The 120,560-nt window shown below is 46.6% G+C and overlaps 1 protein-coding gene and 1 long non-coding RNA gene across 8 annotated transcripts; one reads left to right on the forward strand and one right to left on the reverse strand.

Moving 5' to 3' along the window:
- Nucleotides 1-33,466: 33,466 nt before the first annotated feature.
- Nucleotides 33,467-119,218, reverse strand: LOC140384564 (nucleobindin-2-like). Of its 7 annotated transcripts, none has more exons than XM_072466374.1 (13): nt 118,981-119,218; nt 99,660-99,797; nt 82,261-82,368; nt 74,143-74,275; nt 70,717-70,820; nt 70,314-70,499; nt 61,799-61,889; nt 59,258-59,316; nt 53,178-53,270; nt 49,758-49,847; nt 47,569-47,739; nt 36,769-36,853; nt 33,467-35,829 (listed from the first exon to the last, which is right to left on the reverse strand). In XM_072466374.1, exons 1-13 carry the CDS (start codon nt 118,987-118,989, stop codon nt 35,717-35,719), a joined length of 1,380 nt encoding a protein of 459 aa, XP_072322475.1. In that variant the 5' UTR covers nt 118,990-119,218; the 3' UTR covers nt 33,467-35,716. The 7 variants fall into 7 exon arrangements, with proteins under 7 accessions (XP_072322475.1, XP_072322476.1, XP_072322477.1 ...); XM_072466375.1 differs by having other exon boundaries at nt 118,875-119,218; XM_072466376.1 differs by lacking the exon at nt 118,981-119,218 and adding an exon at nt 102,218-102,235.
- Nucleotides 101,314-111,894, forward strand: LOC140384566 (uncharacterized). The gene is made up of 2 exons (XR_011933087.1): nt 101,314-101,376; nt 111,397-111,894. It is a non-coding gene; the product is annotated as an uncharacterized lncRNA (long non-coding RNA).
- Nucleotides 119,219-120,560: the final 1,342 nt, after the last annotated feature.

Raw genomic sequence — 120,560 nt, forward strand, 5'->3', positions numbered from 1 at the left:
ATGGCCGCAGTCACCGTTCTCTCCATGACGCCGTGCCCCAGAATTCTGGGGTTTCCCTTTGTCCAATGGCCACCCAACATGGCCGTCAACTGTTTGTACGGGGTTTCCCTTTGTCCAGGGACCGTCCAAAGTGGTTGTGTTCCATGTCGCCACGTGTGGCCTGTTGTAGCAAGTCTAATGCCCTTACTACCTTTGCTCCTATGTTTTCCCTATGATACTTTCTTCCCCCCCAACCCCTGTTGGTCTCCGCCCTCATGTTCTCTTCCCCCTGTATCTCCCCCTAGTTGTTCCACTGTTGCCGATGGGTACCCCAGCCCCTTGGACAGGCGCTCTCTCCTTTTCAAGCCCTCTCTCACTCGTGCTTTCTGGTGCTAGCTTTCCCGCTAGTCTGGTCGCTTACCACCCGTCGGTTCAGCATCCACCGTGGCCCGTTATCTATTCTTCCTACCTGCCATTCTCCTCACCCTTTCCCCCGTTCTGCTGCCCTCGCTCTTTTCTTCCTCCGTTGCAACTCCCCGTCATCAGAATGAGGCAGTCCCTCCCGCGCAAAGTGTCCTTCGAAAAGGTTAATTAAATTAATTAATTAATTCTCTTCGAATGCTCTTTTCACCGCTGTCCCTGCTGTCGTTTCTCCAGAACAAATGTATGAGGCACGATCAATTTGGCTGGAGACGAAGTTGAATTCAAACTGAGGCTTTATTGTTATCTGAAGTGTGGCGTCCTACAGCAGCTGACAAAATGGCTGCTAGCTGAAGGCCACACATATTTATAACCCGGCTCCTGGGCGGAGCTGGCATGCAGGGGCCCAGGTGAACCTGTAGTGCTGGTTCTACCATACAACCCTTAATATAGGAACACAGTGGTTTACCACATTCACCCCCTGTTAAAATTGAGTCCAGCGGGGGTGGTGGATAACTATATACAATTTGCAATCTTTAATATTTACAGAACAGTGAAAAAAAAATGTCTCTGATCATCCGGTGGGCCGGTCAGAGGTTCAGCCGGTCCGGCGCCTTGATCGTTCTCTGGGATCGACGAAGTGGAGCCGGCGATGTTGGTGCTGTTGTGGTCGAAGTTGACTCCGGGAGCGTGTCGAAATCCTCTTCATCAACGGGCGTGGGCAGGGGGAGGACGAACGGTCCTGGGGGGGTGATAGGGGTGGTGGGGGAGGGGAGGGTGGCGTCGGGGGTGGTGTGGGGGCAGAACCTGCTGGTGCCAGGTCCCTGGGGGAGACGGTATCCTGGCGGCTGTCGGTGAACGCCACGTAGGCGTACTGTGGGTTTGCGTGGAGCATGTGCACCCTTTCCACCAACGGATCCGCCTTGTGGAGCCGCACATATTTATGGAGAAGCACGGTTCCCAGAGCTGTGAGCCAAGTTGGGAGTGATACCCCGGATGTGGACTTCCTGGGGAAGGCAAAAAGGGGTTCATGCAGTGTACTGTTAGTAGCAGTGCAAAGTAATAAACAAATGGAATGTAGTGCATCAGGGAGGACCTCTTGCCAGCGGTAGGCAGGGAGATTTCTGGACCATAGGGCCAGCTGGACGCCCCTCCATACCGTCCCATTCTCCCTTTCTACCTGTCCGTTTCCCTGGGGGTTGTAGCTCGTTGTTCTGCTGGAGGCGATACCCCTGCTGGGCAGGAACTGGCGTAGCTCATCACTCATGAATGAGGATCCCCTGTCACTGTGGATGTAGGCGGGGAAGCCGAACAGAGTGAAGATAGAATTAAGGGCTTTAATGACGGTGACAGATGTCATGTCGGGGCATGGGATGGCGAAGGGAAAACGGGAGTATTCATCGATCACACTGAGATAATACGTGTGTCGGTCAGAGGAGGGGAGGGGGCCTTTGAAATCCACACAGGCGTTCAAAGGGGCGGGAGGCCTTCACCAGGTGCGTGGGGTCCGGCCGATAGAAGTGCAGTTTGCACTCCGCACAGACCAGGCAGTCTTTGGTGACCGTCCTTACTTCCTCGACAGAGTAGGGCAAATTTTGTGCCTTAATGAAGTGGTACAACCGAGTGACCCCTGGGTGACAAAGGCTGTCGTGCAGGGTCCGGAGTCGGTCTACCTGTGCGCTGGCACATGTACCTCGGGATAGGGCGGCTGGGGGCTCGTTGACTTTGCCAGGGCGATACTTAATCTCGTAGTTATAGGTGGAGAGTTTGATTCTTTACCGCAAGATTTTGTCATTTTTGATCTTGCCCCGCTGCGTGTTGTTGAACATGAAGGCTACCGACCGTTGGTCAGTGAGGAGAGTGAATCTCCTGCCGGCCAGGTAATGCCTCCAATGTCGCACAGCCTCAACGATAGCCTGGGCCTCCTTTTCGACGGATGAGTGCCGGATTTCGGAGGCATGGAGGGTGCGGGAAAAGAATGCCACGGGCCTGCCTGCCTGGTTGAGCGTGGCGGCAAGGGCGATGTCCGATGCGTTGCTTTCTACTACAGTTTCGTCTACAGTGTGCATTGTGGCCTTGGCAATATCAGCTCTGATCCGGGCGAAGGCCTTTTGGGCCTCTGCTGTCAGGGGGAAATGAGCGGACTGTATGAGTGGGCGGGCCTTGTCCGCATAGTTTGGGACCCACTGAGCGTAATACGAGAAGAACCCCAGGCAGCGTTTAAGGGCCTTGGGGCAGTGGGGGAGGGGAAGCTCCATGAAGGGGCGCATGCGGTGGGGATCAGGCCCCAGAACTCCGTTCGGGACCACGTAGCCGAGGATGGCTAAGCGGTTTGTACGGAAGACACACTTCACCTTGTTGAGTGGTTGAGGAGAGTGGCGATGCGGAGAAATTTAGCGAGGGTGGCGTCGTGGTCCTGCTGATCATGGCTGCAGATGGTCGCATTGTCGAGGTACGGAAACGTGGCCCACAAGCCGCACCGGTCGACCATTCGGTCCATCTCCCTTTGGAAGGCCGAAACCCCATTGGTGACGCCGAAGGGGACCCTAAGGAAGTGATATAGCCGGCCGTCTGCCTCGAAGGTGGTGTATGGCCAGTCTGATTTACGGATGGGGAGCTGGTGGTAAGCGGATTTCAGGTACACCGTTGAGAAGACCCGGTACTGTGCAATCTGGTTAACCATGTCAGATATGCGTGGGAGAGGGTACGCATCGAGCTACGTGTACTTGTTGATGGTCTGGCTGTAGTCCACTACCATTCGATTTTTCTCCCCAGACTTAACCACTACCACTTGAGCTCTCCAGGGGCTGTTGCTGGCCTCGATGACTCCGTCCTGAAGCAACCGCTGGACCTCGGACCTGATGAAGGCCTTATCCTGGATGCTGTACCGTCTGCTCCTGGTGGGTTTGCAATCTGGAGTTAGATTGGCAAAGAGGGAAGGAGGATCGACCTTTTGGGTCGCGAGGCCGCACACAGTGAGGGGTGGTAAGGGTCCGCCGAATTTAAGCGTCAGGCTCTGGAGGTTGCACTGAAAATCCAGGCCAAGGATAAGTGCAGCGCAGAGGTTCGAGAGGACGTAGTGGCGAAAACCGTAGAACTCTACGCCTTGGACTGTGAGCATGACCGTGCAGTACCCCCGGATCGCTACGCGATGGGATCTGGAAGCCGGGGAGATACTTTGATTGGCAGGGTGTACCTTAAGGGAGCAGCACCTTACCGTATTTGGATGTACAAAGCTCTCGGTGCTCCCGGAGTCCAGTAGGCAGGAGATCACGTGGCCGTTGACTTTCACGCTGGTGGATGCGTTGGTCAGAGTGTGTGGTCTGGACTGGTCGATTACCATGGATGCGAGTCGTGGTTGCTCATCGGGTAGTGAGGCGGCCGCTGCGTCAGGGTCCTGAAACGCCGTTGGTCTCCGTGTGCTGCGGGGTGGACAAGATGGTGGCACCCAGAGGTCCTGGGGGTCACAAAATGGCGGCGCCCATGGAACGCACGTTGCGGGGGTGGAGCAAGATGGCGGCGCCCATGAAACGCACGTGTTGTGCAGGGGAGAAGATGACGGCGCCCATTGCTCGCACATGGCCTGGAGAGGAGGGGAGGATAGCGGCGCCGATCTACCGTACAACCCTTAATATAGGAACACAGTGGTTTACCACAATGTGTCCGTGTCCGCAGGGGCCGGAAAGAAGTGCTCCCTGCCCTGGAATGTGACCCAGAGTTTGGCCGGGTACAGCATCCCAAAATTTACGCCGCTCTTGTACAGGGCTGTTTTCGCCCTGTTGAACTCTGCGCGCGCTTGGCCAGGTCAGCCCCGATGTGCCAGTAGTTCATGATCTGGTGACCTTCCCAGTTACAGTTTTTCATCTTTCTTGCCCAGGGCAGGATTCTTTTCCAATCCTGAAACAGTGCATTTTAGAGATTATCACCCTCATTTGTTCTCTAGCATTGGATCTTGGTTGGAGAGACCGGTGAGCTCTGTCTATTTCTGGTAGCCCACCAGATTGCCCAGTATTTGGTCCACATAGTCTGTGGGGTCTCTGCCTTTGATCCCCTCCAGCAGGCCCACTATCCGCAGGCTTTGGCATCTTGATTGGTTTTCCTGATCCTCAATCTTTCCCCTCAGATACCCTTGCGTCGCGACCAATCATGTTATGTTCTTCTTCAGGGTGGCGGCCTGATTGCTCTGGTCTATTGAGGCTTTTTCTCGCTCTTTTATGGTGCTGTCCTGGGTTTCCAATCGCCTCCGCCTTATCCACAGCCACCTGCATGGTCGCCAGAGCTTTGACAACTGCCACCCTGACCGCTGCTTGAATATCTCTATGTTCTCTCAGCTCCTTTGACGAGGGCTCCTTGTGCGGCAGGTCAGTCCTTCTCGCTCTGGCGTGGCCTCACTTCCATCGCCTCATGCATCTGCCGGCTCAGCCACTTGCTTCTCCTGGCTTTTCCCATTTCTTGTCTCCTTTCGGCCTCTGGAGTTACTGTTACTCTGCATCTCCGTTTGCGTTGATCTTGGTTGAGGTGGGAGGATACATTTTTCCCCTGTATTGGTGGACTATTTCAGGTAAAAGAGCCTGTATTCGGGTTCGTGGGAGGAGAGCCACCTGATGCGCGACTACTCAGCACATCCCTTTCACCGGATGTCTTTGAGAGACACATTCTTGATGGAATGAACGCTAACCTCCAATCCCGTGCATATTTCTGATACTTAGATCATGCATTCGCGATCCTTGAATCTGCAGCCACCAATAAACTCCATCTGTGTTCAAATTTACTTTTGAGCTGGAGCTATCTGACACACTCCCTTTCCTCGACATACTGGTTGAGAAATCTGTTCATCGGTTCTCCATTACTGTCTACCTGAAACCTACTTTCACTGGTCAATAAACACATTCATTTTCTCATAGCTCCACAGCCTATAAGATTGACGTTATCAGTAATTTTGTAAATAGAACCCTAGCCATTTGCTCACCTTGCAAGACTGATTCAGAAATCGAGCATATCAAAGCTATTCCATTGGACAATGGCTATCCTGGTCAGATCATTTCTTTAGACTTTTCGCAAGCCAACACTTACATTCAATGTACATCCTGTCTAAAAGAAAGCTGTGAGAGCAAGCATACCTCCAGCTACTACTGCTAGTTATAGTATAGAACAGTGGATGAGTCACCCTACACGGTCTAACATAATGCAAGCGCACAGTACATTCCCATTCTGGATCACACTGAATAGGGAATACTCTGCTGAAAGGAGACACAAGTGATTAGTTGTAACATTACTGACTGTAGAACATTTTTCAGGTCACCAGAGTCAAATGTTACATAATTCTTGTTGGACATAATTGCAAATCCAACCAACAATTCGTAACTAAAGGTTATATTGCCCTCTCGATCATGGTTGCTGACAATTCCAAAGTCCTTTTCATTTTGAAAACTAAAAGATGAAGGGTCATGTTATGTGCTGTGAGGCATTTTGTAACAATGATGGGTGAAAGCTTGGAAGATGAGTAATCCTCCCAGATGTTGCCAAACCAGCTGAGTTTATCCAGCATTGTCTGTTTCAGATTTCCAGCATCCACAATATTTTGCTTTCATTTATACAGGTGAGTGAGTAATCCTGCTTGTCTCAAAAGTATCAAGATGATAGATCAATTTAAGACCACCTCTTCTGGAAGTTCAGTTTAGTGGGAATAGGATCACAGGAACAGAAGGAGGGTCTCAGGGACATGTTATGCCCAGAGAGGATACGGTGGGAGATGCAAGTTCAAGAATAGGGCAAGTAGTGGCAATGAAGGAAGTTTGGCCACACAAGCTAGAGCAACTTTAGTGTGCAAAAATATCCCACTGGACTTTGCAGAAATGTCATCAAATGAAACATAAAACAGCCAAAGAATGAACGATAAGGAAGTTGACTAATCATAGAATAGAATCATAGAATTTACAGTGCAGACGGAGGCCACTCAGCCCAATCGAGTCTGCATCAGCCCTTGGAAAGAGCACCCTACTTAAGCCCACACATCCACCCTATCCCCATAACCCAGAAACCCCACCTAACCTAACCCTTCATTAAAGAGTTTTAAGAGTTTGAGAGGTTGGTCATGAGACTACGACCTCGTCAGTGCAGGAGATGACTTAACAAGTGGCCTCGATGGAGAGTTCCTCGCTGAGGCCAAGGGAAACGGCAAAGTGCCGCTGAATAGCGGGAACTTTTTCAGTGCCACAGGTGCCGTAAAACATCCCGCTAAACCTGGCGTTCAGTGCACTTTAACTTAAGTCTGCTGAATCGCAGCCGTTGTTTGACATGAAAACAACACTTGTGCCTTGTCCTTCTGCAATACCAGTTAGTTAATATATTTTAAGAAGTCTCACAACACCAGGTTACAGTCCAACAGGTTTGTTTCGATGTCACTAGCTTTCGGAGCGCTGCTCCTTTCTCAGGTGAATGAAGAGGTATGTTCTAGAAACATATATATAGACAGATTCAAAGATGCCAGAAGATGCTTGGAATGCGAGCATTAGCAGGTGATTAAATCTTTACAGATCCAGAGATGGGGTAACCCCAGGTTAAAGAGGTGTGAATTGTGTCAAGCCAGGACAGTTGGTAGGATTTTGCAGGCCAGATGGTGGGGGATGAATGTAATGCGACATGAATCCCAGGTCCCGGTTGAGGCCGCACTCACCTGCTAATGCTCGCATTCCAAGCATTGTCTGGCATCTTTGAATCTGTCTATATATATGTTTCGGGAACATACTTCTTCATTCACCTGAGGAAGGAGCAGCGCTCCGAAAGCTAGTGACATCGAAACAAACCTGTTGGACTTTAACCTGGTGTTGTAAGACTTCTTACTGTGCTCATCCCAGTCCAACGCCGGCATCTCCACAATATATTTTAACTCTTACCTCCCTCAACGAGTCAAGGGAGCTTTCTGTGGGTAAAGGAAAATGTTCCACTGGTGAAGCTGATTGAACTCTCCTGAGAGTGGCTGAGCTGCATTGTTGTAACAGAGTGAAGGGGTCTTTTCTGTGTGTTTACCCTGCACTGCACTGCTGCACTGCACTATGAGGGAGTGTCTGATGGTAATGGTACACCCTCACTCTCTTAAAATCAACTTTTTAAAGAAATTCAGGTATAGAAATGTTAAATTGTAAATGCACTAAAGAAATTCAGGTAGAGAAATGTTAAATTGTAAAATGCACTATCTTAAGTACCTTTTTGGTTTTGTGGCCAAAAGATGCGTTATGACACAATATGAGACTATTATACCCATCAGATAAATGCTATCTCACCGCAGAGAAATCTAGTCAGTATCATCCCCTATCAGCAATGAGTCAGAGTAAAGGAGGGAGATAGAGAACCTAGTTGAGTGGAGTAACAACAACAATCTCTTCCACAATGTCAGGAAAACTAAGGAGCTGGTCATTTACTTCAGGAAGCAATGTATCGTACCCACACCTGTCTGCATCAATGATGCCGAGGTGGAGATGGTTGACAGCTTCAAATTCCTAGGTGTAAACATCACCAACAATCTGTCCTGGTCCACCCCCATCGATGCTATGACCAAGAAAAGTCAACAGCGCCTATACTGCCTCAGGAAATTAAGGAAATTCAGCATGTCCACATTGATTCTTACCAATTTTTACAGATGCACCATAGAACACATCCTATCTGGCTGCATCACAGCCTGATATGGCAATTATCCAGCCCAAGACTGTAAGAAACTACAGAGAGTCGTGAACACAGCCCAGTTCATCACACGAACACGCCTCCCATCCATCGACACTGTCTACACCTCCCGTTGCCTTGAGAAAGCAGGCAGCATAATCAAAGACCCCTCCCACCCAGGTGTTTCACTCTTCCAACTTCTTCCATCGGGCAGTAGATACAAAAGTCTGAGAACACACACTAACAGATTCAAAGCAGCTTCTTCCCCGCTGTAACCAGATGCCTGAATGACTCGCTTATGGATTGATCTGACCTCTTCACACATCTTCCCTACTGAGTAGTACTACACTCCATATGCTCACCCGTTGCCTGAGCCTATGTATGTCCTGACCTCCGGTGGTGGCCATGGCGTGAATGGTCACGCATTTAGCAGCTCTCACTAAATGAGGTCTTTTAACGCCTTTAAAGCTGGATTTTCGCATGCAATTCTCAACATAAGTTGATAAAAGTGAGAGGAGAAGGAGGCGACCCCCAATTTCTGGAACCGCGCAAAAGATAGTCGGAAAAGAAGAAATCAAAAGATGGACGGAAACAAAACTCAGAAAACAGCGGGTTCAGTGACAACGAGGCAAAGTTCGGCCGCATCTGCCCAATGGACGATGGACCAATTGGTTGTATACTTGGATGAGAAGTTCATCCAGCATCGCAAGGAGTGTGTTGAGGACCTGATCCAGGCGGTGGCCTCAATTAAGGGGATGGTCGACTGTGTGGAGGGGCAAGTGATGACTCAGGGACAGGAGATCCAAAAGCTGCAGGAGCAGGCGACGGAAGGAGAGGAGGAGTCCACAGCGATGGCAATGGAAATTAGCATTCTACAGGGGTGGCAGAAGTGGCTGTTGGAGAAGGTGGAAGACCTGGAGAATCGTTCTCGCAGGCAGAATATCCAGATCGTCGGTCTGCCAGAGGGAAAGGAGGGATCAGGTGTCGGTGCGTATGTGGGGAAGATGCTAGAGAAGCTGATGGGGGAGGTTTGTTCCACAAGCCGTTGGAGGTGCTGGTTGCGTAAGCGCCAGGGTCATGAACCTCTGAGGGCAATTGTGGCACGGCTGCATCGGTTCCTGGATAAGGAACGTATTATGAACTGGGCTCGGCAGACAAAACGGTGCACCTGGGAAGAGTCAGAGATCCGGGTGTATCAAGATTGGGGAACAGAGCTTGCAAAGAGGAGGGCGGGTTTTAATAAAATCAAGGCGGCCCTGTATGCGAAAGACATAAAATTTAGACTGCTCTACCTGGCCCGTCTCTGTGTGACCTACGAGAACCGGGAGCTACATTTTGGCTCGCCGGAAGAGGTGGAGGTCTTTATGAAGGACAATAACTTGGTGGATGTATAAGGACTTTAAAACTTAAACTGTGGTGGACTGAGTTTTTTATAAGAAAGGGGGGGCGGGTGAAAGTTACGTGCGGTTCTTTCTCTGGAGGAAAAATCTCAACCTTTCAATTCTGTAATTTAAGTTGCGGCTTTCGGGAGGATAAGGGCTTTTTCTGTTTGATTTGAATTTGATTTGTTGTTGTATGGAATAATTAAAATTCTGTTCAGGGAGGGGGTGGGCCTCTGCACCTGGGGGGGGGGGGGATTGTTTGTTTGCTGTCTGTGTTTGATGTCATTGTGTGATAACTTATGTTAAGGGGGGGATGAGGAGATCAGACAAGTGGTAGAATGCTTGCCGCCGGGGGGGGGGGGGGGGGGGGGGGGGGGGGGAGGCGCGGCGAGAGCTGCTAGGCCAGCTGGATAGCTAGTTAACGGGAGCAAAGTGAGGGGAAAGCTGAGGAGAGATAGAGTAGGGGGGAGGGGGAAGGGGGAGGGGTGGGGGGATGGGAGGGGGGGAGGGGACTACTGAAGAGTAAGGGACTTTCGGGGGATTGGAGATGGAGAGCAGAGGGCGGAGGCTGTCGAGGGGCGGACCAAGGGAGGTGCGGGGCATGGGCTAAGGGCTGGCCTAGGAAAGGTCATGGTTGATCGACAGGGGAGGAGGGGGCGAGAGCCCTCCCCCCAACCAGACTGGTTATGTGGAATCATCATGGACTGAATGGGCCGGTCAAAAGGGCCCATGTGTTCGCACACCTGAGACAGTTAAAAGTGGATGTGGCCATGCTGCAGGAGACACACTTGAAGCTGGGGGACCAATTCAAATTGAAGAAGGGATGGGTCGGACAGGTGTTTCATTCGGGACTGGACTTTAAAACAAGGGGGGTGGCCATCCTGATTAATAAGAGGGTGGCATTTGACGTGGGAAGGATAGAGGCAGACCCGGGGGTAGATTTATCATGGTCAGTGGGAAGCTGGAGGAAATGGCAGTGGTGCTGGTAAATATATACGCCCCAAACTGGGATGATGTCGTGTTTGTTAGGAAGGTGCTGGGAAAGATCCCTGACCTGGACTCACACCGGCTGGTTATGCGGGGTGATTTCAACACAGTCCTGGATCCGAACTGGACCGGTCGAGTTCTAGGTCAGGGAAAGTATCAGCAATGCCAAAAGAATTGCGGGGGTTCATGGAGCGCATGGGAGGGGTGGATCCATGGAGATATGGGAGGCCAAGGAGCAAGGAATATTCATTTTACTCCCATGTGCACAAGGTATACTCCAGGATAGATTTCTTTGTACTATATAAAACACTGTTAGCGAGGGTGGACGATACGGAATACTCAGCAATTGTGGTGTCAGACCATGCGCCACATTGGGTAGACTACGGGCAAGCACGGGAAAGTCTCAGCGCCCACAGTGGAGATTAGATGCCGGGCTGCTAGCGGACGATAAGATCTGTGAGCGAGTGAGGGAGGTCATCCGGGGGTGCATAAAAAACAATGATACGGGAGAGACTGCGGCAGGAGTGGTTTGGGAGGCATTGAAGGCAGTTATCAGAGGGGAATTTATTTTGATTCAAGCACATAGGGAGAAAACTGAGCGGTCAGAGCTGGACAGATTGGAAGGAGAAATCTTACAGCTGGACAGGAAGTATGCGGAGTCTCCGAATGAGGAGCTCCTGAGGGATGGTCAGAGACACCAAATGGAATTTGGGTTCCTTTCCACAGGTAAGGTGGAGGGACAGCTGAGGAGGGCAAAAGGGGCGAAATATGAATATGGGGAGAAAGCTAGCAGGATGATGGCACATCAGCTGAGGAAGCAGGAGTCAGTGAGAGAAATAGGGAAAATAAAGGATATGAGAGAGAAGGTAGTGATAGACCCGGGGGCGGTTAATGACATGTTCCGTGAATTTTATAATCGGTTATATGAGTCGGAACCCCCAGCCAGGGGGGAGGGTATGAATCAGTTCCTAGAGAGGCGAGAATTCCCGAAGGTAGATGAGGAGCTGGTGGAGGACCTGGGGGCCTAATTTGGCTCGGGGAGGTGATAGATGGGTTGGGGGCGATGCAATCGAGTAGGCCCCAGGACCTGATGGATTCCCAGTGGAATTCTATAAAAGGTTCTCTGGGCTACTGGGGCTGCTTCTGGTTAAGGCTTTTAATGAGTCTCGGGAGCTGGGTGTACTCCCCCCAATGCTATCACAGGCATCAATTTCTCTCATCCTGAAGCGAGATAAGGACCCGGAGAACTGTGGATCGTACAGGCCAATTTCTCTCCTGAACGTTGATGCTAAATTGCTGGCAAAGATCTTGGCCACTGGAATAGAGGATTGTGTCCCGGAGGTAATCGGGGAAGATCAGACGGGATTTGTGAAGCGCAGGCAGCTGTCGTAAAATATTAGACGGCTTCTTAATGTTATAATGATGCCAGCGGAGGGGCGCGATGTTGAGGTGGTAATATAATATAATAATAATAATCGCTTATTGTCACAAGTAGGCTTCAATGAAGTTACTGTGAAAAGGCCCCAGTCGCCACATTCCACGCCTGTTCGGGGAGGCCGGTACGGTAGTAGCCATGGACATGGAGAAGGCTTTCGACTGGGTGGAGTGGAAGTACCTATGGGACATTTTGGGTAGGTTCGGGTTCTGACAGGGATTTGTGGATTGGGTCCGGCTGTATCATGCTCCGGTGGCAAATGTAAGAAACAACCGAGTCCGGTCAGAGTATTTTAGTCTCTGTAGGGGGACAAGGCAGGGATGTCCGCTCTCCCCATTACTGTTTGCCCTGGCCATAGAGCCCTTGGCAATGGCCCTTAGATCATCAAATGCCGGCGGGGGATAGTGAGGTGGGGGGGGGGAACTCCGAGAGTAATTGGATTGGATTGGATTAGATTGGATTTGTTTATTGTCATGTGTACCGAGGTACAGTGAAAAGTATTTTTCTGCGAGCAGCTCAACAGATCATTAAGTACATGAAAAGAAAAGGGAATAAAAGAAAATACATAATGGGGCAACACAAGGTATACAATGTAACTACATAAGCACCGGCATCGGATGAAGCATACAGGGGTGTAGTGTTAATGAGGTCAGTCCATAAGAGGATCATTTAGGAGTCTGGTAACAGCGGGGAAGAAACTGTTTTTGAGTCTGTTCGTGGGTGTTCTCAGACTTCTGTATCTCCTGCCCGATGGAAGAAGTTAGAAGAGTGAGTAAGCTGGGTGGGAGGGGTCTTTGATTATGCTGCCCGCTTTCCCCAGGCAGCGGGAGGTGTAGATTGTGTCAATGGATGGGAGGCAGGTTTGGGTGATGGACTGGGCTGTGGTCTCGACTCTCTGAAGTTTCTTGCGGTCCTGGGCCGAGCAGTTGCCATACCAGGTTGTGATGCAGCCAGTTAGGATGCTTTCTATGGTGCATCTGTAAAAGTTGGTAAGAGTTAATGTGGACATGCCGAATTTCCTTAGTTTCCTGAGGAAGTATAGGTGCTGTTGTGCTTTCTTGGTAGTAGCGTCGACGTGGGTGGACCAGGACAGATTTTTGGAGATGTGCACCCCTTGGAATTCGAAACTGCCAACCATCTCCACCTCGGCCCCGTTGATGCTGACAGGGGTGTGTACAGTACTTTGCTTCCTGAAGTCAATGACCAGCTCTTTAGTTTTTCTGGCATTGAGGGAGTGATTGTTGTCGCTGCACCACTCCACTAGATTCCCTATCTCCCTCCTGTATTCTGACTCGTCGTTATTCGAGATCCGGCCCACTATGGTCATATCGTCAGCAAACTTGTAGATGGAGTTGGAACCAAATTTTGCCACGCAGTCATGTGTGTACAGGGAGTAGAGTAGGGGGCTAAGTACACAGCCTTACGGGGCCCCGGTATTGAGGACTATTGTGGAGGAGGTGTTGTTGCTCATTCTTACTGATTGTGGTCTGTGGGTCAGAAAGTCGAGAATCCAGTTGCAGAGTGGGGAGCCAAGTCCTAGGTTTTGGAGCGTTGATGTGAGCTTGGCTGGGATTATGGTGTTGAAGGCGGAGTTGTAGTCAATAAATAGGAGTCTGATGTAGGAGTCCTTGTTGTTGAGATGCTCTAGGGATGAGTGTCGGGCCAGGGAAATGGTGTCTGCTGCGATATGCGAATTGCAGTGGATCAAGGCGTTCTTGGAGTATGGAGGTGATGCGCTTCATGACCAACCTCTTGAAGTGCTTCATTCCTACTGAAGTCAGGGCCACCGGACGGTAGTCATTGAGGCACGTTGCCTGGTTCTTCTTTGGTACCCTTATGATGTTGGTCTTCTTGAAGCAGGTGGGGACCTCGGAGTGGAGTAGGGACAGGTTAAAGAAGACACTCCTGGAACGGGGTCACAGAGAGGGGGGCTTGGCCCTCCCGAGCTTTATTAACAATTACTGGTCGGCCAACATATCGATGGTCAGGAAGTGGGTAGTGGGGGAGGGGTCGGTGTGGGAGCGAGTTGAAGCGGCTTCCTATAAGGGGACGAGTTTGGAGGCCTTACTGCCGTTTTTGCCGACTCGGTACTCTACGAGCCCTGTGGTGGTGGCAGCCCTTAGGGTGTGGGGGCAATGGAGGCAACACATGAGATTGGAGGGGGCTTTTCAGTGTGGTCACAGATTTGTAACAATCAACGGTTTGCCCGGGGGGGGGGGGGGGGGGGGGGGGGGGGGAGCTGGATGGGGTACTACAGGGGATGGCGACAGGCAGGGATTGAGAGATTTGGGGACCTATTCATTCTGGAGGGTTTCCCGACCTTGGAGGCATTAGAAGAGTTTGAGTTGCCGGGCGGGAACGGGTTTCGGTCCCTTCAGGTACGGGATTTTGTCCGGAGGCAGGTTCCTAGCTTCCCTCGCCTCCCCCTGAGGGGGTTACAAGATAAGGTGATGTCAAAAACAGAGGTTGGAGAGGGGAGGGTCTCAGAGGTATACAAGGAGCTGAAAGAATGGGAAGGGGCCCCTATCAGGGAGGTGAAGAGGAAGTGGGAAGAGGAGTTGGCTGGGGAGATAGAATTCGAGCTGTGGGAAAAAGCCCTGAAGAGAGTCAATTCATCCTCGTCGTGTGCCAGACTTAGCTTGATCCAGTTCCAGGTGGTCCACAGTGCCCACATGACGGCAGCCTGGATCAATAGGTTCCTTGACGAGGTGGAGGACAGGTGTGGGCGGTGTGGGGGTAGCCCGGCAAACGATGTGCATATGTTTTGGGCTTGTCCGAAATTGAGGGGATTCTTGCCTTGTTCTCGTCCCTGGTGGCCCGGAGACGGATTTTGCTGGGATGGAGGGGCTAAAGTTAGAAATAGGAAAGGAGCGGTCATGTTGTTAGGAGTTTTCTATAGACCCCCAAATAGTAATAGAGATGTGGAGGAAGAAATTGCAAAACAGATGATGGGTAGTTGTGGAGGTCTCAGGGCAGTTGTCATCGGTGACTTTAACTTTCCAAATATTGATTGGAACCTCTATTGTTCGAACAGTTCGGATGGGGCAGTTTTTGTACAGTGTCTGCAGGAAGGTTTCCTGACACAATATGTGGATATGCCGACAAGAGGTGGGGCCACATTTGATTTGGTACTGGGTAATGAACCAGGCCAAGTGTTAGATTTGTTTGTGGGAGAGCACTTTGGAGATAGTGACCACAATTCGGTGTCTTTCAATATTGCAATGGAGAGGGATAGAGCCATACGGCAGGGCAAGGTTTATAATTGGGAGAGGGGTAATTATGATGCGATTAGGCAAGAATTAGGGAGCTTAAGATGGGAACAGAAACTGTCAGGGAAAGGCACAAATGAAAAGTGGAGCTTGTTCGAGGAACAAATACTGCGTGTCCTTGATAGCTATGTCCCTGTCAGGCAGGGAGGAGATGGCTGTGTGAGGGAACCATGGTTCACAAAAGAGGTTGAATGTCGTGTCAAGAGGAAAAGGAAAGCGTATGTAAGGATGAGAAAACAAGGTTCAGTTGGGTCGCTTGAGGGTTACAAGGTAGCAAGGAATGAGCTTAAAAAAGGGCTTAGGAGAGCTAGGAGGGGGCATGAAAAGTCCTTGGCGGGTCGGATCAAGGAAAACCCCAAGGCTTTTTACTCTTATGTGAGAAATAAAAGAATGACCAGGGTGAGGTTAGGGCCGGTCAAGGACAGTAGTGGGAACTTGTGCATGGAGTCAGAAGAGATAGGAGAGGCGTTGAATGAATACTTTTCTTCAGTGTTCACCAAGGGGAGGGGCCATGTTTTTGAGGATGAGAGTGTGACACAGGTGGGTAGGCTGGAGGAGGTAGATGTTCTGAGGGAGGATGTATTAGCAATTTTGAAAAACCTTAGGGTTGACAAGTCCCCTGGGCCAGATGGGATATATCCTATGATTCTTTGGGAGGCAAGGGATGAGATTGCAGAGCCTTTGGCTTTGATCTTTGGGTCCTCACTGTCCATGGGGATAGTGCCAGAGGACTGGAGAGTGGCGAATGTTGTTCCTCTGTTCAAGAAAGGGAATAGGACTGACCCTGGTAATTATAGACCGGTTAGTCTTACTTCGGTGGTCGGTAAGTTAATGGAAAAGGTCCTGAAGGATAGGATTTATGACCATTTGGAAAGATGCAGCTTAATCCGGGATAGTCTCAGTGAAAGAGAGCGAGGAGAGCGGCAGGGACACAGTGAAAGAGCGCGAGGAGAGCGGCGGAGACACAGTGAAAGAGCGCGAGGAGAGCAGCGGGGACGCAGTGAAAGAGAGCGAGGAGAGCGGCGGAGACACAGTGAAAGAGCGTGAGGAGAGCGGTGGAGACACAGTGAAAGAGCGCAAGGAGAGCAGTGGAGACACAGTGAAAGAGAACGAGGAGAGCGGCGGGGACACAGGATAAAAGAGCGCGAGGAGAGCGGCGGGGACACAGTGAAAGAGCGCGAGGAGAGCGGCGGGGACACAGTGAAAGAGCTCGAGGAGAGCGGCGGGGACACAGTGAAAGAGCGCGAGGAGAGCGGCGGAGATACAGTGAAAGAGCGCAAGGACACCGTGAAAGAGCGCGAGGAGAGCAGCGGGGGAGATCCAGGATAAAAGAGCGCAAGGAGAGCGGCGGGAACACAGGATAAAAGAGGATGAGGAGAGCGGCGGGGACACAGGGACACAGCTGCCGGAGAAGCGGCCTTCAGATTTGCGGCGGGAGCAGGGGCCAGGGGTCTGTTGGGCAGGTAAGTTTACCTCTTTAAAAACTTACCTTGAAGAGTGACATCACAGCAAAGCAGTGACTTGATTGGCTGGTAAGGAAAGTGCTCCAATTAGCAGTAGCTGGAGAAATTTAACTCTTCGTGTGTTGGTAAGTATTGTGATTGGTAAGTAAAATCTTTATTCTTTTCACTTATTCATTATTTGATATTATATTTGTAATCAGTTAAGGTAAAGTGTAAAAATGGCAGGCGATCCCAGACCCGTGTTATGCTCCTCGTGCTCAATGTGAGAGTTCAGGGACACGGCCGATGCCTCTGACTCCTTCATGTGCGGGAAGTGTGCCCAGCTGCAGCTCCTGTTAGACCGCATGATGGCTCTGGAGCTGCGGATGGACTCACTTTGGAGCATCCGTGATGCTGAGGAGGTCGTGGATAGCATGTTCAGTGAGTTGGTCACACCGCAGATTAGGATTGGTGAGGGAGACAGGGAATGGGTGACCTAAAGGCAGAGAAAGAGCAGGAAGGCAGTGCAGGTGTCCCCTGTGGTCATCTCCCTCCAAAGCAGGTATACCATTTTGGATACTGTTGGGGGAGATGACTCTACCAGGGGAAGGCAGTAGTAGCCAGGCTCATGGCTCCGTGGCTGGCTCTGCTGCACAGAAGGGCGGGCAAAAGACTGGCAGGGCTATAGTCATAGGGGATTCAATTGTAAGGAGAGTAGACAGGCGTTTCTGTGGTCGAAAACGAGACTCCAGAATGGTATGTTGCCTCCCGGGTGCACGGGTCAGGAATGTCTCAGATCGGCTGCAGGACATACTGAAGGGGGAGGGTTGTCGTGGTGCATATAGGCACCAATGATATAGGTAAAAAATGGGATGAGGTCCTACAATCAGATTTTAGAGAGTTAGGAGATAAGTTAAAAAGTAGGACCTCAAAGGTAGTAATCTCAGGATTGCTACCAGTGCCACGAGACAGTCAAGAGTAGAAATTCAAGAATAGTCAGAATGAATATGTGGCTTGAGAGATGGTGCAGGAGGGAGGGGTTCAGGTTTTTGGGATATTGGAACCAGTTCTGGGGGCGGTGGGACCATTACAAATCGGATGGTCTACACCTGGGCAGGGCTGGAACCAATGTCCTAGGGGGTGCTTTTGTTAACACTGTTGGGGAATGTGGCAGGGGGATGGGAACCAGATTAGGAAGTTAGAGGTCAGTAAAGAGGCAGCAACTAAAGCCAGTAAGGTACTAGATAATAAACTCAATGTGACTAAGGGGAAGAGATGATGAACGCAAAGGGACAGGTGGTCTGAGGTGCATTTGTTTTAATGTGAGAAGCGTAGCTGGTAAGGAAGATGAACTTAGGGCTTGGATTAGTACCTGGGAATATGATGTTATTGGTATTACTGAGACTTGGTTGAGGGAAGGGCAAGACTGGCAACTAAATATCCCAGGGTATAGATGCTTCAGGAAGGATAGAGAGGGAGGTAAAAGGGGTGGAGGAGTTGCATTACTGGTCAGAGATGATATCACAGCTGTGATTAAGGAGGGCACGATGGAGGATTCGAGCACTGAGGCAATATGGGTAGAGCTAAGAAATAGGAAGGGTGCAGTGACATTGTTGGGACTTTACTACAGGCCTCCCAAAAGCGAGTGTGAAGTAGAGGTACAAATATGTAGACAAGATTATAGAAAAATGTAGGAGCAATAGGGTGGTCGTGATGGGAGATTTTAACTTCCCCAACATTGAATGGGACTCATGTAGTGTTGGAGGCGTAGATGGAGCAGAATTTGTAAGGAGCATCCAGGAGAGTTTTTTAGAGCAGTATGTAAATAGTCCAACTCGGGAAGGGGCCATACTGGACCTGGTATTGGGGAATGATCCCGGCCAGGTGGTTAAAGTTTCAATCTGTGATGACTTTGGGAACAGCGATCACAATTCCCTAAGTTTTAGAATACTCATGGACAAAGATGAGAGTGGTCCTAAAGGAAGAGTGCTAAATTGGGGAAAGGCCAAGTACAACAAAATTCGGCAGGAGCTAGGGAATGTAGATTGGGAGCAGCTGTTTAAGGGTAAATCCACATTTGAAATGTGGGAGTCTTTTAAGGAAAGGTTGATTAGAGTGCAGGACCGACATGTCCCTGTGAAAATGAGGAATAGAAATGGCAAGATTAGGGAACCATGGATGACGGGTGGAATTGTGAGACTAGCTAAGATGAAAAAGGAAGCATACATAAGATCTAGGCGACTTAAAACTGATGAAGCTTTGGAGGAATATCGGGAAAGTAGGACAAATCTCAAACGCGCAATAAAGAGGGCTAAAAGGGGTCATGAAATATCTTTGGCTAACAGGGTTAAGGAAATTCCCAAACCTTTTATTCGTATATAAGGAGCAAGAGGGTAACTAGAGAAAGGATTGGCCCACTCAAAGACAAAAGAGGGACTTTATGCATGGAGTCAGAGGAAATGGGTGAGATTCTTAATGAGTACTTTGCATCAGGGTTCACCAAGGAGAGGGACATGACGGATGTTGAGGCTAGGGATGGATGTTTAAATACTCTAGGTCAAGTCGGCATAAGGAAGGGGGAAGTTTTGGGTACTCTAAAAGGCATTAAGGTGGACAAGTCCCCAGGTCCGGATGGGATCTATCCCAGGTGACTGAGGGAAGCGAGGGAAGAAATAGCTGGGGCCTTAACAGATATCTTTGCAGCATCCTTGAGCACGGGTGAGGTCCCGGAGGACTGGAGAATTGCTAATGTTGTCCCTTTGTTTAAGAAGGGTAGCAGGGATAATCCAGGGAATTATAGACCTGTGAGCTTGACGTCAGTGGTAGGCAAACTGTTGGAGAAGATACTGAGGGATTAGATCTATTCACATTTGGAAGAAAATAGACTTATCAGTGATAGGCAGCATGGTTTTGTGCAGGGAAGGTCATGTCTTACAAACCTGACAGAATTCTATGAGGAAGTGACAAAGTTAATTGATGAGGGAAAGGCTGTAGATGTCATATACATGGACTTCAGTAAGGCGTTTGATAAAGTTTCCCATGGCAGGTTGATGGAAAAAGTGAAGTCGTATGGGGTTCAAGGTGTATTAGCTAGATGGATAAAGAACTGGCTGGGCAACAGGAGACAGAGAGTAGTGGTGGAAGGGAGTGTCTCAAAATGGAGTAAGGTGACTAGTGGTGTTCCACAGGGATCCGTGCTCGGACCACTGTTGTTTGTGATATACATAACTGATCTGGACGAAGGTATAAGTGGTCTGATTAGCAAGTTTGCAGATGATACTAAGATTGGTGGATTTGCAGATAGCGAGGAGGACTTTCGGAGAATACAGCAAAATAGAGATAGATTGAAAAGTTGGGCAGAGAAATGGCAGATGGAGTTCAATCCAGGCAAATGCGAGATGATGCATTTTGGAAGATCTAATTCAAGAACGGTCTATATGGCCAATGGAAGAATCCTGGGGAAAATTGATGTACAGAGAGATCTGGGAGTTCAGGTCCATTGTACCCTAAAGGTGGCAACGCAGGTCGATAGAGTGGTCAAGAAGGCATACAGCATTCTTGCCTTCATCGGACGGGGTATTGAGTACAAGAGTCGGCAGGTTATGTCACAGTTGTATAGGACTTTGGTTAGGCCACATTTGGAATACTGCGTGCAGTTCTGGTCGCCACATTACCAGAAGGATGTGGATGCATTAGCGAGGGTTCAGAGGAGGTTCATCAAGATGTTGCCTGGTATGGAGGGTGCTAGCTATGAAGAAAGGTTGAGTAGATTAGGACTGTTTTCGTTGGAAAGACGGAGGTTGAGGGGGGCCCTGATTGAGGTCTACAAAATTATGAGAGGTATGGACAGGGTAGATAGCAATAAGCTTTTTCCAAGAGTAGGGGTGTCAATTACAAGGGGTCATGATTTCAAGGTGAGAGGGGGAAAGTTTAAGGGAGATGTGCGTGGAAAGTTTTTTACGCAGAGGGTGGTGGGTGCCTGGAACGCTTTGCCAGTGGAGGTTGTAGAGGCGGGCACAATAGCATCATTCAAGATGCATCTAGACAGATATATGAATGGGCGGGGAACAGAGGGAAGTAGATCCTTGGAAAATTGGCGACAGGTTTAGATAAAGGATCTGGATCGGCGCAGGCTGGGAGGGCCGAAGGGCCTGTTCCTATGCCGTAATTTCTTTTGTTCTTTGTAGTCAACACGGATTTGTGAAGGGAAAGTCTTGCCTCACAAATTTGATTGAATTCTTTGAGGAGGTAACTAAGTGTGTAGATGAAGGTAGAGCAGTTGATGTCGTATACATGGATTTTAGTAAGGCGTTTGATAAGGTTCCCCATGGTCGACTCATGAAGAAAGTAAGGAGGTATGGGATAGAGGGAAATTTGGCCAATTGGATAAGTAACTGGCTATCACATAGAAGACAGAGGGTGGTGGTGGATGGAAAATTTTCAGACAGGAGACCAGTTACCAGCAGTGTACCACAGGGGTCAGTGCTGGGTCCTCTGCTATTTGCGATTTTTATCAATGACTTGGAGGAGGGGGCTGAACGGTGGGTCAGTAAATTTGCTGATGACACCAAGATTGGTGGAGTAGTGGATGAGGTGGAGGGCTGTTGTAGGCTGCAAAAAGACATTGATAGGATGCAGAGCTGGGCCGAAAAATGGCAGATGGAGTTTAACCCTGATGAGTGCGAGGTGATTCATTTTGGTAGGAAAAATTTGAATGCGGATTACAGGGTCAACGGCAGGGTTCTGAGGAATGTGGAGGAACAAAGAGATCTTGGGGTTCATGTCCACAGATCTCTGAAGGTTGCCACTCAAGTTGATAGAGCTGTGAAGAAGGCCTATAGTGTGTTTGTGTTTATTAACAGGGGCTTGAATTTACGAGCCGTGGGGTTATGCTGCAACTATACATGACCCTGGTGAGACCACATTTGGAATATTGTGTGCAGTTCTGGTCACCTCACTATAGGAAGGATGTGGAAGCATTGGAAAGGGTGCAAAGGAGATTTACGAGGATGCTGCCTGGTTTGGAGGGTAGGTCTTATGAGGAAAGGTGGAGGGAGCTAGGGCTTTTCTCTTTGGAGCAGAGGAGGTTGAGAGGCGACCTAATAGAGGTTTATAAGATGATGAGGGGGATAGATAGAGTGGACGTTCAGAGACTATTTCCTCGGGTGGATGTAGCTATTACAAGGGGGCATAACTATAAGGTTCAGGGTGGGAGATATAGGAGGGATGTCCGAGGTAGGTTCTTTACTCAGAGAGTGGTTAGGGTGTGGAATGGACTGCCTGCTGTGATAGTGGAGTCGGACACTTTAGAAACTTTCAAGCGATTATTGGATAGGCACATGGAGCACACCACAATGACAGGGAGTGGGATAGCTTGATCTTGGTTTCGGACAAAGCTCTGTAGAGGGTTCCATCTCTGCTACTCCACTACTGGGCCGATATCTGGGGTTTGAGTATCTGTGTGTGTCTCTCTCCAGCTGGCACTGAAACTTCAGAGGCCAGGGGATGCCGCACTGGGACACCTCCACGGAAGAGAGCACTGAATCAAGCCTGCCGTTTATCCCTAACCGGAAGCCTGAGGCTTATATCACACAGATATCCAGACCCCCACCAATGCCCAGGTGATTCTCTCTCTTGCCGGTGGTACAACACCCACCCCGTTCCTACTTCGCTGGAGTAGCTTTCCCAAGAGAGAGAATAGGACACTGCTGTTTAATGCCTAACCAGCAGCCTGTCCTGAGTGAACGGGTTTGAATCGTTCAAGATGACCCTAGATTCTCGACCCCGGAATTAAGGTGAGGAATATCTTAACAATGACTTGGTCAGAGATCGCTGGTGAGAGATTGAAGAATTGAAACGACTCCAATTATCAGCAAATCGAGGTTTATTGCAAAACCCAGGTCAAAATCATCAAACAGAAGAAATTATAATAAAATCTTAAGCTCTAACACAAACTAAGTCTATTCAGGAAGTACTATAACGGACACAACGTAAAATCTTATTGTTACACAATTGTAGCGATGGCACAAAACACAAATCAAGCCCCCTGCCCCAAAGCCTCAACCACTATCAAAGTCAAGGGAGTTTCGCAAGCTGCTGCAGGGTACTTACAGTTCAAGGCTGCCGGAGGTCAAGTCAAAGGTGGAGAGGTCAAGCCAAGAGACCCTCAATCGAAACACAGCCCCTTTTATATCCGTTTTACCTGGCTTTTTCCTGTGTTCGGCCAGCCCCTTTTGCATTGAATCCGTAAGGTTTAAAGTTCCCGCTGGTCCTGCCCCCTTTGAGCCGGTCAGACCTGTCAAGATGGGAGTACCTCCCCTGGGTCCGCCTCCAGTCTGCTTTTTGAGATAACGAGGTTAAGCTCCCTTGTGAAGATTTTCAAAGTCTTCCATCTGCTCCGGAGATCGCTGCTATTCTCAGCTCGCTATGTTGATGGGGTGTTGATTGGATTCTGCTCTGGTGGAGGCAAAGTCATTTACATCTGCATGGGGCTATGACCATCACATTGTCCTGCTTGCAGGCAGGCCCCTCACAGCATTACCATTCCCCTTTGTCTCTGTTTTTAATCCTATTTAGTTGTCTGGCTTCTTCTTCCTTGTAGCTCCTGGGGGGGGGGTTGTAAATACCTATGCCCCTACTCAGCTCAGCGGACCAAGCCTGCTGGGAAATTTGGTTACGTTCCTTTGGCTGAAAAGTGTCCAGTTTACAGTCTCTGGGTTTTATTCTTGGGCAGTCCAAAAAGGGCCGAATTGCCTGAAAACCTTACAGCTCGGCCCAACATCGAGGGCCGAAGGGCCTGTTCTGTGCTGTACTGTTCTATGTTCTATCTATATAGTTTATGAGTAGCTAGGGAATAGAGCGAAGGGAGTAGGAAGCGTTGTTCTGTAGGCTGGTTTTTGTCATTACATGTGTCGGCCCGCGCGGGTGTTTAAGAGATGTTAATGTGTTAAACTGTGAAAATTACAACTGCCTCAATAAAATATTTTCTATAATGTATGTCCTTTGTTTTTTTTCATGTATGGAATGATCTATCTGGACTGTACACAGAACAATACTTTTCATTGTACCTCGGTACACTTGGCAATAAAACAAATCCAAATCCAAGGCGATGTCACCAGATTCAGAAATTTCAATATATTTTAATATTATTCAGATGTCCCTACCCGCTAAATGATCCCCCCCCCACCCCACCCCCCCCACCCCCACCCCACCCCACACTTACCATCACGTCGGCAAAGTTTACAACACCAACACATTTGTCCATGTGTGAGGCTGTCGAGGGGATCCCTCCCGGGGTGCAGAGATATGTATACCCCAGGGGGAGTAGAGAGACATGGCAGGGCACTGCCCCCTGGCAGAGGCTGCCACAGCCAAGTGTCTACGACGATTGTCGGTGGGGGGTGGTTTGCCAGTGATGAATGTCGGGGGAATGGTTTGCTGGGATGGGAGAACTTCTGATTACTCCGCAATGGGGGTTATTAAATTACAGCGCTGGTTCGGCACCCTTTAAAGATGGCGCCCTGATCTCTTTGGAGCCGGTTGCCTGTTCCATGAGGCCCCACCCTGCCAGAGGGACAGCATCAATCACATGCACTTTTTTTTGGCGAAGAGGTTCAAGATTCTGTGAGAAAAATGGTCTGTGCAACTGTAGAGTTACACGCCAGTTTTCTGGCAGAGCCTGACACGTTGCCAAATTCTGGTAAGGTTCTGCTCCCAGTATTGGGTAATTTACCTAAACACCTGTATTTAAATGTGCCGCCTATAAGATCCCAGCACAATGCAATGTCTTGGCAGTGTTACAACCCTCTCAAAGACTTTCATACCTTAAACTGTGGTGACAAGACTAGCTGCCACACTCTAGCCGTGGCCTAACAAAAGTTTTAGAAAGGTTCATCATAATTTCCCTGCTTTTGTACACGATACATCACTTTAAGAAGCTCAAAATCCCATACGCTTTGCTCACAACTCTCTCAAGGTGCCCTGCTATCATCAGTTATATACACATAAACCTCCAGATCTCTCTGTCCCTGTACACTTTTTAAAACTCGTGAACTATTCTTGTGTTTGGGTGATTGTGCCCTCCCCTCCACATTGGAATTAAGTAAAGAATTACAGTTATTGATTAATGAACAACACCACAGGGACTGCAGTGATTAAAGCTCACCACAACCTTCAAGGGCAATTTGGAATATGCAATAAATACTGACCCAGCCAAAAACACGATCCCCATCAATGAATTATTTTAAAAGAATGGAGCAACATGTCCAACTCAGAATTTTACATGATTTGGAGATCAGGTGCTACCAAAAGGGATAAGAGTGGCAAAGAGCAGAAGGGAGATAGTTGCTTATAAAGAAGCCCTCAGAGTTCTAGTGCATCCTGCAGATCATACATACGGTAGCAAAAGAGTGAAGGTGACGGCTGCATCCACCAAGTGAACTGCTTTGTCCTGAATGGTGTTGAGGTTGGAACGTTGGGCATTCTAATGACTTGATCCCTGTAGATGATGGAGATGCTGTGATGGTTTATGGAATTGAGCACTTATGGCAGAGTACTAGTTTTCTGTACTGCTCTTCCATTCGGTTACTTCTACAGCTAAAGGCAACCCACAGAAAATGAATAGTAGAGGCTACAAGATGCTATTTAAAAGACAGGGGCAGGTGGTTGGACTTTCTTTCATGCAAACTTATTATCTAGCACTTGCTGTAGGCAAGGTTGCTTCATTATTGGAGAATGGAGAAAAGTGCAGTGGAATTGTCAATCCCATCTTGGCTCTCTGATGAAAAGAAAAGTCATTGAAGCAGCTGAAAATGGTTTGGATCAGGATGAATTGTTGGTAACCAACCTCTGACAACACTACCTTCCCATAATCAAGTATTTTCTTTCCTCAAGTGAGACTTTACCCCAGCCTTTGTAAGGTTTTCCCTAGGACTGTCCCTCATTGGTCTCAATTTTGCCAGGCGTCCAAGGTACTAGAATGTGGGTGACTGGTTGGATTGTTGAATTTGTTTATTATCATGTGTACCAAGGTACCGTGAAAAGTATTTTTCTGCGTGCAGCTCAAACAGATCATTTAATACATGAAAAAAACCATAATATGGCAACACAAGATGCACAGTGTAAATACATAGACACAGACATCGGGTGAAGCATACAGGAGTGTAGCATTAGTCAAATCAGTCCATAAGAGGGTCATTTAGGAGTCTGGTAACAGCAGGGAAGAAGCTGTTTTAAATCTATTCGTGGGAGTTCTCAGATTTTTGTCTCTCCTGCCCGATGGAAGAAGTTGGAAGAGTAAGCTGGGTGGGTGGGGTCTTTGATTATGCTGCCCACTTTCCCCAGGCAGCGGGAGGTGTAGATGGGGTCAATGGATGGATGGAAGGTTTGTGTGATGGACTGGGCTGTGTTCACGACTCCCTGAACTTTCTTGCGGTCCTGGGCCGAGCAGTTGCCATGCCAGGCTGTGATGCAGCCAGATAGGATGCTTTCTATCGTGCACCTGTAAAAGTTGGTAAGAGTCAATGTGGAATGCTAAATTTTCTTAGTTTCCTGAGGAAGTTGGCGTTGTTGTGCTTTCTTGGTCATAACGTCAACGTGGCTGGACCAGGACAGATTTTTGGTGATGTGCATGCCTAGGAATTTGACAATCATCTCCACCTCGGCAACGTTGATGCAGACAGGGGTATGTACAGTACTTCGCTTCCTGTAGCCAATGGCCAACTCTTTAGTTTTGCTGGCATTGAAGAGAGGTTGTTGTCATTACGCCACTCCACTAGGTTCTCTATCTCTCTCCTGTATTCGGACTCGTCTTTATTCGAGATCCGACCCACTACAGTCATCAGCAAACTTGTGGAGTTGGAGCCAGATTTTGCCACAAAGTGAATCGGGAGTCTCATAGGGGGCTAAGTATGGAACCTTGCGGGGTCCCGATATTGAGGACTATCATGGAGGAGGTGTTGTTTATTCTTACAGATTGTAGTCTATGGGTCAGAAAGTTGAGGATCCAGTTGCAGAATGAGGAGCCAAGTCCTCGGTTTTGGAGCTTTGATATAAGCTTGGCTGGGATTATGGTATTAAAGGTGAAGCTGTAGTCAATAAATAGTAGTCTGATGTCAAGTGTCCTTGTTGTCGAGATGCTCCAGGAGAGTGTAGGGCCAGGGAGATGGCGTCTGCTGTCGTGATAAAGAACAACTATTCTCACCTCTCCTCAGAAATCAAATCTTGCATCAATGTCTGGATCTAATCTTCATTGAGCAAAAAGGATGTTGATGGAGTTCAAACAGAGCACAGGTTATTATTTAATAGTTGTAATGAAATGACTTGCAGCCCTTGACTAATTTTTTGGGAGGAGAAGTTGATGGCAAAGTAATTCGCATGGAAAGATAAATGAATTTTTTAATATACCTAACAAACTTACACATTGTTGTGCAGAAGCCAACATTATAACTAGACCAAATCAGCTGGGTTGGGGAGCACTGGGCAGGGCAGCACGGTAGCGCAGTGGTTAGCATTGCTGCCCCCATGGCGCCGATGTCCCAGGTTCAATCCCGGCCTTGGGTCATTGTCCGTATGGAATTTGCACATTTTCCCTGTATTTGCGTGGGTATCACCCCCACAACCCAAAGATATGCAGGGTAGGTGGATTGGCCAAGTTAAATTGCTCCTTAATTGGAAAAATTGAATTGGGTACTCTAAATTTTTATTTTTTTTAAAAGAGCACCTAGCTCTGCTGCACTGTTATTCAGCAATACTTTGTTTTTAGTACATTTAGAAGCTTCTTAATGTCACATAAGAAACTAGGGCAGGGTCCGCCATTCACTAAGATCATGATTGATCTGATCATGGTCTCCACTGCTTTCCTACCTATGCCGCAACATATGATTAATCCATGTTAAAGTCTATCAGCTGGATACTTGTACCTATGATGGTGGGAACCTCAAGTGGCAATAAATTAGGATCATCTTTCTGCACGTTTGATGACGACTGCAAGCTCTTCAGCCGTGTCACTTAAACCAATATACTGGATTTCACCATGGTTAAGGGTGGAGATTTTCATAGAATTGTCTCTCCTGTTAGTTGCCTAGTTGTTCATCGCCAACTGGATGTGGTTGTTTTATAGATCTTTGCTCTGACCTGTTGGTCATGGGACAGCTGGGCTCTGTTTGTTGGGTGTTTTTTGCATTTATCATGTTGATAACCTTGTGCAGCAGCCAAAACTAATAAAGTTTTGAAGTTACTAACGGTGATAGACATTTACTGAGGGAGGAATAGCTCAAGTCCGGGCTCAAATAAGAAAGAGGAAGCATATCGGTAATTTAAATATTCTGCTTTATGTCCAAACGCAATTCTTTTATAAACCAAATCTTACACAGAAATTGAGAGAACGGAAAACTTCTCATCGACAAATATTGCACCATAGAACAAAATAAAAACAGTACAGTATTCAAATAAAAATACAATTGCAACACAATTTAAATTATGTTCTCAGAACGGAAACCTTCTGGGCTGAGACAGTAAACTTAAGTTTGAATGTTAATGTTTAATGTATTTCAAATTACAGTAGACACAATAGTGGCAGGGATCTCTTTGGACAGGCTGTACTTGGTTGGACAGGCTGTACTTGGTTCGACAGGCTGTACATGGTGAGTGAGTAGACAATGAATCATTGCACTTATTAAATCAAAACATTTTGAATATAATACACAATTAATTGAAGGATATTTCTATTCCAAGTCGCTAAACGGCATTTTCTTGATGTATGCTAAATTTTATGCTCATCAAGGTGAGGGATGTGGTGCTAAGGTATGTTATATTTTACAAGTTTAGATACTCAGTGCCAAATTAAGCATTCCCAGGTCAGATGCAATATAGTAAGATGCAGAATAAAGCTCCCCTTATGGTCCCACTAATAATATCTTCACTTAAATACATCCAAGAACACAATGTGTCAACATTTTGTATTTCCCACATGAGCCAGTGTGTAAGAGTGCCAATTAGAATTACATTCGGGACAACTTTGTGCTGTGCATCCACACCGACTAGAAACTTTCAAACTCATTTCACATAGGATTCTCACTGGCCAATAGATCTGCATTTTGGGTGTACTGAAGACCAGGCCTCGAGATTAAAAGGTACTATGCAACCCAGCATATCACCAATCCCCATAAAGAATAGAAAACTTCAATTCCTGTAAACGCTTAATAGAAGTTGGGAGTTTTGAACGGAAAATTCAATCTTTTGGTTAACTTTCTGGTTTCCTCCACTCTCAAAAGGGCTTCCTCACTGTGGTGGTATGTATTAGGGGTAGTATGGTACCCTGTGATGCCCAGAGGCTATTGGTAGACAGACACTGGGTCCTGATTGGATCTGCCGCCTGCTGGCTCCACCCAGTAAGGCGGAGTATAAGAACCCGGGTTCTCCCAGCAGCCGCATTCTGTAGCTGAGCTGCTGGGGAACAAGTCTGCTTAATAAAGCCTTCGATTGACTTCATCTCTTCTCGTCTCGTGAGTAATTGATTGTGCTACAATTTATTAAGCAGACTTAAAAGACTATGGAGCTCCGGATCGCCCCGGAGTGTCTGCAAATCAGCCCCCATGCAGCAAATTCAGCGGCCGTATTTAAACACTGGCTAGCGTGCTTTGAGGGATACCTCCGAACGGCCCCCGGCCGGACCACAGAAGGCCAGAAAATGCAGGTCCTGCATTCCAGGGTGAGCCCGGAGATCTACACGCTCATCGAAGATGCGGAGGATTTCCCGACGGCGCTCACCATGCTGAGAGGGATCTACATTCGGCCCGTAAACCAAGTCTACGCATGCCACCAACTCGCGATGAGACGGCAATTCCCCGGAGAATCGCTGGACGAGTTCTACAGCGCGCTGCTAATATTGGGAAGGAGCTGCAACTGCCCATCGGTGACCGCAAACGAACATACGGAGCTCCTAATCAGGGATGCTTTTGTGGCAGGTATGACCTCATCCCAAATTCGCCAGCGACTGCTGGAGACTCACTGGGGCTCATGGAGGCACGGGCCCTTGCGGCCTCCCTCGATGTGGCCTCACAAAATGCCCGCGCTTACGCCACCGACCGCGCGGCAGACCAGTGGGCTCCGTGGACCCCCGCTGCGACCGACTCCCCGGCACCTCCCACTCCCCCGCAAGCCTGCGCGGCCAGAGCACCAGACTACCCGGGGGGGGCCCCGCTGCTATTTTTGCGGGCAGCCGAAACACCCCCGGCAGCGCTGCCCGGCCATCTGTAAAAGTTGCAGCAAGAAGGGGCACTATTCAGCGGTGTGCCAGTCCCGGGGGAGAACGGGGACAGCAGACTCAACCCCCCCAACGATCCATGTGAGGCCAACGGGCGTCGCCATTTTGGGTCCCGGACTCCACGCCGGGGGGGGGGTGGCCGCCGCCATCTTGCGACCCTCCGGCCACGTGCGATCCATGGGGGCGGCCATTTTGTCCACCCCCGCCCGCGTGCGATCCATGGATGCCGACATCGTGACTGATAGCCAAGGACCCCAGCATGGACGGCTCCACGGGGCCTGAAGAAAACGGCCCGATGCAGCAACCACGGCTGGCTTCGGTGACCCTGGACCAGTCGCGGCCCCGGACGCTCCAAACGGCAACAACGATGGTGCTGGTTAACGGGTACGAAACGCTATATCTGATCGGCTCTGGGAGCACGGAGAGTTTTATCCACCCGGATACGGTAAGACGCTGTTTTCTTTCAATCCATCCGAGTACCCAAACGATTTTCCTGGCAGCGGGATCCCATTCCGTAGAAATCAAAGGGTTCTGCATCGCAAACCAAAAAGTGAAGGGGAGAAAGTTTAAGAATTATCGGCTTTATGTCCTCCCCCACCTCTGCGCTCCCACTCTCCTAGGGTTAGATTTTCAATGTAACCTCCAGAGCTTGACGTTCCAATTCGGCGGCCCTATACCCCCACTCACTATCTGCAGCCTCGCGACCCTCAAGGTTGAACCGCCTTCCTTGTTTGTGAACCTCACCCCGGATTGCAAACCCATCGCCACTAGGAGCACACGGTACAGCGCCCAGGATCGAACGTTTATCTGGTCTGAAGTCCAGCGGCTGCTGAAGGAAGGCATAATCCAGGCCAGCAATAGTCCCTGGAGAGATCAGGTGGTAGTTGTAAAGACCGGGGACAGAGGATGGTCGTAGACTATAGTCAAACCATCAACAGGTACACGCAGCTAGATGCGTACCCTCTCCCCCACATATCCGACATGGTCAATCGGATTGCACAATACAAGGTATTTTCCACCGTGGCCCTTAAGTCCGCATACCATCAGCTCCCCATCCACCCGAGCGACCGCAAGTACACTGCCTTCAAGGCAGACGGGCGGCTCTACCACTTTTTAAGGGTCCCATTTGGCGTCACTAACGGAGTCTCGGTCTTCCAACGGGAGATGGACCGAATGGTTGACCAGCACGGTTCGCGGGCCACGTTCCCATCCCTCGACAATGTAACCATCTGCGGCCATGACCAACAGGACCACGACGCCAACCTCCGCAAATTCCTCCAGACCGCTAACGCCCTGAACCTCACCTACAACAAGGAAAAATGCGTGTTTAGCACTGACCGTCTAGCCATCCTTGACTACATAATGCGTAATGGAGTGATAGGCCCCGACCCTGAACGCATGCGCCCCCTTATGGAGATCCCCCTCCCCCAAAGCCCTGAAACGCTGCCTGGGCTTCTTCTCTTATTACGCCCAGTGGGTGCCCCACTACGCGGACAAGGCCCGCCTGCTAATTCAGTCCACTACCTTCCCCCCTGTCGACAGAGGCCCGCCAAGCCTTCAGCCGCATCAAAGCAGATATCGCAAAGGCCACGATGCACGCAATCGACGAGTCCCTCCCCTTCCAAGTCGAGAGCGACGCATCCGACGTAGCTCTGGCGGCCACTCTCAACCAAGCGGGCAGACCCGTGGCCTTTCTCTCCCGGACCCTCCACGCTTCAGAAATCCACCACTCCTCAGTGGAAAAGGAAGCCCAAGCCATAGTAGAAGCTGTGCGGCATTGGAGTCATTACCTGGCCGGCAGGAGATTCACTCTCCTCACTGACCAATGGTCGGTAGCCTTTATGTTCGATAATGCACAGCGGGGCAAAATCATGAACGACAAGATCTTGAGGTGGAGGATCGAGCTCTCCACCTCTCACTATGAGATCTTGTATCGTCCCGGAAAGCTGAACGAGCCGTCCGATGCCCTATTCCACGGCACATGTGCCAACGCACAAGTAGACCGTCTCCAAGCCCTCCACGAGGACCTCTGCCACCCGGGGGTCACTCGATTCTACCATTTTGTGAAGACCCGCAACCTCCCCTACTCTGTTGAGGAGGTCCGAACAGCCACCAGGAACTGCCAAATCTGCGCAGAGTGCAAGCTGCACTTTTTCAGGCCAGATAGAGCGCACCTGATAAAGGCTTCCCGACCCTTTGAGTGCCTCAGTCTGGATTTCAAAGGCCCCCTCCCCTCCACCGACCGCAACAAGTACTTCCTAAACCTGGACAAATACTCCAGTTTCCCTTTCGCCATCCCCTGCCCTGACTACGGCCACGGTCATTAAAGCCCTCTGCACCATCTTTACACTGTTCGGTTTCCCGCATACATCCATAGCGATAGGGGGTCCTCCTTCATGAGCGACGAACTGCGTCAATTCCTGCTCAGCAAGGGCATTGCCTCGAGCAGGACGACCAGTTACAACCCCCGGGGGAACGGTCAGGTAGAGAGGGAGAATGGTACAGTCTGGAAGACCGTCCTACTGGCCCTACGGTCCAGAAGTCTCCCAGTTTCCCGTTGGCAGGAAGTCCTCCCGGATGCCCTCCACTCCATCCGGTCGCTGCTGTGTACCACAACTAATCAAACGCCTCACGAGCGCCTCCTTGTCTTCCCTAGGAGGTCCTCCTCCGGAACGTTACTTCCGACCTGGCTGGCAGCCCCAGGACCCATCTTGCTCCGAAAGCATGTGCGAGCGCACAAATCAGACCCGTTGGTCAAGAGGGTTCATCTTCTCCATGCGAACCCTCAATACACCTACGTGGCATACCCCAAAGGCCGACAGGACACGGTCTCCCTGCGGAACCTGCTGCCCACCGGAACTCCCCACACCCCCCCCCCAACACCAATCACCCCTTCCCTCTCACCAGCGCAACCCACGGCCATTCCCTTCCCGGGTGGATCGGTCCTCCTCCCGTGCCTGCCCAGGAGTAGCGAAACAGGAACAAACAGCGCGACGCTCCCAGAGACGACAATGCCTGAGCCAGCGCCTGCACCACCACCGGGGCTGAGACGATCGACAAGGACGACCAGGGCACCCACTCGACTCGTTGAATCCGCGTGACAAAGCAAAACCTGTAAATAATTCAATAGCCCAGTAAAAGCGGCAGTGTAAATAGTTCACCGTTGACATCAATGCATAGCCACTGTGTTAAGGGAATTCCAGTACCAGCTTTGTAAACCCCTACCACCATGCGACCCACCACCCCGCCGGGTTCTTTTTTAACAAGGGGTGAATGTGGTGGTATGTACTAGGGGTAGTACAGTACCCTGTGATGCCCAGAGGCTATTGGTAGACAGACACTGGGTCCTGATTGGATCTGCCGCCTGCTGGCTCCACCCAGTAAGGCGGAGTATAAGAACCTGGGTTCTCCCAGCAGCCGCATTCTGTAACTGAGCTGCTGGGGAACAAGTCTGCTTAATAAAGCCTTCGATTGACTTAATCTCTTCTCGTCTCGTGAGTAATTGATTGTGCTACACTCACTGATAGCTGATTCTCACTCAAGGTGATCCTAGCCTTTAAAATATTTCATGTTAACAGTTCAGCCACTAATGACAGCATTTTGATTTGGCAACGAATTGTAAGAATTCATAACTTCCTGAAATATATTTATTAAAATTTGCTTTCTTAGCTACCTTTGGAGCATTTTCTGTTGAAGGAAGGTGAGCTTCCAGACTTCTGTCAGCACCATTCTCTCTGTGCCTGTATGAGGAGGTGAACCTCATTCTAATTTCTCCCTGCAGCAAAGGATCTGGAATCTATTACACACCTCCCCAAAATGGCAGTTAAATCCAGCGTGTTGGGCTAGTGATCATATGTGCAAATCCTCACCCACAAGACTACAGTGCATTGGTGATTCGCTACCTCAAGCCAAACAATGAGGTTCATTAAGACCTCGTATGTCAGAACATGAATGCAGCGAGAAGCAGCTTCCCAATTCGAATAAATCTGGAAATGTTAAAATTAAATCAATGCATAATCATTCAAGTCATTAGCATTATCCCACCAATAGTTTACACATGGTAAATTGCAACATTCAAATATCTGTTACAATGTACAGCTATTAGGTAGGCAGTAAGGAGAGCAATTTACATGATGACAGAAGAGTATTGAGGAAACCAAGCTGTGCCAGTGAAGGCAAACTGGCATCGACTCCCTTACAAATAGCATATGTCATGGCTGAATACAGATACAGTAGTATTACAATATACAGGCTGTACGTTGCTTGATTTTAACTCAAAAATTATTTTCTGGATCTCACTAATACTGCAGATGATAAAATAGAATTAGAGTGATTGGGCAATTCTTAATTCGCAGAATTCTCTGAATACAGTAAAGGAATTATTAAACTTTAATGCTGAAATTGCAAACATGTTTTTTTTTAAAAAAAGGATCATATATTTAACTTTTGATAACACTTGCACGTAGGTGGTTCTGTCATATACATTAATAATTTACTGCTAGCCCCTAAATGCTGGAGTTCTTTTACATATCTGAAACACCCAGAATTTACAACTTGCTTTAAGTTTATGCAAAAAGGCAGTCCAACATCAAAACAAAATGCCCAAATTCAACATTCTGAGCATTTCCTCTATTTATCTTTAGCCTGAAGTTTAATTTAATGCATTTTGAAATATTAGTCAGCTTCTTTTATGGCGTAAAATAATGTGTTGGCTGCTGCTGAATTGGCAATTCATAACAATCTATTCACATTTTTGCATTGTTTGTGAATTATCAACTGATTTGGATAACAGCCATGGCGACAGTATGAATCGCCTCATGACAGCTCAATCTGGGAAAGCCAATGAAAAGTAACCAACTCAGAATATTTTGATGAAGAGGATTGCCTTCAGCACTCAGACTGGCAGGGCACCTGTGTATTGACAGATCTTGGCAACAAATCAGAGGTTAAAGGAAATAGATGCAGAATATAGCCAAAATATTGTGCCAAAGTATTGAGATGACTGAACACAATTGTAAGCAGCACTCCCAAAAATCCCCCCAAACTCATCAACGATGGTGAATAAACTTTTAAAAATAATGTTGAAACTATATGTTCTTGCATACAAGCCAGCCCCCGCTCTCTATATTCCAGTTGAAATAATGACACTGAAACATTGCTGACCCACTTCATCCATTGCAGACCCGAAAAGGTATTAAATATATTAATGCACCCAATTAGTTCCATGTACCAGCTTTGACCTGCACAGATATGGTATAGAAAACCAAGAATGGGAGAGAATAATTGTGGCTGGAGATAGCTAAACTGGCACTGAATAGCCAAGAAAATAAGATTGGACTAGCAGAGCAATCAGACACCAGAATCTCTAACTAAATGCCTGACATACAAGATGAATAGCCCTTCTACTTATAACCCCAAAATCATAATCTAAATGTCTCATCTCATACAGATTAACTAAATTTTTTGAACTATCTCAACCTTAATTACTCACGCATTAAACATTCTCTCCCACTTGCCAGAAACAAATTATACCTATCACAGGATGAAAATATTTTCCAAGAGCTCACAACCCAGTTCGAACCAGTTCTGTTACGGATTTCAAGTAACTCGGAGTTCAGGGGTTTTAAGTGAAATTCTGCTCAAGGTTCTGCCCACCATATTAAGTAAATCACCTTTGTTGGATAACTGAATATCTGCGCAGGAGAGTTTCAGTAACTTCCTTGAACAAAATGCTTGCAAACACAGTGGTCTTCATGTATTGTGCGACGTTAACAGGATTAAACAGCGACAAAAAGTATACGATTGGAGCAATGATCATTTGGACCCAAAGAGCCGATCAGGAACTCCTGCGTTAGCCCAATTCCTGGAGGCACAGATGATTATTGATGAGGTTGATCCTGTTCAGGTGCAGCTGGTTGATGTAAAGTTTGTGTCTGGTCATGGCCTGGAGGTGGAGCTTCAACCTTTCCTGGAGGACCTGGCTGTCCTGTTTCTATGGGAAATTAACATTTCAGCAAGAGATGTAGTCATCAAGAGGAAATCAACACTGCAAGTTATGCGACACAAGGGCCTTCAATTTGCTGTCAGTGTGGTGCTTGCACTGTTGACATCTGAAGCTTAGGTCTCATGGATCCTGCATGTTGAATATATTGGACGGTAGTGGGTGATACTCTGTCTAACTCCTTTTTCCACTAAATTACAGAAACAAAACTCTTTAGTTTGGAACACAGATACACAAGAGTGTAGGCCATTCAGCACCTTGAACTGGTCCCTTCATCGGTTAGGTCATGGCTGACAAGTAGGGCAACCCTATTTACCCACCTTTAATCCCTATTCCTTGATACCCTTACTAAAACAAGTCTGTGGATTTAAATCTTGATAAGTGTAACTCGCAAAGCAATCATAGACTTGCAGGGGAAGAGAATGCCAATTGTCAATAATCTGCGATTTTACTCCAAGCTCTAATTTTAAGATTCTGCCTTCTTGTTCTGGGTTCCCCCCCAACAGAAGAAACAGCTTCTCTGTATCTGCCCTATCAAGGCCTATTATCCTTTCAAACAAATCAATTAGATCGCCCCACAAAACTATAAATTCACGGGATGCAAGCTAGATTTGTGCAGCCTTTTCGGCAGAAATGAAGTCCTGTTACTCTGATAAGTCTGAGCTGTGCCCTGTCCAAGACTGATCTACCCTCATAATTCCCAGGCTCCTCCAGTTTCTGATCTCTTGCCTATAACAGATTTAGAGAAAGTGGCACCTGGCATCATTTCCTCCAATCTCACACCAAAATAATTTGTCTTGCTGATGCAAATGAGAGATTAAGGCAAAAAAACTGCATCAGGCGGTAGATTTAAGCAGCCATTTAAGTGTAATTATGGAAAAGAAAGCAGAGATTTATTGGTCACACCAATCTTATCAAGAAGCTACAAACCTTGGCGGAACTGGAGTTCTCCATTAGATCCTGCTGGAGGTTGGACATGTTGGACCTGCTTCTGCTGTTCCAGTTGCTGTACGGCCTATTGGATTTCATATTTAAAAAAAGTTAACTTCTTAGTTTTGTTATTGTTTCGCCCACTGAACTAACTGGAAGTCCCTTCCTGGCCTCACATTAGGAAACACTAAGATGTGCAGGGTAGGTGGATTGACCATGCTAAATTGCCCCTTAATTGGCAAAAATTAATTGGGTACTCTAAATTTTTTTTTTTTTTAAACATTCAAAAAGCGCTGCAATTGGATTTATCTAAGTGAGGAATACAAGAACAGGCATGGAAGTATTTTTTCCACTTTTCATTATTTAAGTACTTCTGAATCAAGGTGGTGATTGAATAAAGCCCAATACTTGGTGCAAATAATGGTAGCCGGAGCTCAGTATAATCACTCAATTTCCTACATGAAACATTCTCAGACTCTGAATCCTGTGCTACAGACCAACATCAAGGGCGGGATTCTCCACAATCGGCGCGATGTCCGCCGACCGGCGCCAAAAACGGCACGAATCAGTCCGGCATCGCGCCGCCCCAAAGGTGCGGAATTCTCCGCATCTTGGGTGGCCAAGCCATCACCTTGAGGGGCTAGGCCCGCACCGGACTGATTTCCGCCCCGCCAGCTGGCAGGAAAGGCCTTTGGTGCCCCGCCAGCTGGCGCGGAAATGACTTTTCCGGGCGGCGCATGCACGGGAGCGTCCGTTGCCGCTCACGGCGTCCCCGCGCATGCGCAGTGGAGGGGGTCTCTTCCGCCTCCGCCATGGTGGAGACCATGGCGAAGACAGAAGGAAAAGAGTGCCTCCACGGCACAGGCCGCCCGCGGATTGGTGGGCCCCGATCGCGGGCCAGGCCACCGTGGGGGCACCCCCCGGGGCCAGACCGCCCCACGCCCCCCCCGGAGCCTGCCCGCGCCGCCTTGTCCCGCCGGTAAGAGAGGTAGTTTGATTCTCGCCGGCGGGACAAGCATTCCAGCAGCGGGACTTCGGCCCATCGCGGGCCGTAGAATCGCCGGGGAGGGCCCGCCAACCGGCGCAGCGCGATTCCCACTCCTGCCGAATATCCGGTGCCGGAGAATTCGGCAACCGGCGGGAGCCGGATTCACGCCAGCCCCCGGCGATTCTCCGATCTGGCGGGGGGTCGGAGAATCCCGCCCCAGAAGTTGGGACTGGAGACACGAATCTCCTATCTATAAGTGAGGTCAATTACTACCCAGATGGTGACAGGGAAAGGACAGCATGCGATCGCATAATATCTTATCAAGCAAATCCCAGTAGATTTTCTTCACGGGCGGCATGGTGGCACAGTGGTTAGCACTGCTATCTCAGCACCAGGGCCCCGGGTTCAATTCCAACCTTGGGTCACTGTTTGTGTGGAGTTGGTATGTTCTCCCCATGTCGGTGTAGATTTACTTCAGGTGCTCCGGTTTCCTCCCACAGTCCAAAGATGTGCGGGATAGGTGGATTGGCCAAAGTAAATTGCTCCTTAAGTGTCCAGAGATGGGCAGGTTAGGTTATGGGATTCCAGGAATAGGGCAGGGGGGACGGGAGAGTGTAATTGGGTATCTCATTCAAACGGGTCGGTGCAGACTCGATGGGCCGAATGGCCTCCTTCTGCACTGCAGGGATTCTATTATTAATGTCTCTGAAAAAAAAGTACTGCCACCAGTGATAAGATTGTTTTTAGCTTGAAGGACTGTATGTTGAATCTCAGACTCACTGCAAATACAAGGTACAATTCTACATGGCAAAAGAGATTTTAAGACACATCTGACCATTGTACAAATACAGCAAGGAACATCACAGAGAACCCCATCATTGGATTGGATTTGTTTATTGTCACGTGTACCGAGGTACAGTGAAAAGTATTTTTCTGCGAGCAGCTCAACAGATCATTAAGTACATGAGAAGAAAAGGGAATAAAAGAAAATACATAATAGGGCAACACAACATATACAATGTAACTACATAAGCACTGGCATTGGATGAAGCATATAGGGTGTAGTGTTAACGAGGTCAGTCCATAAGAGGGTCATTTAGGAGTCTGGTGACAGTGGGGAAGAAGCTGTTTTTGAGTCTGTTCGTGCGTGTTCTCAAGCTTCTGTATCTCCTGCCCGATGGAAGAAGTTGGAAGAGTAAGCCGGGTGGGAGGGATCTTTGATTATGCTGCCCGCTTTCCCCAGGCAGCGGGAGGTGTAGATGGAGTCAATGGATGGGAGGCAGGTTTGTGTGATGGACTGGGCGGTGTTCACGACTCTGACGTTTCCTGCGGTCCTGGACCGAGCAGTTGCCATACCAGGCTGTGATGCAGCCCGATAGGATGCTTTCTATGGTGCATCTGTAAAAGTTGGTAAGGGTTAATGTGGACATGCCGAATTTCCTTAATTTCCTGAGGAAGTATAGGCGCTGTTGTGCTTTCTTGGTGGTAGCGTCGACGTGGGTTGACCAGGACAGATTTTGGGAGATATGCACCCCTAGGAATATGAAACTGCTAACCATCTCCACCTCGGCCCCGTTGATGCTGACAGGGGTGTGTACAGTACTTTGCTTCCTGAAGTCAATTATCAGCTCTTTGGTTTTGCTGGCATTGAGGGAGAGATTGTTGTCGCTACACCACTGCACTAGATTTTCTATCTCCCTCCTGTATTCGGACTCGCCGTTATTCGAGATCCGGCCCACTATGGTCGTATCGTCAGCAAACTTGTAGATGGAGTTGGAACCAAGTTTTGCCTTGCAGTCGTGTGTGTACAAGTAGAGTAGGGGGCTAAGTACGCAGCCTTGCGGCGTGCCGGTGTTGAGGACTATTGTGGGGGAGGTGTTGTTGTTCATTCTTACTGATTGTGGTCTGTTGGTCAGAAAATCGAGGATCCAGTTGCAGAGTGGGGAGCCAAGTCCTAGGTTTTGGAGCTTTGATATGAGCTTGGCTGGGATTATGGTGTTGAAGGCGGAGCTGTAGTCAATAAATAGGAGTCTGATGTAGGAGTCCTTGTTTTCGAGATGCTCTCGGGATGAGTGTAGGGCCAGGGAAATGGTGTCTGATGTGGACTGGTTGCAGCGGTATGCGAATTTCAGTGGATCAAGGCGTACTGGGAATATGGAGGTGATGCGCTTCATGATCAACCTCTCGAAGCACTTCATTGCAGTTGATGATTACTGTTGCAGATGATGGTTGTCTTCTTGAAGCAGGTGGGGACCTCGGAGTGGAGTAGGGACAGGTTAAAGATGTCCGCGAATACCTCTGCCAGCTGGTCCGCGCAGGCTCTGAGTGCACGACCAGGGATCCCGTCCGGGCCCGTCGCCTTCCGAGGGTTCACTTTCAGGAAGGCCAATCTGACTTTGGAAGCTGTGATGGTGGGTATGGGTGAATTATGGGCTGCTGGGGCACTCGACAGCGGATTGTTGGTTTCCTGCTCGAACCGAGCATAGAATGCATTGAAATGAAATGAAAATCGCTTATTGTCACAAGTAGGCTTCAAATGAAGTTACTGTGAAAAGCCCCTAGTCGCCACATTCCGGCGCCAGTTCGGGGAGGCTGTTACGGGAATCGAACCGTGCTGCTGGCCTGCCTTGGTCTGCTTTCAAAGCCAGCGATTTAGCCCTGTGCTAAACAGCAGTTCATCGGGGAGGGGTGCGCTGCTGCCAGAGATACTGTTCGGCTTTGCTTTGTAGCCCGTTATGTTGTTTAGTCCTTGCCACAACCGCCGAGAGTCTGTCTGTGACTCTAGCTTGGTTTGATATTCTCTCTTGGCATCTCTGATGGCTTTGCGGAGGTCGTACCTGGATTTCTTGTATAGGTCAGGGTCGTTTGTCTTGAACGCCTCGGATCTGTCCTTCAGTAGGGAGTCAATCTCGCGATTGAGCCATGGTTCGCGGTTGGGGAACGCACTTACTGCTTTCTTTGGCACACAGTCGTCCATACATTTGCTGATGAAGTCTGTGACGGTGGTGGCATACTCATTTAAGTTGGTCGCTGAGTTCTTAAATATGGACCAGTCCACTGTCTCTAAGCAGTCACGTAAGAGCTCTTCTGTCTCCTCGGACCAGCACTGCACAACTTTCTCAGCTGGATTTTCCCGCTTGAGTTTCTGCTTGGATGCCGGGAGAAGGAGCACCGTCTTACGGTCTGATTTCCCAAAGTGCGGTCGGGGGGTGGAACAGTCAAGTCACCCTGACCCTTTTTGAAAAGCAATTAATTCAGTTTGCTCCACTCCCTCACTCTTTCTCCATATTGCTACAATTATTTTCCGCCTGCAACAATTTATCCAATTCATTTTTGAAGGCAATTATTGGGTGTGATCTAATGGCCGCATTGTGCCCAGCACGGATCCGTGCGCATCAGGTAGATCGCGGGACAGGCCAAAATCGGGATCGGTACCAGACGCCGATCGGTTTCCGATCTAACTGGCCTGTTCCAGTTGACGGGATACAGATTCTGCCTGGATGTGGCGAAAAACTAATAATCACCAAATAAGGCTGATCTCCATATCGTTAATTGGTCAATTCCCCTATCTAATGGCCTCCCGTGATCTGATCAGCTCTCAGCAAGTGGTCACGCCGGCACCCTTTAGCGCACTTTTTTTAAATGTGAAGCTAGCACAATGGCTGCTGTGGGACTGGAGGAGATGAGTAGCCAACTTCGAAACTGGGCATTCAGACTGGGGGTACTGGATGGGGGGGGTGAAGTGAGGTGAGGCGAAGAGCTAACTCAGCTGCCTGGAATAGGGAAGAGGGAGAATGCTCCCTTTTGTTTTACCTGCCTGCCTGGAGGAAGAGGAAGAAGTGCTGCCTGTCCTATCCTCTGCTGTTTGCCTCCCTGCTTGAAAGGGGGAGGGGAAGAAGTGCTGCCATTCCTTTTTCCTGCCTGCCTGGAGGATGAGAGACAGGGCGAGTGCTGCCTCTCCTTTACTGCTCGTTTCTCAGCCTGCCCACCTGGGGGAGGGAAGAGTGGAAGGAAGGAAGACTCATCATTAAATTTACAGTGCAGAAGGAGGCCATTCGGCCCATCGAGCCTGCACCGGCCCTTGAAAGAGCACCCTACTCAAGCCTGAGCCTCCACCCTATCCCCCTAACCCAGTAACCCCATTTTATCTTTTTGGACACTAAGGGCAATTAAGCACGGCCAATCCACCTAACCTGTGCACCTTTGGACTGTGGGAGGAAACTGGAGCACCCGGACGAAACCCACACAGACACGGGGAGAATGTGCAGACTCTGCACAGACAGTGACCCAAGCCGGGAATCGAACCTGGAATCCTGGAGAAGTGGAGCAACTGTGCTAACCACTGTGTTACCGTGCTGCCCGAAGAGAGCCCCGTTGTCCAGAAGAGAGGAAGAGGAGAGCTTGGTGGCTGTTTTCATTGACCAGCGTTTTCTTTGAGACCAAGGTGAGAGAGGGCGAGAGAGAGACTGTGTGTGTTGTTGGGTCCCACCAGGTCCTCCCACCCACTTCGGACTACTGTAGACTGTGGTTCTGCTGGGCCCTCCCTGGACCGAAGACTTTTCCTCTTTCCACTGGCCTCCCACTCACCAGTTACACAGTGCCCTGCCCGCCTGTGTCCCTCCTCTTCCTACCTCTGTATCCATCATTTACCCCTCCTTTCTTTTCCCTGCTACTCCACTTGGCTTTCCGGGGGTGGAGTATGTTTGCCACCTCACAGTGTCCATGGAGGCGTGCGTCCATGCAATGGCCAGGGTCGTTGGTTCCTCTGCCATGTGGTCGTCTCCCAGGTCTATAATCAAGTCGTATTCTTCCTGCGTGCCAAGCGGGCGGTCCGCCTCACCCTCGAAAGGGGGTTCATGGTGGACGGAACCCAGGTGGGGGTGAACCCTCTGGAGGCCACTGACGAGAAGTTGATCCTCTCGAATGTCCCGACCCACCTCCCCACGAAGCGCCTCCTCCCCCACCTCCACCTGTTGGGGGTGATTATATCTGGAGTGGTGCCATTCCCGCTCAGCCTCAAGGACCTCCTCCTACACCATACCTTCTCCTTCTGGCGCCAGATCTTTATCCACCTGGTCCAGGAGGAGGTTTTAGAGGGGGTTTTGCAGTTCCATAACAATCGTCTGGTCCGCGGTGTGCGTGCCACATTTGCAAGGGGGGAGGGCACATCTGCAGAAATTGCCTCGTCTCCACCGCAACGAAGGCGGGCACAGCTGATGCTGCTGCCTCCTCTCCCTCCAGGGACCATGCAACTGTCGGTGGTGGCAGCGGCAGCGAGCCTCCCACCCTTGCATTCCTGGCCAGCTCTCAGATCCCCATCCAACGAGCCGATTGTACGGAGAGACCCATCCTGCGCATACACACACACCTGGCGCCATCCGGCCGCGCATGTGCTTCCTCAGGACGAGCTAAGGAGATGGCTGCCTCCACCTCTGATATGCATCCTGGGGAGACACCTAGACATAGTGGGAGAGCTGGAAGGCAAAGCATATCGAGGATTACGGAGGACACCGGGGAAGGGCACCTTCGGGAGAGTGGGGAATTGTAAAACACAATAATCGTCCTTGTGCACAACCTGTATGATGCCTCTATCACTTTCTTCTGCAATGCAGGCCGACTTTCCGAACCCTTGGCCCATCTCTTTCGGCATCCATCCACCAACCCCAGGGCATACCGCGTGAAGGTGATGGGACTGAGCAAGCACTCAGCAGACAGGTAGGGGTCAGACTATGGCATAGCTTTAGGAGCACCAGCATTCTGCTCTCTGCGGGTTATCATCTCTCTGCAGGTTATCATCTCCCCTGCCCTTGACAGTGACCTGCTGACAGTGCCAACACTGTCACAGGACCCTGGAGTGATGTGACACATACCCTGGGAGGGTGGGAAATGGGAGTGGGGGGTGACGGACCAGGCCACATTCTAAGTGAATCGGGCGAGTATGAGGACCTCCCTGGCTCTCCGGGTTTCCCAGACCCTCTCCACTGCCGCCTGTTCTGCAGCAGCTGGCTGGTCCTCCGGTTCCTCCCTGGCCAAGTTCTCCAGCCTCTGCTGGTCCTGAGCCACCTCATTGGCCTGGTCCTCTTCTTTGGAGGTAGCCACATGTTCCTCATCACCAACCTCCAGCATGTTGACCCACTGCTGTGCGAGGTTGTGAACGGCACAGCAGATCACCACAAAGGGGGCTACCCTCCGGGCGGTGTACTGGAGTGCACTACCGGAGCGGTCGAGGCATCGTAACTTCACCTTGAAGAGTCCGATGCACCACTCAATGACAGTCCAGGTGGCTGCATGAGCCTCATTGTACTAGTTCTCTGCTTCGGTCACCGGCTTCCGTACTGGCGTCATTAGCCAGGTCCTCAGCCTCTTATCCCCCAAGAGCCAGCCGCCTATCCTGGGGTGTTCCTCAAAGAGGCCAGGAATGACCGACTGCCCCAGGATGTAGCTGTCATGAACACTCCCCTGGAAGCATTATCTTCATCTCGTAGTCGCACACGAGCTGTATGTTGAGGGAGTGTAACCCCTTTCGGTTAACATAGGGCATCCCCAGGTGGCCCGAGGGCAACATGCGTAGCATTGATTATCCCCTGGACCATCTCAGCGATGGCAGAGAAACCTGCTGCCCAGGAATGTTGCTGGGCATGGCCCAAGTCAAAGGTGATGTAGTTTTCCGCCCGGGCATACGTGACCTGTCGGATGTACCTGTGAGCTGTGGCTGGTGAGACGACCACACATGTCCCCCGCTCGAGCCCTGGAATGATCCTGAGGTGTAAAAGTTCAGGGCTGCGGTGACCTTGATAGTCACCGGGGGGGGGTGGGTGTCCTCCTCCTCCTCCATGTGGTGCCAAGTCCGTGAGCACATGGCACAGGTGCCGTACCGTCTCCTTGTTGAGGCGGAACCTCCTGCGGCAAGTGCTGTCCATCATCTGCTCCAACGGCCAGCGATGCCTGTACACTCTGGGTCCTTCCCTGTCCTGATAGGCGGCCGGGTCCTGAGGGTGTTGGGCAGGGTCCAGCACATGGGCCACCGCCTCGAGCATCTGCAGACGCTCTGATGTCTCCGGTGTCTGGCCACCCGGATTCCTGGCAGAACCACTAGGGCAAGTTCTGGGTCCAATATCCCTGCCATAACATTCAATATTTGTAAGCAATTGGAGAGGGTGTGAAACTGACAACAGTGGTGGCTCCCAGCCAGGGACACTCCTGTCCGCCATTGGTTCCGCCCCCCCCCCCCCCCCCCCAACCCGGAACGCCCTGCCGGCCACAGTTGGCTCCCCTCACTGGATCCCAGACCCTGTAGTCCGGACACCCGCTCATAACGTCACCCGGACCGGGCTCTGGTCTCCCCCCATGGCACTCATCCACCCTCCGGCCATGGACATGTCATCGGAGCTGTGTTCCATCCTCTGGGTGTTTGGATGTTGGCTGCTGCGTGTGTGGGGTTACCTCCCGCAGTATTCAAGCACAGTGTCTAGGCATTAAGGTGTGATTGGTATGCTAGGCAATGACTCCCACATGCTACATGGTCCGCCTACCTATGGGAATCCACTTGGGTTGTGTGAAGTGCTCACTTAACCACGATTGCCAATTCACTATTAGCAATAGCCTTCAGCCAGAGGCCTCGGCAGTTGGTTGAGTTATTGGTGGTAGATGGGGCGGAAGGGCAGGGACAAGGGTTGCCCCTGGAACGAGTAAACACGATCCAGGGGTTGGCATAATGGTGCATGCAAGCGGTTCCCCCCCAGCGTCTTCCTCCTACCCCCCCACCCCCCAATGGCCGCCTACCCCTGCCGGGGTGGTCCCCCCCCCCCCCCCCCCCCACCCCAGGGTCCCCTAAACCCCGCCGAGCACTGGGGTGGGAAGCCCAGCGCCCCAAGGCTCTTTGTCTGAGAGCAAAGATGGCTGCATCCATCCTTGGCTACCCACGGAAGCCCTTCCGGCAGGTTCACGCTTTTAAAAAGGAGTACTAATCAGCGCCAGCGTGACCACTTGCTGGGGAGGCCGCTGAACAAGAGGTGGCTGTTGGATAAGACGGGGCTCGGGACTCTTGCTAATTGTATGGAATTAGGGCTTAAGTGGTGATAATTGGTTTCTCACCACACTATGTGAGATCCCAATTTTGCCTACAGGAGCGGGCCAGTTGCATCGCAAACTGTTTGGCACCTGGCACGGTTCTTGTTTTTGGCCTCTCCTGCTATTCACCGGCGTCGTTTCGCTTGAGCGAGAGCATATTGAGGCCGGAGCATCCCACCCTAAATGTCAAAAGGATGATGGGGTACAAGACAAAAGGGTGTTATAATGGATCAAGATTTTTTTTTAAAAATTAATCTGCAGCACATAACGATTCCACTATTGGTAATGTATCTGCTATTTCAGTTTACACCTCCTCCAGGCTCATCTTTTGTTTCTTTATTTGGCCCATATATTGTAGCGTAGTGCTTATATTACTGGTCCAACAATCGAGAGGCTCGTGATTAATGTTCCAGGGACACGAGTTCAAATGTCATCACGGAAGCAGGAGAGATAAACTTCAATTCATTAAATACATCTGAATAAATTGCATCAGTAACCATGATGGTGAAACTACCAAATTGCCATTAAAAAACCATTTGGCTTCCTTAAGGTGAGGAAATCTGCCATACGTGTCCCCAAATCCACAGCCATGTTAAATGATTCTCTTTTTTTCCTTCTTTTTAAAATTTAGAGCACCCAATTCATTTTTTCCAATTAAGGGGCAATTTAGCATGGCCAATCCACCTACCGTGCTCATCTTTGGGTTGTGGGGGCGAAACCCAAGCAAACACAGGGAGAATGTGCAAACTCCACACGGACAGTTGCCCAGAGCTGGGATCGAACCTAGGACCTCGGCGCCGCAAGGCAGATGTGCTAACCACTGCGCCACCATGTTGCCCTTAATGTTAATGATTATTAACTGCAAGCTCTGAGATGTCATTAGGTTCTACTCAAGTACGATGAAAATAACCACAATTGCACATTGTGGAATATAAAGATTTAACTTTTCTGAAACAGAGTAAATGTATCCTCTAAACTCTTGTCTGTGGTTGATTCATTTAAGTATGTGCACCCTTGCACTCTTTTTGCATGGTTGTGCATGTAAGGTAACTTAAAGGAGGCTGACTTTTGCTCAGCCTGTGTGGAGACTTTCAGATTGCAGTGCAGCTCAGAGGAACATTGAATAGTAGCCTCAGGAGGCAGCTGGTAGTTGAGCTGGTTGTATACCTGGGCTGAATGGTCATTTCTGTTCTGTGACATTGCAAGATTTTATATTCACCGCAACTCCCCTCATCTTGAGCAACAATCAAATGCTTTTGGACCTTCTACCTCATTGCCATTACATTTTGCAACAACCTCACTGAGAAATCCCTTGACTGCCTTCTCCCTCCCTAGCTCTCTAATCTCTTCTAGCTTACAACGCCCCAATGATATCAGTGTTCTTCCGTCTGGGCATGTGAACATTTCCAACCAACGTTAACCATAACTTCTGTATGTCACTTCCTCCAAGCCTCTCCGCATCATAACCTGGGACATTTAGTGCCACATTTACAAAGAAGAATTTTCTATTTCACATTATCAGGTCAAAAGGCAAACAGTGCCCTCTCCTGACCAAAGATAATGCTCAACTCACAAGACGAGAACGCTTGGGCCAGGAACTTTCTCAGAGATGTTCCCTCTGAGCCACCATAGATTCCCCAGCAAAGTGTGCTTCGAATCTGGAACTCACTTTCATGCAGAACAATTGAGGTGAAGAGGATAGCGGAATTTAAGGGGAAACTAGATAAGCACAAGAGTTTCACCTGTTGGAACTCAAGTTTCTGAGCCTGGAGTTGGTCGTGTTGCTGCTGCAGCTCTTCACGTTGCTTCAATAAATCATCCGATTTCATCTTCAGTTCATGCTCCTGTTGAGTCAGTCGTTTCTCAAACTGCTGTAGCTCATCTTCTGAATAGAGCTCCTGTTCACCTAGAGTCTGAACAACAAAATATAATAAAAGTCACCCCTCAACCCCTCTAATGAAAACAGTCCAAGTCTATTCAGCCTCTCCGCATAGCTAACACCCTCCAGACCAGGTAACATCCTGGCAAACCTCCTTTGCACCCTCTCCATAGCCTCCACATCCTTCTGGTAATGTGGTGACCAGAATTGTGCGCAGTATTCCAAGTGCGGCCTTACCAAGGTTCTATACAACTGTAGCATGACTTGCCAGTTTTTATACTCGATGCCCCGTCCAATGAAGACAAGCATTCTGTATGCTTTCTTGACTACTTTGTCCACTTGTGTTGCCACTTTCAAAGATCTGTGGACCTACACGCCCAGATCTCTCTGACTTTCTATATTCCTAAGAGTTTTGCCATTTACGGTGTACTTCCCCTCTATGTTAGACCTACCAAAATGACAATAAACTGACAAGTTCCACCAGGCCGATGAATGACTGGTAATGGGAGAGGAAAAGTTAAGTAATTACTAATTATTATTTTGAATCAAATTTCTCCAAAATGTTTAAAATCACATAAGTGTTTCAGCACAGGTGGAGGCCATTCAAGCCATTGTGTTTGCACTGGTTTGTCAAATGACTTAGTGCCATTCACCTGCTTAATCCCCATTCCCTTGCACTTTTGGTTCTTTTACAATTCACATTTAATCTGTGTCCTCTCATTCTCAATACTTTTAAGTGGAAACAAGTTTCCTCCCCATCAGCTCGGTCCAGTGCCTTAGTTTTAGATTATGTTCTTAGATTATGTTCCTTTTGTTCCTTAGCTTTAGATTATAATGGGATAGAATGGGTACCGGGGCTTCACGGCTGTAAGAAAACAAAGGCTCATTTCTGTCGAGTTGATAAGGTTCAGAAGGCCAGGTGATCAAGCAGTATCACTTGCACCCTCTTTACTCTTTCCCCAAGACTGACAGTAATATTCGAGCATCAACAAAGTGAAAAGGAAAAATGAAAACTGGGATATATCTCAAATGCAATACTGTAGATAGGTAATAAAAAGAACAACCATCCGCAGAGTTATCATACTACCATACAAACAATGAAAGAGTGTTTACTCCCCTTCCCACATCCAGAACCAATAACTGCGAAGGATATCAAAAGGTGTTATGTTGAATGTAAGAAGTTCATAAATATATTGCTTTATATGCATCTGGTGCAGTAAAAATCCTGATTTAAAAGAAAGATGGCTTTAGAAGGTAACTAAGATGTCTTAAAAGATCATCATTCATTTCAACCATGTATAGGGTTTACCCAAATAGGGCTAAAGAGAATTTTGTTTACAGAAAGAAGGTTCTCTGGCGTTTAGATAATTGGGGGGTTAGCCTCAGTAAGCTGGTCATAATCCAGTTAGTGGGATTGAGAAGATGTAATTAATGACAGGAGCCAGGGCTGAAGCAGTCAGCTTTTGAGTTGTCAGTTTAGATTTGGCTTTGAACAGAACAGCAACTTCTGCAGAAGGCTGTCAGGTTGAGCAGTGGTCTGATACAGACAAGAATCGCAGGCTGTTTCCTGACAGGAGGATCTCTCTCCCTCCAAGCAGTCTTTGAAAATAATTCTATATTCAGATGTTGGCAAGTTCTCCTGTGTTTGCTAACTGTATTTAAAATTGGGGTTTGACCTGCGGTGGGTTTTGCTTGATTGGAGATAAAGAAGGCAGCAGTTAGGAGTTAAAGTGCTTCATTTTATTGTTAAGCATGGTTCAACTGGTAATTGTAAGCTACATTTGCTGTGCTTTAAAGTTAGTTGAATACCATGTTAATAATAGTTTGTTTTAATTTACCATGTTCCTATTTGTGAGTGGAATCACTCCTGGAGCGAAGTATCTTTTTCTCACAGCTTTACAAATTTAAAAAACAATTTGGGTTTCTGTCCAGTATCCGAGAAAATGTTGCGATCTGGTCTGGGTTCGTAATACTGTGGGCACATCAAAAGATATTAGATGCGATTGACAGAGTTCACCAAATCTTTTCCACTTGTGACACATGACTTCTCACCTCCCAATTCTCGGCATTCACAAACTCCTTCTTTTCTGTAGCATGTAGAAATTCATCAAGGGATATCAATCGATCCTTGTTACTATCAATCTGAAAAGAACATTAAATTACACTCGCTGCAATATCCATAGTATAAACTATGTGGAATGCAACTATAATTTACATTTATAATAGTACCTTGAAGGTAAAATATCTACCAGAGTTTACAGAGGAAATTTAAAATATTAAAAACAGAAACAGGTGCTGAGCCATTCTGGGAGAGTTCAGAGATGCAAACAAAGGTTTGTGGGTTTTAAGGAGTTTTTAAAGACCGTGTGTGAAACAGCAAGGGAAAGTTCCACAAGTGAGGTCAAGGCAATTAAAGGCTCTGCCATCAATAGCGGGAGGGGAAGCATATAAAGAAAGCGAGTAGCAGCAAAGAGAATGGCGCAGGAGGAGATACAAGGTGTCGAAGATTGCCCGTAGAGGCTGAGGTAAGGCCAAGAAGTATTTGAAAATGAAGGTCAGGCGTTCAAGTTCAGTGAAATTGGGAGAATAGTGTAGATCAGCAAGGATCAGATAAAGTTCAAGACCAAGTTATATATATGTATATAATATAATATATATATATATATATATATATATATTTTTTTTTTTTTTTTAAACTGAGCTTTGAAGAGCTTGGTTTCTCCAAGGTGGAGATCAACAAGAACTCTGGAGAAATCAAGTGTAAAGGTTACAAAGCGTGTATAAAGATAATCAGTGACAGCTGCGGTGAGGTCAGGGTAGAAGCAGGTGAGATTAGATAGAAGATTTTCGTTATAAATAAGGCATAGAAGTTGAGCAAAACACTGGATCAAAATCAGTGATTGGGGAGTAGATTCTACAATGGGAGCTTCAAACAATGGATTCTATCTTTCCAACATTCAGATGGAGGAAAATTTGCTGAATGCAAATATGGTCATGGGATTAAAGGAAGTAATGGATAGCCAGGTCTGGGTGTTACAGTACAGCCAGGATGGTCTTGGTGCTGCAACTGAAGTATAAACCCAGCCAAAATGCATTTTAGGAAAAGATGGACATAGAGCTGGCATGACTGTTTGATGAAATTCAAGGTGAAAGAAAACTTAAGGTTGGGCAGAGGCTGGAGGATAAATGGTAGGTTCCTTATAGCAGCATAGAAACATAGAAAAGAGGAACAGGAGGATGCCATTCGGCCCTTCGCGCCTGTTCCTTATGATCATGGCTGATCATCCAACTCATAGTCAAATCCCACTTTCCCCTCCACATCCTTTGATTTCCTTCGCCCAAGTGCTACATCTAACTGCTTCTTGAAAACATAGAGGTCGGATTCTCCATTTCGGAGTCTAAGTGCTGATGGCAACAGAGAATCCGTGGACTTCCAAGTCAGAAAAATAAATTCTGCTATCGTTGAGGGGCTAGCACCGGCGCCGCATGGAACACCCTTGAAACCCATGAAATACGGTGCAGGAATCTCCGGGTCTGTGTTGGACACTCTCAAGGCTGACAAGCTGCAGCTGCGCTTAAACAATACACCCCCACCCCCAATACACACTGATCGGGGCCGAAAAGATGGCAGGTTGTGCTGGAGCGTGCCCATACAGCTGATGGGTCGGCTGGGGCCAGAGGGCACTCGGAGAAGGGGGGGGGGGGGTCACCTATACGACCCAGCGCACCAGGTTTAAAGTGGGCTGTCAGCGGCATGCGCAGCTGCATGGCTGCCTTGCCGGCTGCGGTAATGGTGTTGCGTGCCCGTCCAGCCCACCTCCTGACCACCCCCCATGGCCTTGGCAGAAGTTCCCCGGTCAGTGGCACGACTGTCAGTGACGTATGGCGGTGCTGGACACGGTCTGTACGCCCTGTCTCTCTCTCTCTCTCTCTCTCTCTCTCAGCAGCCACCACGGCAAGTTTACGATTTGTTTCAGCACACATGGCCCATGCTGTCGGGAACTCAGCCCATCGGAGGCGGAGCATCGTGGGTGGGCCCACTAATGTTATGCGAACGGTGTTTCAACTACGTACAGCGTGCGGTGCATTGACGACTGGCGCCTGCCACAATTTCGGCGTCAGGAGCTATTCTCGGCCCGATCGCTCACCCCGATTTCAGCGCTGGCCAACCGAGAATCCCGCCCACAATGTTTTGGCCTCAAATGGTTCCTGTGGTAACAAATTCCACTGGCCAACCACTCTCTGGGTAAAGAGATTTATCCTCAACTCAGTCCTAAATGGTCTACCCTGTATCCTCAGACTGTGACCACTAGTTCTGGACACACCCACCATCGGGAACATCCTTGTTGCATCTACCCAGTCTAGTCCTGTTGGAATTTTATAGGTTTATATATGAGATCCCCCCGTCATTTTTCTCAACTCCAGCGAATACAATCTTTTTTTTTTTTAAATTTTTAGAGTACCCAATTAATTTTTTTTCCAATTAAGGGGCAATTTTGCGAGGCCAATCCACCTAACCTGCACATCTTTTGGGTTGTGGGGGTGAAACCCACGCGGACACGGGGAGAATGTTCAAACTCCACATGGACAGTGACCCTGGGCCGGGATTCGAACCCGGGTCCTCAGCGCTGTAGACAGCAATGCTAACCACTGTGCCACCGTGCTGCCCGCAAATACAATCTTAACCGATTCAATCTCATCTCCTATGTTGGTCCTGCCATCCCTGAAGGTGACGTCGGCAATTTTGAAATAGAATTAGATATTGTCTAAAGGGAAGCAGTGAATTTGCAGGTGTCCACAAGCATGTGGTCCAGGATTGGATGGGGAAATGAGTAAAAGAGCAAGAAGTCAGTCTCACAGAACAAATGATCTTGGAGAGGGGGCAGACAGAAACTACAGAGGGTTGGGGGATCTGAGTAGTTAAGTGCATGGAGGACGTAGATGGAGGGTGTAGGTAATGAGGATGGATGATCTTTTCGTAGTTAGAGATGATGCAGTGAGGGAAATTAATTTTAAGAGGCAGCGCAACATGAAAAAAAAGACTTGTCCTTCCCCACTTGGTTCATGTGAAGACAACAGGATGATTCAACAGAGCAATGTGCGTGTTTTTAAGAACTTGAAGAATCAGATTGGGTGAAGAATTAGGTGAGCCCATCATTCTTCTGTTGCCTTCAAGTTTGTGTTTGTAAGTCCAAGAGACGCAAACACAAAAGGTAGAACCAGTGACATCTATTGCAGTATCATCTTTAATATGTAATTTGATAATTAAAACAAATTACCTTAATCGAGATTGATCAATACAAATCTAAACCATTTGGATAAGTTACAAAATGAATAATTCTTTAATTCACCATTTGTCTTGAAACATCTTTGGCCAGATGCCGTTTTAAAAAAAAGCACATTCCATAATTTGAAAAGCAAAACAAATGGGAGCATGTGGAATTCTTTTCTACTCATCATACAGTACAATACCTCTTTCATAACATGCTCTCTCATCCTCAATCGCTCTTCCTCCATCTCTACCATATCATCTTCTTCATTGTTAGGATCATACATCTTCTCCAGCTGCAGTGTTAATAAAAAGAGGAAGCAGCTTAAAATTGAACTCCGCATTTTGCCACTCATCTAAGTGGACATCAGCAAAGACGACACCCAGTACCTTTAGGGGAAGCTGATGGAAAAGGGAAACATTTTTTTGTAGCACAAAATATAGTCGTTAACAATTTTGAAATTAAAGAACCTTCCAAGTATTTTGAATTTCTCTTCTCTATACTCTTGCATTCAGTGAAGTGTTAAAGGTGGAGGAACAGACAAACATGCAAAACTTTAGCAGACAAGAGTGGTGTGGCAAGTTAAAACATGTACTATTGTTCATACACTCAACTAAATCCCCCTCTCGATTACTTTCATACAGTTGCAAGTTAGGTTAACAAATGCTTAGAATAGTGCAGGTAGATGTTTAATATAAGCATTAACACAACAACATGGGGGAGAACAAACACATTTCTGGGATTTCACATTTTAAAAATATTTGTTTATCTTTATTTTAACTTCCATCTTAATTCTGACATAACTATTTAATTTGCGTCTTGAAAATTTAAATGAAAGTGAAGGATATGGAGTGCTTTTAACCTCCTGATTTGTTGGGCACAAATACTTCAATATGATTGGCTGTTTACCTACTTGCTGACATCACTACTGTTGCATGCCAAGAAATCCCCTTGGTACCAGGGTCAAACTGCAACAGGAAAGGGAAATGTAATGGTGATAAAGATTGGTGGGAACTGATGATCACAATGAGTGTCATTGCTTCACCACTGACTGCAAAGTCCAGCCCAATGTGGGAGTGAGGTAGCTTCAGTGCTGCTCTCTTGAACATTGTGCATTGCCTCCTTGAAGCTGGGCTTCAGCAAAGGTATCTCGATGTCAAGGAATTGAATTAGCAAGTAAACAAACCAAAATAAAACCAAAAAGTCATGAACTTGTACGAAAACCTGGGCAAGAGAATCCCCTGCCATGTACCATCCCTCCTCACCTGATGAATCAGTATTCCTCCATGTTGAACACCACTTGGAGGAAGTACTGAGGGTGGAAAGGACATAAAGGACATAGCTGCTAGACTGGGACTGCGGTAGGTGGTGATGGAACCAACAAGACAGAAAAACATACTTGACCTCATGCTCACCAACCTGCCTGCCTCAGTTGCAACTACCATGACAGTATTGGGAGGAGTGACCACCACACAATCCCTATGGAGACAGAGTCCTGACTTCACATTGAGGATACCTTAATTGTGTTCTATGGCACTAACACGGTGCTAAATGGGATACACTTCGAACAGATCTGGCAACTCAAGACTACTCTCAAGTAAAGTGATGGAAGGGGGTCATCAATAGTGCGATCAAGCAGCACTGACGTTCAGTTTGGGTTCCGCCAGGGTCACTCAGCTGCTGACCACATTACAGCCTTCGTTCAAGCAAGGACAAAAAGAGCTGCATTCCAGAGGTCAGGCGAGAGTGACTGACCTCAACATCGGGGCAGCATTTGACTATAGCAACTAGAAGCCCTTGCAAAAACTGGAGTCAATGTGAAAGAGGGAGAAAAACCCTCTGCTGGTAGGAGTCATACCAGGCACAAAGAAAGATGACTGTGGTGGATGGAGGTCAATCATCTCCGTTCCAGGACATCACTGCAGGGGTTCCTCAGGGTAGTGTCCTAGACCCAATCATCTTCAGCTGTCTCATGAATGACCTTCATTCCATCATAAGGTCAGAAGTGGGGATGTGTGTTGATCATTGCACAATGTTCAGCACCATTCGCGACTCATAAAATCATAGAATTTACAGTACAGAAGGAGGCCATTCAGTCCACCGAGTCTGCACTGGCCTTTGGAAAGAGCCCACACCTCCACCCTATCCCAGTAACACCACCAAACCTTTATTTTTGGACACTAAGGGCAATTTAACATGGCCAATCCACCTAACCTGCACATCTTTGGACTGTGGGAGGAAACCGGAGCACCCGGAGGAAACCCACGCAGACACGGGGTGAATGTGTAGACTCCGCACAGTGACCCAAGCGGGAATCGAACCTGGGATCCTGGAGCTGTGAAGCAACAGCGTGAACCAGTGTGTTACCGTGCCACCCCTAAAGATACCCTTAGATACTAAGCAGCCCATGCCCAAATGCAGCAAGACCTGGAGCAATGTTCAGGCTTGGGCTGGTAAGTAGCATTCATGCCACATGAGAGTTAAGCAATGACCATTTTCAACAAAAGAGAATCTAACCATTCGACATTCAATGGCATCACCATCAGTAAATTCCCAACTATCAATAACCTGTGGGTTACCATTGACCAGAAACTGAACTGGACAAGCGTATAAATACTGTGGCTACAAGAACAAGTCAGAGGTTGGGAATTATTACGATCTTGGACGAGACCTCAACAGTTGTTAGGATACTGGACAGAAACCCCAATATTTTATTTTAATTTTGTAAAACTGAGGAAAGGATACCTTGTTCCAAGAGTAATTTCATGACAAGAATAGGGATATAGAACATAGAACAATAGAACATAGAACAATACAGCGCAGTACAGGCCCTTCGGCCCACGATGTTGCACCAAAACAAAAGCCATCTAACCTACACTATGCCATTATCATCCATATGTTTATCCAATAAACTTTTAAATGCCCTCAATGTTGGCGAGTTCACTACTGTAGCAGGTAGGGCATTCCATGGCCTCACTACTCTTTGCGTAAAGAACCTACCTCTGACCTCTGTCCTATATCTATTACCCCTCAGTTTAAAGCTATGTCCCCTCGTGCCAGCCATTTCCATCCGCGGGAGAAGGCTCTCACTGTCCACCCTATCTAACCCACTGATCATTTTGTATGCCTCTATTAAGTCTCCTCTTAACCTTCTTCTCTCCAACGAAAACAACCTCAAGTCCATCAGCCTTTCCTCATAAGATTTTCCCTCCATACCAGGCAACATCCTGGTAAATCTCCTCTGCACCCGCTCCAAAGCCTCCACGTCCTTCCTATAATGCGGTGACCAGAACTGTACGCAATACTCCAAATGCGGCCGAACCAGAGTTGGTATAATATGGTATATTAAAAGAAACTTTATTACTAACACAGTATTAAAATATCTTTAACAACACACCAGAAAGTAGCTTACAATTACTCCTTGGACAATACTAATCAATATCGTGAAAACAGTAACCCTTAACTGCTATCTTTATTCCCATTCAAACCATCTCAACGCTCAATCCACTGTTAAAATACAATTAGCCCTCAGGAATACCTGCTTTACAGAGATGTTCTTTGTGAAAGAGATGCTTTGATGCTGCCTAAAGAAAAGATCTGAATTGTGTCAGAACCATGCAGAAACCTTGGCTGTATTTCTTCAAAAGCTGCTTCAGCTTGTTTCAGCTCATCTTCCAATCACACTCTTCTGAATGCTGGGAAAGAAAAATGCTGATCTAGCTACAACATATCTTTTAACTGAACTGAAATGCTTGATTTCTGCTCACATCACCATCTAAAACTCAACTAACACCGCCTTTTTGCAAAATGCCCAATACTTAGGTTCCTACAGCAATTGCATAATCTTACCAAGCTGCAATCTAGTCACCTCCACAGGGAATCCTCTTAATCCAAACAACATTCCATTAGCCCAAGCTTTTTACAATGCTTTAATTGCAACTCTGGCTTCAAAACACAGTGGTCTTTCAAACTAGGATTTATATTAAAAACATGACTGCAGCAGTCACATACTAACTCAGGCTTTTTAAAAAAAGTTTTTAAAAAATAAAAATGTAGAGGACCCAATTATTTATTTCCAATTAAGGGGCAATTTAGCATGGCCAATCCACCTACCCTGCACATTTTTGGGTTGTGGGGGCGAAACCCACGCAAACACGGGGAGAATGTGCAAACTCCACACAGACAGTGACCCAGAGCCGGTATCGAACCTGGGATCCCGGCGCCGTGAGGCAGCAGGGCTAACCCACTGCGTCACCGTGCTGCCCTCTAACTCAGGCTTTTAACACTTACTGCGCCAAATACACAGAATACAATATCTGAAATTCCTACATTCGTCACAGACTCCTGTGGCAAGCATCTCGTCACCTGAACACCCTCCCCCCCCCCAAAGCCTGTCCACCATCCACAAGTCACAAATCAGTGTGATGGAACACTCTGCACTTGCTTGGATGAGTGTCGCTCTAACAACATTCCAGAAGTATGATACCATCCAGGACAAAATAGCCCACTTGATTGGGACCCCATCTACAAACATTCAATCTCTCCACCACCGAGGAATAATGGCAGCAGTGTGTACCAACTATAAGATGCATTGCAGGAACTCACCAAGGCACCTTAAGCAGCTTCTTCCAAACTCACGACCACTACCATCTAGAAGGACACAGGCAGTAGATACATGGGAACACCACTACCTGGAAGTTCTGCTCCAAGCCACTCACCATCCTGACTTGGAACTATATCACCATTCCTTCACTGTTTACTGGTCAAAATGCTGGAAGTTCCCCAGCGGTTCAAAGTGACAGCTCACCACAATCTTCTCAAGGGTACGAGGGATTGACAATTATTGTTGGCAAAGCCAGCGACACTCACATACCGCAAATGAATATTAAAAAGTGTTTTAATGAATGAATTATATTATTCACCTCTGTATAATTATTTAAATTCAAGACTTGGTGGTATTAAGCTGCTCAAAGGTAAATGCAACAATATTTGCAAAAGTGTTAAAATTACGTGATTAAATATCACATGATCAAGTGCTCTGAAATCATTTGCCAAACCAGAGTTAGCAACACTAATTTCATGAGATGAATTTGGAGTCTAGTCCATCTTTTAATTAAGTATGACTGTTGGAAGACTGCTGAGTTATATCAGCATTTGTAAAACATTTAGAAGGCACTGACATTGTGCGGGGTGGTCACCAATTATAGGCTCCTTTGCAGGAAGGCAGTATGGTCACCCCGCTACAAAGAAGAGATTCAAAAAGAATGATATTCAAAGTCTAGGAGCCCAGCTTTCAAAATATATATTTGTCAGATCATCAAGTGAAGTTATCAAGAGGGTGTAGCTGTGGTAATCCAAAACATTGGAGGTCAAGTGAGAAACAGGATTTAATACCAGGCCATTGGACTTTACCAGTGGTGAGGGGCTCATCTATAACAGTGCATTGACTATGGGCACGTGTTAGCTTTAGCTTCCAAGGTGAAAATTTTGTTAAACAAAGGTCGGGTGAGCTATTCATGAGCAGACATTCCACATTATTATGACTATGGTCAATAGTTTGAAATCCAATATATGTGAATCAGGAAGGGCAGATCAAGGAGATATTAAAATTTTTGCACTTTGTATCCATGGGAAATTGTTTGATCGGAGAGGCACCTAATCATAGATGCATGCTGGATCATTGCTTTGCTATCCAATGGCAAAAAAATGTTTCGGTAAGAAAAGAGATTCAGTGCCATCTACTGTGTAACACGATTCCAAATACACATGAACACTTACATTGGGTTTTCCCCAATCAGTTAGCACAGTATTAATTTACTTTGAAAGAAAATGTGGTGCTCTCAGGGCAAAGAGTTGGTGAGCAGATGGCTAGCACAAGAAGAAGTGAAAGGTTGGTTTAAAAAAGGTCCAAGGCGGGGGCGGGGGGGCTAATATTGAGAGGAGACAAGTGATGTTAAAAATCACACATAGAAACAGTGGAAAGTCAGTGAACTAATGGAGGCCATGTTTTCACATGCTGCTGTATAAAGGAGGTTTCAACAGCAGCACAGGTGACTCCAAGCGTTCATCTGCAATCCTGCTCCGAATTTGACCATGGAATATGCATGGAATTTATGAACAAACTGACAGCTCCAAATATAGCTTAACTTTGCACGATTTAGTGTGAAGGTATTGTGAGGCCCATGGCCGCATGGCCTAATGGATACGGCGATTGACTTCAGTAATTCTAGTGAAGGTATTGTGAAAATGTTCTCTAAAAATAAATAGAATAATAGTTGATACCTCTTTGGTAAATAATGCTTCCATCTCCTGCTCATCCAAAAATCCATCACCATTTGAATCTGCAAAGAAAAATACTCTTGCAGTTAATAATAAACTGTATGCTGTAAATGTGCAAACGGAAACTTGAAATTACTGTCCCTGTTCTCTACCCAGAACCTTTCGAAATGATTTCAACTCCAAGTACCGATCAGTGAATTATCATTAAGACCATTGCCCGTCATTTTAAAGAAAATGTTAATCCAAGTGAGAATTTCATAGTTTCAAATTTAGTCCATCACATGACCTTGAACATGACAATAACAGCTGTGAAAGGGGATCTGCATAAATATTTGATCAAGAAAAAAAAATTTCAGCGATATAGAGAAAGAGTGGATGAAATGGGACCAACTGGATTGCTCTTCGAAAGAGCCACCACAGATTTAATGGCTGAATGGCGTCCTCGCTGTAGTATTCAATAGGCGCGATCTACCGGCCACGTTGCGCCCGAAAAGCAGCATGCCACAGCGCAACGTGGCCGATAAATGCTAGGAGGCCCCGGGCGGGATTCTCCGATGATGGGGCTAAGTGTTGACACCGTCGTAAACGCCGGAGCGTTTTACGACGGCGACATCTGGCTCCTAGGAGCCGCGATCCTGTGCCGCACAGGTGGCCAGCATGGCACTAGAGCACTTCACGCAGCTCCAGCTGCCGGTACGGGTGCCAAAAAGGGTGGCGCGGGTCCGCACATGCGTGTGGGTTGCCATCTCCGCGTCGGCCCGCGGGCAACATGGCGGAGCCCTACAGGGGCCCGTCGCCGATGATCACAGGCCCTCCCTGGGATTTGCCCGCCCGCCGATCGGTAGGCCCCGATCGCGGGCCTGGCCACCGTGGAGGCCCTCCCCAGAGTCAGATCCCCCTACCCCCACACCCGGACGGCCCCCACAGCATGAACGCCGAGGTCCCGCCGGGTAGGACCACACGCGAACTACGCCAGCGGGACTCAGCCGAACTAGGCGGGCACTCGGCCCATCGAGCGCAGAGAATCGGCGGGGAGGCCGCTCAACCGGCGCCTCGGCGACCACGCCGGTGCCATTGGCGCCGATTCTCCAATCGCCGGAGATTCGGTGGACCGGCGTCAGAGTGGCGTCGGCGCCGTGTGATTCACGCCTCCCTCTCCCCGGCGATTCTCCAATTCTGCGCCCCGTTTCCGTGATCTACGCAGCTAGCCATGCCTCACGAGATCTAATGCAATCTCACAAGATGTTGTGATGTGAAGCCTGCCCATTGTGATTTTAGAAAATCTGCATATTGGAGCGAGACAGATAATCTCACTCAAATATTCATTCCCGAGATCTAACCAAGGCATGGATCTAACTCCCTCGCCTAGGAGACCTTAATGAAAATAATAATAATCTTTCTTTAGTACCACAAGTAGGCTAATATTAACACTGCAATGAAGTTACTGTGAAAATTCCCGAGTAGCCACACTAATAATAATAATCTTTATTGTCACAAGTAGGCTTACATTAACACTGCAATGACGTTACTGTGAAAACCCCCTAGTCGGTACATTCTGGCGCCTGTTCGGGTACAGTGAGGGAAAATTCAGAATGTCCAATTCACCTAACAATCACGTCTTTCGGGTCTTGTGGGAGGAAACCGGAGCACCCGTAGGAAACCCACGCAGACACAGGGAGAATGTGCACATTCCACACAGACAGTGACCCAATCCGGGAATCGAACCAGTGTCCCTGCTGCAGTGAAGGAATAGTGCTAACCACTGTGCTACCGTGGCGCCTTGGACAAGAATCGTTCAGTTTTGGTCTCCACAAACAGGGATTGGATGGAACAGCACTCGTGGGTGTCTCCCAGGGGATGGGAGGCCCTCAGAGATGGCTCTCTGGGAAGGGTGGTGCCCTGGCACTGCTGGTGCCACTGGACACCCTGGCAGTGCCACCTGGGTGCCAGTCCAACATTGCCAAAGCATCAGGGGCAAAAATCAAGATGGAAGGCGGGTGCTGACATGTAGTCACCTTCATGGCACCATGGCATTGCTTGTTGAGGGTGGGGATGACGGTGGAAGGTGGCTCTCCCATGCAGGGGCCTACTGAGTCACTACAATAGCCAATTAATGCTTCTTCGTGCTGCCGTCGGCATCTTAGCAGCAGTGGGTGGGCCCTCTGCCGGGTGACTCCTGGCACTCTCCCTGCGACATCATGACAGATGTGTCTTCCTGATCGGACATTCTTGTCCCCTGAAAGTGGGAATAGCACAATCCCCAACCTGCCTTGTTGGAACTGAAGAGCTACTGCCCACCAATTGAAGGTGGATTCTCCACCCTTAAAACTGGGATGAGAGTCCCAACAGCAGCTCATTGGACATAATGTGGGGGTCAGGTTTCCCTCAAATGTCCAAGACAGTGTGGCTCCCAGCTTTCCGGCACATTGTGGGAGCAGCTGCCACCCTGACAAAAATCTGGCCAACATCTCAATTGCTTGGTGTTCTTATCAGGGTTATCGGGCCCCCACAAGAGGCTGAGAAATGAATCAGTCGCAATCTTACCATGCAGTTTGAAGAAGGTCTTGGGATCAAAATCTTCAGGATCAAGGCCATCAGTTTCCTCCCAAACTTCTTTCAACTGATCTTTGCTTCCCTGAGAACAAGACACACAGCAGGTAAAACGTCTTTAATGCTAAACATATAGCACCCAGTAGAAGGTAAAGTTACAGCCATTGTTCCAAATGATCACGTTACAGACAGGTGGGGCGGCACGGTGGTGCAGTGATTAGCTGCTGCCTCATGGTGCCGAGGACCCGGGTTCGATCCCGGCCCCGGGTCATTGTCCGTGTGGAGTTTGCACATTCTCCCAGTGTCTGTGTGGGTCTCACCCCCACAACCCAAAGCTGTGCAAGGTAGGAGAATTGGGCACACTAAATTGCCCCTTGAAAAAAAAGCATTTACAGCGAGGAGCGGGATTAATTTCAATTTGCCTGATTTCTCCAGTCAGTACTCATATGTAAACAGGAAACGTATTGATTTCACCTTGTAAAACTGGGGATGAATTATCCCCACCCTTTAGTTTTGGAGTGATCCAATCTTTTATTATTAGCCCCACAGCAAACTCGAGAGAAGATAAATTGAGAGTTGGTTTATTTTACACGCGCACACAAAATATGGGAAGGGGTTTCACAACATTTGCTCCTGTTGCATTCATACAATAAATGAGAGATAAGGGAAAGAAAGGTGGTCAGGGTAAAGATTTCGTTAAAAATAAGTATTATTGTTTCACACAAATGCAGCTAGTCATGTCTAATGAAGGTTCTTTGCCTAGCAGGTTTCCTGGGTTTGGTCCCAGGAACTCGGCAAAGTATTCTTGTATCCAAGAATCTAATTCACTCTGTAGGCATAGTACAGGGCTCATTCTGGAGATCAGATTTTGAGAGAGACGGAGGTCAAAGGCAGGCTAGTGCAGTTTTCTTCAGAGGTTGATTTGCAACCGAAGATAAAATTCAAAAGCTGTATAATTAAAGGAATTCAAAGTCTTGGGAGAGAGTAATTTTAGGTCATGCTATTTAGCTAACGTGATCTCCTGGTTAAAACCTATTGTGTTTGAGCAGTTAGCTATTGAACTATTAATACAAAGTTAGAGATAAGGGGCGGGATTCTCCAATAATGGGGCTATGTCCCCACGCCGGCGTGAAAACCGGTGCCAACCACTCCGGCGTCAACGGCCCTGAAAGTGAGGAATTCTCACCTTTCCTGGGGGCTAGGTTGCCGTCGGAGTGGTTCCTGCAGCTCCAGTCGGCGCCAAACGCGCATGCGAGGAAGGGCTGGCGTATTTCCGCACATGCGCGGGGGTTCCCTTCTTCTCCGCACTGGCCCCCGGGACAATATGGCGGAGCCCTACAGAGGCTCGGCGTGGTGTAAAGTAGGACCCCACGGTAGGCCCCGATCACACGCCAGGCCACCTTGGGCCTCCTCCTCCCCCCCCCCCACCCCACCTCCCCCAGGGCGGGATTCCCGCCTCCCTCCGGGGATTCGCCAACCCGCAGCAGGGTCGGAGAATCCCGGCCAAGGAGTCACAAATCGCTGTGTTTGACCAAAACTTACTGGGGCAGACATTCCGTCTGCTAATCCATTGTGTTGGCTTGGCTGGAATGTTTATACAATGCAAGGAGTGTTATATTCCAGGGGTTTGATGTGGTATCCTTTTTTTCATGTTTAAACGAATCAGACTTCCCGAAGTACCATTATGTGATCAGTTGCGGATATTTTAATCAGTCCAGCAATTGTTCATTTTGAAAAGCAGATTTAAACCAGAGAACATGGAAATGAAATAGATTGAGATTTTTTTAATGAATTTTGGGCATGACAATCACCAAATTCTGATCACATGTAAGGTCTGCTTGAAAATGGGAATAGGAAGGCATAGTTTGGTCATATAGTATCATAGCAAAATACTAAACCATTGCTACTTGGGAATCACAGACATCTCAAACGTCTGGCAGTGAGGTGGCTGAACTCACCATATTAAAATCTCATGGAGGGATTTTAGGTGTTTTAACAATTTTAAAGCTTCAAGATGCAATGCCAGTTGCCTTTATTTTCAAGTGATTGTAAGTGTTGCATCAGACAATGGACTAAACCCAACTGCAATGTCTTTCCAATCCACTTTAATCTTTATTCCTAAGGGAAAATAATTATTGAAAAGCTTGCTATGCTAATGTAATAGGCAACATAAATTAGAAAAATACAACTTTCATCGAAACATGCATCATTTCATACAATATATTATTCTAATTGAGGGCATTTTAGCAAATTTGTAATCCATTGAAATGCCCCTACTCTGACCCTTTATTTTCCCAAGAATTCTGAATTGTGGAATTTCTTATCTCTCCGAATTCCCTCCCCATTACATGTTATTTTTTTTTTGCACTGAGTGCTGAATTTGGTGCATTTGAGTGCTATAGTGAGAGTTTGGTGACTGAGGGAGTATAAGGCTTCATTTTTATCTAAAGTCTAGTCTTTCTTTTATTTAGTTAATTAACTTAAAAGTTGCTGTTTGGTTTAGAAGGAGGTGAATTTCCAATCAGCTTTGGACAAAGTTTCTACTTGTAGGCACTTGCAGCTGGAGCTTGTTGGTTGGTTGATTGGATTGGGCCAGTTTTCGGAGGCTAGATTCACGGTGTGGAGGTGATCCCCTACAGTGCAGACTTTGTTTGCACTGAGTGCTGAATTTGGTGCATTTGAGTGCGATAGTGAGAGTTTGGTGACTGAGGGAGTGTTGTATTTGGCGCATTTGAGTGCTATAAATGAGAGTTTGGTGACTGAGAGAGTGCTGAATTTGATGCATTTGAGCGCACCAAATGAGAGTTTGGTGACTGAGGGAGTTAGGTGCTCCATTCATTTCATTTCCAAAAAGAGCGAGAAGGGAGCCAAGAGTTTACAGAGAGTGCAGCTGATTGGGAGCAGAGTTGGAGGGCGGATATCCAATTGGTCCACAGGGCATCTATATTCTGTAAGGTAAGAAGGGATGGAGGCTAGGCCAGTTGCATGCTCCTCCTGTAGGATGTGGGTGGTGAGGGATACCACCGGTGTCCCCGCTGACTATACCTGCGGGAAGTGCACCAAACTCCAGCTCCTCAAAGACCGTGTTAGGGAACTGGAGCTGAAGCTGGATGAACTTCGGATCATCCGGGACGCAGAGGGGGTGATAGAGAAGAGTTACAGGGAGGTAACCACACCCAAGGTACTGGACAAGAATAGCTGGGTTACAGTCAGGGGAAAAAAAAAAAACAGGTAGACAGTGCAGGGATCCCTCGTGGCAGTTCGTCTTCAAAACAAGTTTACCGTTTTGGATGCTGTTGGGGGGGGATGACCTACCAGGGGAAGGCCCTAGCGGCCAGGTCTCTGGCACGGAGTCTGGCTCTGGGGCTCAGAAGGGAAGGGGGGAGAATAGAAAAGCAATAGTTGTAGGAGATTCAAAGGTTAGGGGAATAGATTGGAGATTCTGTGGTCGCGAGCGAGACTCCCGGAAGGTATGTTGCCTCCCGGGTGCCATGGATGTCTCGGATCGTGTCTTCAGGATCCTTAAGGGGGAGGATGAGCAGCCAGAAGTCGTGGTGCACATTGGTACCAACGACGTAGGTAGGAAAAGGGGTGTGGAGGTAATAAACGAGTTTAGGGAGTTAGGCTGGAAGTTAAAAGCCAGGACAGACAGAGTTGTCATCACTGGTTTGTTGCCAGTGCCACGTGATAGCAAGGCTAGGAATAGGGAGAGAGTGCAGCTGAACACGTGGCTGCAGGAATGGTGTAGGAGGGAGGGCTTCAGGTATTTGGATAATTGGAGCGCATTCTGGGGAAGGTGGGACCTGTACAAGCAGGACGGGTTGCATCTGAATCAGAGGGGCACCAATACCCTGGGAGGGAGATTTTCTAGTACTGGTCGGGAGGGTTTAAACTAATTTGGCAGGGGAATGGGAATCGGATTTGTAGTCCAGCAACTAAGGTAGCCGATATTCAGGATGCCAAAGCATGTAATGAGGCAGTGGGGAAGGGAACACTGACAATGGAGAGTACTTGCAGGCATGGAGATGGGTTGAAGTGTGTATACTTCAACGCAAGAAGCATCAGGAATAAGGTGGGTGAACTTAAGGCATGGATCGGTACTTGGGACTACGATGTGGTGGCCATCACGGAAACCTGGATAGAAGAGGGGCAGAAATGGTTGTTGGAGGTCCCTGGTTATAGATGTTTCAATAAGATTAGGGAGGGTGGTAAACGAGGTGGGGGGTGGCATTGTTAATTAGAGATAGTATAACAGCTGCAGAAAGGCAGTTCGAGGAGTATCAGCCTACTGAGGTAGTATGGGTTGAAGTCAGAAATAGGAAAGGAGCAGTCACCTTGTGAGGAGTTTTCTATAGGCCCCCCAATAGTAGTAGAGATGTGGAGGGACAGATTGGGAAACAGATTTTGGAAAGGTGCAGAAGTCACAGGGTAGTAGTCATGGATGACTTTAACTTCCCAAGCATTGAGTGGAAACTCTTTCGATCAAATAGTTTGGATGGGGAGGTGTTTGTGCAGTGTGTCCAGGAAGCTTTTCTAACACAGTATGTAGATTGTCCGACCAGAGGAGGGGCAATATTGGATTTAGTACTTGGTAATGAACCAGGGCAAGTGATAGATTTGTTAGTGGGGGTGCATTTTGGAGACAGTGACCACAATTCTGTGACTTCCACTTTAGTAATGGAGAGGGATAGGTGCGTGCAACAGGGCAAGGTTTACAATTGGGGGAAGGGTAAATACGATGTTGTCAGACAAGAATTGAAGTGCATAAGCTGGGAACATAGGCTGTCAGGGAAGGACACAAGTGAAATGTGGAACTTGTTCAAGGAACAGGTACTACGTGTCCTTGATATGTATGTCCCTGTCAGGCACGGACGAGATGGTCGAGTGAAGGAACCATGGTTGACAAGAGAGGTTGAATGTGTTGTTAAGAGGAAAAAGGAGACTTATGTAAGGCTGAGGAAACAAGGTTCAGACAGGGCGTTGGAGGGATACAAGATAGCCAGGAGGGAACTGAAGAAAGGGATTAGGAGAGCTAAGAGAGGGCATGAACAATCTTTGGCGGGTAGGATCAAGAAAAACCCCAAGGCCTTTTACACATATGTGAGAAATATGAGAATGACTAGAGCGAGGGTAGGTCCGATCAAGGACAGTAGCGGGAGATTGTGTATTGAGTCTGAAGAGATAGGAGAGGTCTTGAACAAGTACTTTTCTTCTGTATTTACAAATGAGAGGGGCCATATTGTTGGAGAGGACAGTGTGAAACAGACTGATAAGCTCGAGGGAATACTTGTTAGGAAGGAAGATGTGTTGGGCATTTTGAAAAACTGGAGGATAGACAAGTCCCCCGGGCCTGATGGGATATATCCAAGGATTCTATGGGAAGCAAGAGATTTTATCATAGAATTTACAGTGCAGAAGGAGGCCATTCAGCCCATCGAGTCTGCACCGGCTCTTGGAAAGAGCACCCTACCCAAGGTCAACACCTCCACCCTATCCCCATAACCCAGTAACCCCACCCAACACTAAGGGCAATTTATCATGGCCAATCCACCTAACCTGCACATCTTTGGACTGTGGGAGGAAACCGGAGCACCCGGAGGAAACCCACGCACACACGGGGAGGATGTGCAGACTCCACACAGACAGTGACCCAAGCCGGGAATCGAACCTGAGACCCTGGAGCTGTGAAGCAATTGTGCTAATCACCATGCTACCGTGCTGCCCCACGATGAAATTGCAGAGCCGTTGGCAATGATCTTTTCGTCCTCACTGTCAACAGGGGTGGTACCAGGGGATTGGAGAGTGGCGAATGTCGTGCCCCTGTTCAAAAAAGGGACTAGGGATAACCCTGGGAATTACAGGCCAGTTAATCTTACTTCGGTGGTAGGCAAAGTCATGGAAAGGGTACTGAAGGATAGGATTTCTGAGCATCTGGAAAGACACTGCTTGATTAGGGATAGTCAGCACGGATCTGTGAGGGGTAGGTCTTGCCTTACAAGTCTTAATGAATTCTTTGAGGAGGTGACCAAGCATGTGGATGAAGGTAAAGCAGTGGATGTAGTGTACATGGACTTTAGTAAGGCATTTGATAAGGTTCCCCATGGTAGGCTTCTGCAGAAAGTAAGGAGGCATGGGATAGTGGGAAATTTGGCCAGTTGGATAACGAACTGGCTAACCGATAGAAGTCAGAGAGTGGTGGTGGATGGCAAACATTCAGCCTGGATCCCAGTTACCAGTGGCGTACCGCAGGGATCAGTTCTGGGTCCTCTGTTGTTTGTGATTTTCATAAATGACTTGGATGAGGGAGTTGAAGGGTGGGTCAGTAAATTTGCAGACGATATGAAGATTGGTGGAGTTGTGGATAGTGAGGAGGGCTGTTGCCGGCTACAATAAGACATAGATAGGATGCAGTGCTGGGCTAAGAAGTGGCAGATGGAGTTTAACCCTGAAAAGTGTGAGGTTGTCCATTTTGGAAGGACAAATATGAATGCGGAATACAGGGTTAACGGTAGAGTTCTTGGCAATGTGGAGGAGCAGAGAGATCTTGGGGTCTATGTTCATACATCTTTGAAAGTTGCCACTCAAGTGGATAGAGCTGTGAAGAAGGCCTATGGTGTGCTAGCGTTCATTAACAGAGGGATTGAATTTAAGAGCCGTGAGGTGATGATGCAGCTGTACAAAACTTTGGTAAGGCCACATTTGGAGTACTGTGTACAGTTCTGGTCGCCTCATTTTAGGAAGGATGTAGAAGCTTTGGAAAAGGTGCAAAGGAGATTTACCAGGATGTTGCCTGGAATGGAGAGTAGGTCTTACGAGGAAAGGTTGAGGGTGCTAGGCCTTTTCTCATTAGAACGGAGAAGGATGAGGGGCGACTTGATAGAGGTTTATAAGATTATCAGGGGAATAGATAGAGTAGACAGTCAGAGACTTTTTCCCCGGGTGGAACAAACCATTACAAGGGGACATAAACTTAAGGTGAATGGTGGAAGATATAGGGGGGATGTCAGAGGTAGGTTCTTTACCCAGAGAGTAGTGGGGGCATGGAATGCACTGCCTGTGGAAGTAGTTGAGTCGGAAACATTAGGGACCTTCAAGCAGCTATTGGATAGGTACATGGATTACGGTAAAATGATATAGTGTAGATTTATTTGTTCTTAAGGGCAGCACAGTAGCATTGTGGATAGCACAACTGCTTCACAGCTCCAGGGTCCCAGGTTCGATTCCGGCTTGGGTCACTGTCTGTGCGGAGTCTGCACATCCTCCCAGTGTCTGCGTGGGTTTCCTCCGGGTGCTCCGGTTTCCTCCCACAGTCCAAAGATGTGCAGGTTAGGTGGATTGGCCATGATAAATTGTCCTTAGTGTCCAAAATTGCTCTTCGTGTTGGGTGGAGGTGTTGACTTTGGGTAGGGTGCTCTTTCCAAGAGCCGGTGCAGATTCAATGGGCCGAATGGCCTCCTTCTGCACTGTAAATTCAATGATAATCTATGATTAATCTAGGACAAATGTTCGACACAACATCGTGGGCCGAAGGGCCTGTTCTGTGCTGTATTTTTCTATGTTCTATGTTATTGTGCATCAATTGTGGTTAACGGTCTTCCGATGGAAGACAATGATTGGGCCATTATTTGAGCACATATAAGGAGAGCTTTACTGATAGTGGGGTAAGGGTTTTGTTAGGAGGTATATTCTTGTAATGCTTCACTCTGGGAATAAATCCAAACTAATTGTCTCTGCTTTCATCCTTCAATTGGTTATCAGGAGTATATCATAAACTATAAATTTGTAAGATAATCAATCATAGAATTTACAGTGCAGAAGGAGGACATTCAGCCCATCAAGTCTGCACCGGCCCATGGAAAGGTCACCATACCCAAGCCCTCATCACCATCCTATCCCCACAACCCAGTAACTCTATCTAACCTTTTTGGACACTAAGGGTAATTAGCATGGCCAATCCACCTAACCTGCACATCTTTGGATTGTGGGAGGAAACCAGAGAATCCGGAGGAAACCCACACAGCCACGGGGAGAACATGCAGACTCCGCACAGACAAGTGATCCAAGCTGGAAATCAAACCTGGGACCCTGGAGTGTGAAGCAACTGTACTAACCACTGTGCTACCGTGTCACCCACATACTCGGTTCATCTCAGCTACGCTCCTATGCATTTCAGTTTGGATGTCCTGCCTCATGAATAGCACAAGTGTTTACTTCATCATGTGACATTCTCTGAATGTCTACAACGTCTGTAGCTGGTGCAATTTGCTACTTGATTACTTCAATTTTGCATAATGTCCCAGAGACGCAATGAAAATACTGGTCTGGATGAAGATCTAGTCAATAACAAAAACATTTGCCAGAACAAGTCACAATTCCTAAACGATAAGCCTTGGCCCTTCTCCTGGCTTTCTCACTTTCAACAATGTTCAAATTAATTCAAGCTAAGTTACAAAGCACCCCAACAGCACAATCTACTTTACTTTTCAATTTACTGTGAGGTTTCTCTTACTGGATGATTAACTTTTGGGTGATCCTGGTGTTTCTTTTTCAGTTCATCAAATCGAGCCTCCTCCTGTTTCCTCCTTTCTTCATCTAATGTTTTCAAATACTCCCTTCTCTCATGTTCCTTCAGCATCTCGTATTGTTTAAATTCTTCATGCCGTTCTTGGTCATAATTTTCCAGATCACTGGTGGCCTGTATGTATTAAAAATAAAAAACAAATTTATACTAATCCAAACACAACAACCTCAAAGTTCTTTGTGATACCTGGAATAAGGGGAAAAGGTGGAAATGGAAACACTGGTTTCCAGAGCACAAGCAGAATGGTCTGCAACATAAGTATTACATTAATCAATGCTTTGAAAGTTTAGATTCATAAGTGCACATTGCACAGCACATAATGACCACTTACAGTTTTAATCAATAGTTCTAAATCTTCGGGCTCAAAGCTATGGGGGTTTTGGTGATTGAGGTGCTCAAATTGTTTCAACAAAGCATGATGGTCGATCCCTGCATCTGAAAACGGTAAAAAGAGAGGAGATTAATGCGCAAACCACCAATGTTTAATGTTTTCTTTTAAATGACTTTGTCACTGATGGCAATACTTTCTCAGAATGACACAGAGTGCATTTACAACAAATTAAGTAAATGGATCTAAATCAAGATACAATTGTACCCAGAAGAGTCAGCTTATTTGGACCACAGACAATAGTCTGTGCTGGAAGGCATGTGCCCATTCCAAGTTCAATCAACTTGCCCACTAGTTCAGCAAGTTCTTTTCCACTGAATCTTCTGTTCAAAATCAGTTAAGAATAAATCTCCTCTGCCCTCTGGCTGTTAAGATTCATAATTACACTGAGTTTATTAAGAGGGTGTTGCCGGCCAACCCGGACTTGGATTCTCATCGGCTGATTATGGAGGGGGATTTTAATTGTGTGCTTGATCCCAGACTGGACGTCGTGCCCCAAATCCCTGAAGATTTCAAGGGTGGAGAAGGAGGTGCTTGGATTCATGGAGCAGATGGGTGGAGGGGGCACCTCCAATGGAGATGTTTAACGATTTGTTGTACCATGGAGAGATTCCAAACACACTGGCACAGACTTCCATCTCTCTAATCCTGAAACAGTATAAGGATCCAGAGGAGTGTGGGTATTTTCAGTCCATATCTCTATTGAATGTGACGCTATTGGCCAAGGTGCTGGCAACTTGCTTGGAGGAATGTCTGCCGGGGGAGTTCCTGAGGACCAGGCTGGGTTTGTGAAGAATCGACAATTGTCGGCCAATATGAGGAGGCTTTTGAACGCAATGTCGACGCCCCTGGCGGGGTTGGAGCCAGTGGTACTAATTTCTATGAACGCAGAGAAAGTGTTTGATTGCTTGGAATAGGGTTTTCTCTTGCAAGAGTTCAGATTGGACCCATGTTAATTTCTTGGATCAGACTGTTGTATAAAGCCCCCACAGCGAGCGTTCATACTAACACATTAAGCTTGGGGTACTTTCGATTATAGGGGAACAAGGTAGAGGTGTCCACTTTCCCCACTACTTTTTACACTGGCAATTGAACCACTGGCTATAGCACGAAGGTCATCGACAGAGCGGAAGGATATGGAAAGGTGAGGTATGGAGCACCGTGTCCCCCTGTACGTGGATGACTTGCTGTAGTACGTAACCGATCCTCTCTCCTGTGTGCGAAGGATTATGAAGGTTTTGAGTAAGTTTGGCTCCTTTTCTGGGTGTAGACTCAATGTGGGGAAGAGTGATGTGCTTCCAGTGAGCCCTCAGGGACAGGGAGGGGGTCTGAAGAAATTGCCGTTTCGGCTGGCTAGGTTGAGCTTCAGATATTTAGGAATACAGGTGGCTCAGGACTGGGCATTTTTGCAAAAGCTGAATTTGGCCGGTCTGGTCGAGGGATTTGAAAGCATGGGATGCTCTGTCACCATGATTAGCAGGGCAGGTTCAAATGGTGAAAATAACAGTCCTTCCAAAAACAGATCCTTCCTGATCTTTCTACCTAAATCCATTTTTGGGAGGATTAATAAGCTGATTTCGGCCTTTGTTTGGGCAGGAAAGACATCTTGGGTTTGGAGAATGTTTTTGCAGTGGGGCAGGCAGTTGGGGGGGGGGGGGGGGGGGGGGGGGGGGGGGGGGGCGGGGCATTGCCAAAATTGATGTACTACTACTGGGAGGTAAATATTGAGAAGGTTTGGAAATGGGTCGTGGAGGAAGGGTTGTTTTGTGGGTGGACGGAGGAAGCTTCCTGTCCAGGGTGGTGTTTGAGGACATTTGGTACTGGCTCCTCTTCCATTCTCACCAGTCAGGTACTCTACGAGCCGGATGGTGACAGCCTCATTTTGGAATCAGTTCAGGCAACATTTTAAGCTAGAGTCGTTGTCATTAAGAGCGGTGATATGAAGGAATCAGATTCATCACGGTGGGGTTGGACTCGACGTACAAGGTCTGGCAACTGGAGGTTTAGGGTTTATTTGTGGAGGGTCGATTTGCAGGGCTGGAAGAACTGCTGGAAAAATGTTAGCTCTTGAGAGGGAAATGGGTTCATGTCTCTACAGGTGAGGAACTTTGTGCGGAAGGAGCTGGCAACGTTTCCTTGGTTGGGTGGTGCATTTGGCCGGGTTGGGGGGGGGGGGGGGGGGGGGGGGGGGGGGGGGGTTGGAGGAGGAGAGAAGAAGAAGAAGAGCCTTACACAAGGTAAACTCTACCTCCTCGTGTGCAAGACTAAGCCTGTTTAAAGAATTGCAAAGAGCACACATGGCCAAACTACACGTGACTGGATTCTTTCCGCAGAGGACAGATGCAAGCGGTGTTCAAGGGGGCCGGAGAACCACTCGCACATGTTCTGGTCCTGTCTGAAATTGTGGAGGCTCTGGAAATCGTTTTTCGGAACAATGTCAGAGATTTTGGGGGGTAAGGGTATTAGATGAGCTGTGGGTGCAGGAGAGGAGAAAGGCTGATGTATTGGCCTTCACCTCCCTGATAGCCCGCAGGATTCTGCTCGGGTGCCGGGGCTTCAGAGCTGCCTAAGACGATAGCGTGGGTGGGGGATCTGTCGGAGTTTCTGAATGTGGAGAAAATTGAGTATGCCATTAGGGAGTCGGAGGAGGGGTTCTTATTCAAGGTGGATGCTGTTTATCTCCTTCAAGAGTTGGCAGTCGTCATCAAATAGCCGGGGGGCGGGGATATGGGGTAGGTTGGAGGGCTGCTTGTTTATTATGAAAATTGTATAAAGTTGAATGAATGTATATCATAAAATGGATAATGCCCTGAATAAAAATATATATATTTTTAAAGATTCGTAATTGCTTGGCCAAATCCATCCCCCATGACATACCAGACATATATCAATCACCTACCCACAGTAACATCTTCTCTGTCAAATTTCTGAATACTTTTGTTTAATATTAAAAAGCTGGTCATGTACAGGAACTGAATTAAAAGATGAGATCACCAATGAAACAAGGATGGTTTAACTACTGTATATGTTCCATTGTGAGTCTCTGAAGGCCTTAAAGCTGGAGTTCCTTTGGAGTCAGGATCAAAAGAATCAATAACAGTTACACCTCAGGAATAAACAAGGTAATATTGTTTATTTCACTATATGTCTACCACTTGGATACATTTGTCAAACACAATAATTGCAACTATATTCGGTGTCCGACTCAAGTTGTCTTACATATGGAAATGGTTCTGCAGGTCATCAAATCGATGCAAAACCTATTTAGAGAGTACACTTACCAGGAATTTATATTCTAGCTTGAATGTTCTTAACTAATAAAGACTAACATAGTGGGAAACAAGGTAACAATCTGTTTCTGTACAGTACCTTTACCTTGTTGTGCATCTATTTTGGCTTTAATAAGCATTCGTAGCCGGGACACCTCCTGCCTTTTCAATTCATCCAATTTGGTTCTTACAAGATGACTCACTAAGTTCAGTTCTTTAGCCAGTTTTCCACTCTTCATTAAAAGAAAATAAAGATAAAAATTAACAGACCGATCAAAAAAATCAATTTAATATCACAGGAATCACAAAATCTTTACTGATAGAAGCAATTCAGCTCCTCTATCTTCCCATAGAAAACTACAATCTCCCACACAACCCACCTACCACCAACGCTCATCACAACATTCAATGGCTTGTTGGTGTTTGGAAGAAAATTAATTCTAAACCAACAGTCCCACAATCTATCCCAGACACCACCTGTCAGACTAAGCTAATGTGCAGTATACTGTCAATGAGGAGTCCTGAAAAGGAGTGTGAAAAATAGTCTATTTCCTACTCACTGCTAGGAAATACAACTAAGCAACAGTCCAAGTCCCAGCCAGGACCATTCTGAAATGCCGGCTCCTTTCTGGGCCGGTTTTTATCTCAGGGCATTAACAGGCCTGCAGTCGGGCCTGCGGCTGTTGTGGGGCTGGGTTGGGGGGCAATTAGCGTGTCGGGGATATTGTTTTTGCATCAATCATCAGCGACCGTTCCCTGGCGAGGCCATCGTCCGAGAACTCAGATGCCAGAGCCTCCATGTCAGAACCCGAATACTCCTCTTCATGCATCTCACGTCCCCAGGCCCCCTTGAGCCCAGCTGGCAGTGGGATTTATTCAGAAGCTGGATCCCTGCTCCAGAGGTGGTCTAGGTGATTCCGCACAGTCCGTTCCCGTGTTTTTAATGGCGTATGATACCATTCCAGTCTGTTTCACCATGGTCCCTGGAATCCACCAGGCTCGGTCTCTGAGGTTTCAGACATACACTGCACCACCCAGTCAGAAACCTCTGACCTGCGTCCATCTACTTCGGTACTGCCTCGGAAGGTCTGATCACAGTTTTGCTTTCCCGCTAATACCGGGGAACGCTATGGTGCGTTCTGAGCCTCCGGCTCATCAACAGTTCAGGCAGTGCCACTCCCGTCATAACACGCGGTGTGGTCTAGTATCTGAACAAGAAGCACGCAGCCTCGTCTCCACAGGACTCATGGCCTGTTTTCTCATATCCTTCTTGAAAGCCTGCACTGGTCGTTCAGCCAGACCATTTGAGGAAGGATAGTATGGGGCCGTCCGGATGTGCTTCACTCAGTTTGTCTTCATGAAGCGTGAAAACTCTTCACTGGTGAAGAGGGTACTGCTGTCCATGACTAACACCTCAGGGATGCTATGGGTACTGAAGGAGAGTCGTAGTAGGTGGTCTTTGAAGTGATGGACGGCATTCAATGGATGTCTAGCCATTTGAAATGAGCATCCGCCATCAGCAAGAACATCGAGCATTGAAATGGTCCGACAAAATTTGCATGTGGGTGCACCAAAGGTCGGCCTGGCCATTCCCATGGGTGGAGTGGTGCGGCTGGCGAGAGCTACTGTTGATCCTGGCATGTGGTGCATTGCTGGGCCAGTCACTCAATCTCACTGTACAGACCTGGCCACCATACCTAGCTCCTGGCTAGAATTTTCATCTTTGACACCCCCGGGTGTCCATTGTGTAGAATGGAGTCTGGCCTGTCTCGGAATCACAACGTAAGCTCCTCACAGGAGGATGCCATCCGCCACGTTGAGCTCTTGCTGCTTGACCTCAAAAGCCTGCAGCTCTTTAGGCGGTTTGCTGGCCCCCGTGTAAGATGATGTGATGCAACTTTGCCAATATCGAGCGGCATGGTGGCGCAGTAGTTAGCACTGCTGCCTCACGGCGCCGAGGATCCAGGTTCAATCCTGGCCCTGGGTCACTGTCCGTGTGGAGTTTCCACATTCCCCTCGTGTCTGCGTGGGTCTCACCCCCACAACCCAAAGACGTGCAGGTTAGGTACATTGGCCACGCTAAATTGCCCCTTAATTGGAAAAACAGAATTTGGTACTCAATTTTCTTTTTTAAACCGTTGCCAATATTGGGTCCTTCTATGTCCAATCACATATTTGTGAAGCAGTGACCAGCAAGTTATCCAATTTAAGGTCGATACGACCTAGTCAGTCCTTGGTGGAGATGGTGAACATGCCACTAATGGGAGCCAGCTCAGAGCGTCCGCATTCTCGACCTGCGTGCCCAGGTGATGCTCAAACAGATACGGCACTAGCAATAGGACCCATCACTGTATCCGGAACTATTGGCAGAATCAGCTTGTCCTCTCTAAACAATGGCCTGTGGTCCGTTATGATAGTGAACCGATGCCCATATACATATTGGCAAAATTGCATCACTGCAAAGACGTTGGTCAGGCCTTCTTTCTCAAACTGGGCATAGTTGTGCTCCCCAGAGACCTCTCGGCCATATTCAATCAGTATATTTGGACAATGAACAATCTCATTGGGTCGTCAGGTTTGTCACGAGTGCCACCAATTTCTCAAACGGCTCGGAGTATGGGGCCACAGGGTAGGTTAGGCTCTTTATGACGCTGAAAGTTGGGGCCCCGCAGGCCATCAAAAGAATTACCTTCTGGTGGTCTTCCCCAGAGATAGCGTTCGCCCTGAAAAAAAAAAAGCGCATCGTTTTGCATACTGAGCCCAGTCTTCCACACTCGCATCAAATGTATCGAGTCTATCAAAGAGCAACATTTTGAAAACATTGCAAACCTTGCTCCTTTGCGTTAAGAAACCTAGCCAGAGTGGCCAGCAGCACCATCTGTAGTTCCATTTTATTCTCTTCACCAATGTTGTAGTCGATAGTCTCAAAAAGGACAGTCAAAAGTAGTTGGATTGGATTGGATTTGTTTATTGTCACGTGTACCGAGGTGCAGTGAAAAGTATTTATCTGCAAGCAGCTCAACAGATCATTAAGTACATGGGAAGAAAAGGGAATAAAAGAAAATACATAATAGGGCAACACAACATATATATTGTAACTACATAAGCACTGGCATCGGATGAAGCATACAGGGTGTAGTGTTAATGAGGTCAGTCCATAAGACGGTCATTTAGGAGTCTGGTGACAGTGAGGAAGAAGCTGTTTTTGAGTCTGTTCGTGCGTGTTCTCAGACTTCTGTATCTCCTGCCCGATGGAAGAAGTTGGAAGTGTGAGTAAGCCTGGTGGGAGGAGTCTTTGATTATGCTGCCCGTTTTCCCCAGGCAGCGGGAGGTGTAGATGGAGTCAATGGATGGGAGGCAGGTTCGTGTGATGTACTGGGCGGTGTTCACGACTCTCTGAAGTTTCTTGCGGTCCTGGGTCGAGCAGTTGCCACACCAGGCTGTGATGCAGCCCGATAGGATGTTTTCTATGGTGCATCTGTAAAAGTTGGCAAGGGTTAATGTGGACATGCCGAACTTCCCTAGTTTCCTGAAGAAGTATAGGCACTGTTGTGCTTTCTTGGTGGTAGCGTTGATGTGGGTGGACCAGGACAGATTTCTGGAGATGTGCACCCCTAGGATTTTGAAACTGCTAACCATCTCCACCTCAGCCCCATTGATGCTGACAGGGGTATGTACAGTACGTTGCTTCCTGAAGTCAATGACCAGCTCTTTAGTTTTGCTGGCATTGAGGGAGATTGTTGTCGCTACACCACTCCACTGGGTTCTCTATCGCCCGCCTGTATTCTGACTCGTCGTTATTCGAGATCCAGCCCACTATGGTCGTATCGTCAGCAAACTTGTAGATGGAGTTAGAACCAAGTTTTGCCTTGCAGTCGTGTGTGTACAAGGAGTAGAGTAGGGGGCTAAGTACGCAGCCTTGCAGGGCCCCGGTGTTGAGTACTATTGTGGAGGAGGTGTTGTTGTTCATTCTTACTGATTGTGGTCTGTTGGTCAGAAAATCGAGGATCCAGTTTATTTTCTACTCTCAGCTAGCAAATATGCAACTAAGCAACTGTCCAAGTTCCAGCCGTGATCATCCCGAGCTGCCGGTTCCTTCCTGGGCCAGCCTTTATCTCGGGAATTAACAAGCCTGCTGTTGGGATTCCACCCCTCAGCAGGGGAGCTCGTACTCCACGAGCCCCACGGAAAGATCAATCGGGCCTCCTTGGGGTTATAACACAGTAAAAGAAATTATTTTAGTGAAGTCACTGATAGGGAGAAAAAGAAACAGAAGCTCTCTGCAAGACTGCCTCTCTGTAAGACTGCGCTGACTGGGACAATCCTGCAGCTTATAGACAGCCCATCATCCAAACAGGACACATGGAACAGTTTGGTTCCCTTATCTATGAAAAGATATACTGGCATTGGAGGCAGTCCAGAGAAGGTTCACTAGGTTTATCCTGGGTATGGAGGGAATTTCTTACAAGAAGAGGTTGAGCAGATTGGGCCTGTACTGGTACAATCCCAGTTAATGTTACTATTGGACCGGAAGGTCCCAGAATTGAACTGTGGCTCAAAAGACCCTAACTTCTACATTTGTTTCGAAAACATGGATGAACAAAGTCACAGGACTGCCAATCAGCTTTTAACTCAAAAAATCATGAAACATGAAACATGAAAGGTTTGACTATAATACAATACTCCTTCACCCCATCTGTGCTTTCACAAATGCACGTAGAGTTTAAGGATCATGTAAGTTTCAAGATATATCTTGTGCCATAATGTTTGCAGGAAATAAACAGTCCCTGTGTACCAAAGGGCCAACTGTGGTCAGACACCCCCCCCTTCTGAAACCAATTGGTAGTTGTGAACTTCTATCAATTTCTTCTCAGATCCTGCCAGATGATTATTACACTGTTAACCAATTTGCCTCACTGGACTCGGACTTCCACATGGGTATTTCCCAAACTCCATTCTCGAAACATACATCTTAGAATCTTCTTCCAAACTATGCTTTCCCTCAGTTGTTTTCAGCAATGATCCACTTCCAGGATTTTCAACTCTCCTTTCAGTATTCCTCGGTCTTGAATTTCCACGTTTGGAAGCTTGAATGCACAATCTTTCATGGACCCAACCCACCAATAGAACACTACTGCACTACACAGGCTGCATTACGATGTCACCAAACATTTTATTTACCTTGGACATCTAAATACCCATTTTAAAACGAGGTTACTGCAGCTGTCTCTAACTTGGAGCATTTTCCCTGCCTTTTACTTGAATTCCAATGAACAGTACCTTGTTCAAATTACAGTTCCTTTTGTCCCTTTAACTTCAATTTTCCTGGGCACTCTCTTTTCATTCCATGCATCCCACAACTATCGGTTCGATAGTTTCTGGGACTTACTTTCTTCCCATTACTCCATTGCCCTCATTCTCCTTCTGGCAGAGCTGCAGGAGTGATTTCCTCTCCAGCTACTCAGCTCCTATTGCCTTGGGTCCAGTTAAAACTAAAATCAAACGGTCTTTCAAACTTAAAGGAGGCCCATGGTTTCTAAGCAACAGCTCAATCCTTCTGTCAGCTTGATTTGTTTTTCATGTCGTAAACTCTCAAATCACAATGCAGACAAGTTTGAAATGAAACTAAACCCAGATACATGCAAATCCCTTTGTTTAACATAAATCTAACTAGAGTTTTATCCTTTCTTACATAGGAACACAAAATTAAAGTCACTTAAATCTGTACCTTTTTTCTCCTATCCAACAATACAAACATAAATTACTCTAAACTACCACTACTTCCTGACAGTACTCATTGGAGTTTAGAAGAATTAGAAGCAACCTTCTTGAGACATGTAGGATTCTCAGGGGGCTTGACAGGGTAGATGTTGGGAGGTTGTTTCCCCTTGTGGGAACTTAGGACCAGAGGGCATAATCTCAGAGTAAGGGGTGGCCCATTTTAAGACAGAGATGAGGAAGAATTTCTTCTCACAGGGTAGTGAATCTGTGCAATTCTTTACCGCAGAGGGCTCTAGGGGCTGGGTCGTTAAGTGTGTTCAAGGAGGAAATCGACAGACTTTTCATCAGTAAGGGAATCGAGGACTAGGGATAAGGTGGAAAAGTGGAGTTGAGGATTATTATATCAGATCAGTCATGATCTCACTGAATGGTGGAGTAGACTTGATGGGCCAAATGGCTGACTTCTGCTCCAATGTCTGATGATCAGCACGAGAAAGCTCTCTTACGCCAAAAATATATGTTTAGTCTCGGATTATTGTCACAAATCACCCCACCACCTCCCCCCAAATCAACCAAAGAAATTTACAGTTGGACCAAAAGAATTGGTTAATTTTACAAATGGCAGGGATAGCACGGTAGCACAGTGGTTACCACTGCTGCCTCAAAGTACCAAGGTCCCAGGTTCGATCCTGGTTCTGGGTCACTGTCTGTGTGGCGTTTGCACATTCTCCCCGTGTTTGCATGGGTTCCGCCCCAACAACCCAAAGATGTGCAGGGTAGGTGGATTGGCCACGCTAAATTGCCCCTTAATTGGAAAAAATGAATTGGGTACTCTGAATTTATTTATTTTATTTTACAGATGGCAAATGGTTTCATTTTCACACCACAAACCAGAATGAAAATGAAGGACAGGATATGACCCCTCACAGAGCAAATCAAATATTTTGTATGGTGGAAGGGAGGAAGCTTCTTTGTTCACTGAGAATATTACAGAATGTCTCAGTCTGCACAGTCCAAACTGTAGATTGTTCAAAATGGATTAGTTTGATATATTAAAATATTTCCAAATCTTTTGCCAACATAGGTATCAAAACACATTATCCATTCCTTCCTTCCTTCCCCAATCCTAAACATGTCTATATATTAGAGTGGGGTGTTGCTAACACCAGGGCCGGGATTTTCCACTCTCAATCGCATCAGGCGGGTTCGGCAACGAGAACAGTCCAATCACGTTTCACATCAATGTAAACATGTGATGCAATTTGTCCCCTATCCCGTTCAGTGACGGGCCACAGCGCCAGACATTCAGTATTGTAAACATTCATATAGCATTATCAACATTAATATAGCATTATCAGGCCCCGATGCCCGAATCATCCTTACCCCCCCACCACTGTCAGAGAATCCATCTGCATGGCAGGAGGCAGAATGGTGTAAAATCCAACTGACCTCCCACAGCCTGTAGCTGATGAACAGAGCTCAGGTAGAGGGGAGTTAAGCACAGGCACTTGCAAGACCAAAAGTCAATATAAATAAAAGAGTGATTGGCGAATAGGACTTAGTATGAGTTAGGATATGGATAGCAGAGCTTTGTGTGCACTGGTTCTTTACAAGACGAGAGTTTCGCCAGGTGAACCCAGGAACTGTTGAGGCTGGAGGTAACAAAGCACGGGTGAGGGTTTTAGGAGCAGTTACAGTGAGGCAGAAACAGTTGCTGGGTGATATTAGTGGTGAAAGAAAGGAGTCTTGGCGTGGATAGGATATAAATAGGGAAACATTTCAAATAGCGCATCAAGGTAGTGAACAGTCTATTTAGTTTCAGCCAATTCCCAGAAAGCAAGATGGAATCGAAATGTAGGAAACAAGAGATTGTGGCAGGTGAAGACGGCAATGGCTTTGATCATCCCAATATTTAACGGGAGGACTATCTAGCGTGACAACGCAGATATTGTGTGATCAGAGATGGTGTTGAGAGAGAGCTAGACATTGTGCAGAACTGAAGGTTGACTTTTCTAATGCTGTTGCTAATAAAAAATAGAAGGGGACCAAGTATAGATTCTTGGTGGACTTCAGAGGTAACAGTGCGAACACAGGAAAGAAGCAATTGCAGTAGAGTGACTGGCTGTGATGTTATAAATGGGCAGCACAGTAGCACAGTGGTTAGCACAGTTGCTTCACAGCTCCAGGGTCCCAGGTTCGATTCCCGGCTTGGGTCACTGTCTGTGCGGAGTCTGCACGTTCTCCCAGAGTCTGCGTGGGTTTTCTCCGGGTGCTCCTGTTTTCGTCTCACAGTCCAAAGATGTTCATGTTAGGTGGATTGGCCCTTAGTGCCCAAAAAGGTTAGGTGGGGTTACTGAGTTACAGGGATAGGGTGGAGGCTCGGGCTGAAGTAGGGTGCTCTTTCCAAGATCCGGTGCACTCGATGGGCCGAATGGCCTCCTTCGCCACTGTAAATTCTATGATTCTATGAAATAAGAATTTTGCTTAGGCAGCATACCTTGATATCTTCTATATTTGCTGTCTGAAGATTGTCACGGAAATGCTGGTCTGTTTCCAACACATCAATTACTTCACGGAGGTAGCGATCATAATACAACCCAGTGTCCTGCAGAAAATTGGAGGAGAAAATGAGAACATGATCACTCTGGCAAAATACATGGATTTTTTTAAATCAGTGATGAAGCTGACAACTCACTATTCTAGTGAGGTTGCAAGGCAGACTTTGCAAATTTAAAAAATATATAATATTAAAATATATATATATCTTACATAGTACTAAAAGCTGTTCCACAAAGAGCCAAACTAAACATCAGGAAGGAATTTGAGGAGGTACCTGAAGGAAGGTGACTGAAGGTATGTTCAGAGAGACAGATTTTCAAGAGACTTTGGAAAGTAAAGAAAGATATAATAAGATAGAGTGGTTTTAGAAGAAATTTCTGAAGTCAAGACCCGTAATGACAGATGGTCTGCACTCCAATAAATTCCCAGTGCATACAAAACCACAGCAAAAAAACATATGTGATTCAGTATTAATTATCATTTGTTATTGTCAGTAGGATTTCAGGAAAGCAAATGACTGACATGTTAAATTTTCATGCTGTTATCTGAACTTTGAAAATGCTACCAGCAGTACAAATATAGATTTTGTTCCACCAAACATGGGTTGTACTTGGAAAGAACATGTTAAGCTATGTAGGACTGGATGAAGTCTGGTGGTTACAGTTCTGTCTTTGTAGTGATTGGAACAAGTTGGAGGTGATTTAGGAGGAATTCAACCCAAGAAACTTTTGGATCTATTGACTTATGTGCAATTTTCTTAAATGCATCAATACCAATAAGCTAAAGAAACCTCATAACAAACATACAGGTACGCTCAGATTGGCTCATATGGAAAAGGGACAATACTAGGTGCCAGTCTGACTTCACAATAAGGCATAAAGGCACCGATTCCTTTGGATGGTACTATTTAACAATTCACACTTTTTTTTTTTATAAAGTGCATGTGAACAAACATTTTTCCCAAACGTTAGGAAAACCTCACCAGTAGTGGCCATAGCATAATACATACATTTTGGCCTCGAGGACAGAAAATGAAACATTAATGAGGTGACTCAACTAAACACAAATCCGCCCAATCCCTACTTGCCCATCTTCCCACTACACTATCCCTCCTTCCCTAACCGCTCTGTTCCATCCTCAAAGTAGGTCAGTTAGTGTCTGTTGGGGGGGGGGGGGATATATTATATATATATATATATATATATATATATATATAAAAATAATATATATATTTACATTTAATATTTACATTTTATGTTACATATATAATGTAATATATAAACATAATTTATATATGCATAGGATCACGCCAGAGGTTTGTATTCACTAGTTTAGGTGCAAGAAGTGACTTCATCAAAACCTTAAAGATCCTGAGGGGTATTGACAGGGTGGATGTGGAGAGTAAGGAGTAAGGAGGGCAGCACGGTAGCATAGTGGTTAGCACAATTGTTTCACAGCTCCAGGGTTGGGTCACTGTCTGTGCGGATTTTGAACGTTCTTCTAGTGTGTGCATGGGTTTCCTCCGGGTGCTCCGGTTTCCTCCCACAGTCCAAAGATGTGCAGGTTAGGTGGTTTGGCCATGCTTAAAAAAAAATTGCCCTTAGTGTTGGGTAGGGTTACTGGGTTATGGGGATAGGATGGAGGTGTGGGCTTGGGTAGGGTGCTCTTTCCAAGAGCCGGTGCAGACTTGATGGGCCGAATGGCCTCCTTCTGCACTGTATATTCTATGATTCTATGAATATTTTCGCTCAAGAGTGTGTCGGGTTCTCTGGAATTCTCTTCCATAAAAAGCAGTGGAAGCAGAGTCTTTCAATATTTTTAAGGCAGAGCTAGTGTTATCGGGGTCGGGGGGGGGGGGAAAGAGGCATTCAGGGATGTGGGTTTGAAGTGACAAACAAATCAGCCATTATCTGGTTGAATGGTGCAGCAGGCTAGAAGGGCCAAGTAGCTTACTCCTGCTCCTAATTTTTCATGTTCATATGTCTACTTCCTCGCATTTTTATTATTTGCAAGTGTGTCATATTTCTTTTTTTTTTTAAATTTAGAGTACCGAATTCTTTTTTCCCCAATTGAGGGGCAATTTAGCATGACCAATCCACCTACCCTGCACATGTTTGGGTTGTGGGGGCGGGACCCACACAGACGTGGGGAGAATGTGCAAACTCCACATGGATAGTGACCCCGAGCCAGGATCGAACCCGGACCCTCAGCGCCATGAGGCAGCAGTGCTAAGAATTGCGTCACCGTGCTGCTCCAATTGTGTCATTTTTCAGTCATTATTTTTTCATTTTAAAATACTACCTGGTTTTAGGAATGGTAATGTGCATAGTACATTGGGGAAATAATGGGCAAAATCGGATCCTTCAATTTATAGAAAATTCTTCAATTTCTCTTCCTTAGACAGTACACACAGGCCAATGCAGATCAAATGAAAACAGTCGTTACTGGTACGACTGAATCAAAGGAAAAAGTCCTTGTTGTCCCGGGATGTCACCATGGAACCATAAACTTTCAGCTCTCAGGAGGTTGTGTATCGGTCTAGTCACTGACAATTTCTGAGTGCTCAGTCCGATTCACAGCCCCTCCAATAATTAATAAAACGATGCCGACCTATATCTGAACAATATTCAGATTTGGACTGACAACCCAGAAGATAATAGTTGTATCGGATAATTGTTTAGCAATTACCAGCTTCAAGAAGGAAATGTTCAACAATCAACAACCTTCAATAGTGCCACCACAGCATAAAGTCTCAGTTGGTAGCCCTGAGCCAGAAGGCCGACTTGGGTTTAAGTCCCAACGGAAACAAAAATTGGGAAGTGGTTGAAATTACAGAGTGTTCGGAGAATGATAAACAAAAAACAACGTTCGGTGCAGATAGCAGAGTGGCCTGCACTTACTCCTTTTTTATGTCCTCACCATTAATAGAGTGGAAACAAACCGACCTAGTCACATCAATACTGACTGCAAGTGCATGGCAGAAGTTAAATATTCTTCAATGATTGGTTTGCCTCACCCTTCAAATCCTCTCCATTATCTACAAGCTCAGCAGAGGGAATGATATTCTCATCAATTGGCTGTTTGGTTGCAGCAGGAACAATACTCAAGAAGACAAAGCAGTTTGCTTGAATAATGTCCCTACCATTGTTCTTGATATCCACCCTCCCCATCACTGCAGCACGATGGTTGCAGGGGGGCGGCACAGTGGAAGAATGCTTAGCACTGCTGCCTCACAGTGTCAGGGACCCAGGTTCAATTCCAGCCTTGGGTCATTATTCGTGCGGAGTTTGCACATTCTCCTCTTATCTGCGTGGGTTTCCTCCGGGTGTTCCGGTTTCCTCCCACAGTCCAAAGATGTGTAGGTCAGTTGGATTAGCCATGCTAAATTGCCCCTTAATGTCCAAAAATGTTAGGTGGAGTTACTGGGTGGGATAGGGTGCTCTTTCAGAGGGTTGGTGAAGACCCAATGAGCCGAATGGCCTCCTTCTGTACTGTAGGTATTCTATATGATCTAGAAGACATATTCAGCAGCTAAATGGGAACCCACCTTATATAAACATAAATATCAAAATGATAATCCAAGGAAGGGTGGGGTCAAGTTGGGCCCTTCGAGTCTGCACCGACCCTCTGATGAGCCGCTTTATATGAGACCCAAAGTCTCACTGGGTATAACATGCCGAATCGCACCTTGTTTTTAAAGAGTGCCGCTTTGGCCCTATTAAACTCCGCTCAGCACTTGGCCAGGACGGCTCCAATGTCATGCTAGACACAGATGGTGTATCCTTCTGAATGACTTAGTGTTCCTCGCCCAACTCAGGATTCTTTCTTCGTCTTGGTACATGTGGAGTCTTAAAATTATTGCCTGCGGTGGTTCCCCCAGTCTCGGCTTTTGGTGGAACGACCTGTAAGCCACACGGTCTACCTCAGGGGGTAAAGTCAACCAGCTTCCCGAGCAACTTTGACATGAGCTCCATTGGGTTCCTACCTTCCGTGTCCTCTGATAGCCTGGCAATCCGGTGATTTTGGTGCCAGGGGACCTGTTCTTTTGGCCTGTAGTGTCTTTTGGATGGCTGTCAATCTCGTTATTTCGCCCTCTCTACTTCCCGGATCGTCGTTCTTTGGGCCTCCCAGTTGTCACTCCACCTTGTCCATCGTTCCATGTATGGAGGTCATCGCAGTCTCGATTGCCATCTTCATTGCCGACATTAGGTCCTCTTTTACCGCCTCCTTGTGCTTTTGGGGTTTTATGGAGATGAATTCCATCCGTTTCTCCGTTGACGACTGGGATGGCGGTGGCAACTCTGCTGGGTCCGCCATGTTCAGATTCTTGTTGCCATGCGGGTCCCCCCCACTCCGATGTTGGGACTTTCTCTCTTGACTTTTGCTCCCTTTGCGACCTGTCTGTCGGTTTGCCAGCATCCCAAATCAGGTGAGTTGTTGATGGGGGTATAATTGGTTTAGATTTTGTTTTTTTATATAACTGGTTTGGTGCCCATTCCTCAGGTCAAAAAATCCAAAAGGAGGTTTCCAGGTGGAAGCTACCTTTCGTGCTCAGCTCACGGCCGCCACCAGAAGTCCGCCCAACACTTTCTTACAACTAAGTATGTGCAATAATTGTAGCTTTGCTAGGATCTTGGGATTTATTTTCAAAAGGCAATGCTGCAACTTTTAAGCTAAGGTGGGTAAAAATCCCTAGCCTATCAGCCATCTGGGGGCAGCACGGTAGCACAGTGGTTAGCACAGTTGCTTCACAAATCCAGGGTCCCAGTTTCGATTCCCAGCTGTCTGTGCGGAGTCTGCACATTCTCCCCATGTTTGCGTGGGTTTCTTCCGGGTGCTCCGGTTTCCTCCCACAGTCCAAAGATGTGCAGGGTTAGGTGGATTGGCTGTGCTAAATTGCCCTTAAGTGTCCAAAAAAGGTTAGGTGGGGTTACGGGGATAGGGTCGAGGTGTGGGGATAGGGGGGAGGAGTGGGCTTAGGTAGGGTGCTCTTTCCAAGGGCCGGTGCAGACTTGATGGGCTGAGAATGGCCTCCTTCTGCACTGTAAATTCTATGATCTTCACTTTCTATTTTCTCAAACGCCATAACATAAAAGGCTATGGACCAAGTGCTGAAAAATGGGATTGAATAGATAGGAGCTTGATGGCCGGCGCAGACACAATGGTCCAAAGGGTCTGTTTCTGTGTTATTAAACTCTACGACTCAAATGCTGGTATATCTGCTGTATAGTTACGAGATCCCAGGCCCAGAGATATTTCAAGCTTCATTAGGGGGATTCAATTACATTTCATTTACATTACCAAGCCATTGGAGTGAGTGCAGGTATATGGAAAGCAGCTGGCAGTAAAATGCCACCCTCAACTGCCTCTGCTCTGCAGCTATTGGGGATTTGAATCTGGCAGGTGCCAGCAGCAAAGGACATCAGAATCAATCGATAAAAGATTTCTGATGGAGGAATTACTGATTTCAAAACTTTATTCAACTATATAATATTTAAACATTATCCCATTTTTCTACTTTTAGGAATCACAAAACACTGGAATGAACAAAGTACTGTGCAAAGATTAGCTACAGTAATTCAGTAATGTATTTGTATAATAGCCTAAATTTTTAATTTTTGCTGAAACAAATCCTAGGACAAGAATCCCAGTGGTGCCAAGAAGCCCGAATATAACCAGCACTGTACATGACCAATTAATGGGTGCAGAGAGAGGAGTGAATGCATAGTTACGGAATTCAGGTTTGAATCCTCAATCTCCCAAGTTCCTGATTTAAGTCATGCTGCACTGAGTGATGTTAAACAGAGGCCAACAATTTCTCAGATGGCAAGAACACATTAGTAAGATCCAGCAATCATTTTCATATTACTGCAAGCTCAGGCACAGGAGTTTTTTATATCTCAATAGCAGAATTTAATTTTCAGTTTCTCTGTAAAAAGATCCAACTTAACTACCCAAATCTCAACCTTAAAATACCTTACTTGGTTCTCATTTTTCAGTTTACAGCTACATGCATTAACAAAATCAACAAGGTCCTTTACATCCATCCTGACCATAAAGTAAATTCTGTTGACCTTGTGCAACTAAGCACAGCAATTGCCTTCACCTTAAATTCGAGAACTCTACAGTCGGCACTTACTTTTCTAATGATCCTGTCACCAATACAAACCACATCAAGAGGAAATAGTCAACATTTAGCTTTATATGGCCTGAGCTTTAGGTGCCAAGTGAATTAACAAAAGATTATTGCAAATTAAGCTCTCAACTCAAATAAGTGTTTGTTCTCAGTAATTAAAAATATGTTTATTAAAAGATGTTCATATTAAACAAAAACACGCAAAACAATCAAACAGAAATACACAATAGAAGTAAGAGACAAAAAAGCAAACGCAGATATTCGCTTTAAGACAAACAGCTGAACCCCTAACAGCTGACTGTGACTAGCTCCTGAAAAAAGAAAATGAATGGCTGCCAACTTAGGTAGAACCCCTCCACCAATCCTCTAATGATGTACTTAACCTGTAGAAAAGACAGGAGGTCACCCAACCAAACCAAGGCACTAGGCGGAGTAGGAGACCTCCACCCAAGCAGAACCAGTCTCCGGGCTATCAACGAGGCAAAGGCGAGTTCATTCGCCTTCAGCCCTGATTGAAGCAGCGACGAGTCCGACACTCAAAATATGGCCACTAGCGACATGGATCCAAATCTACACAGAGTATCTCTGACACAGTTGAAGAAAGAGGCCCAGAAGCTTGCCAAATTGGGACAGGACCAGAGCGTGTGTGGTTACCGGTCCCAGAGAGCAGTGCTCACACTTAGCCTCCATTCCAGAGAATTATGCGCTCATCCCCGTTTTAATCAGATACGTCCTTGAGTTGAATCAAACTTAGCGAAGCTCATGATCCATGACACAATTCCCCCTCCCACCCCCCAAACACCTGGTCAGATCTGGCCAAAGAGAATATCTTCTTCAATAGTGAAGAGGATGGTGCCAAGGAAAAGGAGGGGAAAGACTTACATGAAAATAGCAAATTTGAAAACACCTGAAAAGACTTGAACCAGGCAGTTGAAACTTCTCAGCCAACTTCTTAAAACTAACAAAACCCCACTCCACGAACAGGTCTCCATACCTCTCAGACCCACTGGTGGAAAAAGGAGATTATTGCAGACGCTGGGTCACCGTCTGGAGTCTGCACGTTCTCCCCATGTCTGCGTGAGTTTCCTCCGGGTGCTCCGGTTTACCCTCACAGTCCAAAGATATGCAGGTTAGGTGGATTGGCCATGATAAATTGCCCTTAGTTACCAAAAAGGTTAGGAGGGGTTATTGGGTTACATGGATAGCGTGGAAGTGGGGGCTTAAATGGGTCGGTGCAGACTCGATGGGCCGAATGGCCTCCTTCTGCCCTGTATGTTCTATAACAAAGACCATGATTGGATTCAAGGAAAATCTCATCGGAGAGAAAGGCTGCCCAATATTGGCTGCCCAATAGTAAAACAATAAAATGTGTAGGGCCTGGCACCCCCCCGCTTGTCTGTCTCTTTGGAGCAAAGACCCACAAATTCTGGGAGTCTCAGCTGCCTAAATAAAAAAAGATATTAACTTGTCAACTTTGACAAAAAATATCTTGAGTAGAAAAATGGGGCGACATTGAAAGAAATAAAAATCTCGGGAGCAGGTTCATTTTAATAGTCTAAACCCTACTCGCCGAGGATGGTGTCTCGCACGGGAATTATGGGTTGGGAATGTTTATCTGTCCCATGGTTCTTGCGGAAATGAGCTCCCCTGCTGAGCGGCAGGGGAACTCCATTGTCGGCCAGTAAGGCATCGACTGTGAAGAGACACGGTAGGGATCTACCGGACATTGTATAAAACGTAACTGTAAATAAACAAAAGTTCTTTGTTCTTACTGGGTATGGACTCCCCATGTCCTTATTCAAGATGGGGGAGGCTAGAGGGCCTCTGCAAGTTTATTTTGATACTCTTGACCAGATTAGTATAATTTAATTTATGAAGCAAGACCCGGTTGTAGGTCACCCGGACCCCCAAATAGCGATAACTCGTCTTGGCAAGGCAAAAAGTTAACCTTCCCAGTTGGGCTATCCACCCCAGGGAATTGACTGGGAAACATTCATTCTTGGCCAAGTTCAACTTGTAAACGGAGGAGGAACCAAACATAATCTCGTCCATGGGGGGTACTGGGTCAGTAATGTAAAGAAGTAGCTCATCAGCGTAACACCAGATGCTCCACCACCCCCAATCTCACAGAGTACACCCCGATACAGCTATTGTTGGACGGCCAGATTAAAGATGGGATGGTCAGCCAAGACCTATAGCAGTCTGGATCGAGCCATTTGTGTCCCCAAAAAATGGAGTGGGACCAGATAGCCAAATAATCAGGCCCTAAAATATATGTAAATGGATCCTCTATGATGTAGGATAGTCACAAGAAAATACGGTGCAGCATTTATGTGGAAGACCAGGAAGGCAAGCCCCGGTGGGAACTTCCTACTGATGTGAATGCCCAGGCTGCAGAGCTAGCAGCCGTAACTTACGTGATCAACCACCCTGACACTAGCAGACTGAGTGTATGTCTGCAGAAATTTAAGTGACTTCCTGTCACTGTGGGAAGGGAGGGGGATTTGCCTCGACAGACGGGAAACCTTTACCATTCGCATCTTTGTTAAAATTTATTTTCCAAATGGGAAAGATGGTCTGCACATCATCCCGACCAGGGACCGTAACCAAATCATTTATCAAAACCACGATGTCCAAAGCCAAGGGGCAGGAGCCACAGGTGTGTGCATTAAGGGATTGGGCTGGTGGCCAGACAGAGACCAAGACATGCAGCAGTACGTTGAAAACTGCATAGTCTGTACCCAAAACAATCCCAACAAACATGCTCATAAGGGAGAACTGAGACACACCCCTGGACTAATTTGCAAATTGACGACATCGGTCCCCTACCGTCCGGCATGGGAAGTTAGAAGTATATCCTGGTCATTATAGATAATTTAGTAAGTGGGTGGAGCCTTTCTCACTCTGACCAATAAATCCAAGATCACAGCAGATATCCTAGTGCAGCAATTCTTCACTAGATGGGGACTCCCTCCCAGTTTAGATGCAGACCAAGGCATTCACTTCACCGCCCAGGTGATAGAAACATAGGAAGTAGAAGCAGGAGGAGGTCATTCGGTCGTCCAAGTCTGCTCCGCCATTCACTTTGATCATGGTTGATTATCAAGTTCAATACCCTGAGCCCACTTCCCCCCATATCCCTTGATCACTTTAGCCCTAAGAGCTATATCCAATTCCTTCTTGAAATTACACAATGCTTTGGCCTCAACTACTTACAGTGGAAGCGAATTCCACAGATTCACCACTCTCTGGGTGAAGAAATGTCTCCTCACCTCAGTCCTAAAAGGTTTACCCTTTATCCCCAAACTATGATTCCTGGTTCTGGACACCCCCACTATCAGGAACATTCTTTCTGAACCTACCCTGTCTAATCCTGTTAGAAACCTATAAAATTCTATGAGAGCCCCTCTCACTCTTCTGAACTCCAATGGATATAATCCTAACCGACTTAGCCTCTCCTCATACGACAGTCCCGCCATCCTAGGAATCAGCCTGATAAACCTTCACTGCACTCTCCATAGCAAGAACATCTTTCCTCAGATATGGACACTAAAATTGCACACAATGTACCAGGTGTGGCCTTACCATTGCCCTATACAATTGCAGTAAAGCATCTCTATTCCTACACTCAAATCCTCTCGCTTTGGAGGCCAACATGCCATTTACCTTCTTTACTGCTTGCTGTATCTGTGTGCTTACTTTCAGCTAATGCACGAGGACATCAAGGTCTCGCTGAGGATCTCGATCTCTCAATTTACATTCATTCAAACAATAATCTGCTTTCCTATTTTTGCTACCAAAGCGGATAACCTCACATTTATCCACACATCTGCCATACATTTGCCCACTCACTCAGCCTGTCCAAAACCCCCTGAAGTATCTCTGCAATCCATCACAGATCATCCTCCCAGCCAACTTTGTATCATCTTCAAATGTGGAGATAATACATTTAGTTCCCTTGTCCAAGTCATGGATATATAATGTGAACAGTTGGGGTCCTAGCACAGATCCATGCGGTACCCCAGTCGTCACTGCCTGTCAATCAGAAAAAGACCACTTATTCCAACTTCTTGCTTCCTGTCTGCTAACCAGCTTTCTATCCAACTCAAGACACTACCCATAATCCGAAGTGCTTTAATTTTACATATTAATCTGCCATGTGAGACCTTGTCGAAAGCCTTCTGAAAGTCTAAATAAACCCCGGGATAAGGAGTCATTAAACACATCCAGAATGAAAGGCTCCAAAAACTTATAAAATTAAATCAGAAACCATCCAGACCAGGGCTTTGCCAGTCTGCATCAAACCATTTCATCTGGTAGCAGAGATTCCAACTCATCAAGCCTCTCCACCCCAAAACTGGGATGGATAGGCTGTCCAAAAGGTCAGACATGACTGATCCCTCCGTCGGAGACTCTGATCTATAAAGATCACAACAGGAAGAATCAAAAGCCGTATTAACCAGAGGAGTGGCCGAAACCAGGCTAACGCTCGAATTGGGTATTTGTATCATTTCCTGGGAGGCCGCCTACCACTTAAGCTGATGAGTGAAAAGGCGACTGGTCTTCTCCCTTTGAGCTTCGCAGCTGACCTACTGCTGTGCCCGTCGACAATAGCTCGAATTGTGTTTGCAATTTTTGCTACTCGCCAACAACTCCAGGGTAGGGTGAACGAAGTACAGGTGGTCCACCTCAAGAATGGAGTCCACAGCCTCTGCTGCTCGCTGACTTCATCAAATGCGCTTTAAAAAGGAGATAATTTTCCCAGAGGACCACCTTACGGGCCTCCCAGAGTGTGGAAGGTGAGATTGACTCAGTTTTATTAAATTTTATATCATCCTCAATAGCCGTGGACATACGTTCACAAAATTTCTCATCCACTCGTAATGTTGTGTCGAACCTCCCTGGTGCACATTGGGAGAGCCCTGATCCCAGCACCAAATCAACAAAGTGTGCGGCACAGTTCGAAATCGGAGTACTCTGCCACAACCACTGAAGGGAGGGGGACCTGTCCACCACAAGAACAAAAAAAAAATCTGTGAATATACCTGATGAACATGCAAGAAAAACGAAAAATCTTTGTCACCTGGGTGCAAAAGGCACCAAGGACACCCTCCCCCAAATGCTCCATGCAAGACAACAAAATGGACTAGAGATGGAACAAACTTCCTCTATTGTTGGCGGGCAGAATTCAATCAATAAAAATGAACACAGCCCATAGGTTTTCATTTCTCTTTCAATGCCTCCCCATTTTCCTGCCCAAATCCTTTTTTTAAGATTAATAAATTGATATCTGCTTTTATTTGGGCGGGTAAGAATCCCAGAATCCGCAATGTTCTACTCCAGGGGGATAGACACACAGGTGGCTCGGCCCTCCCAAAATTATTGTTTTATTACTGGGCTGCTAATATCCAATAAATCTGGTTGTAGATCAGTCATCTACATATTAATCCATTCCCGGTTTTCACTGGCTCCGATCTGTAACAATCACCTTTTCTTGCCTTCTGGGCTGGACATTTAAGTCCTGGAAATTGAAGGGACTTGAACACTTTGGTAACCTGTTCATGGTTTGCCAGCTTTAGAGAGTAAGCAGATAAAGCTCAGCTACCTAACTCAAGTCTTTTTCGTTACTTTCAAGTTCAGGATTTCTCTCATACAGCTTTCCCTTCCTTTCATCAGGCTCCACCTTCCCCTTTGTTGTAGCCTGGCAAGGGATCTATCTCAGACCTATAGGACCATATTCTCTCGCCTGATCCCTCCCCACTAGACGGGTTGAGGGCAAAATTTGAGAATTAACTGGACCCTATACTCACTAGTAAGGCTTGGAAAAAGACCCATTACAGGGTCAACTCCACGTTCACATGTATCCAGTTGAGCCTAATTCAGTTCAAGATGCTTCATGGGTCATACCTGACCAAGGCAAGGATGATTGGGTTTTTCCCAAATGTGGAGAATAGATATGATCGCTGATCACTTGCCCCAGCCAATCCTATGCTTAAGGTTTGATCCAGCCCCAGACTTGCCAACTTCTAGGCTCCTTTTTTAGCAGCATGTCAGAGATGCTCCATTTGGAATTACTCCCACATCCGCTGGTAGCAATATTTATGGTTTCGGATTCATCGGCAGTTCACTCTGTGGGTAGAGGCGAACGGTACTGCTGGGTTGGAGAGCTCCTGTCCTGCCCAGAGCCTCTGATTGGGTGGGGTATTTACTGTCCTTCTTGCACTAATTTTGTCTATCAGGGGTGCAGTGGAGCGAATCTACCAGAGATGGCAAACGTTAATTTCCTTTTTTAAAAATATACATTTGGAGTACCCAATTCTTTTTTCCAATTAAGTGGCAATTTAGCATGACCAATCCACCTATCCACATCTTTGGGTGGTGGGGGTGAGACCCATGCAGACACGTGGAGAATGTGCAAACTCCACATGGAGTGACCCGGGTCCGTGATCGAACCCGGGTCCTCGCCGCTGTGAAGCAGCAGTGCTAACCACTGCACCACCGTGCTGCCCCGATTTCCTTTTTTAAGTAATTAGATATTGTCAGTTGTTAGGGGGTTAGTGTTTATGTTCTTTGTTTGTGATTCTTGCATTCTTGTATTTTTGTTTATTGTTGTTATGTAAAACTTTAATAAACAGTAAGTCTGAAGTAAATAAATGCTAAATTAAATTTATGTTCACTATATATATATATCACATAACCTCTGCAAGAATAACATTGTGTTCCCATTCACAAGAATAACATTGTGTTCCTTTTCAGGATACAAAGTACTACTCTGTTCCCCCAGGGAAACTGCTTCTCTTTGAAGCCACAAAGTTTAATTGCCAATCAGTAAACACTGGGCAAGGTCAAAGTTTAATTGATTTTTCAGCAGGTCACACCCAAATTTCAGCTAGTTGGTTGGTCAATCAGAGTTTATAAATATTCTGGCTGTATAAATTGTTGTGGCATCCTGTGCACTGTTACTTCTTTTTTTTTTAAAGTGACAAGACAAAAACGTTCCTTCTGACAGAAATTGAATGCTGTAAAGAATCACAGAATAATACAGTGCAGAAGAGGCCCATTGGCCCATCGAGTCTGCACCAATGCATGAAAACACCTGACCTGCCGACCTAACCCCATTTGCAAGCACTTGGCCCATAGCCTTGAATGTTAAGACTAGCCAAGTGCTCATCCACGTACTTTTTAAAATCATATCTATTATACTTGAACTCTTCAGATCATTAGTCCACTTCCCTCGATTACAAATACAGTAACATAACTTTAGTATCATCCTATGTGATTTAAACCATACAAGTCACGTTTTATGACTGCTAACTGGTGACTGATCAGGTAAGTCAATAACATTCACCGATATGGAATGGTACAGTACAATATAGATACAAGTTCACATTCCATCAAGGCACTTAGGAATTTAAATTCAGATCATTAAGTAAATCTGGAATTAAATGCTAGCATCATGAAACTACCAGACTCTTGAAAATTCAACTTTTTCATTAATACCTTTCAGGAAAGAAAACCTGCCCTCCTTACCTGGTCTGGCCTGTGTGCGACTTCAGGCCCACAGCAATGTTGTTAACTCTTAACCTCCCTCTTGAATGGTCTAACAGGTCACTCAGATGTATCAAACTGTTACAACAACATACATCACAAATAAAACCAAGGGAGCGTGCAGCACCAGCCTCAGCATCAGACTCAAACGTGACAAAGCCACACCAAGTATGGATTCACTCACCCATTGCGTTAAAGCCTTTTCTGGCTAGAGTTTCACTCTGGCCAGATGTCAATGAGGAGGGCTTTGCAGAAACAAATAATTAAGCTTTAACTTGCTGAAATTGATGCCTTAGAACATAATCAAGTGACCAGAATGTGTAAAAATGACTTGGTTAGTCTCTATTCTGGCCACAGTCTTAAAGGCACAACTCTAAGGAGAGTGTCAGAACTGAAGGATTTGGAAGTTCATGTGCATTGAAGGTGGACATATTAGAGTGTAATTAGCAAAGCACATGGGACACTGGGCTTTGTAAATCAGGTAATGACTACAAATGCAGGGAGGTTGTGCTGAACATTTATGATTCTTTAGGGCATAATTAAAGTATTGCATCTAGTTCTGGTCACCACACCAGAATCAACGGGCAGCACGGTAGCACAGTGGTTAGCACAGTTGCTTCACAGCTCCGGGGACCCAGGTTCGATTCCCGGCTTGGGTCACTGTCTGTGCAGAGTCTGCACGTTCTCCTAGTGTGCGGATGATTTCCTCCGGGTGCTCCGGTTTCCTCCCACAGTCCAAAGATGTGTAGGTGAGGTGGATTGGCCATGCTAAATTGCCCTGAGTGTCCAAAAGGGTTAGGTGGGGTTACTGGGTTACGGGGATAGGCTGGAAGTGTGGGCTTAAATGGGGAGCTCTGTCCAAGAGCCGGTTCAGACTTGATGGGCCGAATGGCCTCCTTCTGTAAATTCTATGATAAGGATTCTTGAGGAAGTTCAAAAGAGATTTACCAGAATGATTCTAGGGATGAGGGATTTTAGCTACAAGGGTAGCGTGGAGAAGCTAGGTTTGTTCTCCTTGGAGCAAAAGGAAACAGAGGAGAGATTTGATAGAGGTGCATAGGTTTACAGGATGCTTCGAGAAGCTGAATTTTATTCATTCATTGTTTGAGTATGAGAGTAGTAAAAATCACAGAAAAGTAAACTGCAATATTTCATCTAAATAAAGTTATCAGTCACAGCACTATATTTGTACTGATTCTGTAGAGAACAAAATATTTCTTGGTCAATTATATTTGCCAGAATTGCAGTTAATTTCACAAGTCATTCACAGGAAGAAGTTAATTCCCTCTGAAACCACAATAACGTTTTACCAAAGTAACTTTTATGCAATTGGTCACAGTTTAGATTAAGATCACAGGGCAATGATACCCATGAATTTCATCAGAGTTACAGTGTTGCAGCACAGGAGGCCAGGCAGTCATGCATGTGCCAGATCTTCGTATGAACAATTCACTTAGTGCCATTCCCTCTCTTCCCCTGCACCCCTTTTCAGAAAATAGTACCATTCCCTTTTGAAAGCCTCAATTGAAACTGCCTCGCCCATATGCTCAGGCATTGCAGTCCAGATCGTAACCACTCGCCAAGTGAAAAGGTTTCTCCTTATGTTTCGATTGCTTCTTTCGTCAATTATCTTAAACTATGCCCTCTTGATCTCACTCCTTGTACCTGTAGGGACAGTTTCCCCCCATCTACTCTATCGATCCCCCTCATGGAATATTTTGAATACCTTTACAAATCTCCTCCCAAACTTCTCTTCTCCAAGGTAAACAGTTCCACCTTTTCCAATCTATTTACGTAACTAACTTTCTCATCCCTGAAACATTCTCCTGTGAATCTTTTCTGCATTCACCATAATGCCCTCACATCTGTCCTAAAGCTTGGCTTGCAGAACTAGATGCAATGCTCCAACTAAGGCTGAAACAGTTCAATAAATCCTTCCTTGCTTTGTGCCTTTTTTAATAAAGCTTAGGATATTGTATGCTTTATCGGCTATGCTCTTAACCTGTCCCACCAATTTTGATGATTTATGCACATACAAACACATGAACATAAACAGGATGCAACATCATACATGGCTAACATGAGATACTTATGCAGAAATAGGATGCGCTTACCCCAGAGAACACCAGATGTCATCCGCTCACAACACACAAAACATAACTACCAATAGCATTTGGCACCACTGGGACCATTTGGTTCCTTTTTTCCTCCAGGCTACATATTATAATTGGATTAATGCAACTGCCATCAGAAAAAAGTACAGATATCACTTCAAATTCAGCTATAATGGGCGTCGCTGCTTGTTGAAGAGAAATCTCCGAACCACAGTACAAATATTTGTTAATGTTTGTCGCGCACTCAATGAAAAGCATGAGATGCATAATAGAAAAGAACAGCAGCAGTATGAGACATGTTTAGTTTGCCATGTTTAGTTTTGAGCAGCTGTCATCAGAGAACACATTGCTCACCTTGCATTCCACTCGTTTTAATACCAGCATTACATCAACTGCAGGCTTCAAAGATATTAATAACTTTGTCAGAGGCAAAACCACAAAGTGTTTCCAAAAAGAGAATCAGGAGGAATTTCAGAATTTAGAATGTGAAGTTGCAGTATCAGGATATAACTTGCACCAAAATTAGAAGAGTGGAAATACAACTTCCACTCCAGTAGGTGCATCAATGTTCCCTGGTGAAATAGCAGATTGTCATACTCAAATCCATTTTCATAGATTATCATAGAATTTACAGTGCAGCAGGTGGCCATTCTGCCCATTGAGTCTGCACCGGCTCTTGGAAAGAGCACCCTACCCAAGGTCAACACTTCCACCCTATCCCCACAATCCAGCAACCTCACCCAACACTAAGGGCAATTTTGGACACGAAGGGCAATTTATCACGGCCAATCCACCTAACCTGCACAACTTTGGACTGTGGGAGGACACCCGGAGGAAACCCTCCCACACACGGGGAGGACGTGCAGACTCCGCACAGACAGTGACCCAAGCTGGAATCGAACCTAGGACCCTGGAGCTGTGAAGCAATTGTGCTATCCACAATGCTACCGTGCTGCCCGTTTGTTCCCCGAAAGACAGCACAGTGTAAGCTTCAAAAGGCTACTTACAAGTTATAGGAGTCTTCAGTGGCAGACATCCAGTCATTTGACATTGCATTATGTCCTGTTGTGTCAATGGTCCTTTGTCACCCCACCCATGGTACATATGTATTGGCAAAAAACTCTTGCTCACTGTGCCTCAGGACAAATAGAATTGACAACCATTGTTTCCTACCACGTGAAGCAGGGACACATATGCACTCAATTGAACAAATGACTTTATTCCATTGGAAACTGTACTTAATCACAGAAATTATTTTACTCTTTCACTGTTGGATAAACTGTGCTCAGCTGTTCATAACTTTTGGTTAATTTCATGAATAGATAGCCTCGATGAAGTTAACATATGTATTTGGAAAAGAGAATAAAGTCTTGCATAACTAATTAAGGATTACATAGATGCATTCAGATGATTCAATGGCCTTATTATACCTTACTCAAATACATACAAACTCATAAACCAACATTTCCAATGTAGGCAAACCCTTGATGATTATATATACACAAGTGGTTTTACCTGTGAAATGATCAGCATACTTACTGGAGATTCAAATGTAGCCTGCTCTACTGGCTCTTCTACTTGGTTCACCTTTATTTTATCAATTGGTACAGTTTTAACAGCACCAAGGAGACAGAACAGCAACCAACAGTGAGACACTGTGACACTCTTCCAGTGCATCTACAGTTTAAAAAGAAAAGCAATTTCAGAAATCTTCCTCATAACAATTCAAATATATTTGTTCAATTCGAAAATTTCAATTAAAATCAATCAAGTAGTAAAAAGCATACTGTTAGACCATTCCAAAAATATTGACAGGAAATTGTGATTCAGAAAACTGACAATCGTGTAGCAGCACAGAATTCTAACGGAATTGAACTCTTAAAATATGTCTGTTTTGTCCATCGATATAAACATTGTGGCCATTACAGGTGTGCCCTTTGACTGATTACACATTGTCACTGGTATCTTACAAGACCATACTCACCATTCGGTTGTAAAATACATGCAGGCTCAAAATCCCAAGCTTTTTCATTGAAAATTATCAGACAAACCCCTATAAATTCAACAGGACCCAAGAAGTCAACAGTTTTACTGCTGTATTAGTTTTAGCTTAAATGGTTTATTATGTAATTGAGTATGGAACTGAACTATACAGATCATAGAAAAGTTACAGCACAGAAGGAGGCTATTCGGCCCATCTTGTCCATGCCAGCTCAAGGACACCCACATACCCTTTCTAATGCCACCTTCCTGCACCCGGTCAATAGCCCTTTAGCTTAGAGCACTTAAGATCCAGATCCCTTTTAAAAGAGTTTAGGTTCTCTGCTTCCACCACCAGCTCGGGCAACGAATTCAAACTAAAACTAAAAAAAGTTCTTCCTCATGTTCGTTCTACACCTTCTGTCATTTATCTTGAATCTATGTCCCCTGGTTCTAGAATTCTCCACAAAGGGAAACAATTGTATCCTGTCCACCCTATCTGTTCCTCTCATGATGAGGAAGTTCTCGGCCATGGCAGCAATACAGCGGCCAAGTAGTTTTGATGTTCTTGGACTGGACAAAGGGACAAATAGTGTGTTTTCATTCTTAATCATGGCCCATTAATCCTGTTAGCAAATGTGCATCTTTGGTTAACACTAGACCGACTTGCAATGCCATTTTGCCTTTTGAGCTCATGATTCCGACTTGTATATAAAAATAACTACTTGAATGACAGTGATTATGGCTGTAATTTCTTCCAGCTCAACGTCAAGACCACCAAAAGGCAGCACGGTGGCACAGTGGTTATCACTGCCGACTCATGGCACAGGGGCCCGGGTTCGATTCTGGCCTTGGGTGACTGTGTGGAGTATGCACATTCTCCCTGATCTGCATGGGTTTCCTCCGGGTGCCATCCGGTTTCCTCCGACTGTCCAAAAATGTGCAGGTTAGGGGTTGGGTTCTGGCAGTGGGCCTTGTGAGGGTGCTCCCTCAGAGGCTTGGTGCAGTCTCGATGGGCCAAATGGCCTTCTTCTGCGCTGTAGGGATTCTATGGAAAAGTCACCTCTGCCCCGCCACAAACCTGCTGTCCCTTGCAATCAATTCCACCCCGTATCCCAGCCATATCTCAGGCTAAACCACAGCCATCATATCATATTTGATACCGAGCACAGTTTCTGACTCCATGGCCAGGATGCTCCAATCCCGCAGCCAAGTCCTGCTGCCAGCGTGAAAAGCGTTGTGAACCACTCCGGCATCAACGGTCCTCAATTGTCTGGTATGTTCCCCTTCCTCGGGGGCTAGGTCGGCACCGGAGTGGTACCCGCAGCTCCAGCCGCCGTGGCACGGCCGGCGGGAGTTCGCGCATGCCCTTGGGTTCGCGTCTCTGCGCCGGCGCCCGGGCAATATGGTGGAGCCCTGCAGGGGCCCGGCGCGGAGGAACATTAGACCCATGGAAACAGCCCGCCCGCCGATCGGTAGGCCCCGATCGCAGGCCAGGCCACCGTGGAGGCTCCCCCCAGCGTCGGATCCCCCCTCCCTCCAGGATGGCCCCCACAGACACCGCTTCCAGGTCCTGCCGTGAGGGACCTGAGTAAATCACACCAGCGGGACTTGGCTGAACTCAGCGGGCACTCGGCCCAGAGAATCGCCGGGGGGGGGGGGGGGGGGCACTTCCAACTGACCCCTACAGGCGCACGGCGATCCCGCGGGCACCCGAAAATCGGCGCCGGAGAATCGGTGAGCCGGCGTTGGGGCGGTGTGGCCCGTTTCCCGCGCCCGCCCGGGGATTCTCCGACTCGGTGCGGGATCCGAGAATCCCGGCCCATGTCTCCAAAGTAAAGATTGCCTATTACAGCTACTCTAACATTGCCTTCCTCTTTTCCCAACTTAATTCACTGCTGCTGAACCTTCCTCTTTTCCCAACATAATTCACTGCTGCTGAACTCTTATCCATGACATTGACACTCAACTACTACAGTACTCTGCCTGCCAGCCTCCCATTCTCCATTTAATTAAAGCTTTGTAGCTATGTCCTATAATCGCCAAGTTCTGTTTGCCATGATTCTCAGTCACAATAACTAATTTGAATTTTACATTCTAGTGTCCAAATCACTCACCCTTCCTCACCCCTGTAACCTCGTTTCCACCACCACTCCTTTATTCCTTCGTCTCTGGCCTACTGTTTCTTTCCCCTACTTCGCCCCACTACTGGAGGACCACTAGCTCATATGCTGTGGAATTTCATTTCTGAATCTTTCACTCCTTTAAAATGTCCCTTAAAGTGAAACTTCTTTAAATGGACTTTGTGCTGAACCAAAAAAGACGATTGCTACAAGTTACATAACCACAGGGTTTGCCCCCTGTATGGGAGCTACCCCAGAAGTTCTCAGAACAAAATAATTCTTTGCTCAAATTCTGGAATCTCTCTCCTCATTGTGTAGACCCCTTGTAATCACAAAATACCAAGAGATTTGCACATTAGCACTCTTTATGCCTACAAAGCTGCTCATGTATCACATCTGAGACTGACCAGGCCCATTTCAAAAGGGATACCGTTTGCATCAGATAAGTTCATCTTGCTAGCAGAGTCGGCAGTCTGCCTGTACAATGGCTCCCCAAACACTTGGCCCTCAACATAGATGGTACTTCTTTCAATAACTAATGGCGGGACATTATCAACTCTGAAGTCAAAACCAATTCCAAACATTGTATAAACATCCATTTGAAGTCACTGTGGAAAAGGAAGGTCACATTACACAAATGACCATTTTAAAATCCCTATATGCATTTGAGAACTGAACAGGTCAGTGTGCTAGTTTAACATACAGCTGGTCATCCACCAAGCAGCAGGCCATTCCAGACAGAACAATAGCCTGTACCTCAAAGCCCATCTTTGCTTACAGAACCAACCCAAACTCAGTACACTTACTTCAGCTTATGGTGAGAACCAACTGAAAAATGAATACTACAACTCCAGCTGGCTGAATTTAAACTCCTACGTGAAAAAATTCCTCATTGCACTCTGATTTTGGGCTCTGGAAATCGCATTAATAATTATAATTTCAGTGATTCTTGTACTGTAGGTGAGTAGTATAGCATTTGCGTTTCAGTTGGTGCTGCATTTATTGCAAACGGAATTGAATACAAATGTAGGAAGGTTATTATTCACTTAAATGGAAAACTAAAAGTGAAACCACGTGTGGAGTACTGTGTGCAATATTGGGTCACCTTATTTAAGGAAGGTTAGAATACATTGGAAGCAGTTCGGAGACGTTTTACACAACTAATCCCGAAAATGGGCAGGTTGTCTTATGAGGAAAGCTTGGACAGGTATCCAATGGAATTTAGAAGAGTAAGGTGACTTAATTGAAACATACAAGGTCCTGAGGAATCATGAAAGGCTGGATGCGGGGAAGATGGTTCCTCTTGTGAGAGAACCTAGAACGAGGGATAACGGTTTAAAAATGGGTCACTCATTTAAACCAGAGAGGAGGTGAAACCTTTTCTCCCAGAGGGTTGAGAGTCTTCCTGAAAAGGAAGCAGACTATTTGAATACCTTTAATGCAGATGTGGATAGATTCTTGGTTAGCATGGGGGTGATAGGTTGTTATCAGGAGTAGGCGGTACATAGATTTGAGGTTACAATCAGGTTAGCCATGGTCATATTAAATGACAGGGCAGGTTTGTGGGGTCAAATGGCATACTCCTTGTTATTATGTCCTAGACTCGCGTTTGGAGTAGGACCTTGTGGACCTTCTTTCCCCAAATTTTTGAACGTGGAATAAGCTTCTGAGTTAACCCTAACTTGGGTTTGCTGTGGATTATTAATGAATTGGACCACAAAAACACACCACCACTCATTTGTTTTTACATTTTCTGCTTACGGAAAAGTGGTACAAGATTGATAATTCTGCTATTTTTAGGGTTTGTTGTATGAATTTCACTTCTTCAATGGTTTAGTTTGAATTTCCGTTAGTGAGACAATGGACAGTCAAGGCAGTTGGGATGTTTTGCAATTATTGTGTTTGTGAGGAACAGGCATTTAGTTGTTTTACGACTTAAGTTGCCGAAGAGTGTACATTCAGCAGCTCAGTTTGTAGAAAGGGCTAGACGTAGGTTCTTAGAATGATGCCTTATTTTCAAACAAATCATCCATTGCTTTAATTGATCTCTACCAGAAGAATATCTTTATTTTTTGCTACTATGATTTGTTCTTAATTCTTTTGCATCTGTGGGGCTTGGGTTAAAGTACATTGACAAAAGGACATGGTTTTGTTCAAAACTGTTCTGGATCTAGATGAAACGTATCCATAAGACCTTAAGGTGCAGGAGCAGAATTAGGCCATTCGGCCGATCGAGTCTGGTCTGCCATTTGATCATGGCTGATATGTTTCTCATCCCCATTTTCCTGTCTTGGCCCCATAACCCCTGCTCCCCTTATCAAGAACCCATCTATCTCCATCTTAAAAGCCACTCAGTGACTTGGCCTCCACAGCCTTCTACGACAATGAGTTCCACAGATTCACCACCCTATTGCTGAAGAAATTCCTCCTCATTTCAGTATTAAAGGATCATCCCTTCAGTCTGAAGCTGTGCCCTCGGGTTCTAGTTTCTCCTACTAGTGAAAATGTCTTCTCTGCATCCACTCTATCTAGGGCTCTCAATATTTCATAAGTTCCAATAAGATCCTCCCCTCATCATTCTAAATTCAATTAGTTTGCAATGGAATGTAAACTCTTGAGGGGCCCAAGGAAACAAGATATTAGTCAATATGGCTCCAGTTACAGGGGTGGGTGACATAACACAATTCACATTCTAAGGCAATGGAAGAGGTGAATTTGAACTACTTTGAAATAAGGGAAGAGGAATAATGAGAAGTGGGGATAAAAGTTAGAAAATCGTAGTTGTTGTTGGCACAATGTTACCATGGTTTCTGTGGTATGACAATTCAATGTGACTTCAAAGACAGAGAAAAGAGAGAGACATCGCCTCTACTGGCAATGCTCAAGAACTCCTAGGAACTTGAGGGATGTGGAACTCCTTACGTTGTCTTCACTGCTTTGGTGTTAAGTATATGAAAAATCTTGCTGAATAAATTCTACTTGATTCATACATACAAGGGGTGGCATAGTGGCACAGTGGTTAGCACTGCTGCCTCACAGCTCCAGGGTCCCAGGTTCATTTCTGGCCTCAGGTGACGGTCTGTGTGGCGTTGCACTTTCTCCCCGTGTTTACGTGGGTTTCCTCCCACAGTCCAAAGATGTGCAGGTTAGGTGGATTGGCTATGCTAAATTGCCCCTTAAGTGTCCAAAAGGTTAGGTGGGGTTACTGGGTTACAGGGATAGGGTGGAGGCATTGGATTAAGTCGGGTGCTATTTCCAAGGTCTGATGCACACTCGATGGGCCAAATGCCTTCTTCTGCACTAGAAGTTCTATTTATAACTTGTAGATCAAGCACAACTAAGGACCCTAATGTTAGAAATTAAGAATTCAGGTCTGAGAAGCATTGTATACCACAAAACCCTCAAATCTTAGTGGTAAGAGAAAATCAGTGTGGTTGGTGTCTCTGTCCATATTTAATTAAAAATAAATTGGGCTGCAAATATAAATTTAGTGAACAAGAAAACATTTAGCTTTCTTCAGCAAATTTCCAAATCAACACCTGAACTCTTTGGAGGTATAAAACATATAGGGTAGCACGGTAGTATTGTGGATAGCACAATTGCTTCACAGCTCCAGGGTCCCAAGTTCAATTCCAGTTTGGGTTGCTGTCTGTGCGGAGTCTGCACGTCCTCGCCGTGTGTGCGTGGGTTTCCTCCGGGTGCTCCGGTTTCCTCCCACAGTCCAAAGATGTGCAGGTTAGGTGGATTGGCCATGATAAATTGCCCTTAGTGTCCAAAATTGCCCTTAGTGTTAGGTGGAGGTGTTGACCTTCATTTCTGGCCTCAGGTGACGGTCTGTGTGGAGTTGCACTTTCTCCCCGTGTTTACGTGGGTTTCCTCCCACAGTTGGGTGGAGGTAGGGTGCTCTTTCCAAGAGCCGGTGCAGACTCGATGGGCCGAATGACCTCCTTCTGCAATGTAAATTCTATGATATAGCTACTACTGCTTTTATACAATCGTGTGGCAGCCAGAACCACAGAATCAAAGTTATTTACTGTACAAGTGGTCATTTGATTCTTCATCGCTTTTATTGGCTTTTACATCCGTAGAATAACTCCAATTTAATCCCACTGCCTCCCCATAACAATTTTTTTCAAATATTTATCCAATTCCCATTCAAAGATGTGACAAACCAAAATTCAATCACACCCTAGTGTAAATAATTTTGTATTCCAACAACTACCCGTGCAAATACATTTATGTTGAAAGTCTTCTCACTCCCTTTAATGACAGTTTTACATTGGTAACCCTTCACTACTGACTCCCAGAGGAATCAAAGACCCCTCCCACCTGGCTTACTCATTCTTCCAACTTCTTCCATCGGGCAGGAGATACAAAAGTCTGAGAACACGCATGAACAGATTCGAAAACAGCTTCTTCCCCGCTTTACCAGACTCCTAAACGACCCTCTTATGGACTGACCTGATCAATACTACACTCCTGTATGCTTCACCTGATGCCGATGTATTTGTATTTACATTGTGTACCTTGTGTTGCCCTATTATGTATTTTCATGTACTAAATGATCTGTTTGAGCTGCTTGCAGAAAAATACTGTTCACTGTACCTCGGTACGTGTGACAATAAACAAATCTAAATCCAAATTTCTTTATTCGTACCAAAACTCTGCATAAAAGTTTGAAAAATATCTTCTTTAAATCTTCTACTCGCCTTTTATGCTGCAGTTGAAAATTATTCTCGTATCTGGTGTCACATTATTATAGTTTCCCATCCTGAACAGCATCCTGGAGACGCCAGATAAGACACTTGCTAAGACTCTAATGTCCTTTCTATAAGTGAAATATTCAAGATTGTACATAATATTTTAACTGTGATCCAACCCACATCCGTACAATTTCTACATTGCTTCTTTACTCTGTAGTTTATGCTCCCATCTTAAAGTCCAAATTTTAACTGCCTTTTTAAAAAGAAAAATAAGCATTAACTATTGGCACTTGCACGAAGATTACCCAAATTTCTGTATCCTGAGAACAAAAGCGAATGAGTATTTACCCCTTGAGCATGTCACCTCCATCCCATCAGCATTCCAAACAACTATCTGTTTACCATAACCGTTCCTTGTTTCGGAAACCTTTGTTTCATGCTGGCACTTATACTTTTTCCCATTTTTCGGGACTTTGCTTCTCCTCCAATTTTTCTCTCTCTCTCCTCCTTCATATTCACCTGCCACTGTTCAAAGTTTGTTTGAATCTCACTCTATCAGCCCATAGCTACTCTCTTCCACTCCTAACATTCTCTGTCAGATGCACAAAGGCACCTGCACTACCTCCTGATGAGCAACAGCCCAAATTGCTTCACCTTTCCCTCTTGCTGAATTTTCTACACACTTAGAGGTAACATAATCAAGCTCCTTCCTGTCTTGCTCACCCCACACAACATTGCCACAGGCTTACTGACTGCATTTCACTCCAAAATGTATTTTCTCCCGTGAATATTATCTTTGTCATCTATGATCTTATTGTGCAGAACGGCATTAACATATTGACTTTGAATTAAACCTGACTCACAAGTGGCAACACGGGCCAGAATTCTCCAGCTGTTCGCTGGCAGTGGGATGCTCTGGTCCCACCGGCAGTGCAAGCCCGCCCGCCAGTTTCCTGGCGGTGTGTGGTGGCTTCAATGGGAAATCCCATTGACAGCAGCAGGAACGGAGAACTCCGCCGCCAGCGAATAGTGCGTAAACGTTTCAGTCCTCACTAGCAGCAGTAGCAGGACAGACTCGCAGTGAAGAACCCCGGCCACAGTGCCTCCCATTTTTCATCATCTTCCATAAACTCCGACCCATCCAAAATTATTCCAAACCAAATTAATACCCATCCATTCATCAGCCCTGACATTGTTGGCATTCATTGGATCTCTGCCCCACCTCACCCCCAGCCAAAGCCTTGAATTTAAAATTCTCATTGCACTTAAATCCCTTCATGGTCTTGTCTCTTCCCATCTTATTAACTAACAAATTCTACAACCTCCGCAATGAACTCTCATTCGCTGACTTGGACTTTTTTTTTTTTTGCATACCCTGCTGCACCGTTAGGAGCTACCATTTGAGGTGACTTAACCCCCCACCCCCCAGGGTCAGCACTGTACTTTTAAAAAGTCACAATAAGGGGAGGAGTTCCCTCCCTGAATCCTCTGTTTCTCCACATTTTGCTCTTTTAAATCCCTTCTTATACCAAGGTTTTAGTCCCTCATCCCAATCCCTCCTTGTACCAACAAAGATTTTGTCCTATTAGGCGTCAATGAAGCAACAGAGAAATGGTTTTCTATGCTAAAAGGTGCTGTAAAGTTGATGTTGTCATTATTTCTAATGGAAAACCTCTCAGTTGCTTTGTCAAACATGTTTTAGCTCTTATCTATTCTGAAGAAGCAATACATTTTGAAAAAACTCGATTATATTGGTTAAATGATACTTGTTTTCAATAAAAGGTCAAAAATGTTATCATTTCTTTAAAGCATTATTAGTTTCATTTTAAAATTCAAAATGTGTTCACAAATGTGATCACTTGGGCTAAGTGATCTATAGGTATCATGAACAATGGGCGGGATCACTTTTTTGTAAACCTGCATATTAGAGCGAGGCAGTAAAGGGGGGGGGGCGGTTTGGGGCCTCAGAGATTGGAATGTCATTTTAAAAAGTCATGACAATCTCTTGTTACAATGGGGAGTTCCGGCGAGTGGAGCTCTCCACTTTATAAAACGCACCTATGTGGGCAGAATGGTGGTGCAGTGGTTAGCACTGCTGCCTACGGTGCTGAGGAGCTGGGTTCGATCCCGGCCACTCGTCACTGGCTTTGCAGAATTTGAGCATTCTCCCCGTGTCTGCGTGGGTTTCACCCCCACAACCTAAGGATGTGCAGGTTAGGTGGATTGGCCATGCTAAATTGCCCCTTAATTGGAAAGAAAATAATTGGGTACTCTAAATTTACTTTTAAAAACGGGGCTGTGTGGGGCTTCGGCCGTGCGTTCCCCATTCAGGCCCCTTACCCAATGAGAGTCGCGAGTGCTAGGTAACAAGTGGCTAAATGTGCTCGTTCGGGGACTTTGAAAATTGGACCTTCAGACCACAAGTTACTTATTTCCAGAGTGAAAAATTTGTGGCCAAAGTTTCTGCTATCTTTTTGCTCACTTACTTCAACAGCTTAGGGTTCATGTCAACAAATATTATTTAGTTAAATTCCAATTTACTACAAACCAAGCTCTTTAACTTATACTTTCTCCTGGCAATCATTTTGTACTCAGCCCAGTTATCCAAATGCAGCATCAATGGCCTTCCCTCCATAAGGTCAGAAGTGAGGATGTGCACTGCTGACTGCACAATCTTCACTTGAAACTCATCACATACTGAATCAGTCCATACCCACATGCAGCAAGACCTGTAAAATATTCAAGCCTGAGCTATAAATGGCAAGTTACGTTCGTGCCACACAAACAACAGGCAATGACCATCTGCAACAAGAGAGAAACCAACCATCTCCCATTGACGTTCAGTGGGATTACAAAAATTGAATCCTCACTATCAACATCCTGGTAGGTTACCAATGACCAGAATCTGAATTGGACCAGTCATATAAATACTGTGGCTACAAGAGCAGGTCCGAGACTGGGAATTCTGTAGAAATGAACTCACCTACTGACACCCCCCAAGCCTATGCACCATTACAAAGCACTAGTCAGGACGAGACGAATGCAGCTCTAACAGCACTCAAAAACCCGACACTATTCAGGACAAAGTGATTTGCTTTATTGGTACACCATCCACAACCTTCGACATCCACATCTGCTTGGGATGGGAGGGGAAACATCCAGTGGTCCCATTAGGTACAAACAACAGTCAGAACTAGGAACGAGGTTCTGAATAGAGGTTCTGAATAGAGCTTGACACTAAATTAAAAGCAAAACCTCAAAAAAGGGAATAATTGCTTGATTATTATCTGAGCCATGTGCTCATAAAATTAATGAGATGAATATGTAACTCAAATACTGGTGTGGTTCCAGTTCATGTATCACTGGGTACTGGGCAAAGTGGGGGCTGTACCATTGGGATGGTCTACACTTGAAACATCCAGGCACCCGTGTTCCGGCAAATCACATAGCTAGGGAAGAGGAGGCTTTAAACTAAATAGTTGGGCAAGGGACCAAATTTGGGAGATGCGGTAAATCAAAGAATAAGAAGACACTAGAGAAACGTATTAATGGGGAAAATATCAAACAGACTGTGACAGGGAGAAACAGACAGAGTACAGGGAGTACAAAACTAAAAGTGAATCAGCAGACAAGGCTATAAGTGACAAAAATAATGAAAGAACAATATAAAATCTCTATCTGAATGCATGTAACATTCAAAACAAAACAGGTGAACTCAAGAGCGCAAACAGAAATAAAAATGATAGATATTTCAAAGACGTAGCTGCAGAATGACAGATTGGGACCTTATTTTGAAGAGTATGCAAATCTAGATAGGACAGGAAGCTGGGAAAAGATAGGAGGAGGTGGCTTTGTTAATTAATGATGATATTAGCACATTAGAGAAGAATGACCCAAGTTCAGGAAACCAGATTTGGTAAAACTAAAGGAGTCACTGGTAGACTGGTGTACAGCACCCCTAACAATATCTAGACATGATGTGGAGATGCCGGCATTGGACTGGGGTGGGCACAGTAAGAAGTCTTACAACACCAGGTTAAAGCCCAACAGGTTTATTTGGAATCACGAGCTTTTGGAGCATAGTTCCTTCATCATCTGATGGAAATTAGTCAGACCACATCTGGAGTACTGTGTACAATATTAGAGTCATGGGGGGGGGGGGGGGGGGGGCGCGGCACGGTTGTGCGTGGTTAGCACTGATGCCTCATGCACCACGTACCCAGGCTCGATCCCGGCCCCGGATCACTGTTCATGTAGAGTTTGCGCATTCTCCCTGTGTCTGCTTGTGTCCCACCCCCACAACCCAAAGAGATTGGCCACGCTAAATTGCCCCTTAATTGAAAATAAACAATTGGGTACTCTAAATTTATTTTTAAATTTGTTGTTATTTAAAGGAGGAAGTAAATACATTGGAGGCAGTTCAAGAAATGTTACTGAAATAATGCATGGCTTGGGTGTATTGTCTTTCAGAAAAGGTTGGACAAGCTAAGCTTGTATCTTCTAGAAACCATGGGAACAGTACCTGCAAGACTCCCTCCAGGCCACACACTCATCCTGACTTGGAACTATATCACTGTCGCTGGGACAAAATGCTGGAATTCCCACCCATACAGCACTGTGGGTATACCTACACACCAAGCACGGCAGCGCTTCCAGAATGTGGTTCACCACTACCTTCTCCAGGGCAATTAGGGACAGGAAATAAAAATGCTGGACTAATCAGCAAAACCATAATCCAGTAAAATATATATTTTTTAAACCGAGGGCAATATAGTCAACGGTGATCATATAAGAAATGCCTGCGTCAACTTCTCAGCCACAATCACTAAATGTAGATGAACGAGTAATCTCTTAACTATCTGCAAAATAACTCCTGTGCTATCAGTGCACATATCATATATAAAGACCATTTATGGTCATTTGGTGTAATAAAATATTCAATTCAGTTAATAAAGCATGAGCTTGGAATCGTTGGTCCTCACAAGGAATATCAAAAGTTATTTTTTAAAACGAACATGAATAAGAATGATACATGTTTCTTCTGACGTCACTAAGTATCTCTAACCAGTGACTGAATGCCTTGTCACCTTATTTATTAAAATCAGCAAGAGAGCAGGTCGAGGATAGAAACTAGCAAGTAGACCCACCCTTTATCCAATTTATGAAAACCGGAGTTAATATTGCCTAGATTACATTGCATAAAAATGGTTGACTGCAATATCAAAGCTCCAGAGAACACTTAGAATAAATGTGCTCTCAGAAATATTTTATGACCGTCCTACACAAGTAACTGTATTCGATGGTCTATTTACGCAGAATTGCAGGGAAATACTCTTGAGTTCTTGGCATCCACCATTCTTATTGTGTAAAAAGCAGCAATTGATGGGAAGAGAGTATTATGGCACAAAATCTCCATTGAGAGTAATGAAATTGGAAGATGAGGTTTTTAAAAAAAAATTCTACTTTCTATTCCTTTCCTTGTCCCCTCTCTTTCTTTCATTGTGTAATTTGACTCCAAAGTCTATTTACGCAGAATTTGCAGGGGAATACTCGTGAATTCATGGCATCCACCATTCTTATTGTGGAAAAAACAGCAGCAATTGATGAAAAGAGAGTATTATGGCACAAGGTTTCCACTGAGAGTAATGAAATTGGTGGGTGAGGAAAATCTACTTTTCCTTTCTATTCCTTTTCTTGTCTAATTTGACTCCAATTCATCTCATTTCCTTCTCCGCTGTTCACACCATTTCTTTCTCCATCCTTATACTTAGCTGGTTAAGCACACAAACCATTGGACCTGACATTTGCTATTCATGTCACTGAGTCTATCTATTCCAGCAACCAGTGTGCAAAAAATAGGTCTGATTTGAAGAGAGAGGTAAAAAAAAATCCAATTTATTGCGTTCGCTGAGAGCTGCATCATTACAGTCATTTTTGGGCCATTAAGTCACTAGGTTTACCTATTAGATTTTTGTGAGCGTTTTCAGCATGTATTTTGGAAACATTAACTTTTCAATTTCACTTATTTCATAAACAACAAGAATATCGTTACTGACAAAGAACATAATTGCGATCCAAATTCTCCCTCTGCAAACACATGAAAATTTGATACATTTATTTAATGTGGGTTGTATTAAAACAACATGTACATGTCATGATATTCAAACACACACATCATGATGGACACACTAACAGGCAAATCAGAGTACACAACACCACAACCAATCACAGACAAGAACACCAACCACATAAAAAGCACGAGCACGACACCTGGAGGTCAGTAGGTCTGGGGAGAAGGAAGCATGAAAGAGCTGTTGAAACACCACAAGCAGGGAGCCCCCCACGTGCAGAGTGCAAAGACCAAGTTGTAAATAGTGAGTTTAAATAAACAAGTGTTGTACCATATGCAACTGTGTTGGCTCTTCTGTGTGTTAGAACACCCAACACCACATGGTACAGGAGTGGATCGATACCTGCCTACCAACCTGCCATTCTGGACATGGACCACACCGGCAAACCGCAGCCGATGCAAGTCACGGGGAACCTAGGCACCAACTGGAAGCTCTACAGGCAGCGATTTGACCTGTACATCCGTGCCACCGAAAAACAGAATGTCTCGGATGATTCGAAGATTGCAATGCTCCTCTTCTACGCAGGCCCCCACCCAAATGATGTCTTTAATTCACTGGTGTTCGAGGAAGGCGAAAACCAGGCCAAATATGACACGGTCATCCTCAAAATGGACCAGCACTTTCAAACTGAAGTAAACGAAACTTTCGAAAGATACATCTTTCAGCAACGCCTGCAAGGTAAGGAGGAGCTTTTTCAACCCTTTTTGACGCACCTCCGGATTCTAGCGCAGTCCTGCGGTTACGGCACCACCACAGAGTCCATGATCAGGGACCAGATTGTTTTTGGCGTTGCCTCCAGTGGCCTACGCCAGCAGCTTCTTAAAATAAAGAGCCTCACCTTAGCGTCTGCTGTGGAAGCCTGTGTCCTCCATGAAAATGCGACCTGCCGTTTTGCCCGATTCCAGGCGTCCGAGTTGGCACGGAGGGGGTCCCCAGCCGTCGAATCGGCAAGCCAGGCCGCCCACGACGTTGAACGCATCCAGGCCGTCGATTTCTTCCCGCCCCACGGCCCGGACGACAGCGGCCGCTTCCCGCGCTTTTCGCGGTCTCCCGCGCAGGTGCGCGCCAAGAATAACGGCCACAACGAGGGACGCACTGCGCAGGCGCGCCCACCGCAAGATCGCACTGCGCATGCGCAGTGGCGCAACGAACGCCGTGACGTCATGACGTGCAGCAAGTGTGGAGGTCTACACTTAAAAGGGCAATGTCCTGCAAAATACCAACAGTGCAACAGATGTGCCATGATAGGCCACTACGCAGCCCGCTGTCGTGCGGCTCAACCCATGGATCCGGCGCATCCTCGACAACCTCGCACACGAGTCAGGACCGTCCAGCCCACGCATCAAGACTTCCAGTTAAGTGATGCAGATGACCAGGATGACTTCAGAGTTGCCGTCATTGATGTCAACAAGGTCAATGCCATCAATCCAGACGATGAGTGGTGTGCCACCCTGACGGTCAACCGATCGCGCGTCGCCTTCCGTCTGGACACCGGCGCATCCGCCAACCTGATTGCTTACTCTGCAGTCCAGGCCATGAAGGTCAAACCACTCATCACACCATCCCGGCTTAAGATGGTTGACTATAACGGGAACGTTATCCCGTCCGTAGGATCTTGCCAGCTACAGGTGACTCACAAGGGGTACACGGCCACACTCCCCTTCGAAGTTGTGGGCTCATCAAAGGACTCGTTACTGGGCGCACAAGCGTGTAAGGTCCTTCACCTGGTACAGCGCATCATGTCTCTCTCTCCAGATGAGATATCCGACTTCCCGGATGCTGAGTTCCACGCGAATCTCCATTCCCTCCTCGCTCACAACCAGGAGGTTTTTGAAGGCATGGGGACATTGCCACACACGTACAAGATTCGACTCAGACCGGACGCCATCCCTGTCGTTCACGCACCTCGCAGGGTTCCTGCGCCTCTCAAAGACCGCCTCAAGGCACAACTGCAGATTCTTCAGGACCAAGGGGTCCTATCCAAGGTCACGGAGCCCACGCCATGGGTCAGCTCCATGGTCTGTGTAAAGAAGCCCTCTGGCGAGCTCCGTATATGTATAGATCCAAAAGATCTGAACAACAACATCATGCGGGAACACTATCCCATCCCAAAACGAGAAGACCTCACCAGCGAGATGGCGCGAGCCAACATATTCACTAAATTGGATGCGTCCAAAGGATTCTGGCAGATCCAACTGGACCCGGCCAGCCGAAGACTATGCACATTCAACACCCCTTTTGGCAGATTCTGCTACAACCGGATGCCATTCGGCATCATTTCGGCATCTGAAGTATTCCACCGCATTATGGAGCAGATGATGGAAGGCATCGAAGGGGTACGTGTATATGTGGACGATATCATCATTTGGTCCACCACTCCGCAGGAACACATGCATCGTCTTCGACGTGTCTTCACCCGCATACGGCAAAATGGCCTGCGTCTCAACCGTGCGAAGTGTGCTTTCGGCCAGACGGAGCTGAAATTCCTCGGGGACCACATCTCAAGGTCCGGGGTCCGTCCCGATGCAGACAAGGTTAGCGCCATCACAGCCATGCCACGACCGGCTGACAAGAAGGCTGTCTTAAGATTCCTGGGCATGGTCAACTTCCTTGGGAAGTTCATTCCCAACCTGGCTTCTCATACAACAAACATGCGCCATCTCGTAAAAAAATCGACGGAATTCAACTGGCACCAGTCGCATCAGCAGGAATGGGAGGAGCTCAAGCACAAACTGGTCACGGCACCAGTGCTGGCCTTCTTTGACGCGACTCGCCCTACAAAGATCTCAACAGACGCCAGCCAATCTGGTATTGGAGCGGTACTCCTGCAAAAAGACAGCACGTCATCATGGGCCCCGGTTGCGTATGCCTCACGAGCCATGACCCCTACCGAACAGCGCTACGCGCAAATCGAAAAAGAATGCCTGGGCTTGTTAACTGGACTGGACAAGTTCCACGACTATGTGTATGGCCTGCCACGATTCACGGTCGAAACTGACCACCGCCCCCTGGTCAACATCATTAACAAAGACCTGAACGACATGACTCCTCGCCTCCAGCGCATCTTACTCAAACTCAGGAGGTACGATTTTGAACTGATCTACACTCCGGGGAAGGAACTCATAGTGGCGGACACTCTTTCCCGAGCAGTGAGCACACCACCAGATGCGGAGGGGTTCGTGCGTCAAATTGAGGCACACGTGACTCTGACAGCAGCAAATATGCCAGCTGATGATCCTTGTCTGGCCCACATACGCGCAGAGACGGCGACTGACCCTCTGCTGCAGCGAGTGATGCGCCACATGACGGAAGGGTGGCTAAAAGGGCAGTGCCCCCAGTTTTACAATGTGCGAGATGATCTCACCAATATAGACGGGGTCCTTATGAAATCGCATAGGATCGTCATTCCACACAGTGTGCGCCAGATGATTCTTCGTCAACTACACGAAGGCCACTTGGGTGTCGAAAAATGCAGACGAAGGGCCCGGGCGGCGGTATATTGGCCGGGTATTAATGAAGACATAGCCAACATGGTGCTCAACTGCACAACCTGTCAGAGGTTTCAGCCGGCGCAACCTCCGGAAACACTTCTACCACACGAGATGGTGACGTCCCCCTGGGCGAAGGTGGGTGTTGACCTATTTCACGCGCTCGGCAGAGATTACATTGTTATTATAGACTACTTCTCAAACTACCCGGAAGTCATGCCTCTCCATGATCTGACGTCGTCCGCAGTCATTGGGGCCTGCAAGGAAACGTTTGCTCGCCATGGCATTCCAAGGACTGTCATGTCAGACAATGGACCTTGTTTTGCCAGCCGTGAATGGTCGTCCTTTGCCGCAGCATATGGTTTCACTCATGTGACATCCAGCCCTCTGCATCCACAATCGAACGGGAAGGCTGAAAAGGGTGTCCACATCGCAAAGCGGCTCCTGTGCAAGGCGGCTGATGCCGGATCGGACTTTAACCTTGCCTTGCTGGCCTATCGATCGGCCCCGTTATCCACGGGCCTCTCGCCAGCGCAGCTACTAATGGGTCGCTCCCTCAGGACGACGGTACCTTCCGTCCTGGCACCGACAACAGACCATGAGGCGGTTCTTCGGGACATGCAACTGCAGCGTGATCGCCAGAAAGGTCGGTACGACACACGAGCGACGGACCTGCCCCCCCTGTCCTCCGGAGACAAAGTACGCGTCCATCAACCGTATGGTGGCTGGTCAGCACCGGCCGAAGTCCTCCGACAAGTGGATCCCCGCTCGTTCCTGGTTCGCATGCCGGATGGTTCCGTGCGTCGCCGCAATCGGCGCGCCCTTCGCCGACTTCCACGTTCACAGCCACACAACACGCCAGATCCTCAACAGGCTTCCGAGGATGACTTTGTGGAGCTGCCGCACATCACGCCCTTTCCATCGCCACCCATGGCCATGCCTGCACAGCAGCCGGTGGTTCTTGATCCACCCTTAAGGCGGTCAACCCGAATTCGTCGCAAACCCATTAGAATGGACTTATAATACAGTTCATATGTTTAATAAGTTGGACAATTTTACATGATAACCTGTTGTTGTTTATCGTTCCAGATGTCGTCTGACTGGACAACTGTTCAAAATTTTTTTTCTTCTTCTCTCGTTCGCATTTCTGTTATGTTATGGTACAACTGGATTCATGTGACGCACTCGACATCGCCCCATGTACATAGTTCCGTCATAGACACATGCTGCACACGACACACACACACTCTTAGATGCACTCACGTCACGATCATATTTATTACCACGTAGGCACATATCTTTGTAAAAAGGGGGGATGTCATGATATTCAAACACACACATCATGATGGACACACTAACAGGCAAATCAGAGTACACAACACCACAACCAATCACAGACAAGAACACCAACCACATAAAAAGCACGAGCACGACACCTGGAGGTCAGTAGGTCTGGGGAGAAGGAAGCATGAAAGAGCTGTTGAAACACCACAAGCAGGGAGCCCCCCACGTGCAGAGTGCAAAGACCAAGTTGTAAATAGTGAGTTTAAATAAACAAGTGTTGTACCATATGCAACTGTGTTGGCTCTTCTGTGTGTTAGAACACCCAACACCACAGTACATACACTATTTAACAATTATCTCAAATAAAATTCAGAACAACGTTCTCCAGGGTCACCAAACGTTCTGCAAATTGGATAGAATGTTTCAGAGTAAAATTTGTGTCAAAACTCAATCGAATAACACTACAAAGTACATGAATTTATTCACACATAGCTCTTATGCCAGAGTAACTTTTAAAAAACTATGTAATTAGATTCTGCTACTGTATCTGTAACATATGTACATCACTGACAGCCCAATTCTACAAAAGGTGGGGTAAATTAAGAACAGAATGATTAACAGTATTGGGATGCAGAGCATTTCCAGCAAGAGATGGCATTGATAAACCTATTGTGAACAGGAATAAATATTAGTGGCATTTAAGAATCAGAATTTCAATTTTTAGATGTTCATGATTTATTTTTATATTCATGTCGTACAACTTTATGGACCAGAAATATATTTTGCCATTATTTGCAATAAACCTTTTAGCAAACCTTGGTTATAAATATAACTTAAAGCTTGTACCTTAATTCCTTAAGGTTTCAAAAACCAAAGGGTTGTGAAATAGAACTAAGAAACATTCTGACATTTAACCTGCAGAAAAAGAATAACCTGCAACATAAACATATGTCTCACGATTTGAGTAGAGCCACAGATCAGGGCACAGGCAAAAGTGCAAAGAACGAGACTGTCACCTCATGGCAACGGCAAATAGGTTTAATACCTTCAAGTCCCCAAAACCGGCGGCTTGCCACACGACGACACAGGTATTGGTAACAAAATATATTTCATACAACGAATCGCTGTAACGGTGAAGCTTTGCTCCTTACCCTGAACATCTGGGTCCCTCCCACTTTCAGACAGGACTTTGGGTAATGAAGTCCTTCTTTTTCAGTGGTTAAGTTGGTTGAGAGAGCCCGAGGCTGGAGTGGTCTTTGCTTAACCCTCGGCCCCGTTGATCTGAGGGAAGATGTCCAGCCACGGTCCCCCACCACCCCCCTGTACAAACACAAGACCCACTGGATCGATAACGCACACCAACACCCTCAACTCAGCTCAATTCCGATTGACAAACGTTGCAACCTCCCCCAACACCGGCCCCTCCTTTCACTTCCATTGGCTGAACGCTGCCACGAAGCCCCGCCTTGCGCTCGTACCCACTTACCACTGGGTAACTATGCTGTCAATCGGGAGAGGAGCGTGGTTTGGGAGCAGGGTTGGTTGCGGGAAGAAAATGAATCCACGTACGTGGCGTTTGGAGATCCGACTCCACTTGGAGGGGATGTGACGTCAATGTGGTACGGTGTTATTTGTGCTGCAGTGTTGCTGACATCCAAAAACAAAAAGATAGTGGGATTTCCAAAGTGGAGTGTGCGTTGTCTTCTCAGTTCTCAACGTCAATTGAATGTTCCCAGGCTTTTTTTTCCAAATGCGAATAGCAAAGAGTTGTGAGGTTCGCAAAAAGAGATGCAAATGTTTCGAGCTGTGAGTTTATTTAAGAGCGAAAGATATTGGCCAGATCTTGGTGCCAGGGCTAGTATCATCCAAACTCATTGGCAGCCTCTGCTCCTTCAAAGGTCTCACCTGTTAAGTGTGGTATGGGCACTGACACAAAAATGAGGACGCTGCAAAGTTTTAAACCGAGCTTTTGAGTTGAATCTCTTCATTGTGTTGTCGGGTAGTGGTTCTCGAAGTGCGGCCTGCGGACTACTGGTGGCCTGTACATTGGGAGGGGGAGGGGAGTGGTCCATCCAGGTGGTCCAAAATGCAAGTCACTGATACACAGTATGCCACAGCCGCGACCATCTAAGAGAAGTAGCCTGGACCCTCCTCATCCCCACCACTCACCAGGTATCACACATCCAGACCAATCCCAGCGCCATCAGGGAGAGCAACATCAACATGTCCTTTTATAAGCAAGATTTGTGTCACTGTTGATTTTGCTTCATTAATATAGATGTGTTTGTCCTATTTAATTTTTAAAAATCCATTCCTTGCTCAGAGAGTTACAAAGCCAATGGACAGGGTAACCCTTAATCTATCTCCATGCTCACTCCAAACTCCAATTCAAATTGAATCCAATCCACAATCCTTACAAAAGAGACATACTAGTTCTAAGCTGACAAGAACAGGAATTGCACCTGATCTCACACTTGATCCTATGCTTGATTTGAGCCAATAGGCTGAGAAGTGATTGTGATGATTTTCTAACACACATTAGAATGTTTCGAATTAATGCATGCTGTTGTATTTTCTTTTGTCTTTCAGCTCCTCCCATTTTGTTTGAGGATGCCACAATGCTGGTTGATCACCTTTCTCCGTCTCCTCTTGCAATCATTCCAGTCCCACTGTGTTTAAGTCTCTGGCACTGCATCTTTTGACCTGGCTTTAGGCATTCCTCTTCTCTGCC

This window comes from Scyliorhinus torazame, chromosome 10 (genome assembly GCF_047496885.1).
Source record: "Scyliorhinus torazame isolate Kashiwa2021f chromosome 10, sScyTor2.1, whole genome shotgun sequence".
NCBI classification, from domain to species: domain Eukaryota; kingdom Metazoa; phylum Chordata; class Chondrichthyes; order Carcharhiniformes; family Scyliorhinidae; genus Scyliorhinus; species Scyliorhinus torazame.

What these genes read in the sequence shown, in the direction of transcription:
- LOC140384564 (XM_072466370.1), bottom strand. Translation starts at nt 101,356, where the DNA reads ATGCCGGAGTGGTTCACAACGCTTTTCACGCTGGCAGCAGGACTTGGC. An exon ending in GGAGTCAGAAACTGTGCTCG is followed by an intron (nt 99,798 to 101,263) that starts GTATCAAATATG and finishes TTTAAACTGTAG; the next exon opens with ATGCACTGGAAGAGTGTCAC. An exon ending in TAGAACTATTGATTAAAACT is followed by an intron (nt 70,500 to 70,716) that starts GTAAGTGGTCAT and finishes TAATACATACAG; the next exon opens with GCCACCAGTGATCTGGAAAA.